The sequence below is a fragment of the Chiloscyllium punctatum genome, chromosome 3 (assembly GCF_047496795.1).
Source record: "Chiloscyllium punctatum isolate Juve2018m chromosome 3, sChiPun1.3, whole genome shotgun sequence".
In the NCBI taxonomy this organism is placed as follows: Eukaryota; Metazoa; Chordata; class Chondrichthyes; order Orectolobiformes; family Hemiscylliidae; genus Chiloscyllium; species Chiloscyllium punctatum.
Window position 1 is genome coordinate 35,089,258 of NC_092741.1, and position 144,179 is coordinate 35,233,436.

Here is a 144,179-nt window from a genome sequence, read left to right on the forward strand (position 1 = left end):
CAAGGACTGTGACAAACACTACATTGAACAAACAGGCAGAAAACTAGCCACCAGGATACATGAACACCAACTAGCCACAAAAAGACATGACTCTCTCTCACTAGTATCCTCACGTACGGATGAGGAAGGACACCACTTCAACTGAGACAATACATCCATCCTAGGACGAGCCTAAACTAAGACACGCACAAGAATTCCTAGAAGCATGGCATTCCAACCAGAACTTTATCAACAAACACAGAGTTAGACCGCATCTACCACCGAGAAAAGGAACAGGAATTGACTTCACCACAGGAAATAACATCACCAACCCAAAGAAACCCAAACATAAAAATAGAAAGCAGGAATTTTCAGCATTGCTTCGCGTGAGGTCCACTGAAGATGTTACCTAGTAAGGTAATAAAACGTCTAGAAATGAACCTTTCAGCTCAGCGAGCAAACCTCCATCCACTAACTGTATGAAAATGCTTTCTCAGATACCTGGGGAACTGCAGTAGACATTACTTCAACTGGAAAACACTAACATAGAATCTTTGTTCCTTATCTTTTATCCAATTTTGTATCCACATTTCTACTGTGTCTTTTATTCCATGATCTATAACTATTCTTAAGTGAATCAAAGGTCATCCAAGGTCTTTCCCCGATGAGCACAGAACCCAAAACCAGGCGATAAGTCTAAGTGTACCTTTAAGATTGAGGAGTAGGAATTTCTTCACCCAAAGAATGGAGAGTGTGAAATTCTCTGCAGCAGAAAGCATTTGAAGTCAAAACATGAAATTTTTTTCAAGGAGTTAGGTATAGTTCTTAGGGCTAAAGGAATCAAACAATTGGGGCAAAAGTACTAACAGGGCTGGATAATCAGTCACAATCATGGTGAATGGCAAAACGGGCTCAAATGGCCTTCGCCTAATTTCTGTGTTTCTGTTATGTGGTACTGTATCCAACACCTTTAGATTACTGAACTGGTGTAGGAGACAAGTTCAGATTTCCGAGACAATGGGAGCAGTTCTGGGGCAGGAAGGACCTGTACAACAGAGAGGAGCTGCATTTTAGCAGGACTGGAATTACAGTCAGCAGCACCTACAGAAGCAAATTAGAGGATCCTAATGCATGCAGTCAACAACACAGAGCAGGCGTTAAGAGGATCCCAAAACTGGCAGTTAGCTGTACTTAAGAGTAGGTGGTGAGAAGAGCCTGGAAGCTAGCAATCCGGAGTACCTACAGGAACAGATCCTGAGATAGGCATTCTGACAGGAATGTGACCACACAGGAAAACTCCATGGTTGTTGAATGGAAAAGGATCAGCAAGGCTGACCTGCATGAGATACAAAAAGGAGAGTAAATATCCTGGATTTGAAAAGACAAATCAGAGTGTCAACACAGGCAAGTCAAGTTGAAGGTCAGTGAACCTGAAATGTTACTGCTGCTTTCTTTCCATATATGTTGCCAGACCTGCTGAGGTTTTTCAGGATCTGCGATTTTTTTTTAAAAAGTTGATTGGTTGGAGTAACTCCTGTTAGAATTGAGGGTAAAGGCCTCAAATTGAGAAACCTGATTTTCCATAAAGTAAAAAACCTAGTGATGTAACTGATTATCCTTTATTAAATTTATTATTACTTAAATTAATCTCTCTTTTCACTGGTAGTAGGGGGATGGTACATAATTACAGAAGTAGGCCATTGAGCCCCTTAAACCCATGCAGTGAAATCATCAACAAATTTGGCAATCATACCTCCTGCCCCTTCATCTAAGTTATTTATATAAATAATAAACAGTCGAGGACTCAGCACCAATCCCATTGGCATATCTCTTGCTCTTCTGATCTTTTCACTCTGGTAAAGAGATAGGTGGGGCTTATGTATTATACACAGAACTGTGTAAATAACTAAAAATTGCAGCATACATATAAAATATACATTAAAAGAGTTTAATACATTTGTACAAAAAGCTTTTACATTAGGTTTTCATTATAAAGCTAACTCTCAGTAGCTCAATATGAAAATATGGTGTCATACATAAAGAACAAGTTCAGCAACTTTTATTAATTCATAATAATCCACCACTAGTTCTTGTATTAAATGGATAAGCAGTGGTTCACAATTTCAGACTTACTATAGACAAACCAAAAAAAAAGTCTTCACAATAAATGCTTTATACAATGTTTACATTGATCTTGAATAAATCATGCCATGATTCTGGTTGATTTTTCCAATTTCAAAAACAGATAATCAGCGGTTACATGTGGTAAACAAAAAACATAATTTTTGAAATACATTAACAAATTGTACAGTGCAATATCTATGGACAGTGTCTAACTGCAAATGGTTCCACACTTGATTGCGACAAAATATCAAAGCAACTAATTTAAAACAAAACTGCAGAGCACATATGACAGCATCGAATAACAAAACTCAAAATTGGTTAGAATTTTGACTTTAAGTATGCCAATGGAGTGATATTATTGAAACTGTACAGTATAAAAGTGGCAGTCATTTTTCTTAATATTAGCTCTCACAACAAAAAGTAGTTACTTGAAAGTACTAAAAACAATATACAGTTTTCAGTGTACTAGTTCAATAATTCATAATCACAATACCCAAGCAAGAAATAACTTAGAATGAGAGTACTGTACAATAGGGCTTTAAGCAGTTTCAGTACACGAAAAAACAATTACTTCACCGGGAAGAAATTTAAATGTGGTCACAGGTATATTCTCTCTATACATATATATATATATATTTCTATTACCATAAAAAATTATTCATTCAAAATGTAGTTCTTACATACTCAGACCAAAAGAAAACCAGTCATACAGTCTGCATGTGCCACTGCATGCATTTCTTTGAACAGTTAAACAGACTGTGTACATAGTAAAAAAATAAATAAAACACCACCAACAAGCCAAATAAGTTAAAGAATTGGGACAAGCTACATTATATAGACTGAGTAACAGCCTCTCAAGGAGTGGGTGCTAACAGAATGGAGATGCTGTTGGGTCGAAAGTTTTGAACATTTCTTTCAGTGGTTTTTTATCCTTTTTACTGTTCAAATCCTCTTCATCCACTTGGCTAGGAGGTCCAGAATGTTTACTTTGTCTCGGGTCACTATACTGTGGTCTGATTAAGCCAGCTAAAGCCTGGATTGGTAGATTATGTACTGCAGGTGCAGAAGTAGCTGATGCCTGGGATGCTTCAGGCTTTAATTGTGGTTTGTAATTGTCTGACTTTTCTGCAGCAGGATCACTTGCACCATCTGCAATACTACCTTCTTGCACCAATGAAGCTTTATATGTCATCGATGAGTCACAGAGAACATTTTCTGACTTTGCGGGATTTTTTGGTACAAGAGGTTTCTTTATTTGCTCACCTTCCTTACAGGAATCCGCTTGCGTAGTTAAAACCGACGTCACTAAGCTTTGAGAAGTCTGGGTTCGTGGATCATACAGACTGATGCCACTCAGCAATGTGCTAGGAGATCCAAGTCCCATACCACTTGAAGATAATTTGGGAGCATATGGAGGGAGTGTCTGATCCATCTTTACAGTGACACCTGACACTTGTGTAGAACCACTGTTTATTTTTGATAAGCGAGGATCTGCCCGTGCAACATGGGACTCTCTTAAAGTAGTATCTGTGCTACTGCTTTTCTGCAATCTAGGATTTGATGACTTTTGCAATCGTGGGTCCAATGGTCTTTCAGAAGAAACTCTTGAATCTGCATTCTTGTCTGTTTTCACTGCACTATTCTCCTTAGACCGCAAAGATAACCGTGGATCAATCTGACGAGGGTCACTTACAATACTCTGAGTTCTATTCAGACGTTGATTAGCTATTAATGGAGGGAGAGGCAAATTTATTGAAGACACTGGGTCTGGCTTTGGCAATGGCAGTGGAAGGAGATCCTCAGGAGTCCAAACAACAAGTTTTGCAAAGTGAGGTTTTGAAAGGGTGATGTCCATCTTAATGTGGCTGAATTGCTTCAGCTGACAGCGTGGATCCCTCAAGGTTACACTAGGTAATGTATCTAAAGGTATAATGGCTGGTTTTTCCCTCAGTTCTCGTTCTGTCTCTTCATCATCATCCAGTCCTTGCTGCTTAGTGTTTGAGGTGGGTTGAGAATCATGTTTAGGACTTTCACTAATAGAAAGGCCTGCATTGACATTCTCATGTACCTTCATCTTCCTGGGATCTCTTGCTAATCTAGGATCAGCAGAAACCACCTCTGAAGGCTTTTTGACTTCTCCAGTTGAACCTTGTCTCAAGTCGGCTCTTAATCGAAGATCTGAAGGTTTATTTTCAGCGAGTTTTTCTTTCACAAGTCTTGGGTCCATATATGTGTACGATGTCTGCTCAGTTACAGAAGACTGCAGGATTTTCATCGTTTCACTTTGTTTTTTAAGAGTTTTCAGTATTGACTTTACACTGCTACCATCTTCCTCTTCATCACTTGAATACCAATTCACAGTCTCATCTGAAAATAACAGAAGTTGAGTTAATTTTAAATACTGATTTTTAAAAAATCAACACTAGCGTAATCAACTGGTCTCAAACACCAAACAAATGTGACCAATTTTTCTCTTTTCAGTGTTTTGCACCACATACTGGAGGACAGTTTGTTCTCAAGGACTTTACCAATACTGCTTTAGATACAATCACTAGGAAATGGGAGCATGATACAAGCAGCAGGTGAGTATTCAGTTGTAAAATTAATCATAAGTTCCTGTGCTCTACCCGTTGAATCAAAATGAAGATCTCTATTAAAACGAGTTTACCAATTACAGTTGAATATGACTGTATAGTAAAGCAGTCACATAATTTAACATTAACAAAGTTATTAACACAAAAGGTGAGCAAGACCTAACTTTTCCTTTGGTTTACAAAAAGAAAATATGATAGATCCAATCTGTCACTAAAGGCAAACAATCGGTTTAGAAGATTGATTAAAGATAGAATACAGATATTACTGAACACTTTTAGAGAAGCAACAGAAGTTGTTACTGTAGGTAAGCAGTTCTGCTTCAATTTTCTAAGCAACTTCAAATACCCCACTATATAAAATGACCATATCACAAAACCCACTTGTGGTTTAAACGCAAATCCAAAGGATAAAATGCTGGATTGGATCATATTAACACTCATTGGAGTGTTAATAGATCATAGTCTAACTACATAAGTACCTTAAATTGAACACATTTCCGTAAACATTGCTTCCACTATCTCAATGTTTGTTCCTTACTTCGTTAACATTGTCATTCAATTTTACTAGTTCTTTGCTGTAGCTTGAAGCATTGACCACAATGTGGCACTATGAAGCAAGCTGTTGTAGTCTCATCCAAGGCCATCTTGTGTATTAAACAATTCACAAATACACAGGCCATTTGGTTGATCTGCATGCTCTGCTATTAGTTCTTCCATTCCTCCCTAAAGGCATTTCTGCAATTCACCTCCACAGCTTTATAGAGTCACACATTTCTCATTCCAAGCTCTTTCTGGGTGAGCAATTGTCCCCTCAATTACTAATTGAATTTATGAGCAACAGTCTTGCATTCATGGCTCTTTGCTTTGGTCGCTCCATGAGTGAAAACATCTTCCTGCATCTCCTTACGGTATAATGTTACAGTAAGGCAACTTAGGTCGGAAATTGTAATCATGGTACAAAAGGAACAATGGCAATGTGGATACAAAATTGGCTCGGCAATAGAAAACAGAACAATGATCAATGATTATTTTTCAAAGTAAAGTTTGTAGTAGAGTTCCCCAGAACTTTGCTGATGTTAAAGATCCTTGACTTTCTTGATATATATATTAATGATCTGGATCTTGGCATGCAGGGACAGTTTCAAAGTTTCCATATAACACAAAACTTGGAAGAATTGTGAATTGTGAGCAGGATAATATGAACTCCAAAAAGACACTGACTAGTTGATGAACTGGGTGAATAAGTAGTAGTTGAGGGTCAATGCAGACAAATAACATGATGCACTTTAATCAGAAAATCACAAACAACATAAAACAGGGGTATAGAACACAACATCAAGGACATGATCTTGAACTTGTACAAGACAGCTGTTAGACCTCAGCTGTAGCAGACTGTAGAGCTGTGGAACCACATTTTGGGAGAGAACGGAATTACTGGAGAGAGTGCAGAAGCAATTTACTAGACTGTTATGGCTATGAAGACAAATTGTAGAAGTTGAGATGGTTCTCCCTTGAGAGAGGGCTAAGAGGGGAACTGATTTGGGGTTTTCAAAGCAATAAGCAGGCTGGACAGATTAGAGACTGTGAAGCTGTTTTATCTTGTAAAAGAAACAATACAATGAGAGGGCATAAATTTAAAAGTGACATGCAAATGAAGCAAGTGTGGCGTGAGAAAAAAGCTCGCTCATACAGCAAGTTAGGATATGGAATGCATTACCTAGAAATGTTTTGTAGCAGGTAGAATTGGGGTTTTCAAGAGGGCTATGAATTTTTTTTGGATACTAATAGTGTGTAGGAATATGAGGAAAAGGCAGGAGATTGGACCCATACAAGAGAGTGGGTGCAGGCACAACAGGCTGACTGGCCTCTTTCTGCACTGTAATAATTCTGTGATAGGACCCAATCAGTGCCAGACTGCTTTATTTAACTTTGTTCCACCCTTCCCCATCTCAAAATATCATGGCAATTCTATTTTCCTCTTCCTTAAACGGTCCCATTAAGTGCAAAAATATTGGTGTGGCCAAGGTTCATACACAGTGGTGGTCCGTGCTTGCCCAACATACATGTATCAGAACATAGAAATCTATTGTTCTGGAATGATTAGAAATTATCTGTTAGTCATGAAGTCATACACCATGGAAATAGGCCCCCAGCTCATGATGTCTATGCTGACCAACAAACACCAAACTACACTAATCCCAGTTACCTGTACTTGATCCATTAGCCTACTATCACTTGGCATTTTAGGTGCTCACTCAAATGCTTTTTAAATGTTGCGAGAGTGCCTGCTTCCACTGTTTTTTCAGGCACCATATTCCATATTTCCATCACTCCATGGGGGAACAAATGTCTTATCAGATCTCCTCTAAACCACTTCTCACCTTAATATTCTGCCTTCTGGTCATGGACATGTCTATTATGGGAACAGGATTCCCACAATCTACTCTGTCCATGACTCTCATTTTGTGTACCGCAAACAAGATCCCCTTCAGACTCCTCCGCTCTAAGGAAAACAAGCCCAGCCTATCCAGTCTCTTCCCAGGAACATCTGGTGAACCTCCTCTGCACCTTTGTAATGTTAAGATTAAATAGGAATATCTCTGGACATTAATGCAATATTAAAGGGTTAATCTTTGCATGGGGATGATCATTCATTGTAATTCACACTTCATTCAGACAGTCAGTTGCTAATACTCTCCTACTATTGGCAAATTGAACTACCATTCAGTCTCTTTCATTCAGAAATGCTTTCTGGCCAAAGCTACGTTACACCTGCACCGTCTGGGGAATCAAAGTCAGAAAATTCTCTGCCTAACTATTCCTCAGGATTAGGGCACTGGCGTTTACATTACTGATGAGGATGATCTTATCCTGCCATTGTACCTGGGGTAACATGTGACTGTTGAGTAACTGGTGCTTGTCCTGAGCGGCATGTGACTGTGGGGAGTGGTCAGGATCTGTAAGCATGGCCAACTGACCTATAGAAAGGGGATGTGTTTTCTTTGTTCAGGGCCTCACTTTGACTCAACCTTGCATGCCCTGCAAAAGGGGTTAAAGGGGGCCACCTGGCTTGTGCAAGCTTTAATAAACTTTAACTGTTTGCAGAAGTTGCTGTGTGTGCAAACTGCATCTTGTGTGAAACCTTGGGAAAAGAACCTAAACCTCTCCAGTACAATTATGTCCTTCCGATAGCATGGCAAGCAGAACTGTACACAGTACTCCATCTGTGGCCTCACCAATGTTTTAAAAGGTTGTAAAAATACTTCCTTGTTTCTGTATTCTGCACCCCACCTAATGAAGGTAAGCATCCAGTATTGTTTCTTTGCCATCTCTACCTGTGTTTACTTGTTCAGGGATCTATGGACATCTACACTAAGATATCCCTTTATTCTTTCCCGAGGGAACAAACATTTAGACTGTAAGACATCGGAGCAGAAATTAGGCCATTCAGCTCCACCATTCAATCATGGCTGATAAGTTTCTCAACCCCATTTCCCTGCTTTCTCCCCATAACCCTTGATTCTCAAGAACCTATTTATCTCAGTCTTAAATATACTCAATGATCTGGCCTCCACAGCCTTCTGTGGCAATGAATTCCATAGATTCACCACTCTCTGGCTGAAGAAGTTTCTCCTCAGCTCCGTTCTAAAAGATCTTTCTTTTGCTCCAAGCTATGCCCTCAGGTCCTAATCAATCCCACCAATGGAAACATCTTCCCAAAATCTACTCTGTCCAGGCCATTCAGTATTCTGTATGTTTCAATTAAATCCGCCCATATCCTTCAAACTCCATTGAGTACAAACCCAGAGTCCTCAAACATTCCTCATACGTTAAGCTTTTCATTCCTGGGACCATTCTAGTGAACGTTCTCTGAACATACTCCAGGGCCAGTACATCCTTCCTGAGATATGGGGCCCAAACTGCACTCCAAGTGTGGTCTGACCAGAGCCTTATAGAGCCTCAGAAGTACATCCCTTGTTTTACATTCAAGTATTCTCAAAATAAATACCACCATTGAATTTACTTTCCTAACTGCTGACTCAACGTGCAAGTTTACCTTGATAGAATCCTGGACTAGATCTCCCAAGTCTCTTTGCACTTCAGAATTCTGAATTTTCTCCCCATTTAGAAAATAGTCCATGCCTCTATTCTTCCTCCCAAAGTGCATGACCTCACAATTTCCTGCACTGTACTCCATCTGCCACTTTTTTGCCCACTCTCCTATCCTGTTCAAATGGTTCTGCAGCGTCTCCACTTCCTCAATGCGATTTGTCTCTCTACCTATCTTTATGTTGCCTGCAAACTTAGCCAGAATGCCTCCAGTTCCTTCAATTAGATAGTTTCTAATGTATAATGAAAAGTTGTGGTTCCAACACTGAGCCTTGTGGAACACCACTTGTCACTGGCTGTCATCATCAGAAGGACTGTTTTATCCCCAGTCTGCTTTCTGCCAGACAGCTGAGCCTCAATCCATGCTAGCACCTTGCCTTTGACACCATGGGGCCTGAATTACTCAGTGGCCTCCTGTATAGCACCGTGTGTATATCCTTCCCATATTAAACCTTCCAAAAAAAAATCACCTCGTACTTATTGAATTAAATTCCATTTACCATTGCTCTGCCCAATTTAACAGTCGATCAACACCAGACTGTAGCCTGAAACCATTCGCACCATCAAAACCACCACCAACTTTCATGTCATCTGCAAACGTACAACTTATACTTTCTACATTCTCATCCAAGTCATTAACAAACAACAAGGGTCCCCGCACCAATCCCTGTGATAAACCACGAGTCACGGGCTTCCAATCACAAAAACAACCTTCTACCATCACCCTTTGACTCTATTTTCAAGCTAATTGTGGATCCGGTTTACCAGCTTGCCTTGTATCCTACAGACCCTTATCTTTTGGACCAGTTAAGGCCTTACTGAAATCCATTAAATCACATAAACTGCATGACCTCATCAATTATCTATGCTCACCTTTTAAAACAAAACTTAGTTAGACAGGATCTCCCCGTAACAAATTTGTGCTGACTATCCCTAACCAAACCCTGCCTTGGGCCAAAAGGTACTGATTAATCCTGTCCCTCAGAATTCTTTCCCAGTAATTTCTTCACCACTGATGTCAGAGTAACTCATCTGTAATTACTGCCCTCCTTCAACAAAGGAACCTCATCAGCTATCCTTAGGTCATCTGATTTTTCACTAATAGTGAGAAAAGTATTAAATATATCCATCATGGCCCCAGCAATCTCTGCCTTTGCCTCGCATAGTATTTTATGCCCGCTAAAATATCTTATTTCCTCTTTATTAATTTTAACGTATTCAAGAGCATCACCCTGCCTAGTGAAATCCCCAGCTATGATGTCCTTCCTCCCTGACAATAAAGATGAGAAATATTAATTTAAAACCTAATCCACATCCACTGGTTCCATGCACAAGTTGCCCCTTTGGCCTCTAAGAGGTTCCAATCTTTCCCTAGTAAGCTTATTATAATAGTCATAGAGTACATAGAGATGTACAGCATGGAAACAGACCCTTCAGTCCAACCCGTCCATGCCGACCAGATATCCCAACCCAATCTAGTCCCACCTGCCAGCGCCCGGCCCATATCCCTCCAAACCCTTCCTATTCATATACCCATCCAAATGCCTCTTAAATGGTGCAATTATACCAGCCTACACCACATCCTCTGGCAGCTCATTCCATACATGTACCACCCTCTGCGTGGAAAAGTTGCCCCTTAGGTCTCTTTTATACCTTTCACCTCTCACCCTAAACCTATGCCCTCTACTTCTGGACTCCCCGACCCCAAGGAAAAGACTTTGTCTATTTATCCTATCCATGCCCCTCATAATTTTGTAAACCTCTATATGGTCACCCCTCAGCCTCAGATACTCCAGGGAAAACAGCCACACCCTGTACAAGCCTCTCTCTGTAGCTCAGATCCACCAACCCTGGCAACATCCTTGTAAATTTTTTCTGAACCCTTTCAAGTTGCACATCTTTTCGATAGGAAGGAGACCAGAAATGCACGCAATATTCCAACAGTGTCCTAACCAATGACCTGTACAGCCGCAACATGACCTCCCAACTCCTGTACTCAATACTCTGACCAATAAAGGAAAGCATACCAAACTCCTCCTTCACTATGCTACATACCTGCGACTCCACTTTCAAGGAGCTATGAACCTGCACTCCAAGGTCTCTATGTTCACCAACACTCCCTAGGACCTTACCATTAAGTGTACAAGTCCTGCTAAGATTTGCTTTCCCAAATTACAACAGCACTTCGCATTTATCTAAATTAAACTCCATCTGCCACTTCTCAGCCCATTGGCCCATCTGGTCCAGATCCTGTTGTAATCTGAGGTAATCCTCTTCGCTGTCCACTACACCTCCAATTTTGGTGTCACCTGCAAACTTACTAACTGTGCCTCTTAGGCTCGCATCCAGATCATTTATATAAATGACAAAATGTAGAGGACCCAGCACCGATCCTTGTGGCACTCCACCGGTCACAGGCCTCCAATCTGAAAAACAACCCCCCACCACCACCCTCTGCTTTCTACCTTTGAGCCAGTTCTGTATCCCAAATGGCTAGTTCCCCCTGTATTCCATGAGATCTAACCTTGCTAATCAGTTTCCCATGGGGAACCTTGTCGAACGCCTTACTGAAGTCCATACAGATCACATCTACTGCTCTGCCTTCATCAATCCTCTTTGTTACTTTTTCAAAAAACTCAATCATGTTTCAAAGACATGATTTCCCACGCACAAAGCCCTATTGACTATCCCTAATCAATCCTTGCCTTTCTAAATACATGTACATCGTGTCCGTCAGGATTCCCTCAGCAATTTGCCCATCACCGAGGTCAGGCTCACTGGTCTATAATTCCCTGGTTTGTCTTTACCGCCCTTCTTAAACAGTGGCAGGTTTGCCAACTCCAGTCTTCCTGCACCTCACCTGTGACTATCAATGATACAAATATCTCAGCAAGAGGCCCAACCATCACTTCTCTAGCTTCCCACAGAGTTCTCAGGAACACCTGATCAGGTCGTGGGGATTTATCTACCTTTACCCGTTTCAAGACATCCAGCACTTCCTCCTCTGTAATCTGGACATTTTGCAAGATGTCACCATTCTTTTTCCTACACTCGATATCTTCCATATCCTTTTCCACAAGAAATACTGATGCAAAATATTCATTTAGTATCTCCCCCATTTTCTGTGGCTCCACACAATGGCCGCCTTGCTGATCCTTCAGGGGCCCTATTCTCTCCCTAGTTACCCTTTTGTCCTTAATGTATTTGTAAAAACCCTTTGCATTCTCCTTATTTCTATTTGCCAAAGCTATCTCATGTCCCCTTTTTGCCCTCCTGATTTCCCTCTTAAGTATACTTCTATTTCTTTTTTACTCTTCTAAGGAATCACTTGATCTATCCTGTCTATACCTTACATATGCTTCCTTCTTTTTCTTAACCAAACCCTCAATTTCTTTAGTCATCCTGCATTCCCTATAACTACCAGCCTTTCCTTTCACCCTGACAGAAATATACTTTCTCTGGATTCTTGTTATCTCATTTCTGAAGCCTTCCCATTTTCCAGCCGTCCCTTTATCTGTGAACATCTGCCTCCAATCAGCTTTCGAAAGTTCTTGCCTAATACCGTCAAAATTGACCTTTCTCCAATTTAGAACTTCAACTCTTAGATCTGGTCTATCCTTTTCCATCACTATTTTAAAACTAATAGAATTATGGTCGCTGGCCCCAAAGTGCTCCCGCACTGACACCTCAAGTTACCTGCCCTACCTTATTTCCCAAGAGTAAGTCAAGTTTTGCACCTTCTCACATACTGAATCAGAAAATTGTCCTGTACGCACTGAACAAATTCCTCTCCATCTAAACCTTTAACACTATGGCAGTCCCAGTCTATGTTTGGAAAGTTAAAATCCCATACCATAACCACCCTATTACTCTGAGAGATAGCGGAGATCTCCTTACAAGTTTGTTTCTCAATTTCCCTCTTACTATTAGAGGGTCTATAATACAATCCCAATAAGGTAGATCATCCTTTTCTTATTTCTCAGTTCCACCCAAATAACTTCCCTGGATATATTTCTGGGAATATCCTCCCTCAGCACAATTGTAATGCTATCCCTTATCAAAAATGCCACTCCCCCTCCTCTCTTGCCTCCCTTTCTATCCTTCCTGTAGCATTTCTGTCCTGGAACATTAAGCTGCCAGTCCTGCCCATCTCTGAGCCATGTTTCTGTAACTGCTATGATATCCCAGTCCCATGTTCCTAACCATACCCTGAGTTCATCTGCCTTCCCTGTTCGGCCCTTTACATTGAAATAAATGCAGTTTAATTTATTAGTCCTATCTTGTCCCTGCCTGCCCTGACTGTTTTGACTCACTTCTGTTCTCAACTATACCAGTCTCAGATTGATCTCTTTCCTTCTTTGGGTTGGTGATATCATTTCCAGTTCTTTTTCTCAGGGTGTGGTAGACGGGGTCTAACTCAATGTGTTTGTTGACAGAGTTCCAGTTGGAATGCCATGCTTCTAGGAATTCTCGTGCTGTCTCTGTTTGGCTTACAGGGAGCCACCACCACTCCCAAACCCCTCCCAAGCCAATCTCCCTAACCCTGCATTTACCATGGCTAATCCACTTAGCCAACACATGCCTAGACATTACAAGGCAATTATAAAATGGTCAATCCACCCAAGTGTGGACTGTGTGGAGCCCGCAGTGCTAACCACTGACCCACCCTGTACTCTCACTGTCCATATCTTCAGGTCAGAAAATAAAACTTGGTACAACTAAAAGAACAACCAATTTAGGAAATACAAGACAGTAAACAACATTTAGTCGCAAAACAATCAAATTAACAGCATTAAAGGCCAACCTTCATCTCGGTTCTGTAGCAGCTGTGACTGGTTGTTGTCTGATCCTCCGTCTTCTTGTTGCTTCTGCTTAATTCTTAGAAATAGAGCTTTTTGTTTGGCTGGGAGAAAGTCTGGAACACTAACAGTCGGCTTACGACCTGCTGAACTGCTGGCATCCGATTCAGTGTCACTATCTCTAGAATCATCTGTGCCCAAGTAAGACTGATGGTCTCTCTGTTCAGATGTCAAACTTGATACTCCATCTGCATATTTAAGACACAAAATAAAACAAACTTGCTCTTTAACCCAACAAGACATTAATGGTTACAAATTAGATGTAACAAGGAAATTGCGAAGCCATATCATTTTATTTCAATTTACATTTGTCTTGGCCTGGTACAGGTACAGAACCATTTCCTGTTATTTACCATTTCGTAATTGAACAGGATTAGGCCACTCAATACTGATCTAATACGCCAATGCCTTTTAACCATCCTATCCCCCATAACTCAATGTCACTGACTATCAGAAATCCATCAATCACTTAAATATACTCAAAAACTAAGCTGCCAAATCCTCCATGGTAGACAATTTACTAAGTTCACAAGCCTAAGTAAAAGACTTCCTCATCTATAGACTCTTCAATCAGGAGCAATATTTTACATGCAGCGTCCCTGTCTATTCCTTTCAGTATTCTTTAAGTTTCAACAAGATCACTTTTCACTCTTTGAAAATGCTGGAGAAAAGACTTTTCTCAACTGCCCCTCACAGGACAGTGCCACTATCCTGGGAATAAGTCTGGTGAACCTTAGTTGCACTCCCACTACAGCAACAGATCTTGCCTGAGACAAAGAGAGCAAAATTGCACCAAGTTCTCCAAGTGCAGTCTAACAAAGCTCTTGTATAATGGAAGCAAGACTTCACTACTCCTGTACTCAAATTCTCTTGCAATAAATACTAACATCCATTAGCCTTTCTAATAGCTTGCTGTATCTGAATGTTAGCCTTTAACAATTTATCAACAAGTTCATCCTCTCTACACATACTTTTTCCAAGCTCATTATTTTACAAATGCTCTGCACACTAGTTTCTCCTATCAAACTCACATTTATAAATCCATACTGATTATCCTTAATTAAATCATTATAGAATCATTAAATAGTACCTCTACAATGCAGGAAAAGGCCATTCAGTCAACTGATTATGCTCTGACCCTCTGAAGAACATCCCATCCAGATCTTGCCCCCACCTTATCCCCGCAATCGTGCACTTACCATGGCTAATCCACTTAACCTGCACATCTTTGGACCGTGGGAGGAAACTGGAGCACCTGGCAGAATCCCATGCAGACACCTGGAAAATGTGCAAACTCCCTACAGTCATCCAAGAGTGGAATCGAAACAGGGTCCCTGGTACTTTGAGGCAAAAATGCTAACCACTGTCCCACATGCCCATTTTCTTAATCCTTTAAAAAGGTTTCCAATATTTCCCTACTACTGATGTAAGGCTATCAAGGTCTACAGTTCCCTGCTTTCTCTATCTTCACTTCTTAAATAGTGGGATGATATTTGCTATCTTCTTATCCATGGAGATCATTCCAGAATCTGAAGAATTTTAGAAGATAATGACCAATGCATTGACTCCCTCTAAGAGATGTGTCAGACTGATGAGAGTTAAACTGCTTGCCTACTTGATTGGAATGTAAAATCCTAGTCAGGATTCCTAATTCACAACTTGGGAATTACAAGCAAGTAGTCTCTCTGGTTTGGTACAGCATTGTATGTCACAATGCACAAATATCCAATAAAACATCTTACTGCAATGCTGCAGCAATCTTGTATGCAGGTCAAATTAAGTACATTCCTACCAAAAAAAACCTTGGGCTCATCTGCTTCATGCTGTTTTTCTACCACTACTCCTCATCTAAATTTACCAGCATTGCCTTTTATTATTTTCTCTGACATAAAGCAGGCTTCATTCAACATTGTAGACCATTAATTCCACTCACTTGAAAGTATTTACTACATCAATGGATAATGGGAATGTTTCCCAACTGTATGGTGGGAACTGGATTAGTTTTAGTTGAAGAGTAATTTAAAAATGAAAATGCATATTTTGATGTTGAACACGTGCCTGAGCGTTAAATGTGACATACTGTTCCTTTAAACAACATCTTTAAACAAGTTGGTTTAATTGAGTGATAATCATACCATACCTCCCATATGGTTTTCTTGCTCCAAATTCTGCACTGCTTTCTGTGAGTAATAAGAGTTATAGAAGTCCACTGGATTTTGGATTTGCTGGAACGTGATGTCTTGCTGATATGAACCATCTTGTGGCATTTGTTGAGATGCATCAACTGTGAATTGTGGGTGTGCCTGATTTTGAGGGGGCAGCATCTGATGATCCATAGGCATGTTCACCATACCTCCCTGAAATCCCATCTGACCTGGAGATTCATTTGGGCCTGCATTCATTGGTGGACCTGGAAATCCTGGAGGTGGTGGTAAACCAGGATGCCCTGGAGGAACTGACGTTCCAGGCTGGCCTTGTAATACTTGTTGTCCAGGTAAGCCTGGAGGCATGCCTGGCCCAGGCAGACCATGTGGAACTGGCATACTATGTGGAGGACAAGGAGGACCAAAACCACCAGGAGGCTCTGAAGGTCCACTGGGTCCTGGAGGCATCATGTTTTGTTCTGGACCTGGACCTGCTCCAAACATCTGAGGCGGAGGTGGTAACTGGTTTTCTTCAAATGGTGGGTGCGGAGGTGACGGGGAGTCACAAAACTGTGGCCTGTCAAAAAGCAAATGATTAATGAAAAACAGATAGAAAGCCATCTCTTTTTCTGAATCAACCAGTGACACAATTTAATGTACCAGTTAATGTCCTTACTTCTCCACACCCTTCAAAACCAGCTCAATTATATTTTTCAAACACCATCATTATTCTAAGCAGAATTCAATCAAATCTACAATTAATGCCTCAAGATCTGTTCTGTGAAAGTTTCTGTTTTGTCCCAATTCCTTAGAGGTCATCACCTCCAGGTGAGTAAATCTTGCATTCCCAATCCTTAATTCTATTCTGTATCTGAGTGGTTGACCATGGTATCGTTTTTGACCACAGATGATCAAACTGTAAAAAGTATAAGCCCATGAATGAAAGCCTGTTTTCTGTATTATTGTAATAACTTCAGATTGAAATAGGAAAGCTATTCAATTTCCCACATATAAACCTCAATTATCCAAATATCGGATTATCCGAAGATGATCTCAAGGTCCCAATGGAAACATCAGGTCAAAGAACTCTTTCAACCCTGATTGCGTCTTCTGTTTACAGGTACAATGATTAAAAACGAACTCGGCTAATTGAAATGCTGCCGAGAACAGTCCTGGACAGTCCAAGCATAGTCTCTAAATGACTGACCTCCCGCCCTCTCTCTCCCCCACGCTTTCCCTGTAGTTCTACACGGGGGTGTACCCTAAACCCCACCCTTCCCCATTGTACCGGGGGGGGGGGGGGGTGGTTGGGAGGAGGACAGAGTGTCAGTTGGGGGTGGGAGCAGACGGGGTTGGAGTGGGCAGGGGCGGGTCTCACAAGCAGTGTGCTTTTGCCTAGTCTCCTGAACGGGGAGCAGACTCCCCAGAAAACTCCAAGTCTCAATTAACCGAATCATCAATTATCTGAACGAAATAGTGCCCGCCCATCTTGTTTGGATAATCAAGGTTCCTCTGTATATGTAGATTTCTTGTTTTCCTATAAAAGGAAAACAACTCCAACTCCAAACTGCTAATCCTAAGTGGCTTATCCATTAATACAACTGGCATTGACAGCATTTGTTGTTCTGAAGTAATGTACAACTTATTAAAATTTGTGAAATCTTTGTGGTCATTTAAGATAGCTTCGTAAAATCAAAGTGTCCACTTTGGAATAACACCTGCATGATTTTTTTTTCAAACATTTTCTGAACAAAACAATAGGTTAAGAGAACTGTAAAACACTCTGATGTTCTGGATTTTAAGAAAATGAATTTAAAATGTCCACAAATTTCAAATTACTATGATTTTACAATAGACCCCTCTCATATTTGTAGAAATCAATCGGAAAATTGGCATTTAACTTAAAACACTGATTCTTTATACAGAATATCAATACTTTCGACACCTTTACCCCAAAATGAAGACAAATAAGCCACCTAGAAAATAAGCTTAATATTTGTACTCCATTGTGCACGATACAAAATGAGTTTAGTCTGGGCTTATACACAGATGCAGACTTGACCTGTTGGCTCAAATGTAAACTGGACTGAGACTTGCTAGAATTTCACTTCAGTTAGGATAGCCTCAACTCTAGATCAGAAATAGGCTGCACCTAACCAAGCTCAGCACAAACTGAAATCTCTTTCCACTGAAAACAGCTGTGGGTGCAAATGGATCCATATTGAGTCTAAGTCAGATAATGTACATTCTAGAACTGGGAGTAATCAAGAAAACCATTGACATATGTATAAATAACTAGCAGTACAATATTATATATCTATTCAAATCAGAAAGGACTGTACAAGAGCAACATACAAATACTAGCTATTTTACTGAATTTACTTTGAATGGTATCCGTAATCCATCAAATTAATGTCCGATTACTGGCTTTTATTCAAATAGTACACAGGCAAATCAACATACCTTCGTCCCATCTTGTGAACAAAAACACTCGTTGGCTGTACAACAATATCAAATATAGAGGGAATCTTCCGCCCAGGTGAAGTTGGTTGCGGTTGGTTGTTAGGAGGACCCACTGGCATTGGACCAGGATAGTTTGGTGGTTGTGGAGGAGTCGGTAATAATCCAACCCCTGGAGGCGGCTTTGGAAGAGGAGCAATACCTTGTTTCCTAAGTTCTTCAACTTCAAGTTTATCATCGTCTTCATGATACACATACTCATAATCATATTCGCAATTATCAAAATCATTGGTACTGTTATGATCATTGTTATTGTCGTAATTTATATTTTCATTGTTCAGCACCTGATTAAAAAAAATGACAATTTGTGAAACAGACATGGGTTTAATAAAAAAAATTGCAAAATTTATGAAAGCAAACATTGTTATTCACAAAGTAAATGTTTTTGTACGGTCCAAGTTTACACTTTTAGTGAAAGCATTTATTCACTTAATCACTCGATAAAACTAACCCACAATATTTATACAAACAATTCACACCCAATTAACGATTAATTAATACCACCTCCCATTTACTCATGCCAATAGGTCTCGAATGTCATATTAGATGATAACAGGCACAAGTTTCAAAGTTTAGGACTTGAATTTATTTAAACCTTTGGCTAGGTTAAAGTAAAATACATCCACAACTGAACACACTATTTAACTGTTGGCAATACAAATGGAAAATTACCATTACTTGATAAGTTAATAATACTCTCAGGAAATATTTGAAATGGACACACAAAGAAAGAATCAATAGCATCAATTTTCGAAGGCAAAATAAACTTGTGATGTGATTACAAAGACACAAATCTAACTCTCAATCTTATTAAAAATGATAAAACAAAATTCATGTTTCTTTATGTCCAACATCTCCCTTAAGTGATGGTTCTTTAAAAATCTTAAAATAAGCTTCAGAACAACTCAAACAGAAGAAACAACACATCTGACTTTACAGTATACTAAATTCGCTCTGAGAACAATCTCGCTATTGACACTCACCACAAACTGTGGTTGGGCACTGAAATAGGAAATGACAAAGATCCTGATGTCAACTTTACATCACCAGCATTACACGTGTTAAGATTAGCTAATACAGTACAGATCAGCAAACAACCCTAGTTATATATGAGACATAATATGATGCATTTTACCCCACAGACTTCAATATAGCTATATATGATATAAATGTTTTAAATTGCATGCAGTTGTTGACAAACCTTGTCTAATAGCTCCCTTGTTTCTTCAGTAAGTGGAGCATGAGAGAATTTGCAGTTATCTCCTTGATAGCACTTTGCTCCTGTGTGGTAGAACTTGCATGGATATTCACGTATAAGTATATTAAGGAATGTAAATATTAAAAAATTTAAAAAGAACAAAGTAGTCCATGGGAAATAATGTTCAGAAAGTTCACAAAATATAAGGTGCATATGTATGTTTTCCCATTAACAATTATTTAATGATTAACATTGCGATATTACAATCTCCATGGAGAACTTCACCATTCAAAAAGACAAAATTTTACCAGAGAATTTTCCAATATTTACATAATTTTTTTTAAACTGTAGATTTCAAAACAAAGCAAACAGTACCGTGTTTATTAAATCTTAAGACAAACAATCCTGTTCAACTTCCTTATCACCTCAAAACAAAAAGCCCCTTTATGTTTTCATAGCATCCCTACAGTGTGGAAACAGGCCATTTGACCCAACAAGTCCACAATGACCCTCTGAAAAGTAACTCATCCAGACCCATTCCCGTACCCTATTACTCTACGTTTCCCCTAACTAATGCACCTAATGGCCAACTCACCTAACCTGCACATCTTTGTACACGTGGGAAGAATCCACACAGACACAGGGAGGATGTGCAAACTCCACACAGACACGGGGAGAATGTGCAAACTCCACAGTCGCCCAAGGTTGGAATCGAACCTGGGTCCCTGGTGAGGCAGCAGTGCTAACCACTGAGCTACCGTTCCACCATCTTTAAGAGATTCCTTTAGGGACCAACTGAAAGGTATATAGAGCTCCCCAGAAGAATTCATTGCTTTCACATCAGTGTTCCATCTTCTCTGAGCAACAAGATTTTATGGCTAAGAAACTCTCCAACTTTCTTTTAAGACCTCATAGCTGATAACTGCTCAGCTCAAGGACTGGATTCACTTGCCTTTTTGCTTCATGACTTAATCAGAGACACACCCAATTCTTAATGGCTTCTGTAGTCCTATCCCCAAGGGTTGTTCACAGCATATGCATTATTTCTGTGGCTGACTGCTTCAAAGCTAACTGCAGGTGGCCTTTTCATGGAGAGAAACACTCATAAATTAAAACAGAGGACCTTTCCTTAACTTCCACAGTTCACCTTCATGGCAATGTGGTATAGTTTGGGAGGGTCCAAACAGAAATGTAAACTAATTACCGCTTGCCTTCAAAATTATTCTTTGATTCAGTGTCTGAAATGAACATATCCCCTGCTATATTTATATTCTTTCAAGGTATGAAAGTATCACCAGTAATGCTAGCGTTTGTTGCCGATCCCGAACTGCCCTTGAATTGAGTGGTTTGTTAAACTGTTTGAAAAATCAGTGAAGATATCAACCACATCAGAGAGGCTGGAGTCACACATAAGCCAGACCAGATACAGATTCCCTTCCCAAAAGTAAAAGTGAGTAAGATTTTTTTTCATGAAAACTGACAATGGCTTCATGGTTACTAAGATAAATTCCTGATATAGTGATCAAATTTTATTACCACCATATGTCATGGGAATTCAACCCACACCCCTAGAACAATAGTCTGGATTTCTGTATTATCAGTCCAGTGACATTAAATATTAACATCACGAGAAAGGATCACTGGACCTGCTAAGCTTTTCTAGCAACTTCTGTTTTTGTTTATCATCATGTCACTTTCTTCACAGATGATTATGGATATAACTGGCAATCAAGATCCTCTGCGCCCAGACCGCTATCCCGCCACCGCCACCTCACCACCACCCCAGTTACAAAGCTGCTCTTAGCTTATTTTAAATCTGACTACATGAATAATTCAAATCTCTTACTGAGACAACTGTAAACTCTAGCAAAAACCTTAAAATAGATTATGCAAGTTTTCTTACTATCTACCATGACCGCCATGAATAAAGGTATTTAATCAAGTCAGCTTTTATCGCTTCTCTTTCAGTTTAGATGTTGACCAGTTTCTCAAACAAATGTTAAGACTACCTGAGAGGAGCAGAAGGCCATTCATCCCATCAATTCGATTCAATAAGATCATGGCTGATGTGATCCTCAAACTCCATGCCATTCGACGAATACCTGGACTTACTTCTTCAAAAAGGTAGTAGAAGCAAAGTTCTTGAATATTTTTAAAATAATGACAGACAGATTTTTGACTAATAAAGAGGTAAAAAATTAGCAGGGTAGGCAGAAGCGTGGAGTATAGTCAGATTAACAATGATCTTACTGAATTGCAGAGAATGCTCAAAGGCCCAAGTGGTCTACTTCTGTACCTAATTTGTTTTTCTGAACATTAATGTTTCTGCATATAAAGGCTACATTAAATGTTTGCATTAGCCTCCAAAATGTACAGGTAATCAAGAAATCACTAGTTTGAATTATTTTCAGTGCAGACATCAAGATATCATTGAGGTTCATTTGAAGCAACAATTTAAACAATTCAATAGTATGAGACTCAGCAATGAGACAAACATCAAAGAAGGGGATCAGCCTATAAAAACAAAGGTCTAATGAAAGCCAAAATTAGAGAATGCAATATTTCTACACATACATATATAACTAATAAAGAAAAAGGATATCATGCATGAAAATGCAGTTATCTCCTTTGGTACAAAACCCATTTAGGTAGAATTTGCAGATGTCCTTCTTCTTCTGTATGACAACATCATGACTATATCTGCATTGGTCCCCCTAAAAAAAGTACACTCCATTTGCAAATCAAAGATGGCAAATCTGGTGCTAAAAAATACAATACTTTTGAGAATGTTTTCACAAATTGCAATTCCTAGACTCTTCCCAGGAATGTAAAAAGAAATAGACTTAATTACCACTTTGGTGAAAGTATCAAGTAACAATAGTAACTTTATAGGTGTTAACCCACTCTCAGTTAACCCGTTCTCAGCTTTAGAAACTGACTAGTGTGTGGACATCTGATTTGCGCAGGTATGTCTATGTGTGCAATCCTCTCTGTAGGTTTCTGTGTAAACATTGATGCGTGAATAAACTAAAGATTTATGTATCAGAGTATAAAGTGATAATAAAATTCTGTTCTACAATAAAATAATGATTGACACATGCCTCATTCTGTATCAACATACTCCTCCTCACTTCATACAAATTAATTACAGCATTAAATAGATATGTGTTAAATAGTGGTAAACTAGAAATGTCAGAATCCAAGAAATGAAACCACATTTTTGGTGAACTTGCATAGTGGTGGAGACAGAGTCATAGAATCTACACAGAAGCCGAGCCCACTTTCATAAGGTCTCACGTGAAATGCTATTTTAAAACCATTTTATTGACAACTAATTCAACAATATCAGGAGCTAGCATATAGCAAAGTTATGTGCTTTCAGAGTTAGAGTTGGAGCTGAGGCCAACGGGGGAGTCAGAGTAAAGTTGAACTGGGCCTAGAAACAGCACGACTGACTACACTTGGACAATGAGATGCCCAATGAGATTGAATTTGCTTGATATATCGATTCCTGTTATATTCAAACTCCACAGTAAATTGTTTTTGCCTGAACAAGGAGTATTGTATCTTGGCATTTTCAAGAATGTCTAATGGACATCATATATGTTTTGTTTCTAAGTCAGCAAAGGCAGGTTGCTAATTGTTTGCTAAATGTTCAATGTATGTCTAAACTCAAAGTTTCAGTTCACCAACAGAAATTCAACTTGCATGAACAAACAGTCTGAAAATGTCAACTACCCACAATCCACATTCACAATCCCAACTAGGGTGGATGAGGTGGGAATGCAATGCAATGGGAGAGGAAAAATGGAAACGGAAAAAAAATTCTGTATTACATTTAATTACACTCCCATCTGATGCATCCCAGTACCTAACTTTAGATGATTAAGATAACATGATAGATACAAATTTTAGAACAGAAAACCTACCCTAGTACAGCGTCCCTCCAGAAAATACTTGCAAATGCCTCCTTTTCTAATCTTTTCACCGTGGAATGAAAAGTCTTGACATTTCTTTTTCTTCCGAGGAAAATTTGTATTTCCATAACCATCCTGCTAGATAGAGTATTTATATCAGTAAATTTGCTTGAATAAAAAAAAACATTTTTACGGGTCTGCTTAACTGATAGTTCAATGCTATTAAATACAGCTTTGTAAAATTCTTAGAATTGGTGATGCATTAGCGTATAATTCACGTTCCTAATCATTTAGTCCCAAAGTTGTCCCTACCCAAAGTGTCCATTTAAAGAAAAAAATATTAGGAATAAATAAAATCATTTCTACAATGCAAACTTATTAATAATGTCACGAAGCTTGCATTTACATATGGCATACATATTAATGATTACATCAATGATTACAAGAGAAGAGGATGTTCCAAAGCAGCAGTAAAAGAGGCAACAACAGTGATATTAACTGGATGAAAATTAAGTATATAAAAGAATGGCAGTCCCCAAAGGATAAAAATTACCTGGTCCACATATCTGGGTTACCGAGTAAAGTAAGTGTGGACACAACTCTTGTCCTTGGATAAAAGACCAAGAGGTATGTCTCCTGTTGATGCAATGCATTAAGTGTGGTCCATAGCAGTCTCTCAGTATGTCACCACTTGCTTTCAGCGCTAACTATTAGCAATTACTTGGTTGCACAGAACTTAGGCATTGCAAAAAGAGGCAAGAAAAGTTGAAGCCTTTTGTCTTGCACTCATCAGGACTACAGTACAAGAAACAAACTTGAAAATACGCATACACAGCTTGAGAAGAGGGTGCTAATTGTTGCAGTAACATGCAATAAGCTATATATGTTATACATAGAACCTTTTCAAACGCAATCAACATCTAGGTGCTCTCAGAACTGCCAGAATAAAGTCTCAACATTCAGAACTACACCAATAAGTATTGGAGGAAGCTTAAGTTATTAAATCTGCTGCTGAATCCAGGGATGCTAAAGAGCTACACAAAGGAACCATGGTAGCAACAGGTCCTGCAGCAAACAAATCAACCCCACCAAGTCAAAGACAAGGATGATTATCACTGAACCTAGCAAAAAGATGAAAAGGTGGTTACAGCATTCTCTTCTGCTTTATAGAATGGAGAAAAATGCCACTGAAGAAACTATCAACAACATTCTTGACTTTCCTGGAGGAGCTAGACATTAAGCCCACCACAGAAGAGTTCAACCATTTAAGTGACCAGTGTTAAAGTCCCAGGGAATGATAGTAATTCATCTGAAGTCATCAGAAGTCAAAAACCAGGACTGCTACAGCATCCCCACACTATTTTGTCTCTCCACTAGAAAGAAAAATATGTGCATTGTGATATCCGTGATGCAAAAGGCACTTGTACAACAAAAAAAGAACTGCAGTGACCGCAATAATTGCCAAAGCATTTCTTGTCAAGTATTGTAGGAAAGATTTTTGCTCCTGTTGCAAGGAGCAAATTACAGTTGCTGAAATAATGCATTGTGTTCCAGGTCTGAGTACGATTTCAGAACTGACAATTAAACATTTTTATCATTTTAGTATTTACAGAAGTGGTGCCTCAAAATAGCACATATTATCTGTCTTGGTAAACCTGACTAAGATCTTCTACCCCATCAGCAGACAGACTCTTTAAATGACTGAAAAGTAACTAGTTTGCCTAGATTCCTGAGTGTTACTCCCTCCCTCCACAACAACATGCACAGTTCCTTCACTTACAATGGAGCATCATGTGAAGCTTTCAAAATCAACAATGGGGTAAAGTAAGGGTGGAATCCTGGTGCCAAGTCACTTTGACATGTTTCTCTCCTTGCTGCTATTGCTGGAACTCAAATTAGTGTATCTACCTGCATGCCAAAGCTAAGGTCAGTTATTCAACTTGGCAACACTACACGCTAAGACCAAAGTGCGTAATGTCCTAATCTAGGAATCCCAACTTTGCTAATCGTAGGATCCCCGGTGTAGAAGCAGGCCATTAGGCCCACCAAGTTCACATCGACCCTCTGAAGAGCATCCAGCCAGACTCTATCCCTGTAACTTTATTTCCCATGTCTAATCCATCTAGTCTGCACATCCCTGAAAACTATGCGCAATTTAACAAGGCCAATCCATCTAAACTGCACTTCCCTGGACTGTGGGTGGAAAGCAGAGCACCCGGAGGAAACCCACACAGACAGAGGGGTACAAACTCTACAAAGACAGTTGCCCAAGGGCTGGAATCCAACCTAGGTCCCCGACACTGAGGCAACAATGCTTACCACTGTGCCATGTGCTATACTGAAGTTCACGTGCAAATGTTCCCAGAATAAAATTTTACAAGGGGCTTGGACTAACAATCACCATTGGGAAGATGAAATGTTATAGCCAAGATGTAGGGGCTCCACCTTCCAGTAATATTGATAATCTCACTCTGGAGGTGTCATCAGCTTCACCATCGCTCAACAATAACCAGCAACCTGCCCCTTGATGCCAGTATCAACACCAGGATTGATCAAGGCTGTAATTAACTTGACGAGTATGAAATAACAAGGAAGCTAACCACAAATATAAACCTCCACATTTACTGGGCCTTTTACTCTTCTTGATAGTGATGAAGCATGGCAAATTCTGTAAGCCATGAAAGAAGCCAGTTTCACTTCTACTTGCCCAAACTATACTAGCTATCTCCTAGCAAGACTGAGTGTCAAATATAACACCATACTCAATGCAATGATCTCCAGCATGCTTACCCTAGAGTTAGCAATGATTCTGTTGGTTTGATCAAATGAACTAAATGGATAACAAGGCAAGGCATACTTGCATACGGAGACTTGGGATAGACAATGTGATGCCAGGATTTATAAGGTGCTGTTGTTGAAGCAGCTGTGGTCAATTGCTGCAATGCATCTGTAGACATTGAGGACACTATGTCAGTGGTAGAAGGTGCACATTATTGATTTGGAGTTGGAGTGCTGATCAGGCCAGCTGCTTTGTCCTGGATGTTAAATTTCTTGAGTCATACATGCAGGTAAGTGAAGCATGTTCCATCACACTCCTCACTTGTATAAAAGCAAAGTACTGTGGATGCTAGAAATCTGGAATAAAAACAGTGCTGGAAAAATGTTTGCTTGAGAATTTCAAAATCAACAACCTTGAAGTAAACAAAGTTGATTACACCTGCGGTTGTAAAAGAAAGCTATTACACGATTGTGGGAAAACAGCAGTGAAGTAAGGATAATATTGAATATTGAAGAGCCAATATAGCCAGGATGTGCAAATAGCCTCTGTCGATGATGTATCATACCATGCTTCAAAGGGACGTGCAAATAGACTTTTTCCAAATGAACAACGTTGTATTTGTTTTTCAATTTTTGGCAGATAATTGAAAATGGTTACATGTTTACCATCCAGGAATTCTGAACGAAGTTTTGGAATTAATTCAAGCTTTTATAATGCCAAATATTTAAGATAAAGGGCAGATTGAAATATTTATGAAGTGGTACTACACCAAAGAAATTTAGATAATGCAATTAAAACAAAATACAAAGGTGTTTCAACCACTAAATTATTGTTTAGAGAATATAAATTATAATTAATAAATAGTAGTACTGATGGCTAACTTCATATTTTATTTAAGTCTAATACAGGTTGTTCTGCTATAACATGGCAGTTATGTTCCTCCACAACCTTGCGTTGTAGAAAATCACTGGACCTTTTCAGTAGAAAGTTGTTATCCAAACAACATCCACAATTGGTTCATCGAGTTACAGCCAATTCGCGCTGACCAAAGAAACGTTCTAGCAGAACGACCTATAGTTCTGATCAGTTAACACATTAAATTTTGTACCATCTTTAATATCATTTCACACTGCAAAACCATGCCACAACCTGTCCTTCTAATAGTTTTCCTTTGAGAAAAGCTCATTTACGTCTCGTGCAAAGATTAGTATAAATCTTAAAATTGCAATAAAGGTGTATAATATAAAGGAGAATAAAGGAACAGCACAATGCACAACAAATAGCATCATAGCTCTCAAACTGTATGATTTTTAACTGCCTGATATTGGAGACTATTCTATTACATTTTGCAGAACAATGTAACTTCCATTCAGTTCAGGTTCCAGTGACAGAACACAATGTCGTAATTTAATACATTATGGCAAAGGATGTCACAACATAGGTTAGCAACTATCTTTTTTCTTTACCTCATCAGAAGCATCCATCATACCACCATCAGCTCCTCTTCCAGGTCCCCATATCTTGCGCTTCTGTTTTGGTTGTCCTCTCATACCACGGCCCCGACCAATTCCTCTACCTCTACCTTTCTGCATAATACCTGGAACAATTTCACATCAAATTAAATTTCTAAGTTTCTTTTGTACCCTCAAATCATACATGCCTTTATCAATCTAAAACTATATATTATAAAACTCATGCCACCAGCCTTTAAGAGTTTTCCTTTTTATGGGAAACAGATTACAGGTAAATTTCTCCTAGCAGGAAGTAGACAAATTGGAGCAAGAAATCACAGCTCTGACTCACCATTTTTCAGTTCTAGTGCATCGTTGCAAATTAGTTCTACCTTAAGATACTGACGTCTGATACTTAATATTCTTAAGATTAAAATGACAGATTCATGGAATGAAAGCTTCTTCTATTTGTTAGACTACAGAAGTTCAACATGAAGTAGTCCAGACATTGTATACGAATTGTTAATCAAGATGGCAAAGACCAAAACATCTCCAAATTTATAGGTTGCCAATTTTACACAATGAAACCAAATGGACATTGTTGCGCTAAGTAAGGGAAAACTAGACAGTCATCTTAGAATTAGGAGAAATAAACAGGCCAGATATACTTTGCATTAACTGATACTGCAGCTGACCTCAGAATATTTCAATGCAGAGACTCAGTGTAAGATGCTCAGTTTCCCAAAAGCAAATGTTTCATCACCTCAAATGAACAACAAATTCAATAAGATTCTTCAAACCCTTGATGACTTGTTTAATTCAGGCAATCTGTGTACTATTTAAAACCATATCAAGAAGCTACATTGCATCAGCATTCTGGAATGTAAGGAAATATGCAAATACTCCCATTGTAACATGCACAGTGAGGACTCCAATCTCAAGTTAAGGTCTAGCATCTTTCAACAATTATCTGGAGAATTTGGAATAGATTATGTGCTCATATTCCTCCCCCTGCACTACTTCCTTGCCCTCTCCTCAACCCTGCAACTCACATAGGAATAGGAGTAGACCATTCAGCCTTTGAGCCTGTTCCACCATTAAATGGGGTTATTGCTGATCTGTGGCCCAATTCCACATACCTACCTTTGATTGCTATCCCTTAAGACCGTTGCTTAACAGAAATTTAGTTATCGCAGTTTTAAAATTAAAAAGTGATCCAGTATCAACTACTGTTTGTGGAAAGGAGTTCCAAACATCTACCACCCTTTGTGTGTAGAAAGGTTTCCCAACATCTCTCCTGAACAGTCTGGCCCAAATTCTCTGGCTATGCTTCCTAATTCTATAATCCCCAACCAGTGCAAATATTTATTTCTATTAATCTTGTCTTCTCCTGTTAATATCTTGAATACTTCAATCAGGTCAGACCATTGTAAGAGTTGGGACATCATGTTGTAGTTGTACAGGATTTTGAGAGGCCACTTTTATAGTACTGTGTAGAGTTATGGTCACCCTGCTATGGCAAGGATATTATTAAGTTGTAAAGGATGCAGGAAAAAAACAAGATTTTGTCAGGACTGGAGGGTTTGAGTGCTAAGGAGAGGCTGAACTTTCTTCATTGGAGGCAGGACGTTGAGGGATGACCTTATAGATGCTTAGAAAATCATGAGACATGAAGATAAGGTGAAAAGCAAAATATCTTTCTCCTTGGGTATGGGGGGTCAAAACTAGAAGGCATATTTTTAAGAGGTGAAAGATTTAAAAGGGATCTGAGGAGCAACTTTCTCCACGGAGAGGATGCGTGGAATCAACTGCCAGAAAATGGTAGATACAGGTAGTTACAACATTTGGATGGGTAGATGAATAGGAAAGGTTTAGAGGGATATGGGCTAAATGCAGGCAAATGGGGCTGGTTTAATTTTGCAAATTTGGTCGGCATGGACCAGTTGGACCAAAAGGTCTGCTGCCGTGCTGTATGACTCAATAGCTTGTACACCATTCCAGAAATTCACCAAAGATCTTCAGATAGAAACTTTTAAACCCACAACCACCACCATGTAAGGGCAATGACAACAACAACTACTCAGAGTTCCCCTCTAAGCCAATCACCATCCTGACTTGGAAACATATCACCATGTCTTCAGCCATTGGGTCACAATCCTGGAATTGCCTCCTTAACGAGCATTATGGGTCTAGTTACAGCACATGGCTTACAGTGACTCAAGAATGCAGATTGCCAGCACCTCAAGATCAATTAGGGATGGGTAATAAATGGTAAACCAGCCAGCAACATCCACGTTACAAGATTAAAAACATCTCATTTTGCACAAAAATTTTTTAATTACCTTCAAGTGATGTTTACTGAAACTCCATCCAAAGGAAACACACTTTCCTCATTTCACTTGAGTAAAAAACTTCTATCATTTTGAACATGTCTAAAAATCTTACATTAACTCTATCAAGCCTGGCTTAAAGATGTTCCAGCTAGGTGGCCTCTGGATATGTTATTACATACATTAAAGATGAAAATAAATACAATTTGTTTATGCCGTAATTGTTGCTACCACAAATAATCAAAACTTTGACTTTAAATGCAACAATGTATCTTTCTTGGAAGTCATAACATGCAGTGCAGTTAACAAATGCATACTTTGAAGTTACAGACTAAACCTTCTGCTTACCTTTCATTCCAGGCTTTCGCATCTGTCCCATAGGTGGCCCTTTAGGAGCCATAACTGTTGAAGCTTCTTTTGCCTGTTTGTACTGCTTTAACTCATGAGCAAAGTCATCACATTCTTCTTCTTCATAAGCATCATATTTCTCCTCACTGTAGTCACTATATTCAGCATAATCTCGATTATCAGCCTTGTTGTTGTTGTAACATTTCTGTGAAGGGGACTTCATGTAATTTCCAGGACCTTGTGCGTGCTGAAAGAAAGGTAGCTAAGTTAGAACGATACACAGCATAAATTTTAAATTAATAACAATACCACTCCTGATGAGAACAGGAGGTCTATAATAATCTAAATCCAGATCAAATTAAGGTCCTCAATTTTTTTTAATTTAATGATTTTTGCTCATTATGACCATCCAGGTGATGACAGTTGCAATGACAAACATAAATCAATTCCAGTCACTATTTAAACTGAACAACTTCACCTTGAGTTTGACAGAAGGAAATACATGTGAAAAATACAGGAAAGGTGATATTCTGAAAATATCGGTAGCTAACATCCACAAGATAACCTGAATTGACAACACAGTAGTAACTCAGATTTTATCAGTAAGAGTGAGATGGAGGGAAAATATCTTCCTTTCCACATAAAGATCTCATGGAGTTTAGAACATTAATAATCTTTTTTCTGCTCATGAACTATGATCAAAAATAGTGGAGAAAAAGGTGGCACGGTGGAACTGAACTTGAAACAAAAGGAGTAAATCTGATGCAAGTGACCACACAAGACAGTTCTTAAAGGGTCAATGATCCCTTAATGATAGGAGTATAATATATTTATGAGAAGGGGGAAAGGAAATTAAGACACAAGCCAAGAAAACGAAAACTTCTACGCTGACCTGGCCAAAGATGCATAAAATGAGGATGTTAAACTAGATCATTAATAACTGACATGGAAACAAAGTCTTGCACTTCAGCCACATAAGGCAAGTATAATCGAATGTAGTGCATTTCAAGCAATTTAACAAATCTAATTCTAGTCTTAAAGTATTATAGAACATCAGCAATCTTCTCTCATAAGGCAAAATGTGATTTTCCTGCTATATTGGTATTTATTGGAAATTGTCCCAATGAATGACTGACTTTCATAGTGTTAAGGGATTGGACGTGGAGGCATTTGTTTAGCACATCCAAAAAGTTTTTTCTATTCAGTATGTAGATGTACCTACTAGAAAAAGAGCAACAGTTAACCTTCCCTTAGGAAATAAGGCAGGCCAAGTTAGAGGTGATGGTGGAGGAACACTTTCCAGCCAGTGATCATAATCCTATTAGTTTTAAAATAGTGATAGAAAAGTACAGAACTCTTCAAAAAGTTAGTTATAAATTGGAGTAAGGCCAATTTGGACAGGAACTTTCAAAAATTGATTCAGGGAGGCTAGTCACAAGTAAAGGGGTGGTTGGGAAGTAAGAGGCTTTTAAAAGTGAGATAATGAGAGTTCAGAGACACTATGTTCCTCTGAGTGAGAAGGGCAAGCCTGACAGGTGTAGGGAATGCTCAATGACTTTGAGAAACTGAGGCTCTAGTCAAGAGAAATTCAGGCTCTGGTCAAGAAAGAGGCATATGTAAGGTATAGACAGCTGCGATAGATTAAATCACGAGAGGAATATAAGGGCAGTAAGGGGTATATTTGAAAGAGAAATCAGGAGGACAAAAAGAGGTCATGAGATAGCTTTAGCAAGCAGAATTAAGGAGAATTCAAAGAGATTCTGTAAAAAATGTTAAAGGCAAAAGAGTAACTAGGGAGAGAACAGCGCCACTTAAAGATCTATGCATGGAACCACAGGAGATGAGTGAGGTACTAAATAAATATTTCGCATCAATATTTACTGTGCAGAAGGACATGGAAGATAGGGTACTTGGGAAAATAAATAGTGATGTTTTCAAGAGAGTTAATATTATGGAAGAGGAGGTACAGGATGTCTTAAAACATATAAAAATAAGTTAATCCTCAGGATTTGATCAGGTGTTTCGCAGAACTTTGTGGGAAGCTAGGGAAGAGATTACCGGGCCCCTTGTGAGGTGCCGGAAGACTGGAGTTTGGCTAATGTGATGCCATTATTTAAGAAAGGAAAAGCCAGGAAAGTATCGACTGGTGAGCCTTACATCAGTGGCGGGTGAGTTGTTGGAGGTGATTCTGAGAGGCAGGATTTACATGATTTTAGAAAGGCAAGGATTGATCAGGGATAGTCAAAATGGATTTGTGCATGGGAAATCGTGTCTCATTAATTTGAGTGAGTTTTGATCATTGATAAAGGCACAGCACTAGACACTGTTTTGTTAGAAAGCATTTGACAAGGTTCCACAATAGCAGTTTGGTGCGTAAAATTAGATTACATGGGACCTGGGAGAGCTAGCCAATTGGAATGAAGTAGGAGTCAGAGGGTGATGGTAGAGGGTCGGTCTTCGGACTGGAGGCCTGTGATCAGTGGTATGCCACAAGGATATGTGCTGGGCCCACTGCTTTTTATCATTCATATAAAATGATTTGGACATGAAAATAGGAGGTATGGTTAGTAAGTTTGCAGATTACACCAAAATAGGTGGTGAAGTAGACAGTGAAGATTATATCAGAGTACAACTGGATCTTGATCAGATGGGCCAAGAAATGGCAGATGAAGTTTACTTCAGATATGAGATGTTACATTTTGTTAAGGCAAACTAGGGCAGGATTTATACAGTTAATGGTAGGGTCCTGGGGAGTGATGCCAAACAAGGAGACTTAGCAGGTGCATAGTTCCTTGAAAGGGAAAGATAGACAGGGTGGTGAAGGTAGCGTTTGGCACGCTTCCCTTCATCAATCAGAATATCAAGTATAGGAGATGGGATGTAATTTTGCAGCTGTACAGGACTTTGATTCGGCCACTTTTAGAATACCGCTTTTAATTTTGGTCATTGTTCTTGTTATGAAGTTGTAGTCATGTACTGTACCTTTAAGGGAGCTGAAATTTCTGGCTGGCAGAGTGTGCTGAAACATTTAGTTGACACAAATAGTTGGAGCTGCGTTGCCTAGGTACAAAAATTCAAATTCGGCCAGTTTAAATTATGCCCCAGATACCAAAATCCAATTGAATTTGAATTTTACAGTTTTGGATGACATCAAACCAATGAAATAATCCGTCATTTTGAGGGTATAAAATCGGACATCTTGAACAGTTAGAGGGAGAACAGCAAACAGCTGAAAAGCACAACATAACAGCCAGCAGAATAGCTCTCTGAAAGGTACCTATCCATAAGAAATTTGTGCAGCAGAACACCAAAGCCGACCGAGAGAAAGTTCGACATCCGAAGGCGATAACTGGGTGTGAAATTGATTTTGCTGTAAATTTAAGAGGGAATTTATCAGACCAGTACTGTAGAGTTTGGGGGGAGGATAGGAATAGGTTTAAGAGAAAGGAGTTATAAATAGTTGTTGTTTAATAGACTCTTTTGAACTTTAAATATAAAATTAAAATTTCTTTAAATAGCAGTAATAGAGATAGTTCATTGCCACTTGAAATTTAACAGATTCCAGCGTGAGGTGAGCTTTTCTGTGTGGCTAGTTTAAATTAGCAGAGGAGTTTACCCTGTATCGTAACATTCTATAAGGATGTTGTGAAAAGTGAGAGGATGCAGGAAAGATTTACAAGGATGTTGATGGAACGAGAGGGTTTGAGTTTGAGGGGGAGGCAGAATAAACTGGGGCTATTTTCCCTGGAGGTTTGGAGACTGGGGGGTGACCTTACAGAGGCTTATAAAATCATGAGGGGGATAGGTAGAGGAAATAGCCAAGGTCTTTTTTCCTAGGGTGAGGATGTCCAAAACTAGAAGGCATAGGTTTAAGGTCAGAGGGGAAAGATGTAAAAAAAAACCTAAGGGGTAACTTTCTCATGCAGAGGGTAATGAGTGTAAGTAATGAGTTGTCAGATGAAGTGGTGGAGGTGGGTACAATTAGAACATTTAAAAGGCATCTGGATAGGTATATGAATAGGAAGGATTTAAAAGGATATGGACCAAATGCTGGCAAATGGGACTACGTTAGATGGGGATAGGTGGCTTGCATGGAAGAGTTGGACCAAAGGGTCTGGTTTCCATACCGTATGACTCCATGACTCTAAGTGCAAGCTTCAACTTTTTCAGCAATAGTCAAATTCTAAATCTACCAAAAAAACTTTGTAAAGGCATTTACAAAAATACATAACAGGCCTATACACTTTTTGTGGCACAGATTATTTAAAAAGCCTCACGGACGCTACATTTTAGACTCCAAAAGGGTTGATATGTAGTATTAAAGGACATGAAGTTAAATGAGTGAGAAACAGTTTTAAAAGACGAAGTGAGTAATAGTAGTCCAGTAATATTTTGCCTGGCTAGTTAAGAGATGAAATAATCAACTTTATGCAATGAACAGTACATTCCCATTATTAGAAAGATTTTAGGTTACATTTGCAATTTGAAATAAGAGTGAAGGGTAACTTTTTTCTACATTACCTAGGAACTACTACTACAGTTGATTAAAAAGAAAATTAAACATGCCCATAAGTTTATTTTAAGGCATGACTCCAAGCCCAAATTTTCCTGCCTTCCTAATATTTTCTTGAGTACTCGGGCTAGATTGGTTATGCAATCCAAACTATGGGAATTAGAGAGAGAGAGAGAGAGAGAGATTAACACAAAAATACAACCTTTCTGTTTAGAGACCATACCACAAATATTGTCAGTTACTTACTGGAGAGAAAGGAGGATCATATTCTCGATAGGATACAGGACCTTTCTTGTATGATCTTTCAGCATCAATATCAGAGTCATAACTGAAGTCTGAGTCACCACTGGAAGGAGAATGTCGCTGCAAAAAACAATACAAAAGTACAGTACAATAAAGGTATGCAACAAAGAACAACACTGCACAAGAATAGGCCATTCAGCTAACCATTTCTACACAAACCATGATGCCATTCTAAATTAATCCCACATGCCTGCATATGGTCCATGTCACTCTATTTCCTGCTTGTTTAGGTGTTTGTCTAAAACGCCTCCCTTAAACGGTGTTATTGTACCTGCTTCAACCATCTATCCTGGCAGAACATTCTCAGCACCTACTACCCTCTGCGTAAAAAAGATCTGCCTCACATATCATCTTCAAACTTGCCCCTTCTCACCTTCGATCTATATCCCCTAGTACTTGATATTTTCACCCTGGGGAGAAAGACTCCAACTATCTACCCTATCCATGCTCCTCAATTTTATATACTTCCATATAAAGTTAATTCAATTCAATTATCAGGTTGCACCTCAGCCTCTGGCAATCTAGCATCAACAATCTAAGTTTGCCAAACTATAGATAAATGTGAATGTTTAAAGTTATTTTATACAATAAACAAATTATCTGTACAGAAATCACTTCGCATTACCTTGTGCTTCTCTTTCTTTCTCCGCTTTGTTTTTTTCTTTTCCCTTTCCCTTTCTTTTTCTCGCTTTCTCTTCTTCTTTGATCGTCTATGGGATGACTTATCCTCTTTTTCACTTTCTTTTGATTCCTTCTTCACTTCAGGGTTTCCTTCAAACCCATCATCATCTATTTCACCATCTTCAAGTTCACCATCCTCCCTGCAATTGCAAATATCACCATCATGCTGAATGGTTTCCACATTCTAATGGGAGTTTCACCTGGGGAGAGGTTTATGTTTTTTTTAAATTGGCTTTTTAAAAAAAAAATCTGATGTGCCAAATTGTATCATTCAATTAACAGAAAACTGCTCTTTTTGTTAACCTCAGCTGCATCTTGTTGGCCATTAGTAATGCCAAGAAACAAAATAAATTCTGTTAACTTATTAACTCTTCAATGTGGAAAGTTCACACTTTAGACAAATCTGAACTGGCTATCAATGCATAATGGCAACCACATTCACTTTCCAGTGAGCACAAAATAACTTTATACTGTAAATTGATATCAGAACCAGTTAATGAATGCAATCCACAATTCTACAAAATAAAATTAAACCACTGAAGTGCTGACAGTGTATATGTGAAGTAATATTCACTCAGCAAAATGAATCTATTTAAATCAGTTCTTTCAGCAATATTGTGGGAGTACCGTATCACAACAAATAGACCAATGCTTAGAAAACAGAGCTTGGAGCCATAGGAGACACATGTTTAGACGAAGAAAAAGCAGATGTGACACAGGCCCAAATATTCAGGTCTTTGGATAGTTAGAGTCTCCAGGTAGAGACTTGATATACCATCCCCAGAAAGACTTTGGGACCCCTTCGAATATCTCAATGAAATAACTGCATTTGGTGGGCAATTACTGCAGTCAGAACCCTCTGAAATATCTCTAACTCAGAATGAGACCTGGAGACTTCAAGGTGTTCTGATTTATTTACCTGGGCAGTCACCCAAGAAACCGTATAGACAGTACAACTAAACCAATATTGTCTCGCTCCCTACCAGGTCCCCACTGACTTCCTACAATTCTTCACTTCACCTCACCATCGATCCATCCAGCACCATACATAGGTGCCACTCTACTATCCGACACACCCCATTCACTTACCGAATCCACTTATACAATGATACATTCATACTAAACAAAAGTAGTTCTGGGTGATTTAAATGGTAGCCGGATCCATAAAAGTGGAGTGCGATTGCTGATTCTCCATGCTGCTCATAAGAGAATTCCATACTGAGTCGGATGCGAAGTATCCTCCAATGCAAGATTGCTTAGAAAGATTGGAGGGAAGTGAGCGAGTATCATCATCTGATTGGGGTTGATTAGGAAGATATGGTGCCTCAGTGGTTAGCACTGCGGCCTCACAGCACCAGGGATCTAACTTCTGGTGACTTGTCTGCGCGGAGTTTGATCATTCTCCCAGTGGCTGCATGGGTTTCCTTTGCTCGCTCTGGTTTCCTCCCACAGTTCAAAGCTGAGCAGGTTAGGTGGATTGTCCAGGGATGTGTAAACTAGGTGGATTAGCCATACAAAATTGAGGGTTGCAGGGATAGGGTAGGTGAGTGGGTCTTGGTGGGATGCTCATTGGAGGACTGGTGTGCCTTGATGGGCCAAATGGCCTGTTTCCACATTGTAAGGAGTCTATAATTTTATGACAATAAGGTTTCTGATCCTGACTATAAGATCTGGGCCACAGAATCTTACAGTAGTGACTGTTCAGGAAACCATTTGGCCAAACTGTATAATCTGGCTCAAGTAGAATTCAGCTAGCCCCACTCCCCAACTTTTTCTTTGTTGCTACTCAAATTTCTTTTTTTTTTTAAATAATCATCCAACTGTCTTTTGAAAGTCACATTCAGCACTACACCCGAACAAGAAACAACTCAAACTTCCGAACATCATGTTTCACAACGTTAGCAATCAGTGTCATCTGGTTCTCTCTCTCCATCAATGGGAAGATCAGGATTGGCAGAAAATTATTTCATCCCAAGATTATAGTGTTGATGAGAAAATAGGAGAGTTCTCAATGCTGACTGTCCAGAGTCACCTCTTTGAAAGGAATTCTGAGAGGGAAAGGGGAAATTTGTTACATATTCCTCCCTCCCTCAAAAGAAAGATTTAAAAGTTCATTAGTCACTCATCTCATTATATTATTTGAGAAACCTTACAGGAGGAAAAAAGCCCAATTCCGAGTAAAGAATATGTAATATTTGCTGCAATTCTAAAGTAATCTTCAACAGAAAACATCAATTTACAGAGCACTGCTCACAACATTTAAGTGCTTTATGATTAATCAAGTACTTCCTACAGTCAGTGCTCTAATGTAATAATCACACCAGCCACTTTGCACACAGCAAGATCCCAGGTAACGCGATAATAACAAAATACTTAAATGATGTTGACTGAAGGATACTTTCCACTGCACCAGAGATTACTTCCCCTGCTCTTCTTTGAAATACTGCAATGGGTTCTTTCACATCCAACTGAGGACACAGATGGACCTCATTTTAACCTCTCATCAAAAATACAAAAGGACTTCTAACAATGTAGCAGCACCACATTGGAGTGAGTTTGATTTTTGCACTCAAGTTCTAGAATTAGACTTAACACAAGAATCTTCCCTAGAATTTAGAAAAATGAGGAGAGATCAAATTGGGGTATTCAAGATGATAAAAGGTATGGATAAAATAGACATGGAGTGAATGCTTCCTATTGTGGGGCATTCTAGGATGAAAGATCATAGTCTTAGGATAAGGGAAAGCGAATTTAAAATGGAATTAGCACTGCTACCTCACAGCGCCAGAGACCCGGGTTCAATTCCCACCTCAGGCAACTGTCTGTGTGGAGTTTGCACATTCTCCCCATGTCTACGTGGGTTTCCTCCGGGTGCTCCGGTTTCCTCCCACAGTCCAAAAATGTACAGGTTAGGTGAATCGGCCATGCTAAATTGCCCGTACTGTTAGGTGAAGAATGGGTCTGGGTGGGTTGCTCTTCGGAGGGTCGGTGTGGACTTGTTGGGCCAAAGGGCCTGTTTCCACACTAAGTAATCTAATCTAAAAAAAAATGAGGAGAAACTACTTCTTCTAAAGGGTTGTGAATCTGGAATTCCCTATCCCAAAGTGCAGTAGATGCTGGGATAGCAAGTAAATTTGAGGATTAGACAGATTTTTAAATTGATAATGGTTGAAGTTTTTTTTCTTTATTCACTCACAGGATGGGGTGTCACTAGCTAGGCAGCATTTATGCCAATCCTTAATTGCCCAGAAGCCAATTAAGAGTCAACCGCATTGCTGTGGGCTTGGAGTCACATGTAGGCCAGACCATGTAAGGATGGCAGCTTCCTTCCCTAAAGACATTAGTGAACAGGTGGGTTTTTCCCACAATCAACAAAAGATTCATGTTCACCATTATGGGGAGAAGGCAGGAAAATGGGGGTGAGGAGCATATCAACCACGATCGAATAGCAGAGCAGACTCTATGGGCTGAATGACCTAATTGTTATGTATATATTTTTTGAACTTATGACCTGTAAATGCCTGGTGAATGATCCATCGCGGCTTCCATCAGTGGCCCACATCATCGGTGATATTGGTCTTCAGCCAATTCAACTAACTTCCCGTGATATCAAGAAATGGTTGGAGATACTGTATACTACAAAGGCTATGGCCCCACAACATTCCAGCAACAGTACTGAAGATTTGTGCTTCAGAATGTGCTGCTCTCCAAGCCAAGATCTTTCTGTACAGCTAAATCACTTGGCATCCACCCAACAATCTGGAAAAACACCCAAGTACGTCCTGTCCACAAAAAGGAGGACAAATCCAAGCCAGCCAATTACCGCCACATCATTCTATGCTCAAGCACCAATAAAATGATGGGAGGTAGTACTATCAACAGTACTATCAAACAGCACCTGCTAATGGATGCCAGGCTCCACCAGGGCCACTCAGCTACTGATCTCATTTCAAACATGGATAAAAGCATTGAATTCCAGACGCGAGGTGAGAATAACAGGCCACATTCAAATGACTTGATCATCAAGGTAGCCTAGCAAAGCTGAAATCAATGGATATCGGGGGTTGGGAGTCATTCCTGGCACTTAGGAAGATGGTCATATTTGTTGGATGTCAGTGATGTCAACCCCAGGACATTTCTGCAGGAGTTCCTCATGGTAGTGTCCAACGCCAAGTCAACTTCATCAGGCTCATCAGTGACTTTCCTTCATTAGGTCAGATTTGGGGATGTTCAATGATTACACTATGTTCAACACCATTCACAACTCCTCAGACATTGAAGCAGACATTCAAATGCAGCAAGATTCAAACAATATCCATATTTGAGTTACAAGTGGCAGGTGACATTTGCACCACACAAATGGTAGGTGATGACCATCAACTATAAGACATTATCAAGCCACCACACAGTGATAGAACGGTTAACACTGCCACCTCACAGTGCCAGGTACGTGGGTTAGAGTCCAGCCTTGGGTGGCTGCATGGAGTTTGAACATTCCCCCATGTCTACATGGGTTTCCTCCGGGAGTTCCAGATTCATCCCACAGTCCAAAGATGTGCAGGTTAGTATTGTTAAATGCAGATTATGGGGATAAAAAGGGGGGCTGGGTTTAAGAGGGATGGTCTTCTGAAGGTTAGCGTGTACTTGATGGGCCAAAAGTCCTCTTTCCACACTGTAAGGATTTTGTTCTATTCTTGACATTCAATGGTGTTACCATTATTGAATTCCCCCATCTCAACATTCTGCTCGTTACCATTGACCAGAACCTTAATACTCGCCATATCAACACAGCTACTAACAAGAGCATGTCAGAAGCTAGAAATGCTACAGTGAATCTCATCACCTGACTCCCCAAAGCCTAGCCACCATCTACAAGTCAGGCTTGCCATGGAATACTCCTCACTTGCCAAATGAGTGCAGCTCCAACAATACTCAAGAAGCTTGACACCATCCATGACAAAGCAGCTCACTTGTTTGGCACTACACAAAAGCATCCACTCCCTCCATCAACGATGTTCAGTAGGAACAGTTATGTACTATCTAAAGGATGCACTGCAGAAATTCACCATAGATCCTTAGGCAGCACCATTCAGACCCACAAACATTTCCATCTAGAAGGGCAAGAGCAGCAGATACCTGGGAACACCACCACATGCACATTCCCCTCCAAGCTACCATTTACCATCCTGACTTCCTTCATTGTTGCTGAGTCAAAATTCTGGAATTCCCTTCCTAAAGTCAGTTGGGAATCAACCTACAGCATGTGGAATACATTGGTTCAAGAAAGCAACTTACTACCACAGCACCATCTCAAGAATAAGAGCAAACAATGCCAGCCTGTGATGTTCACACCCCACAAGTGAATAAAAATGGTTACTGTCACCAAAATGCTGCCCCACTGACACAAATATATAAGAAACTGACAAAATAACATGGTTTGGTGTACCAGGAAAGAATATAAATGCATCCTGCAGTGAAGGAGAACTTACATTATACCAAAGGATAAGTGGGCAAGTTCTCTTGACCAGTTATCTCTGGCATGAGACAACCATTCTGTGTTCGCAGTGATCCCACAAAAATCATGAAATTTATCACCAATTAATCTGCTTAATGGCTTTATATAAAAAAGAATACTGATTGAATATTGCTAAGAAATCTCACACCGTAACAAACAGACAATACCACAGTTTTGCACCTCGATCAAAACATGTAGGAAAACAAGCTAGCAATATGATCAAATCCACAGGAATCTTGAATTCTCAACATTTTGGTGCAGAAGTGTAAGTCTAAAGAAGATTTCCTATTGAAATCAAAATTCCTCTCCACATTGGACATGGTACCGCTGGTTACGAAAACTTCTCTACCCAGTCTCATAAAAAAAGTTAAAAATCATACAACACCAGGTTATAGTCCAACAGGTTTATTTGGAAGTACTACCTTTCGGAGCACTGCTCCTTCATCAGGCAGCTGTGGAGCAGCACTCTAAAAGCTAGTACTTCCAAATAAACCCGTTGGACTATAACTTAGTGTTGTGCGATTTTTTAACTTTGTCCACCCTCGTCCAAAAGCTCCATATCAAATAAAATTAATGCAATCCATTGACAAATTCTAAAATAGCAGAGAAAATAAAGTCGTGAAAATGTCAGGAATGTGAATGAAGGACTTATATGAAGGAGTTCAGCTCAACAATTAAAATACCGACACCCTCCTTCGCCAATGCACATTGCCTGAACACTCTCTTTACAGTTGTATCAGAGCCACTCCCTTTGATTCAATACTACCTATGAAACCTGTGACTTCCATTACCTGGAAGGATAAAAGCAACAGGTGCATGCAATGGCATCACATCCAAATTCCCTAAAATTACACTATCCAGACTTGAACATATATCACAGTTTCAACATCGCTGAGTTAGAAACATAGAAACTAGGAGTTAAAGGAAGTCATTCAGTCTGCTCTACCATTCAATAAAATCATTGCTGATCATCCAACTTAGTACCCTATTCCCATATTCTCCCTTTATTCTCTGATCCCTCTAGCCCCAAGGATTATATCCATCTCCTTTTTAAAAATATTCAATGCTTTGGTCTCTGCACTTTCTGTAGCAGAGGCTTCTACAGGCTCAACAATATATGGGTGAAGAAATATCTCCTCATCTCAGTCCTAACCTGCCTACACTGGATCATTAAACAGTGACCCCTGGTTCAGAACTCCCCAGACATCAGGAACATCCTTCATAGGAGCCTCACCAGACAGAATCCAGCAGTTTAGATCATCAGCCTCACTCAACTTGATCAAGAACAACTAAGAATGGGCTGTATGTGCTGGCTTAGTTGGAGTTGCCCACATCCTGATCCGCTTAAGCTCATCACTTCAGCAGAAATATTGGTGCACTATGCACCAGTTTTACAAGTAACATTCAGGGGATAAATGGAGCATTCTGAATTAAAACTACAGGGATAATTGTACTGCTATTTCACTGAAATTGTTCAATCTGCAAACAGAGAATTAAATTGTGTAAGTTATTTTAAGTTACCAGTTTGTGATAAATAATTTACCAACATCTTAAAAGCTGACAATAAAGACTATAACAGTTCAACATTACAATATTTCATATTTATACCGATCATAATTCTGGACACAAAATCAAAAGGTAAGTAGACTTGAGTTATTTCAGATTATTGCATTAAGCTGATTAAACCGTAATTCCCTTATTTATGTGTAAATACTCACTTGTGGCTCCAAATAATCACTAACATACCTTAGCAGTTCATCGAGATGTGACTGCTTCAATCAGCAGACCAAATTAGGAGAGTCTAGTGTTCCTTCCCTTTGGCAATAAAGCTTGAACACAGACCAACAGGTTCAAGAACAGCTTCTTTTCTGCTGTTATTAAGCTGATGAATGGACTGTCCAACTTCAAATAATGTTGATCTTGCTTCACACGCATCCTGTGCAGTGTAATCTGTATGCCACACTACGTACAAACATTTTTTTCACCCTTTGATCTGCCTGTCCTGCTTGCCAACAAAACTTGTCATTGCACTTCGGTACATGTGACAATAAACCAATCAATAGAGAAACTTGTCCACATTGACAAGTAAAGACTGATTCTGACAATTTGGGTAGATGAGAACAATCTGAAGTCCAAGTGTCCTAAAGATATGTCAGTGCACTGTGGAATGTGCAGAGCTCATCAAGACAAGACCTCCTAGAGACCCAGTGCATCTGGATCTCTCTCAAGCTGCCAAGACTCATCTTGCCACTGGTGCAAGAGAGTGAGGGTGACAACGCACAAGTCTCTAATTATATTCCATTTCAGATGCAGGGATGCTCATCACCTTCCCATTGTCAATCGTGTCGGTTACAGGTTTTTGCAGCAAAGAGCAAGCAACATAGGTGTGGATATATTGGGAACTGTAGCCTCTAAGCTGCACACAGGTAGCTTCATGCCATATGTCATTTTTAGATGGAAGAAAGAAATGTAGCTCAGCAACCCCACTGCATCTGAGCAACTCTTTTCTGGATGATGCAAGTAACCTCTCTAATATGAGGAAGCGATAAAAATATAGGGTGCCTCTAACACTGTCTGCTTCATTTTCCGAGCAAGCCAGCACCTGTCCCTTCAGCACCGTCAAGGTAATCACAATAAATGAAGGTAAGACCAGTTACCACTGGTGCATAGCACATGGGCAGACTCATGGCCAATGCACATCTGACAGACATGAAAGAAGATTTTTTTTTTGGTACGTCTGGCTGTACCAAAAGGCACTCCCGTTTCAGTGAGACTCATCTAGCTAAGGATGATAATTCAAAGAAACCTGGATAGATGTATTATTTTGGAGCAACCATGGAAAATGAGAAGAATGCAAAGCTAGGATAGACTTTGCTGTCACAGACAATCCAAGTTGAATTACCCTTCCAAGGATGTTAATAACCCTGTGGTGTGCTTAAGTCGACCATGCATGACATCAGGTAAATTACTTCCATTCCCTGTCAACTGCTGCGCCAAAAAGCAGCAAACTAATCAGCTTTGCATTGCAAAATTTGGTGCTCATCACCAGGCATCATCGAAAGTAAAGGGTTGTAACAGCAATGGTCTCCTCTTGCTGAAGGTGGGCACTAAACATGAGTTTTTAACCACCACCAGTTTTCTACTACCCTAGTCACAAAAGACATCCTGGATACACTACCTTCTATGCATTAGTATCTTATCAATGATATCATTATAGACAGCGGGATAGGCAGGATGGACATATGCAGCAGTGACTGCTAAACTGATCACTACCATATCATTTCAAAGCTAATGAAATGGTGAGAGAATGAAGGCTTAGTGTGTCTCAATGCATCAAATCAATACAGTCATAACGGAACTGGTTGGAAAACAGGAGACACATTTGTACAGCGAAAATGCTCTATCATGGATCCTACTTCTCAGAAATATGAAGGTCAGTTCAATAAAAACAATGATGTATTAGGAGAGAAAAACTGCTCCAATTTCAACCTCCCTTCCCAGCCATGACTCTCATTCAAGCCAGTCCACCACCATCTGCAGCTCCCAGTACATCCTGCCTATCCCCCGGTCCTGAAGAAGTTACATTCGAAACATTGACTTCTCCATCTCCTGATGCTGCTTGGCTTGCTCTGTTCTTCCATCCTCCTGCTGTCTACAGGATTGGCCTCAATGACAAGAAACTGTCATTACCAAACACAATACTTGCTGAAACATCCATAAGACTGCTTAGTGCAAGTTCAGCAAGATGAAAGAGATGTGATTGAATCAGAAAGCAAACACACACCCATCACATACAAATCACAAAAATTGAAAGAGATTCTATGATGCTTTGAAGTTCACAGTTTGATGTCATCATCTTCCCAGATGATATCTGCCTTATGCTTCTCTTACATATTCCACATTGACCAGCTACATCCATTAGACCAATCACCTATCTTGTCCTCTACTTCTCTTGCCTACATTTTCCATTGTCTTTTCTTCCAACTTTAGTCTACCACTTGCATTGATAAAGTGCCCAAAATTCCGTAATTTCTTTTCGTTATGTACAAAGTTCCTTTTTTTTTCTCAGCCATTTCTAGTACATTCTTACTGGTCTTTTTGCCTGTGTAGAATATGCAGAATATTCTCCAATATGTTAACACCTCAAATGCCTTCAGCTTATTATTATTCTCAGACATATGGCAGAGGACAAGATATAGCACCTCAGCATTATTTTGCTAAGGCTCAGGTTCAGTTTCTTCAACGTTACCATCAGCATCATTCTGGCAAAACTGGGCTTGGCTTTCTTTGATTTTCTTTGGTTTTCACAATCACAGATCCCATCATGTGTGATAATCTGTACACAGTATGTGGTCCTTTTCACTTGTCTATTTACTTCAATTTTCACTTAAAAAGACTACACTTACCATCATCTTCACATTCAAGGCAAATACTGGTCTTTATCCAAATTACCCTTGAACGGAGTGGCTTTTTAGGTTATTTCTGAGGACAAACACGAGTTAACCATAGTGTTGTGGGCTGAGACTCGCATCTAATGCGGGTGAGATATGGATGGCAAACTTTCTTCTCTAAAGGGTATTAGTAAATGAGTTAGGATCGGTGATAGCTTCATCATTGCCAATGAGACTATTTTACATTCCAGATTATCTGAATTTTAATTCCACCAACTGCCATGGTAAGACTTGAACCCTTGCCTCAAAGGATTAGTCTGGGGTCTCTTGATTACTGGTTCAGTGACATTACCATTGCAACACTATTTACCAGATTTTAGTAACCACTAAAAAAAATGCTCACACCACCAGCAGTCTCGAGATCTACAGAACTATCACAGAATTCGATCTCTTCCAATCAGCACAGCCAGGGATCAAGCAGCTTGCTTCAATTTATTCCAATGAATGCTACTGTTTAAACTTCCCATGAATATTTTTAGAGTTATTTTGGAACTAACACACCACTTACATGAACACTAGACAAGACCAGGGACAAAATTATTCCAATACCTCCACAGTCAACTGCCTTCAAACACCCATGAATACTGAGAACTTACCAAATTACTAGAACTTGTGAAATTAGAATGAATCAACATACTGAAAACACAGCTAAATCATAACTCGTACAAAAGTAAAACCAAATGTCCAACAGCATCTAAACTGATATTTTTTCTTCGTTATTTAGTATTATACTACTTGTATTCACCAATCTCAGATCAAAGAACTACAGCATCCTTTTTTAAAAAAGAAATCCTAACTGTACCCAAGAGATCTCGCTTCAGTGGTTTTATTTTAAATGTTTTGAAAATAAAGCCTGAATAGCTGCATTCAATGCAAACTCTAGGCAATCTCATAAAGAATCTAGGGGTTCAACAACCCCTGAGCATTGCAAACCTAATCTGACACTACATTTGAATTGTCTATTTAGAGTCAATCCCAAAGGATACAAGGATGTTGTGCTGAATCTATAGAATCCAACTGTCCACTGGGAATGTTAACAAAATACCCTACTGCTTTTGTTGCAAACTTCCATAATACAATTTCATAACCCCCCATATAAAATTAATTAATTAAATGAAATGCGATCATCCCAAGAAAACAACAAAATCCCATTTTACTTGGACAAACTTATGATTATGCTTGTGAGCTAAGTTTGAGTTTCTAAAACTAACAATTTTCACATCAGAGTCAGAGGACTACAGCACACAAAAACACCCATCAGCCCATTTTGTCTGTGCCAATCATAAACAACCTAATAATTCTAATCCCATTTGCCAAGACTTGGTTCCATAGCCTTGCATGCCCTGGCAGAAATATTAACGTTTATCTTACAATTAGCAAATGGGATATAAATTTACATGAAGTAACCAAACAATCTGTCAATAATATGCTTCAAGGTCAGTTTGGGGGAGGGGGAGGTCAAAGGTATAATGAATAGCTGTTGCAATATTGTCATGTTATCAAAGCCAAGCTAGCTATCTTGAAGCGTGGAATGCTATGTTCCTAAAAATAGACCAAGCTTGGTTTGAAACCAAAAAAGAGAACAGCTGATGAAAAAAAAACAAGTTGGAAGTTTCAGTGCAACACAAGAAATAAAACACAAGGAATGACATTATGAAGCAGCATCAATGCAAGGCCTAAGTACCAATTGCTCAAACTATGCTCATGTTTATCAACAACTTGGCTTTAGAAATTACATCATGAGCATAGGCCTTTCTGTCCAACAGGTTTGTTCTGGTATTCATGATCCACCTAAGCCCTCAGTGCTGAACTACTTAGAGGTTATTAGATTAGATTACTTTACAGTGTGGAAACAGGCCCTGCGGCCCACCAAGTCCACACCGACCCGCCGAAGCGCAACCCACCCATAACCCTACATTTACCCCTTACCTAACACTACAGGCAATTTAGCATGGCCAATTTACCTGACCTACACATCTTTGGATTGTGGGAGGAAACCGGAGCACCCGGAGAAAACCCACGCAGACACGGGGAGAAGGTGCAAACTCCACACAGAAAGTCGCCTGAGTCGGGAATTGAACCCGGGTCTGGCGCTGTGAGGCAGCACTGCTAACCACTGTGCCACCTTGCCGCCCACTATGTCTCTTGGATGAGTCTAAAATCTCAATGTATCAGGTAGACCTTTAAAAAATCCCAGGACACCAAAAGTGGAGGTGTAGTGGACAGCAAAGACGGTTACCTCAGATTACAACAGAATCTTGGTCAGATGGGCCAATGGGCTGAGAAGTGGCAGATGGCGTTTAATTCAGATAAATGGAAGGTGCTGCATTTTGGGAAAGCAAATTTTAGCAGGACTTATACACTTCATGGTAAGGTCCTAGGGAGTGTTGCTGAACAGAGAGACCTTGGAGTGCAGGTTCATAGCTCCTTGCAAGTGGAGTTGCAGGTAGATAGTGAAGAAGGCATTTGGCATGCTTTCCTTTATTGGTCAGAGTATTGAGTACAGGAGCTCGGAAGTAATGTTGCAGCTGTACAGGTCATTGGTTAGGCCACTGTTGGAACACTGCGTGCAATTCTGGTCTCCTTCCTATCGGAAAGACGTTGTGAAACTTGAAAAGGTTCAGAAAAGGTTGACAAGAAAGTTGCCAGGGTTGGAGGATTTGTGCTATAGGGAGAGGCTGAACAGGCTGGGGCTGTTTTCCCTGAAGCGTCAGAGGCTGAGCGTGACCTTATAGAGGTTTACAAAATAATGAGGGGCATGGATTGGATAAATAGACAAAGTCTTTTCCCTGGGGTCGGGGAGTCCAGAACTAGAGGGCATAGGTTTAGGGTGAGAGGGGAAAGTGAAAAAGGGTGGCACATGTATGGAATGAGCTGCCAGAGGAAGTGGTGGAGGGTAATATAATTGCAACATTTACAAGGCATCTGGATGTCTATATGAATAGGAAGAGTTTGAAGGGATATGGACAGGGTGCTGGCAGGTGGGACTAGTTTGCATTGGGATATCTGGTTGGCGTGGACGGGTTGGACCGAAGGGTCTGTTTCCATCCTATGCATCTCTATGACTAAGTATTTTCAAGTCTGATGAAAACGTCAATTTTCCTTCTCCTCAGATGCTGCCTGACCTGCCGTGCTTTTCTAGCACCACTCTAATCTAGACTCTGATCTCCAGCATCTGCAGTCCTCACTTTTGCCAAGTATTTTCAAGTAGCCAGTTCTTGCTAAAACTACACAAGGCACCATTTTGACTACATAGACTATATCTGGAATACTGTGAACAATTTTGCTCACCTTATCTAAGGAAAGATATGCCAGCATTAGAAGCAGTTCAGAAAATGTTTATTAGGTTGATCCCAGATACGGAGAAAGTGAGGACTACAGATGCTGGAAATCAGAGCTGAAAAATGTGTTGCTGGAAAAGCACAGCAGGTCAGGCAGCATCCGAGGAGCTTATGCCCAAAACGTCAATTCTCCTGCTCCTTGGATGCTGCCTGACCTGCTGCGCTTTTCCAGCAACACATTTTTCAGCTCTGATCCCAGATACGGAAGGGCTGTCTTCTGGGGAGAGCTTAACGAGGTTTGGCTTAGTAATCACTGGAGCTTAAAAGAATGACAGGTGACATTATTGAAACCTATAAGATTCTCTGGGGTCTTGACAGAGTAGGTGAGAAAGGTTGTTTCCCTCGAGTGAGAATCTCAGAACAAAGGATATAATCTCAGAGTGGGAGGTTGCCAATTTAAGGCAGAACTGAGGAGCAATTTCTTGCAGTGTTTTTCAGGAATTTTTTAACGCAGAAGGCTGGGGAGGTTACATCGTAAATATAGTCAAGCTTAAGACAGACTTACATTTAATTGGTAAAAGAATCAAGGATCATGCGGAAAAGGCTGAAATGGAGTTAAGGATTATCAGTTCGCTGTGATCTCAGAACTCAATGCACTGAACAACCTACTTCTGCAACTACCTTTCCTATGGAGAAAGGGTTGAAGGCTTATACGTAAAGAACTTGAAAAACAAAACATTTTCATTTATATAGTATTCCTATTCCAAAATAATGCTGACAAGTCAGTGCAGTATGCCAAAGGATGGCTGATGAGGTTGAATGCAGAGAAGTAGATGATACACTTTGGTAGGAAGAACATTGAAAGACAATAAAAGATACAGGAGCAGAGGATCCTGAGTGAACGTGTGCACACATCATTATAAGTGGCAGAACAGATGGAGAGCAGTTAATAAAGCTTGGCTTTATTAACAGAGAGTACAAAAGCAAGAAGCTAATATTGAACTTGTATGACACTCTCGTTAAATCTCAGCTAGAGCAGTGTACAGTTGTTGGCAGCACATTATTGGAAAGAGATGAATGCATTGGAGAGTGAAGAAGCAAGTTACAAGAATGGTCCCAGGAGTGAGAAATTTCAGTTATGAAGATAGAGCAGATAGGGAGAAGATATGGAGTGGAGAAATGCATTTCAAATGAGCGGAATCTGGAATGCACTGTCTAGGACCGCAGAAGCAGAGACCTCAGAATCTTTCAAAAGCACATGGTAAGCACTCGCAATGTCATAAACTTTAAGATTACAAGCTATGTGCTGCAAAGTGGAATTGGTATAGAAAGGTTGGTGCACTCGATGGACCAAAGGGCTTTTTCTGTGTTGCATTGATGCTGCTTCATCAATGACCCTTCCCGCACCATAAGGTCAGAAGTGGAGATGCGCATCAGTGATTGCACAATGTTCAGCATCACTTGCAACTCCTCAGATACTGAAGCAGTTCACATTCAAATGCAACAAGAATCTGGACAAGGCTTGGGCTGACAAGTGACAAGTAACATTTGTGCCACACAAATCCCAGGCTATGACCACCACTAATAATCACTTATTAGTGGTGAAGGGCTTTTGCCCGAAACATCGATTTTTCTGCACCTCGGATGCTGCCTGACCTGCTGTGCTTTTCCAGCACCACTCTAATCTAGACTCTGATCTCCAGCATCTGCAGTCCTCACTTTTGACTAATAAGTGACAATCTAACCACCTCTCCTTGACATTTAATCATGTTACCATCACTGAATCTGACACTATCAACTTCCTGGGGGTTACCATTGACCAGAAACATAGTAGCTACAAGACCAGGTCAGAGGCTAGTGGCAAGCAACTCACCTCCCGACTCCCATAAGCTCCATCATCCACAAGGAACAAGTCAGAAATGTGATGGAATACTTCCCACTTGCCTGGATGGGCGTAGCACCAACAACACAAAAAGCTTAACACCATCAAGGACAAAGTAATTCGCTTGATTGGCAGAACTTCCACAAACATCCACTCAATCCACCACTGACGCTCAGTAGCAGCTGGACTCTCTACAAGAGGCACTGCAGAAATTCACCAAAGACCTTCAGACAGCATCTTCCAAACCCAGGACCACTTCCATCTAGAAGGTCAAGGGCAGCAGATACATGGGAATACGACCACCTGCAAGTTCCCCTCCAAGCCACTCACCATTCTGACTTGCAAATAAATCATTATTCAGAATTAGTGAGGTTCCTTCCATTCTGACATTGTGGGTCAACCAACAGCATGTAAGTAATCTAATCTAATGTGGTCTCCAGCTGTTCAAGGCGGCAGCTCACCACCACCTTCTCAAAGGCAATAAATGCTGGCCAGCCAGTGATACCCACATCCCACAAATGAATGATAAAAAAAGGCTTTGACTTCAAAAGCTTTTTACTGCTTTTAAAAGAAACAAGAATGAGGGTACATAGATTTAAAGTCATGAGCAGAAAAGCAAGGATGATATGGGTAAAGTAATAGTTAAGATATGAAATACAATGCCTGGAAATATGGTGTTAGTAGGATCAACTGAGGCATTCAAGACAGCTTAAGAGATTATTTGGAGAGACATACTGGGGAAAAGACTGACATGAGGTAATCATGCTTATTTGAAGAGCCAGTGGAAACAACAGGCCAATTGACCTTCTTCTGTACATAACAAACCCATCCTTCAGAGAATGGTTTCTCAAGTGTCTCACAGCCAGACACAACTAAAAGGAAATAACTTCAAAACTTAAAGATTTTCAGAGTATACTCACATATTAGTTAAGCATCTAAAGTATACCAACTGAACTTTAGACAGGTTATTAATTAACTGACCAAATTTTTTTTTAAACAAATTTACTTCAAAGTTCAAGGAAGGTGTTTAATTTCCCTCCAAGCAGTGAAGAAATTAGTATCTCAAACCCTAGCAAAAGCATTCCTACAATAACTTACATTACTAGCAAGAAATGTTTGGTGTACTGCACTCCAGAAATAAATTGTTATTGCATAAATATACTGAAAAGTGAATAGTAACCAACAGTCGTGAGTGGGTTAGTGTATATGACACTTGCTAGCACTTACACCAAGAATGCAAGTTACTATTAGATTGTGGAAGCTGCAACATCAGTTGTAACTCAGTTTGAACAACAGTTGAACACCAGTATAATTCAGATATAAAAACAAACTATTGTTTTGCAACTGTTGAATTTAGAAATCAGTAAAATATCTTAGCTGTTATATATTCATGTACAATTCTTTTCAAAATGTTTGTTCAGACAAAATCTTCAAATCTACTGATCCCTGTGCTATGAAAATTTAATATTTAACAAGTGAATGGCTTAAAAGCAGAATGACAGTTTGGGTGAAGTAGCATTTTGTGTTTAGAATGCTTTTTGATAACTTATTGCTACAATTGTTAAACTTCATCTACCCCAAGTCACTCATGAAGCACAGCTTCAACTTGGGGATCCAAATCTTTTGGGTACTTTCCTCTTACTTTTCAAGTGACCTCTCTCCAAACAAACCTTTAGGTGATTTTGGCAAGTTAGTCATTGTTGGAGCCAGAGGTGGTGTTGATCTCAATAAATCCTGTCCTGAACGTCAAAAGATGCCAACTACCTGTACAGATACTGGCAACAGCAATCAGAAACAGACAACTGCTTCTCTCTTCTTTAGGTTAGAAACAGACTTCAAATATTGCCCACCCACAAAAGAACCATTCAGATGAGCACAAGCAGACCAGGTGCAAAAGGCAGGCTCGCCCCTCTCTCTGATATAAGTTCCATGTTGATTCATTTGATAAATTATTGCCCAATGGGAAACAGGTTTCATTTCCTTTAATTTGAGATTTATGACAATAGACAATAGGTACAGGAGTAGGCCATTCTGTCCTTCGAGCCTGCACCATCATTCAATATTTGTAGTTTGTGTCAACATTTTCAATTGATAAATGTAGGAATAAGGAAGAATGCATTACGTACATTTTGCTAAAATCATGCAGGTAAAATTGTTTATGACCTTACTGGTTTGTTGAAAAATTAGAAGTACTGTACACACCTGTAATCATCCAAGGGACTGTAGCCAAATGCTCCTGGGAACTTGCAGTCTAAAAGCTACTCCCCTGACAGCATATTATAGAAAGGCAGGTGGTACAAGCTCATTAACGTTTCTGTTACTATACTCAACCTGGTAATCGTAACACAGGCTACAGAGACTAAGGGGTCATATAATAATTGAAGAAAAGCTTTTGATAAGTTCCCCATCTCTGACATGAGAAATCCCTGGACAGGTGCAGCATGGAACAAATGCAAAATAAACCCATGAATTGCCACTATAGTATCTTAATCTCACGATTAAATACTGAATACAATACTGAAGAAAGATGAATTTTCATTTGACAGGTTATTCATCTCTTTAGTCTGAGTTCCATTTATTAAATGTTAAATTGCAGGATCTTGGGATGATTATTTCACCGTCAGTTCTGAAAACTAATATAAAACCTAAATTTTTAAAGAAAGCTTACTGTCATTTTGATCAGCATTACGCTTAAAATTTTTTTTAAAATCAGAAATTGTGAAAGTGAACCAAAGCAATTAGGGCAGGATCATGAAAATAAATAAAATGATTCAAAAGGAAAGGAAAGCTACTGAATAAAAATATTAAATGGAAATTTCAGCAGCAGCAGGCACTGAGCATTATTAGCATGCATGAACAAGTCACAAGCAGAATGCTATGCTTCGGTGGGCAGTATTAATGTACACCACAAAGTAAAACTTTAGAAACTTGCCTTTAACAAAGTTAATGTCCACCCACATAAATAAAGTTTGGGGACACATGTATGCCAATGCACAAGTATTGAGCTAAATACCACTTATATTTTAAGTCAGATCATGAATTATATAAAAATCTTTTAAAACAGTGAGGTATAGTCCTACCCTAAAGCTAAGGGCAAGGTCTGTAAATGGATAAATAGTCAGGATCAAGTTTTTTACAGCATTCTCAAGACTGCATTTTGAGGCCCATAACTGTCATCATGTACATTTATTTTACAAAATAAGTCAATTAATGCATTAAATAATAATGTACCATTTGTACTAGCTTGCAGGTTTTACTGAACATTACAAATGTGAGAAAGTCTAATTTTGATCATTCTTCCCATTTATTCATCACTAATTTCAACACACAAATGGATATAGCATTCCTTCAACCCAATCCAAGTGAAGCAGTATACTCTACTAAATTAATAAGGCTAGGTAATGTTAAGTGCAGGTTTTTGTAGATTTAAAAGGAAGATATACATGCAAATACACCTTTGTTAGAAATTTACAAAGTTATACTGTATTAATATTTTGTCAAAAGGACAATAGTCTGTTTTTGTTCTCCAGCCAAACTAGAGCTATAAAAGTTCACCCCATTGTAACTCTTCCTCTTTGTCTCAGTAACTAGTCTGCGTTAGTTACTAACCCACTAAAGGAAAATTAAGATCTGTGGAATTATTAACTGCAGTGGGCTGCTGAAGCCGGATCATTAACTGCATTCAAGGCTGAAATAAACAGATGTTTAAATCAGTAAAGGAATTGAGGGTTATGGGGAAAAGTCAGTAGAGTTGAGAATCAGATCAGCCATGAGCTCAGTGGATGGTGAAGTAGACTCAATGAGCTGAATGGCCTACTTCTACATCTTATCAAAGAAAACCACATCCTATCACTCAATAGTATAATGTTGTCAGACTCCATCACCATTTCACTCCGAAGACAAGTATAATTTAAGACATTCCTGCCAGTGAAGACCTAGTGGTAAACCCATGACTCTGTAACGTCAAGTACAAGGGCAAAGAATTATTTAGCAAACCTAATGGTAGATCCATAATCAAGTCGCAACAGTTCCAAAACAAATACCTATCTTAGACTGAGCAGGAATTTCTAGCTTTCAGCTTACCTATGGTTGATTCTATGGGAATGACCAGTGAAAAGACATTACAGCAGATGACTCTTGTTAAAAACTAACATCTGCACAAATTCAGTAGAACAAATGATGTTCTTCTGCACTTTATTTCTCTCACTGCAATTCATTAAGTAATGGCTTCTTACCACATATCCACCAAATATTTAGCAACAAATATATGAGGAAATATGGTGAAAGGGAATATGATTGCCCAAATTATCTGTGCTGCCTTTAACAGTGAGCCAGAAATGACACTGACATATCAAATTTAACAGGATGTCTCTTCTTCAAAAGTGAAACATTTGTAAAAGGAATTATGAACGTTCGTTACATTTAGTAGTGATGTCAATAACAAAAGAGCTAAAAGATGCGTTCTTTCATCCCCTTGACTTGAAATCAGAGCAAAATATTTGATTCCCAACTGGCTTGAGAAATAAAGGGCTTGCAATATCATATCAGAGGGTATTAAGATTCAAAGATAGGACATTAGTCACATGCAAGCCAGACATGGAATGGTAGTTTCATTTCTCTTCACACAACGAACCAATATTGTTTTTAATAATTATGTGGTAGTTTTCATGGTCATCGTTCAATGCTCGAAATTGAGATCGAGCAAATATAACTGCTTTGAACTCAAAGTCTACCTGATAGCTAAACTCTCACCACATAAACACCCCAAGAAACTGATAGGCCATTTAGTAGCACCATGCATCTCCATCATTCAACAAACAAGGTCATAGCTGAATCTCCACTTTCTTGCACGTCTGCCATAACCTGACTCCACTGCTAATGAAACATCTGTCGAACTCGGTCTTCAATATATTCAAAGGGTCAAAAAACCAAGGTTCACTGACAATTCCAAAAACATAGCCCTCTTAGAAAATCAATTCTTCCTAATTGCCAAAATGTGAGACCCCATATTTTGGAAGTACATCCTCAAGCTCTAGATTCCCTCAGAATGGGAAGTATCCCTGAATACCTACACTGCTTTAATAAGATCAATCCTCATTCTTCTAGTCTACAATTCATCCCAGGAGTCAAGCTAATAAATCTCCACTGAATTGCTTCCAATGCAAGTCTGTGCTTCGTCAATTAATGACACCAAACTGCTGACAATGCAATCTCTCAAATACCCCCACAGTGTAGAGTTCTTTATACAGCATCACCCTTGAATTAAAGGGAAATATTCCATTTGCCCATGTGCTCAAAGGAGAGTCATTGTACTTGAAATATTAACATAAAAAAACATAGAACATAGAACAATACAGCACAGAACAGGCCCTTCGGCCCACGATGTTGTGCCAAACATTTGTCCTAGCTTAAGCACCTATCCAATTGCCGCTTAAAGGTCACCAATGATTCTGACTCTACCACTCCTACAGGCAGCGCATTCCATGCCCCCATCACTCTCTGGGTAAAGAACCTACCCCGACATCCCCCCCATACCTTCCACCCTTCACCTTAAATTTATGTCCCCTTGTAACACTCTGTTGTACCCGGGGAAAAAGTCTCTGACTGTCTACTCCATCTATTCCCCTGATCATCTTATAAACCCCTATCAAGTCACCCCTCATCCTTCGCCGTTCCAATGAGAAAAGGCCTAGCACTCTCAACCTATCCACTTAAGACCTATTCTCCATTCCAGGCAACATCCTGGTAAATCTCCTCTACACCCTCTCCAAAGCTTCCACATCTTGCCTAAATTGAGGCGACCAGCTTCCACATCTTTCCTAAAGTGAGGCAACCAGAACTGCACACAGTACTCCAAATGTGGCCTTACCAAGGTCCTATACAGCTGCAACATCACCTCACAACTCTTGAATTCAATCCCTCTGCTAATGAACGTTAAATTAATTGAGAGAAATTAATTGATTTATCTCCAAAGATGCTGCTAGGCCTGCAGAAGTTTTCCAGCAATTTCTGTTTTTGATTCTATTTTTGCCTTCCTTACTTGCTGGACATGTATTTTAACTTTTTGTGATACATATACAAGGACACCCAAATCCCTCTATACTACAGTATTCTTTCTTCACTTAAATAGTACATTTTATTCTCTGCCAGTCACAAAACTGAATTACTAAACATAACTTTTGGAGTTCTGAGTTATCACTGGATAATCAGATTCAAAGTACATTCATGATCAAAACAGAATCTTATTCAGAGCACCAACCCTTGCTCTCATCATTCAGGATCTTTCCAAATTAATATCCCAGAATGTTGGGGAGACTCGATAACATGCTGTAGGACTCTATGACTTATTTTAATGAGAAACAAATGAATGGCTATTCTTTTAGATTGCAGATGGTGAAACTCAAATGTAGATTTTGTGCCAGCTGCAAAAAAAACTATCAACTACCCTTACATAAAACAATGATCAAATGCTACAATAAACTACTGATTGCTTTGAAACTATACTAGTCTACCAATAAGCCTTTGGAAAAAGATTCAATATTCCAAATCTATGCCTAATGTTAAAATTACTCACTGAACCTCATTATCTTCACATCTGAGGGATGCAAAAAAAATTACTTCTGTGGCTATACTGCCAAGGTCCCAGTCTGTTGTCTGCACTAGAGTATTAATCAAGTACAGAAGTGTACTCAATTGTGTTAGTACCAAACAAGCGCAGACTAGGTTTAAATGCATAAGATCTGCAAATATATTTAAACAAGTAATACGCATTATTTAAAAGTTTGAAATAAATGTATAAAGTTATTTCGGTACCGAATTAGTAGTTGTCTTTTGAACTAAGTTTCCCTTCACTTTTGAAACAACGAACGCCAAGTAATGTTCTTGGGCTTTTTTTAGCGCTGCTATAAATAATACTGTGACAAGTTCATGTAACAGTTTTGAGTGCAAACATTGTATTATCATATTTTTTTTAAAAAATCGAGGTGAAAGGATAATGTTCGAATCATTTAGCTTTACCGACTTTTTTTTAAAAAACCCACATGATGGTGCTTGTTTTTTTGGCTATTAAGTTTCTGGAAAGGGACTTCTTTGTTCTGTGCTCATGGGTATTTCTGTGGTGGCAACAAACTGAACGTTAACATGTCGGTCACGCCATTGATTTACATAAAGATTCATTGCCAAAATGGAGGCTAAAATCCGATGAGACATGAAACCGGATCCAACCCGACTTCGAGAAGAGGTTTCACGGGCCCGAAAATTAAGACTAAAACATTCAACCTCGTTACTACTTATAAATCAAATGGTTTCCTAAAATAAATAAAGGAATGGTTTCTTCCCTGTTTTGATAAAACTTACCACGCTGAGCAGTGTTCTTTTTTTTGAAAAAAAAAGAATGGAATGAATTTGTTTTCCTTTTTTTTAAAAAGCCAAGCATGCACACGTTTTAACTGTTGATTTTTTTTTTAAAAAAGGGCGAGTGAAAGCCCTCCCAAGCAAAACATTTAATCTACAGAGAATAGAAAGAGAGAAATACAAATTGTATAGTATTCACCTCCCATGAACTGATTTTTTTTCGAAAGAAAAATGTTAAAAATTAAAACAGGTAGAGACAGAAAAGAGAGAGAGAGAGAGCGAAAGAATGGCAATGTTAAACTTATTTTTAAAAAAATAATTTTAGAATGGTTGATATATAAGAATGTTACTCGACCTTTCGTTCCCTGCAAGCTCAGACTCTGTCATGTTTAGAACATCATTTTTGTCAACTGGGGTTGGGGGGTTGGAGAAAAGGCTTTCAAAAGCCATTTTTCCCCACACAACAGTACAAGACTGATAGAGAATGTCTCACTGAGACGTTGCTGGTGTGACTGTTGATAAAAATAAATAAATAAAAATCTCACGGTAAATTTGATGAGAACAGATTTTTCTCTTTTTTTTTAAGAAAAAAACACAAGAGCGTTCAATCTTACGCGAATTCTTATTTGGTTAAACTGTTTGCGTATTGGTTCTAAAGAGTTTGATACCCCTCTTTTTCCGCCGGTTTTGTTCTTGGTGATTTTGGTTGGCGAGAGCAAAAAAAAAGGAAAATTTTCACACGCTGTGGTTATTCCTCACAAACATGGCGCTCGACGCTTTCTAGTGCAGCGATGGTGACAGGGTTCTCTACCGATTTTACACAGAGGAAACGAATGAGCCCTCGCCCGCGCCTCAACCTAACCTGATACCTACGGAATACCGCCCCCCTCCCCTCTACCATTGGCTACATGGCATTGATAGGCAGCTGCACATCCTGAAGTAAATAGAGAGGCGCGCCGTTTCCCATTGGTTAACAGGTATGTCAGTCTGTGGGAGACGGGTTAGCTAGTTCCGGTAAGCAGGTTCGGTTGACGCCGAGCTCGGAGGACGTTTCTGGAAGAAGCAGGGAAATAAAAGAGTGCGCGCGGGCGCAGATCGTCGCGGATTGATATTGATAGGCGAGCTGCGGTTATTTAGGTACGTGGGTGGGGTCAACTTAACTAAACCTAAATCTGTTTCCTTTTTGAGTTGTTTGCAACTTCGAAGTCGGTGTGTTTTCGGTTTGTTAGTTTGTTTTTAAAGAAATTAGAGCACTTTGCCAGTGATTCCAACACTTTTGAATTATGAGCGATGTTCAGCGACGCTATTTATTCCGAAAACGCACTTGAAATTATCCGAGAAAATGGCGCTGACAGGAAATGGAAATATTTATTTAATTCGCAGCCTTTTTATTATCCAAACCGGGGAGTGTAAAGTTCAGTTTTCTTTTACTGTTTTACGTGTTGATGAAAGGGCATATATCCTGTTGGTAGACAATGAAACCGAATTTTTTTTTTTGTAGCTATTTCCCCAGCAGATAAATTAACAATGATGCAATAAATGAGGAACGTTGCGCAATTAATGGCAACGTGGAATGTTTGTTACAAGGACACTCCTCTATAAAGTCATTTTTGGCTCAGAATAGACTCAAACGGTGCGGATAGCTTTGAAATCTCACACCCAACAGAGAGAGGTCATTCGGCCCCTCGAGCCTGGACTGCTATTAATAAGATTACGTCTGATAAAGTCAGAGATGTACAGCATGGAAACAGACCCTTTGGTCCAACTTGTCCATGAACAGATATTCCAAATTAATCTAGTTCTATTTGTCAGCATTTGACCCATACCCCTCTTAAACCCTTCTTATTCATTCACCAGTCCAGATGCCTTTTAAATGTTGTACCAACATCCACCACTTCCTCTGGCAGCTCATTGCATACATGTTCCACTTCCTATATGAAAAAGTTGCCTCTCTCTTTTAAAAAAAAAGGTCCCTTTTTAAAATTTCTCCCCTCTTGCCCTATACTTATGCCCTCTAGGTTCTGGGTGTACCCCATCACAGGGAAAAGATCTTGCCTGTTTACCCAATTGATGCTCCTCTCTAAGGTTACTTCTCGGCCTCAGATGATCCAGGGAAAACAGCGCCAGCCTGTTCAGCCTCTCCCCATAGCTCAAACCCTCCAGCCCTGGTGATATCTTTGTAAATCTTTTCTGAACCCTTTCAAGTTTCACAACGTTCTCCGTATAGGAGGGAAACCAGAATTGCACGCAATATTCCAAAAATGGCCTAATCACAACATGACTTCCCAACTCCTATACTCAATGCTGTGACCAATAAAGGAAAGCATGCCAAACAGCTTCTTCACTATCCTGCCCCACCTGTGACTCAACTTTCAAGGAACTATGAATCTGTGTTCCAAGGTCTCTATAGCGTCATAGAGATGGTACAACACAGAAACAGACCCTTCAGTCCAACTCGTCCGTACCAGATATCCCAGCCCATATCCCTCCAAACTCTTCCTATTCATATAACCATCCAGATGCCTTTTAAATGTTGCGGTTGTACTAGCCTCCACCACTTCCTCTAGCAGCCCATTCCACACACTCACCGCCCTCTGTGTGAAAAGGTTGCCCCTTAGGTCTCTCTTGTATCTTTCCCCCTCTCTCCCTAAAGCTATGCCCTGTAGTTCTGGACCCCCTCCCTCCCCCAGGGAAAAGACATTTTCTATTTACCCTATCCATGCCCCTCATGATTTTATAAACTTCTATAAAGGTCACCCCTCTGCCTCTAATGCTCCAGTGAAAACAGCCCTAGCCTATTCAACCTCTCCTTATAGCTCAAATCTTCGAACCCTGGTAACATCCTTGTAAATCTTTTCTGAACCCTTTCAAGTTTCACAACATCCTTCCAATAGGAAGGAGACCAGAATTGCAAGCAATATTCCAACAGTGGCCTAACCAATATCCTGTCTAGCTGCAACATGACCTCCCAACTCCTGTACTCAATACTCTGACCAATAAAGGAAAGCATACCAAACGCTTTTTTCACTATCCTATCTACTTGCGACTCTACATTCGAGGAGCTATGAACTTGCACTCCAAGGTCTTTTGTTCAGCAACACTCCCCAAGACCTTACCATTAAGTATATAAGATCTGTGGTCTAACTTCATATATCTGCCTTTTCACCCATATCTCTTTAATACCTTTTGCATAACACAAAAAAATTATCTCTGTTAAAATTAACTGATCTAGAATCCATTTCCTATTTTGAAAAAGCTGCAAACGCCTATTACTTTTTGTGTGTGTAGAAGTGCTTCCTAATATCTTTATTGAATTGTCTGCCACTAATTTCCATTATGCTCCATAGCTCTAGAATCTTATTTTTTTTTAAATTCTCCCTTGAGAGTACTGGCCTCTCTACTGAGTGAGATTTATTTGAGGGAAATTGCCACCTTGGTGACTGTACAGGATTTCACTTTCTACTGTTTGACCAGAATTATTCAAGATTTGAATGTATGCATATTTGTCTTATCCCTCACCTGGACATTTCTCTTGTTGGGGTGAAAAATATTACTTTCTATTCTTCTGAATTGAAGTATGTAACTCAGCACTTACAATTGATTCTCATTCACCATCTTCAGATCTGTTCTTCTCGCCAGAATATTCCTATGATTTGGTTTTGATTCTTTTAATTTCCATTGACCAAAAACTGCACTGAACAACCATAAAGTCAAATGGGTACAAGAGTGATTCAGAGGCTAGAAATCATGTAATCAATACCACACCTCTTGACTCCCCAGAGTCTGTCCACCACCTACAAGTCACAAGTTTGGTATACTCTCCATTTCCCTGAATGAATGCAGCTCCAATAACATTCAAGAACCTTGATCTCTCAAACAAGGCAGCCCACTTAATTGATACCACATCCACAAACACCAACACATTCACTGGTAGTAGTGTGTATCACCCACAAGATCCATTGCCAGGCTCTTTAGACAGCACCTTCCAAACACACAGTCATTGCGTGTCAAAGGGCAAGGGCAGCAGATACATGGTACTGCCACCACCTACAAATTCACCTCCAATCTACTGGCCATTCAGACTTGGAAATTGCCTTTCCTCAATTTCACGGAGTTAAAAATCCTGGAATTCCCTTCTTTAATGGCATTGTGGGCATACTTACATCAAACGGATTGCAGCATTTAAGAAGGCACGGTGGCTCAGTGGTTAGCACTGCTGTCTCACAGTACCAGGCACTCTGGTTCAATTCCAGTATCTGGTGACTGCATGGAGTTTGCACATTCTCCCCCTGTCTGCGTGGGTTTCCTCTGAGTGCTCCAGTTTCCTACCACAATCCAAAGATATGCAGTTAGATGAATTGGCCGTGCTAAATTGCCCATTGTGTTCAGAGATGTGTAGGTTAGGTGCATTAGTCGAGGGTAAATATAGGATAATAGGGTAGGGGAATGGGTCTGGGTGGGTTACTCTTCGGAGGGTTGGTGTGGACTTGTTGGGCCGAAGGGCCTGTTTCCACACAGTGGGGATTCTATTCTAAAGCAGCTTGCCATGGTCTTGAGGTAAGAAAGGATGGACAATAAATACTACCCAACCAGCAACATGCATACTCTGGGAGTAGAACAAATTAAATCTGTTAATGGGACGTGGGTGTTGCTGGCAAGGCCAGCATTTATTGCCCAGCAATTATTTTTCAGAGGGCAGTTATGAGTCAACCACAATTGCTATGGTCTGGAGTCACATCAGCAGATTTCCTTCCCCAAAAGACATTACTGAACCAGATGACTTGTTATGGCAATCAACAGTGGTTACAAGATTGCCATTAGACTTCTTAAATTCTAGATTTTGATTTATAATTTCATTATCTGCCTTGATTAGATTTAACCCAGGTACCGAGGACATGAGCATGGGGTTCTGGATTACTAGCTCAGTGACATTAACATCACACCATAACCTTCCTGATTCCTAATTTTAACAGTGGAGGATTCAGGGATACTAACGTCATTGAATGCCAAATTGAAATTTTCACTTACCTGAAGATGGCCATTTCTTGAAACATAGAACATTACAGCGTAGTACAGGCCCTTCAGCTCTCGATGGTTTCATCGATCTATGAAACCAATCTGAAGCTCATTCAACCTAAACTATTCCATTTTCATCCATATGTTTATCCAATGACCATTTAAATGCTCTTAAAGTTTGCGGGTCTACTACTGTTGCAGGCAGGACATTCCACGCCCTTACTACTCTGAGTAAAGAACCTACCTCTGACCTCTCTGATATCTATCACCCCTCAATTTAAAGTTATGTCCCCTTGTGCTAGCCATCCTCGTCTGAGGAAAAAGGCTCTCACTGTCCACCCTATCTAACCCTCTTATGTCTCCAAGTCACCTCTCAACCTTTTTCTTTCTCGCAAAAACAGCCTTAAGTCCCTCAGCCTTTCCTCATAAGACCTTCCCTCTATAACAGGCAACATCTTGGTAAATCTCTGCACCCTTTCCAATACTTTCATGTCCTTTGTATAATGTGACCAGAACTGTATCCAGTACTCCAAGTGCAGCGGCACCAGAGTTTTGTACAGCTGCACATGATTTCATGGCTCCAAAACTCAATTCCTCTACCAATAAAAGCTAACACCATATGCCAAGTTAACAACACTATCAACCTGGGTGGCAACTTTCAGCGATCTATGTACATGGACACCAAGATCTCTCTGCTCATCTACACTGCCAAGAATCTTGCTATTAGTCCAATACTCTATATTTCCTGTTACTCCTTCCAAAGTGAATCACCTCACACTTTTCATCATTAAACTCCATTTGCCATCTTTCAGCCTAGCTCTGCAGTTTATCTATGTCCCTCTGTAACCTTCAATATCCTTTGGCAGTATCCACAACTCTACCAACCTTAGTGTCATCCACAAATTTACTAACATATCCTTCTATGCCCTTATCCAGGTCATTTATAAAAATGGCAAACAAGTGGCCCCAGATGGATGAACATTTCCTATCAACCACCACCCTCTCTTTCAGCTAGCCAGTTTCTGATCAAGCCACTAAATCACCCTCCATTCCATGCCTCTGTATTTTCTGCAATAGCCTATCATGGGGAACCTTACCAAATGCTTTACTGAAATCTATATACTCTAGTCAACCAATTTACCCTCATACACCTATTTGGTCCCTTCTCAAAGAACTGACGTTAATGAGGCACAACCTACCCCTCACAAAAACGTGTTGGCTATCCCTCATTAAATTATTCCTTTCTAGATGATTATAAATCCTTTCCAACACTTGACCCACAACTGAAGTAAGACTTAGTGGTCTATAATTAACAGGGTTGTTCCTATTCCCCTCCTTGAACAGAAAGGGACAACATTTGTTATCTTCCAGTCTTCTGACACTATTCCTGTGAACAAGGATGACATAAAGATCAAAGCCCAAAGTTCTACGATCTCCTCCTTTGCTTCTCCGAGAATCCTAGGATAAATCCCATCCGGCCCAGGGGACTTAGCAATTCTGGACAGTGTGAAAATAGTTAACACCTCCTTGTGAATCTTAATCCTGTCCAATCTAATAGCCTATATCTCAGTATTCTCCTAGACAATATTGTCTTTTTCCAGTGTGAATACCTACGAAAAATATTCATTTAGCGCCTCTCATATCTCCTCAGACTCCACACACAACTTCCCACTACTATCCTTGACTGGCCCCAATCTTACTGTTGTCATTCTTCTATTCCTGACATACCAATAGAAAGCTTTAAGGTTCTCCTTGATCCTACTTGCCAAAGACTTCTCACATCCTCTCCTGGCTCTTCTCAGCTCTCTCTTTAGGTCCTTCCTGGCTAACTCTCAAACACCCTAACTGAGCCTTCATATCTCATCCTCACATAAGCCTCCTTTCTCTTGACTAGCAATTCAACGTAGTTGGCTAAATGTCACTTGTCAGCCCAAGATTTATATTGTCTCGGTTGATAAATATGAAATGGATGTCTTCAGCATGAGGAGTTGTGAATGGTGCTAAATGACATGCAATTGAATCAAATATTCCCAGCTTTGATCTTAACGACGGTCATTGATGAAGCAACTGAAGTTGTTTGGTCCTAGGACACTATCCTGAGGGACTCTTCAAGCCGTGTATCAGGATTTGCAAGGATTGACCTAGATTGCAACCTATTTCCCTTGCACTACATGTGACAGTATTCTCCCTCTCATCGCCCACCCACCAAAAAAGGCATTTCCATTGACTCCAATTTTTGCCTCCTCGATACCACTGAAACAATCATAGTGAAAAGGGGCTATCGGTTTTAACTTTCATCATTTGACTTCAATACTGGAGCCCAAATTGCTGCTATGGCCACCTGATAAGCTCAGGCAACCCACGTGGAATGTACAAAACCAATTGCATTCAAAGTGTGTTTTAATAAAGATCCTGAAATACTGTAAGATGGCAGTAAATTTTCATCTCTCATATTACTCTCACTTGCATGACAAATTTGTGTTGAGAGATGAAAGGTTGCCTGTACCTGTCCAGCTTGGAATGAAACCAGGAATGCACACCAGAGTCTGCAAAGAAACAGTAGCCTTTAAGCACCAAGGCTGACAAAAATCAACATGGTCTGGTAATAGCAAAAATATTGAAAGCTCCAAGGTCAGGAGCTAGCCGATGAAAACTAACTTGGACTAACCAAATCTTTTCCCTGAGAATTCCAGGATATATACAACTTTTGATATTACTGAAAGCCAATTTCCCTCTCCTGATTATAACACTTCGCTGGGTCAACATGCTGTCTTGATGTCAGGGACAAAGTTCTCCCCTTCCTGTAGAGTTCAGCTCTTCTGTTCATTTTCTGAAACTGATGTAGTGAGATCAGGAGCTCAGGAACACTCAAATGATCCAGCAGGGCCAATCAGCAGGTTATTGCTGAACAAATGCCACTTGCTAGTATTGTTGACTGCCCTTTTTCATTACTTTGATCACAAGTAGATTATTAGGATACATGCAATTTGTCCTGCTTTTGTGGACAAGATGTACTTGGGCACTTTACTGGGTAAATGCCAGTCCAGTTGATGTACTGGAATAATTCGGCGAGGCAAGTAGCTAGTTCTGGATCATGTCTTCAATGCCAATTCTAGAATGCTGTCGGGGTTTACAACTTCTGCACTATCCAATGCCTTAATCTGCTTATGTGGCTTGTGTGAATCTAATTGGTAGAAGCCTGGGATCTGTGATGCTTGGTACCTCACGGGGCTGAAATGGATCATCTACTCAGTACCTCAACACCAACAGTCAGCAGATTGTGTAAATACTTCAGTCTTTTCTGTTGCATTATGCTACATTCCTCCGTCATATTGTAATATGTGTATCCTCCTCCCGTAAATTGTTTAATTGTCCACCACCATTCACAACTGGACTCTGCAGTCTTGCCACATCCAGATTTCTTGGTTGTGGATTGTATGGCTCTGTTATCATATGCTGCTTCCATTGTTAAGCATGCAAGGAGCTTCACCCAGTTGAAACCTTATTTTAGGTATACCTGTTGCTGCACCTGGAATGCCTTCCTGAAGTCTTTCTGCATCTGGGTTGGTCCCCTGGCTTGGTGGAGTGGGAGATTGCAAAATCATGAGATTACAGTTTGTGATTGAACAGACATATGCTGTCAATAGATTAGTGCCTCCAGTTATGAAGTGATGGACCTGCTTTTTAGCATGGTGATTTTTCCATAAAACGTGAGAAATATCCTCACGGCGAAGATGAACTTTGTCTCCCCAAGAGCTGTGCAATGATTACTGTTGTCAACATAGGAACATACATGTGTGACAAGTAGATTGGTGAGAGTGAAGTCATTCTGGTTTTGCTTTCTTTTTTGCTCCCCTCACTGCCTGCTGAAGATCCACCCAGTCTAGCAGCTGTATCTATTAGGGCTTGATCAGTCATGCTGCTTCTGAGTCATTCTTAGCAATGGACATTGAAGTTTTCTATCCAGAGCATGTCATGGGCCCTTGCCATCCTCAGTGTTTCCACTATTTAGTGTTCAATAGTCTGCAGTCATGTGACAGGGTTGGGGAAAATAGGAGGTAGGAATTAGCAAGAGGTTTCTTTGCCCATGTTTGACTTGATGCCAAGACTTCATTAGCTCGAGAGTTAATGATGAGGTGACCCAGGGCAACTCCCTCATGACTCTGTCATCATGCTGCCATCTGCCTTTGTGACAGGATGTACCAGGTGATAATGGTGTCTGGGACATTGCCTATTAGATGTGATTCATGAGTTCGTGTTAGGCTGTTGCTTGAGGTCTGTGGGACAGCTTTCCCAATTTGTTAAAATTTCTCAAGTGTTGTTGGAATTTGCAAGGTTGAAAAGGCTGAGTTTGCCATTGTCATTTCGATGTCAATGGCAGGCAGCCAGGCTAATGTCTTTTCATGCCATCCCATCTCATGTGAGTCATAAGGTTTGACAACAGAGATGACTACTATGACTGAGGATATGTTCATTTTGGAGCTATCTTTGCTGAAAGATATGTGCTTTGAGAGAATATTATAGCATTGCCAGACATTGTGGAGCATGTTATCAGCATTATAGTAATGGGAAAGGTGATGGCCTAATGGTATTATGGCTTACTGTTCATCCAAAGACCCAGGTAATACTCTGGGGACCTGGGTTCAAATCCTACCATGGCAGATGGTGGAATTTGAATTCAATAAAAATCTGGAATAAGTAGTCTCATGATGACCATATTGATTGTCTGGACAAGCCCATCTGATTCACTAACGTCGTTTAAGGAAGGAAACTGCCATCTCTACCTGGTCTAACCTACATTTGACTCCACATCTATAGTAATGTGGTTGACTCTTAATGCCGTCTGGGCAACAAATGGTGGCCTACTTGGTGATGCCCTCATCCTGTAATTGAATTTTTAAAAAAACTTTAATCTCAAAGAAATCTTCAGCCTGACTGAGCTGGTGCACACACACACAACAGTACATTCAGGATTTTTCACAAAGTCCTGTTTACTTTGCCTAGGATGTAACTTTTAGCACAAGAGTAAATATTCCTGACCATGAGAATGTGTGGGATCTCATGTCACATCTAAATAACTGAAGTAAAGAACTATCCTTGAAAAGAATAAAGCTAAGGGATGGCCTTCTAGACTAGGAACTGGAAAGGAAGTAAAAACAATGCAGATGCTGGAAACTAGATTCTGGATTAGTGGTGCTGGAAGAGCACAACAGTTCAGGCAGCATCCAAGGAGCAGCAAAATCGACGTTTTGGGCAAAAGCCCTTCATCAGGAATAAAGGCAGAGAGCCTGAAGCGTGGAGAGATAAGCTAGAGGAGGGTGAGGGTGGGGAGAAAGTAGCATGGAGTACAATAGGTGAGTGGGGGAGGGGATGAAGGTGATAGGTCAGGGAGGAGAGGGTGGAGTGGATAGGTGGAAAAGGAGGTAGGCAGGTAGGACAAGTCCGGACAAGTCATGGGGACCGTGCTGAGCTGGAAGTTTGGAACTAGGGTGAGGTGGGGGAAGGGGAAATGAGGAAACTGTTGAAATCCACATTGATGCCCTGGGGTTGAAGTGTTCCGAGGCGGAAGATGAGGCGTTCTTCCTCCAGGCGTCTGGTGGTGAGGGAGCAGCGATGAAGGAGGCTCAGGACCTCCATGTCCTCGGCAGAGTGGGAGGGGGAGTTGAAATGTTGGACCACGGGGCGGTGTGGTTGATTGGTGCGGGTGTCCCGGAGATGTTCCCTGAAGCGCTCTGCTAGGAGGCGCCCAGTCTCCCCAATGTAGAGGAGACCGCATCGGGAGCAACGGATACAATAAATGATATTAGTGGATGTGCAGGTAAAACTTTGATGGATGTGGAAGGCTCCTTTAGGGCCTTGGATAGAGGTGAGGGCGGAGGTGTGGGCGCAGGTTTTACAGTTCCTGCGATGGCAGGGGAAGGTGCCAGGATTGGAGGGTGGGTTGTAGGAGGGACTTGACCAGGTAGTCACGGAGGAAACTGTCTTTGCGGAAAGGGGTGGGGAGGGAAATATATCCCTGGTGGTGGGGTCTTTTTGGAGATGGCGGAAATGTCGGCGGATGATTTGGTTTATGCGAAAGTTGGTAGGGTGGAAGGTGAGCACCAGGGGCGTTCTCTCCTAGTTACAGTTGGAGGGGTGGGGTCTGAGAGCGGAGGTGCGAGATGTGGACGAGCTGCGTTGGAGGGCATCTTTAACCACGTGGGAAGGGAAATTGCGGTCTCTAAAGAAGGAGGCCATCTGGTGTGTTCTGTGGTGGAACTGGTCCTCCTGGGAGCAGATACGGCGGAGGTGGAGGAATTGGGAATACGGGATGGCATTTTTGCAAGAGGTGGGGTGGGAAGAGGTGTAATCCAGGTAGCTGTGGGAGTCGGTGCGTTTGTAAAAAATGTCAGTGTCAAGTCGGTCGTCATTAATGGAGATGGAGAGGTCCAGGAAGGGGAGGGAGGTGTCAGAGATGGTTCAGGTAAATTTAAGATCAGGGTGGAATGTGTTGAAGTTGGTGCAGTAGGCCACAGAGACTAAGCTATTTCCTTCTACTTGTCCAATTGGGGACTGCAGGCTATCCTCTTTGGGTCATATGTATCTTATACTGGTCGTATAGTGGTGGCTCACATGCAAGATATGTCCCTTCTCAATTTGTAAACAAAACTTTGAGTACTGAATTCTCGAGTAATATCTGATCCCTGATTCAAATTTTTTGAGTAATGTCAGAACTGAGGTATCCAAGCCTTGTTTTGAAGAGATATTTGAGTGAAACCAAGAGTACATTTTACTGGAACAATTGGTGACCTACCTTAACCAGGAAAGTGTCAAACATCTGGGGTGGATGGCATTCAAAAGAAAAACTGAATCAAAAGGGACTAATTGCACATTTGGTAGAATGTTCAAAAACACAAGATGTAGTTGCAGTTAAATAAAAATGACAAGTTGAATGTGTAAATAAGCTGGCAGAAGAGCATGGCTGTCCTGCCAATTAGCTACTCCAGGGATATGAAGCACTTGACAGGCCAGAAGAAGCTACAAGAAGTCCTGGAACAGAATCAATAATGCCTTCCAAACTTGTAACTTCTACCACCTTGAAGGACAAGCAGCAGAGATATAGGAACACCACCACCTACATGTTCTCTAAACCATACACTATCCTGGCTTAGAACAATATTGCTATTTCTTCTCTGCCACAGAGTACCAGTGATAGGTAACTGTTGCACTGATTCTATTTTAGAACATAGAACAATACAGCGCAGAACAGGCCCTTTGGCCCTCGATGTTGCGCCGACCTGTGAACTATTCTCAGCTCATCCATGTGCTTATCCAAGGATTGTTTAAATCTCCCTAATGTGGCTGAGTTAATTACATTGGCAGGTAAGGCATTCCACGCCCTTACCACTCTGAGCAAAGAATCTGCCTCTGACATCTGTCTTAAATCTATCACCCCTCAATTTGTAGCTATGCCACCTCGTACAAGCTGACATCATCCTCGGAAAAAGACTTTCACTGTCTACCTTATCTAATCCTCTGATCATCTTGTATGTCTCTATCAAATCCCCTCTTAGCCACCTTCTTTCCAATGAGAACAGACCCAAGTGTCTCAGCCTTTCATCATAAGACCTGTCCTCCAGACCAGGCAACATCCTCGTAAGTCACTTTTGCATCTTTTCCAATGCTTCCACATTCTTCCCTTTTTAGTTATAAAAAGCCTCAATTCTAATCAGTCTTGCAATTCTCCATTACCGCTTTTATGAACTTGGATAGAGTTTTTCTGTGGTAGTTCATTCCTTAATTTCTCAAAATTAGTAAATTTTAAGAAAGCCTAGCATTATCATCAACGGTGTCTTATTTTGTCTGTTGTGAGCTGGGATCACTCATTCATGCATCTGAGTGTTTTAGGATCATATGTATGATTCCTTTCATTTCATTTTTCATGCTGACCTTTCTTGCAAAGCCATTCAGTACATTCTTGGCACCCAAACTAGATTTAATGTCATGTTGAAATAAAGCAAGAGTGATGCTGAGGGAAAAAAAAATTCACACAGCAAGTAGTTAGGGTATGGAATGGACTGCATGGAAATGTAGAGCCAGGTTCAATTGAAGCATCTAGACATTAGATGACTATTTGGATAGAAATGATGTATAAAGATATGGGAAAAAAAGGTTCTTGTAAAAGATTTCTAGGAGGTAATAGAACCAGTCCAGGCACAGTAGGCCAAATGGCCTCCTTTGGCACTGTAATAGTTCTCTGCGTCAAGTTAAAGGAATGGAGGGTAGGTAATTGAATTTTCTTTTCACATGTTACCTGTGCCACGAAAGATGCATGCAGATAGTTTTTCACTCTATTTACCTATTTGTAAACTGTACATCTCAAACTAAATGTCTACATCTTAACAAAACTTGATGCAAACAATGCAATTGGCAAAAATGTGGCTCCTGGAATTGTTTATACAATCCTTCAACATTTTGAGGTGGAACGAATTGACACTATCTTATGAATATTGTTATTGTTTCAGCTACTATAATAGAATGCTTTTACCACTGTTAAAACATGAGCAGAATTTTTAGAGTGGATTGGCTTCCAACCTGTTCTGTGAAATGAAAGCTTTTGATAAAAACATTTTTCAACTTGATAGTTACAGAACATTGACCAATCAGGGAATAGTGCAATAGCAGGGAAGAACTATACAATTGTAAGAAAACTGAGTTAATACATTGTCAAGAAGTGTGTACTCTATCAGTGCTCTCTCTTGTTTCTGTTAAAAGGATAAAAATTTTATGCTACTGTTTTTCTAGGCAGAGAATCATTAGGAGGTACAGGATATAAACAGTTGCTGAAGTGATCTGATCAAGCTTTCCTATTCAAATGTTGTAAAATGCAAATGAGATTTTGAGGGGTTAATTTGTTCTGATCTGTACGAAGTTGGATGACTGGGAGGGGGGTGTAGTATTACATTCTGTCTTGCAGGCAGAATGTAAAAATTCACATAGCTATCTCCTGTAAATCAGAAATAATAACATTGCAGCTAAGAATCTAACAACACACTGCAGTTTAAAAAAAAATTACACCAGATCTTGCCATTAAGGAATGATCTAATCACATTGTTTCTGGAAATAATCAAATCACTACATTGTGTCTTGAGTGGCATGTGACTACGAGGGAGCGGCTGGGGGTTGTTTTAGGGCATTACTAACCGATGTAAAATCTTGTATAAAGGAAGGACTGGTCCCCTTGTTTAGGGAGATGCCTTGACACAGCTTTGCAAGCATTGCGAACAGTGTTGAGGGTTTCTCCAAAAGCTTGTACTTGCTTAATAAATTTTGGCTGTTCTCAAGTGTTTTAAGAATCTCAAAAAGAGCCTACTAGGTGGCAGCAGTAGGATTCCAACATATACAGAGCTTCTAGACTAACTGAGTAAGTGATCTTCTGCATGACAGTAATGTGAGACGGATGGGCCCACTTGATAAGATTTACCTCGCTCTCTCTAACCTATCACTCCGTCGACCCCTCGTCCCTTCGGACTCTGTGGTGACGGAATCCCTGAGGTAACTTACGCACTTGTATGCCAATGAGTTTGCTTTCACAACTATACGTTCACTGGAAAGGGAGGTTAAGTGAGATTTGAGGCCCTGGAACATAGTGCATAAGATAAAGGAAAACTATTGTGTCTGTCTCAATCACCCTGCCTTAGACCGGTTGCTAAGAAGGGATATTCCTCACGTGAAAGGTCTGGACCCTGAATTGGGTCTGGAGACTGAAGACACTAGACTCTTTTATATAGAGATAAGTTGGGAAGTTCAGACCTTAGAAGAATAAAATGGGACAAATGTTGGATAAGTCAGGGGTCGGAACGCCTTTGCGTCGATTATGCTGGCTGGGATGACCCCAAAAATGAGGAACCATTCAGGTGCCTGTCAAGATGTTTTAAATAAAAAATTAGGAAATGAAATTTGGCTGATAAAAGGCACTAAGAACATAGATCATTGCCTCCTCTATTTTTTAAACATTTTGGAAATGTAACATCAGGACTAAATGGAAAACTTTAATACCCACGTGGAGAAAGACTGCTGAGGAAATAATGAACAAATCTAAACAGGCCAGCTGGGAGAATAACTCCCGTGAAAGAGGGATTAGTGTGTGATAATGAGGGAAACCCTAAGTCTTGGGAGGTGCTGAAGAGTCAGTGTGAGGATTATGATACGAGTAGAGAAAAGCAGGAAAAATTGAGAAAGGAAAGACAACATAGGAATCAGAGTTGAAACGCCAAGCTGAACTATCCAGTGAGACAAAATGGAGGTACCTTCTGAAATGTCTGATCTGCCAATAATTTTTCAAAATAATGACACTGATGACCAGCTATGGTCACAATGCGATTTCTGACCTCCTCAGGGACACCTATTCAGAGCTCATTCTATGTCCAAAATCTCCTCAAAGCCATTCTCCTCCCCAGGCAATTGACCTTAATTAAATGTGCTGCCCTCTGTGAACTGGCAAGTTCTAAATCGATCACCTACCTCAAAAACAACAGGCATTCCAGACATTGTCATTGTGCAGTGTGATTTCAGACAAGACACAATGCAATGAGTCTAGCAATGGGCAGTCTGTTCCATTTGAATGATTCTCAGCTGGCAGGACTGTTTAAAGTTTGACTTTAAAGATACAGCAGCAAAAATAAAATTAAACTTAAAGGAAAAATATACATGTGAATACTGCTGGTAAAGCCTTGATTAAGTGATCAGGAAAGTAGCAGACTTGAAATTAAACTTTATTATAAATAAGCAAAAAGTCAATAGTAACAGAAGTTAAAGATATACTTAGTTAGAAATCAAGAACTGTGAAATATTTTTCCTGACAGCTTTCACACTAGCTGAGTAATAATTTGAAAAGGAACGTAGTTTGTGAGTAACCTGAATGGGGTTCTCTGAGGATTTGATTTTAGGACCACTGATTGTTTATAAATGACTGTACTGCCCAAACAATTCAATTTAGAAATTTATGGATATAAAATTTGATAACATAAATAGTGAACAGAGTAACAGACTTCAAGACCACTGAGAAGGTTGAAAAGGGCAGACACAATTTAGTGTAGTTAAATGTGTGACTGTCTTCATACTGATACCCACCTTGGCAAAGAAGGAATGAGAGAGGAAATGCAAAGATGACTTTCAGTAGCTAACATCATCTCTAGAGTTTCTCCATTCACAGATAAGACATGCCTTTGGGCCATCACCCAACCATCCATAACCTGATCCAACGGATTCAATCAGCTCCCCAGTCATGAGCACAAAAAGTGAAGAAGCTAATAACGGTGAAGAGGAGGTCAGTGTACTTTTTGTCAGTGGCTTTCCTATGCCTATTAAGCCATTTGAGCTTTACCTTCTCTTTTTTGATCATTTAAGGGATATTAAGGTTCACTGATCAAGCTAACATCAAAACAGCCAGTTGGTTTTACAGCAGAGCGGGAGCAGAAGCAGCAAAGAATGCTGCGTTCACCTAACCTGTTGCTGCAGTTGCCGCACTTCACGCTCAGATGTGTTGGTATCCTCCATCTGAACCACCTCCACAAGGATGGAAGTCTTGTCCGTTTTGTTATGTATTTAACTGCCCTTATCCAAGAATTCAGATTTCTCTGTGGAGTGATGCACAAGGTCAGACTGGATTGTTTTCAGGTTGGACTTTATTGAAGGAGATTTTGGATAATTGGTTTGTTTCCACTTAACTTTGAGGGGGTGGAGTGGTTATTAAGGACTGTGGATTTAAAATGTTTACTGGTAAACTTTTTTTAGGATCCTAGGGATGCTATCTACTACATGGGCTAGTCATTTTTGTTGCTAACTTATTGTGTGTTGTGCGTCAATAACTTAAATACTGGTTGTCAGATTCTTATAAGCTGGTAGCGCCTTTTAGTTGACTATCATGGAATGATAAAAGGAAGGAATGAGATATTAAAGAATTAATTTGTTCTGCTGACCTGTAAGAAATTGGATATCCCGGGGGGGAGGTTGGTATGTTCCTCTGTCGTTCAAGGCAGAATGTAAACAGTTACATAGCCATCGCCAGCAATTCAGGAAGAATAAGAACATTGCAGTTATGAATCGAACAATATTGTGCATTTTAAAAAAAAACAATTTACACCAGATCTTGCCATTTAAGGAATGATCCAATCACGTTGTTTCAGGAAAAAATTAAATCACTACATTGTGTCTTGAGTGGCATGTGACTATGGGGGAGTGGCTGAGAGTTGTTTTGAGGGCATTACTGACTGTGATATAAAATATTCTATAAAGGAAGGACTGGTCCCCTTGTTTAGGGAGATGTCTTGACACAGCTCCGCAAGCATTGCAAACAGTGTTAAGGGTTTCTCCAAAAGCTTGTACTTGCTTCATAAATTTTTAGCTGTTCACTAAGTTGATGTATTGCAGTTGCATCAAGTGTGTAAGAATCTGAAGAAAGACGTATGAAAACTCATAAAAGCCCAGCAGTATATAAATGTAGTCCTGAGCGTAGCGACAAAAAAATCTAGAGTACAAAATCATTACAGAATGTAGAAGCTCATGGGGAGGAGGTAGGAAATGCAGACCACCTAACTAAAATTTTAAAAATTCCTCCATGGCTGGTTTTTGAATACTATCAATAGAAACCAGCAGATCTGTCTGAGTGTCACAGGAATGTGCAAGAAGAATATGTTATTTGTCATCTACTGAAAAATAGATTAAATAGTTTCCTTCTGCAATTTAACTTAATTTCTTTTCAACTATTTTGGGGGTCATGCTGAAAAAGAAACGTAAGTTTGTGTTTATGTAATGTCTTTCACCACTCTAGGATATCTGAAGGTGATTTGAAACCACATGTTAAGACACAATCACTTATATACAAAAAAAGCCATGATTGGCATCTTGGCTCCAGTTAACTCCTATCAGTGCCATCATTGTACTCACTCATATTTTCAATGCCATACTGGTTTTCAAGGATGTTATGGTTTTATTTCACAGAAATATTGAATTGTTTCCACACCCTGGGGGAAGAACCCATTGTGCTCCTTTTTAATACATTGGTATTAGTATGCAGTTTCTTGTCTTTCTTTTTCTGAGGAAGGGGTATTTTTTTTAAATAAAACCTGTCCCATGTGGTGATGTGAACCTGACAGCTGACTTTTTCATTTAACATGGCTCATTATGGGATGGTTTAAAATTCTATGGCTGCTGCAGCTGTCCACTAGGCTTTGTCCTCCTCCCTGCTCTTTGTGATATTGCCTAGTATCACTCCGACTTTCTCCAAGCAGCTCCCAGACAACTGTCACAATTAATCCAAGGATTTCTGTATTTTTTTTCTGTCCAGTGATGGGATTGAATGCTTCAGCGTAAACCAGCAGTAAAAACAAAATGGTGCATAATTTAGTTGATCAAATATTCATGCTGTGAATGTATTGCTAGCTACACATCTACTGATTTGTGGATAATTTTCCCCAGAAGTTTATCTTGTATAACTTGCTGATAATTGAGTTAACATAAGATCTATTTGTAAAATTATGTCCAGACAGCATTCTTCGGCGATTTCAACACCAAACATACTTCGAGCAATGGAGATTGTGAGTGGTGTTTGATAAAGTATATATAACTTTATGATGCGTTTTGGGTAAAATGGACAAAAATGATTGCATTAGCTGATTCTGTGTTTTCTGGTCCTTTATACAGTCATACAGCACAGTACATAATTTACGGTTTTGAGCAAGAGATGGGGGTGGGAAATTGAGGAATATTGGAGTGGATGGGAATGTGGAAATTGAAGCAGAAACAAAGTAGCCATGGCTTATTGAATGGTGGCTGGGCCTTGAGGGGCAAAATGATCTACTTTTACTCCTCCTGGTGGTATGGCCCACTTTTTGTGTGTTTAGGTTTCCTTGGGTTAGTGATGTCATTTCCTATGTTGATGTCATTTCCTGTTCTTTTTCTCAGAGAGTGGTAAATAGAATCAAGTCAGTGTGTTTGTTGATAGCGTTCCGGTTGGAATGTCATGCTTCTAGGAATTCTCCTGCGTGTCTCAGTTTGGCTTGTCCTAGGATGGATGTGTTGTCCCAGTTGAAATGGTGACCTTCCTCATCTGTATATAAAGATACTAATGAGAGTGGGTCATGTCTTTTTGTGGCTAATTGATCATGTATGTGGTGGCTAGTTTTCTGCCTGTTCAATGTAGTGTTTGTTACAGTTCTTGCAAGGTATTTTGTAAATGACATTAGTTTTGCTTGTTGACTGTCTAGGGTCTTTCAAGTTCTTTAGCTGCTGTTTTAGTGTGTTGGTGGGTATTTAGGCTACCCTGATGCCACGAGGTCCGAGTAGTCTGGCAGTCATTTCTGAGATGTCTTTTGATGTAGGGGAAAGTGGCTAGGGTTTCTGGATGTGTCTTGTCTGTTTGTTTGGGTTTGTTGCAGAGAAATTGACAGACTTTTGTTAGTTGGGTGCTCAACTTGTGGTCAAGCATGAAAAACTACCTGGCTTTGTCTGAGCTACGCATCGTGGTAAAAACAAAGTCCTGTGAACTATTAAGCTTTGCCTGTCTAGATAATACTGGGATGCTGTGTGCATCTAAACAAGGACAAAGTAAGAGACACAGAAGAGGAAATGAGGATCCCTGAGATGTGCACACTCTTATCAAATCCATGAGATGGGTACCCTATGCACACTGTCCTCTTAGCAGCATTTCAATAGAAGCTGCTGCTCTGCTTTAAAGTGTAATATGGAAGTGTAAAAATATTGTACTTGGATCAGAAATGTGTCGGAATGATGTAGCGCAGTAGGATGCCAATGTCTGTAGTTTGGGTTATATGCAGTCATGACAACAGAATGGGCAAATATGTGGAGTTAAGATGGATTGGCTATGCTAAATTGCCCAACTGTGTCCAGGGATGTATAGGCTACGTGGATTAGACATGATTTAATGCAGGATTAGAGGGATCGGGTGGGGCAGTAGGTTGGGTGGGATGCTATTAGGATGGTCGGTGCCGACTCCATGGACCAAATGGCCTCTATGTGCCCAAAGCTGGAGGCTAGAGAAGCAAGTGCCAAGCTGGAGTTGTCTGGTATCCACCTCTTTTCCTGTTGCGAATTATTGTCTGTATCCAGTAGTTGGGTTAATGAGAAACTGCAAATGAATAATGTGAGATGTCAATGTATGCTACTGCCCACATCTCACACTCACTGCTCAAAATCTTGCTTCACTGTTTAATACTTCGTTGGAAAATGGTACGTTTTGTTCTCGCTATCGTGCAGCTCCTTGCTGGTCATCTCCATGCAATTTTCCCAGTTTTCTCATCATTATCCATGTCTCATTTCAGTGTTTTATATCATGTCAACTAAGAGATAGCACCCTTGACAGCACAGGCCTGTTTGGTACTTCTGTAATGTCGGCTTTGAGCTGAAGTCTTTGCGCTGAAGACTTTAATCAACATCATTCTGAATCATGTGAATTTGCTGACACTATCCACAACAGAATTAAATCATAGTTAACAGAATATTTATATTTCTGTTTGAAGGAAGGACAATCTAAATTGGGGAATAAAGGATAAAATGACTAGTTCTTCAGAGAAACCACAAGAGGGCAATGTAAGTATGGGTCCCACTGATTAGTTGGCTCTTTATCCTTTGTTCAATACAGTATTTTAAATTAATTGACACATGGAAACATGCTGTTTAGCAAAAAAAGTTATCAGTTTATTTTAATTAAGGGACTTTTGAAACGGGTATTGTGCTCAGTTAACTGCAACTCTCTGCAGTATCTTGTCTGAGTGGCCACAAAAAAAGGCTTCTAGTTCCATTTATCAAGAAAAGTCTGATCAAAATAACATGGGCTTAAGTGAATAAGATCCCTGATGTAAATGGCACTTTTAATTTCATGTTGTCTTTGTCCTTTTCCAAAACGACAACTGTGTGGATGCTTTGAACTAAAAAAACTCTAGTATCAAAAAGATTTTCACAAATAGCACATCTTCCAAGTATGGTTAACATCTAACACTTTTTTTTTAATTGGCAATGCAGAGCTTTGAGATTCGTTATCTCAAAGGTGATTTGTTCTCATGCCCAGAGAAGGATGCACTGGCACATTGTATCAGTGAAGATTGTGAAATGGAGGCGGGCATAGCAGTCTTGTTCAAGAAGAAATATGGATGCGTTGATGAGCTGCGGAATCAGAGTAAGACAATAAAATTTCAGAAGTCACTTTAATGAACAACAGTTTAAAGAAGTGGGTATGTTGTTGATTTGCAAAGGTTTTTTAAAATCCATCCAATGTCTTTCCAATTTGAGAATCCAATCAAGCAACCGTTTCCTTTAGAAGCAGTAATGTGTTTCAATCTTCAATCAACTCTGTGTACTTTATTCTTCTCTTCAATATCATTTCTTTTCTCTCCTAATCCTCTTTCAGGCCCTTAAATAGTCATGTCTTAAAGGCTTGCATAATTGCTGCTTCAAACTGGTAATAAGCAGTTGCACTCAGTTTCTTCAATACTCCAATTTTCATTCCTGGGTCTGTGCACAAAGATTAGAGGAATCCCAGCTTCACAAATGCAACTTTAAAAAGTGCTGCTTGCATTTCCAATCTTTTGTTTAGGGGTTGGGGAAGAATATTGATTGGGTTGGGAGCTGTGCCAGGCAACCCAAGAAGAGCTAAGAGGCTGCTATGTTCCCAAGGCAGGCTGAGCAGAAAGCCTACCTCCGTGCTCGAGCAGATTTGAATCATAAAGATTAAACATACAACATCACTCCTGCCCTCATCCCCTCCACTCACTCCCTTCCTGTCCCACAGTTGTCTGTCAAGCATCTGTATCCATTCCCAATTGATCCCCTCCTATCCTCAATACCGTCCTGTGACAATCTGGCCATCATATCCAATGTGCCCTAATCATTGTCGGTGCCAACTTGTAGCTGCCAGCTTTGCCCATCCCCATCCATGTCTATTTAATCTATTATTCATTATGGTCATAATTTAGGAGATATTCTGATTGACAACTTTATTTTCTATGTATTAATGATGTCATTATTGGGTGGGCACATTCATTGATACAGAAACATCAAGCACATTGAGGTTATTTCAGCAAATCCCTTATGAATTCAAATATTTCAATGAAGCACTAATAACTTGAGCGAACAATAATTTCCATTCAATAAACAGTTGGAGCTGTTCATCAATAGGCAAGCCATTGTAAAATGATAGGTTGTGAAATCAGTCATGCAGCATAAATGCATTGGATTCTCACTCTCTTGTTTAGTCTTGACTTTATTCTTTGTCAGCAGGTTTGATAGAACTATTATTATCTGATGTGCCAACTGCTACCCTTATGGGTGCTTCTTCCTATATCCTATGGATCATGACCCCATCACTGAATATTAAGCCGTTGTTTTCCAGAACTGTACCTGACATCTCCTCTGCAGACCTTCCTACCTTATTGTAGCCCAACCCTGAACAGCTTGCTTCTATCGTCCTAAAATCGACCAAGGTGCCTGCCTCTGGCAGACTGATTAGTTCAACTTTCCCCGCCTCACTGAACTTATTTCTTCCTATTTTACCTCTATTTTTCTCACAGATTCCCTTCTCTGAAGAACATTTATGAATCAGCTATTACCATTTTTTTTCTCTTCCAGTATTTTTACCACAGTCACAACTCCATTAGCCATCACGATAGAAATAAGGATCCAATTCTCAACCTAGACCTCTTGTGTTGGATCATATACTTGTGCCCATCTCTCACCCAACTTTTAATTTTCGACCATAGTATAATGATTCAGTTCATCCTGAAATATTTGGAAACCTGATCCAAGTTTTCCAAACTCGAACAAGAATTACCTGGTTCAGTGGAAGGAAGTATTTTTGTTCAGGAGCTGAGAAAAGAAGTTGGGAGACAAGGAACATAGAATGCTAGAAACATAAATAAAAATGCAAAATGCTATGATTGCAAAGCAAATCAGTCAGCAGCTGTTAGGAAGAAAGACTCCTCCTTTCTCTGTTAGGACCTCTTCGCAGCATCGCATCTGATAAATAAATAGTAGGAACGTGATCTCAGTGTCATTATTTTAATTTACAAGGTTTATTGCATTATGAAGTAGAACTACAGGTAGAATTCAATTACAGTAGAAATACTAAAGTTGGGCTGATTAAATTTACTGCCAGTCAATCCTTTATAAAGGCTTGACATCAAACCAGAAAGTAAATTAAAATAATGTACATGAATTCTTAATGATATAAGAATCCATAGCTCAATTAATAATTCTTGCCTGGTTTGTAAAATACATACAAGTAAAGTTTGAGCAAAATATATAATCTATCTTTTCAGACCTATAAATATCATTACATAGTCAACAGGTCTGAAAAGATTGTTTTCTTCTAATCATAATTGGAATGCCAGTGTATAAATAGGTCCTTTATTACTTGAAGCAAAAGCTATTATGAAGGAGGATGAAATTTCCACAGTAATGATGCTGAGAATAGTTAACCTACAGGGAGGTTGAACACCTGGCTACACATTGAGCTAAAGTCAACAAATCTCTAGTATACAGCTTTTGCATTTGCAAGAATTTTACAAGTTAAAACTTATTCAGACCCATCACCATAAGCAGCTCATTGCAGTGCTGTTTTATCAGTTTGTGGACTTGCCAGTATTTAGTCACAATCGCCCAGGTGTCATGAATTCCACGGTTATTCGAACGTTTACTCCTAGCACCATCGCATGATGACTGCAGTGTGTACTATCCTTAAGTTAAACTGCAACAAGTTACTAACGTTGTCCTTCAATAGGAAATGCCAACCCATGGCCTCTACTGCCTAGAAGGACACTGCATGTAGATGCATGGGGCTACCACACCAGAAAGTTTCCATTCAAGTCACGCACTGTCCTGACATGAAACAAATATCACTGTTCCTTCACTGTAGTATAGATTAACGTGTAGAAATGAAAAAAACATTTTTTTTTTGTAGAAAACTTCTGTACAGCTACAGAGTTAATGCCCATTTTGCAGGTTACCTACATTACCTGAATTTGCATTAAATTTGTTCTCTATTGGCTTGTGAGAGCACAACTTAGCTATGACCTCTAGCACTACCCACTCAAATATGTCCAATTGATAATATAAATGGAAGTTCCCTATGTCTTCAACAGGATTGAACATAAACTTCATTATTACTTCATATTTGGTCTCTTTCCTTAAATGTGGGTTTCTATTTGCTAATGTAATGAAATGATATAATTAATTTTGCATTATAAAGTTATTCTACATCTTTATTTAATTTGTAACATAATTTTAATTAGTGATTTCTTTTTTTTTCTTCTTTCCAGAAAAGAAGATTGGGGAGGCAGCAGTGCTGCAGAAAGATCAGCGATACATTTACTATTTGGTATTGGATTCAGCCATATTTTTAATTGAATAATAGAATCATTATTTATCATTTAAATTATCTAAATATTATGGAAATGTGCCAAATAATGTATAAAATAAATTTTCACTTAATATCAAAACTTCAACAGAAATACTAAATTTATTTTAAAATACACTGCACACATGATTTTAACAAGTTTTAATTATACTCCCCAAAGCTGCTTAAAATAATTGCTATTTTTTTTTAGTTTTATTCACCAGAAAATAACTCCTTAAACTTGTAGCATTCAATCTCACCCCCAACTTGACTATAAATCTGTCAAATGTATCTTGCTTTCTCTTGTATTTCTGTCAGTAGTGCTCATGTAGTATTCTGCTGTTTTTGTTGAACACAGCTTTGTTTCTTGCACACATTTGCATGGCTTAATTCAGAGATGATAATTTATTGCTGAATTATAAATGCAATATAAAACATTGAAATATTTTCCTCAACTACATGATTTTCTGAAGTTCACTTTAAATTGAGAGATGGAGTACATTTAAGGACAAACTTAAAGAAGATTTCTACTTTTTTTTTAATATCTCCTGGTCATTACATCTACTTTTGCCTGATTTGAATGGTTTGATTCTTCTATAGATCACTAAAAAGGTGGCATCTGATAAACCAACTTATGATGATCTGCAGAGCAGCCTCAAGGCCATGAAGAACCACTGCCTGAGTAATGGAGTCCTCCAAATATCAATGCCCAAGTAATAAATTATGGAAATTTTGAATTTGTTGCTTTTATCACAGTTTTTTCATGTCTATTTTGTACTCTAGATCAATTAGATTTAAACTAAAATATTATCCGGAATGTTTCACAACTTTGAACATTTCCTGAATTGAGGTTCCGGTATTCTGTTCCCCACATTCTCATTCACGTGATCTTGTCCAAATGAATATATGCTCCTTTTGTATCCTCCAGTGCACTAATGCCTCATCCTGATCAGATTTCTCAACAGTCATGCTTACTCCATTTCCGCCAACTGCATCCAGCCTTCATATTTCCCCTTGCTTCTTCCTTTGCTGCCCTTGACACATGTCCAACTTTAATTTCCTGACTTGACATTGCGCATCTTCTCAAAGTGCTGTACAATGTAAGGGTTAAGATTTGACGGAATACACATGTAAATTGAATGCTTGAAGAATGTATTAGAGATATAAAAATAGGGATTTTTTCATTTAAACAGGGATTGTGAAAATGAAAGCAGAGACATCAGTAGCGTCAGTTGCCCACAGGTTAGAAAGGCATTCACGCAATTGTTTAAAATCAGTTTATTAACCATGTATTTGGTGGAGTGGATCATTCTTGCAACCTCAAATTACCTGTAGACTAATCATTGCATACATAGCAACTATGAAGTCTTCAACAATTTTGTGGTTACTATAGCATGTTAGTGTAAGAAAAAGTAGAAGAGAAATTTTAAAGGAAGGTAATAGGAATATAGAAAGCTGAGAATGCTCTGTTCATACTGTTATATAAGCACAGATGATTCAATAAAACAATCTGTACGGATGTGAAGTAAGTTCTGCTCACTGACTTCAGTAATAGTATGCAATCAACTGGTCTTTTGAAGAACTATTCAAAACTTTGAAGTTTAAAGATCATGACGAAATTTGGTTTTAACATAAACTACAGTTGATTTTGTTTGTGAACTCTTCATTAAGGCTTACAAAAGAGTAGATGGTATACAGAGAATCCAATAAAATGTCTGCAACAGCAGTAACTGGTTTTAAGAGGGTTTCCTTTTTTAATAGCTGACTTGTATTACAGTAATTAGTATATAGTGCTACTTCTTAATCGATCAGTGGAAGGCATGGTATAAATGGGTGAGGACTGATTTGTATGTTTTGACAAGCCAAGTAATCCAGTTAGGTTCATATGGACATGATGGGGCCCACATCACAAGAATGCAGTTGTGTGCTGATGATTTTTTTTTCTTCTGGGGGGCTTCCATTGTTGAGTTTACTTAATTTTTCTTTTGGACTGCGGGCAGTTTCAGGAAAACTTGTAAGTTTGTGATTGAATTTTTTTTTCCCCTTCTTTCTCTTCTGTTCATTGACACCTATTTGGTGTGCCCCATGTTACTTTACTTTCAATTCATTGAGACTTCATTCTGACCTGGCCTATGATCTATTGCTAACCCACATATGGATTCAGGAACTTAATACATGATATAGCAAGTGATATATATATAGTGTCATAAATTTAGCATTCTTTCATTCTAATTATGTTTTGTAACTCAAGGTCTGTTTATAATTTATTATTATGAGCAGTGTTCTTTTCTCTGCAGGATCGGATGTGGACTGGACAACCTGGAGTGGGACAAGGTTTCTGCAATAATTCAAGAGGTTTTTAAGAATACAAAAATCATAATCACTGTGTACTCTTTGTGAGAATACACATTTATTACTGTGTACAGTTCAAAATAAATATTCCACAATATTAATCTGAGTTGGCGGTGACAGATGGAAATAACTTGATGACTTTGGTTAAATGTTTGATTTCCATGAATTACTGATGAATAAATGTTTTTGTTTGTTCATCCTGTTCAGATATCTGTGCTAATTTTATAGTGTATGTATTATCGAACAAGTTCATAATTCGTGGATTGAAATCCATCTTTTAAATGAAAGGAAAGCTCCTGTTTTCCTCAGTATGCTACCAAAATCATTGTGAATCTCATTCTTAATCTTGTGCATTCTAGTTTCTTTAAATTGATAATTTAAAACAGAAATTATCTGTTTTAATTAAAAATTCACCTCTATATAGTCTGAGAATTCAGAACTTTTTGTCTGCAGTTTATCAAGATTACAACATGAGCAAGCCTGTTCACACATCTTTATTGAATATATTCTTTCTATTACTCTCTGAAATTCAGATTTGTAATTTGGAGACTGCTGTTGCCATGGAATTATTGTGCTGATAATCAGTATTTTGTTCTTTTTACTGTTTACATTGAATGTTAGAGAACTGAAATGGACCATTCATTACAGCAGGTCTTTTTTGACATCTGCTTCATTCACCTTCCTTTAAATCGCCCTGTATCTATTGTGTTGTTTACTTCCTAATGTACTTCTCTTCCCCTTAAAAGCCTCAGTAGCTTCATGTACTGGAAAGTTCCACGTTGTTGTCACTGAGTAGATAAATTCTTCCTGAATTCTTTATTGGATTTAACAGTTATTGGCTTGATTGTGCCTCTAGTTTTGGATTAATTTTTTTTACTTGCAAGAAAAACAGAGTTCTACCATCTAGAAGAAGCCCATCGAGTCTGTATCGCCAAAAATATTAGTCCCACTTTTTCACACTAGGCTGATAGCTGTGAATGTTATGAGACTTTAAGTGCTCATCCAAGTACTTTTTTTTTTCAAAAAAGGTTGAGCGATTTTCTGCCTAGGTATCCTTCCAGGCAGAACATTCCCACCACGTTGTTGGTGAAAACGTTGTTCCTCCAATCCACTCTAGTGATCCCTATGGTAAGCCACTGCACACCAAGCTACAGTCACACAAACAGCTTTCTACCCTTGGTCTCTTGTCACTAAACCAACTTTGGATCCAGTTTGCCAAGTTACCTTGGTTCCCATAATTGTTTGCCTTCTTTATCAGCCTGCCAGGTCGGACCTTATCAAAGGCTTTGCTGAAACCCATGCAAACAACATTAGCTACCCTATCTTCATCCAAAGACTTGGTCACCTCCTCCAAATTCAACCAGGTTTATTAGGCATGACCTCTCTCTCAAAGCCATTCTAACTATCCCCACAGTTTTGTCCAATAGAGCTCCTAGCATTGATGTTAGACTCACTGGTCTATAATCCCCTGGGCTCTACCACCTTATAAAATGGTATCCCATTAGCTGTCCTCTGGCACCTCCCTTGAGGCCAGAGACAATTTAAAAGTTTTGGACAGTAATTTACAGTTTTTCTGCTATTACCAGACTGAATATCTATGCACTTCTCCATATTATTCTACATCTATCATCTTGTTGTACACATTTAGTCTATATTTCTCTACAGCCTTTTAATATCTTCATGGCTTGCATTTCCTCTCAGTGTTATATATTTGGCAAGTCTCTGTCTCTCCTTCTAAATCTTTATGATGAGTTGTAAATAACTGAGGCCCCAGTATTGTTCATTGAGGCATTCCACTTCTAACAGCCCACCAACTGAAAAGTGTCCATTTTATCCGCGGTTCTCACCTATTTAACCGACGCCCTCTCCATGTAAATGTATACCCCCAACTCACGAGTTATATCTGTTGTATTAAATTTGTGTGGCACATTTTATAAAATGCCATATGTTGTATTTCCTGGTTTCCCTTTAACTACTCCACTCATTAGATCTGCAAAGACTTCAATAAATTTTCCAAGCACATTTTCACTTTCATTAAACTATGTTAATCTTTTCTGATTATGCAGTTATTTCTTTGTTCCTTAATTGATATCAACATTTTCCTCCAATCTGATGTCATGCTAACTGGTCTGTTGTTATCTTGATTTTTGACAACCCTCCTCTTAATAATGTTTCAGTTCCCAGATACTGTGACTGTTCCAGACTGTAGGGATTATTGGAAAAATTCATAACTATTATCTGCAAATTCACACCCCTCCAATCATTTCTTTTAGAATCTCAGGATGAAGGCCTTCAGGTCCTGGGTACAGGTATTTGTTCATTTTAGTCCCTGAGATTTGTCCAGTACTTTTTTTTTCCCCTCTTTTAATTACCTTAATTTCTCTCTTATGAGTCCCATGGTTACTCTCTATTTGTGGTGCATAATTTGTCTTCCTTTTTTTTTTGCAACTACGAAAGCCTCTTCTATTAATACAATACTAGAACATAGAACAGGCCTTCAGCCCACAATGTTTTGCTGAACATTTGTTCTAGCTTAAGCACCTATCCATGTACCTATCCAATTGCTGCTTAAAGGTCACCAATGATTCTGACTCTGCCACTCCCACAGGCAGCGCATTCCATGCCCCCACCACTCTCTGGGTAAAGAACCTACCCCTGACATCCCCTGCCCCCCCCAAAATACCTTCCACCCTTCACCTTAAATTTATGTCCCCTTGTAACACTCTGTTGTACCCGGGGAAAAAGTCTCTGACTGTCTACTCTATTTATTCCCCTGATCATATTATAAACCTCTATCAAGTCACCCCTCATCCTTTGCCATTCCAATGACAAAAGGCCTAGCACTCTCAACCTATCCTCGTACGACCTATTCTCCATTCCAGGCAACATCCTAGTAAATCTCCTCTCCACCCTCTTCAAAGCTTCCACATCTTTCCTAAATTGAGGTGACCAGAACTGCACAGAGTACTCCAAATGTGGCCTTACCAAGGTCTTATACAGCTGCAACATCACCTCACGACTCTTGAATTCAATCCCTCTGCTAATGAACGCTAATACACCATAGGTCTTCTTATAAGCTCTATCCACCTGAGTGGCAACTTTCAAAGATCTATGAACATAGACCCCAAGATCCCTCTGCTCCTCCACCTTACTAAGAACCCTACTGTTAACCCTGCATTCCACATTCTTATTTGTCCTTCCAAAATGGACAACCTCACACTTGACAGGGTTGAACTCCATCTGCCACTCCTCAGTGTCCTCAACTTAGCTAGAAAGCTCTGTTCATGGTTTACTGAGATTTTTTTGTTTGGAATATATTTTGCTGAACTTGTACTTTTTTTTTATGGTTCTGCTGTTTACTTAGTGCTCTACCTTATTTTTCATCAATTTAGCCAAATGACCTTAGCCAGTTGTACCTGTATACCTATGTTGGCTTGATTTTAAGGTTAGAGTACTTTGTGCTTGGAGAGTGTTCTTTTCAAAGTTGGTATCGAATTCCTATCTAACATGGTCACCGTTTTCCAGTTTAATGGTGAAATCACTAATTAATGTTGCTTCTTTGCATAATAGTTTTGACCCCAATTAGTTCCACAACATTTTGTTCCAGGAAGCTGTCAAGAAAGTATGTGACAAACTTGTGTTCCAGACCACTCTGTTGCTAATTTAGTCCAGCCCATATTAAAGTTAAAAGTTATAATTATTACCTTTCCTTGATGCGCTGCAATAATTTCAAGTTTAATTCTCTGTCCAATAATATAACTCTAATTAGCAGCCTAACTCTAACGAGCATTTTCTGACCCCTGCTAATCTCCATGCCCACTTAATCTTGATTCTGATTCCAGATCTTCTGAGCCAAGACCCCTTTTGACTGTCTTTGCCTCAACTGTTATTATCAGGACAATGTCTTTCCCGTTTCCATACATTCTGCCTTTTTTGAAATGTTGTGTACCCTTAGATATTTGTTTCCCACCTTTGGTCGCCTTGTATCTTTTTCATGCTACTTCAACAGTAGCTGGCTCGAAGCCATTTATTTCCAGCCAGCAATACTCAGAGTTGGCTTTCACTTGAAAGATCAAGGTTGCGGCACATCGTACAAGCACGAAGTGTAGGAGGGAAATACATTTGTTTGATAAAGGACGAGTTTGCTAACAGGAAGAAAAAATGTTGGCAAGCCTTCACAAGTGGAGTGACACAGGGATCCCAAAAACAATCATTGCTAAATCCTCAACTATTTATAAACTATATCAATGACTTGGATGAGGGGTCCAAATGTGTGATAGCTAAATTTGCTGATGACACTAAGATAAGTAATTAAGAAGACAGAGTCTGCATCGGAGGGTTGTGAGTGGCTAAATATTTGGTGGTTGAGTATACTATGGGTAGATATGAATTTGACCTCTATGGCAGGAAAAAGTGGAAAAACATTATCTAAATGGAGAAAACTTTCAGAAATTGCTGATATGAGGGATCTGGGCATCCTGGTACATGAATCACAAAGTTCAAACAAAGGCACAGTAAATGATTAGGAAAGCAAAATGAATGTTTATTGCAAGGGGAATGGAATATAAAAAGTAGAGAATTTTTACTGCAGATGTAGACCGTTCTGGTGAGACCTAATTTGGTGCACTATGTACAGTTTTGCTCACCTTTGACAAATATATAATTACTTCTAAAAGCAATTCCAAGAAGATTCACTGTACTCTATGCTGGGATGAAGGGTTTATATTATGAAGAAAGGTTAAACTGGTTGGGTCCACTCAACTGGATTTTAGAAGAATTAGATGTGGACTTACTGAAATCTGTACAATATTGAGGGTACTGGATAGTGTGGTAATCTAGAGGTTGTTCCCAAATAGGGGGGAAATTAAAACTAGGAGACCAAGTTTGAGAATAAGAGGTGTCTTATTTAAGGCAGAGACAAGGAATTTCTTTTTCTGCTGACTGATTGGTAGTGTATGAAATTTTGTACTAGAATGTAATGGAGGCTGCACCTTTAACTTTAGGCTGAGTTGAATTGCCTTTTGACAGACATGACAGTCCAGGATTATGGGATGAAGACAAAGTTGAGGTGACACCATAACCATACCACCCATGATCTTAAAACCAAAAGAACTGCGGATGCTGGAAATCAGAAACAGAAACAAATTGTTGGAAAAGCTCAGCAAGTCTGGTAGCATTTGTGGAGAGTTAACATTTTGAGTCCAGTGACTTCAGAAGAGAAACCGTTTGGATGTGAAATGTTAACTCTAATTTCTCTCCTCAGGTGCTGCCAAGCATGTTGACCTTTTAAGAACAATTTCTGTTTTTGTCACCCAAGGTCATACTAAATGGTGGCATAGGTTCATGGTGTCAAATTGCCCAGTCCCACTCCTGTGTCCTTCTATTCCTTTCCTGTCCCACTATCTGTCTTTGCAAATTACTAGCTGTTATAGAGTTATATAGCATGGAAATAGACCCTTCAGTTCAACTAGTACATGCCAACCATCTTCCCAAGCTAAAGTAGTCCCATCTGCCTGTTTTTCGCCCATAACTCTCCAAACCGTTCCTAGTCATAGAGTCATAGAGATGTACAGCACGGAAACAGACCCTTTGGTCCAACTCCTCCATGCCAACCAGATATCACAACCCAATCTAATCCCACCTGCTCCGCACCCGGCCCAAATCCCTCCAAACTCTTCCTATTCATATACCCATCCAAGTGCATCTTAAATGTTGCACTTGTACCTGTATCCACCATTTCCTCTGGCAGTTCATTGACACTAACCATTTTTTTTTAAAGAAAGGAAGTTGCCCCTCATGTCCCTTTTTTTTAAAATCTTTTTCTTCTCTCCTCAATAGGCACAGTGGTTAGCATTGCTGCCCCACAGCACCAGGGTCCCAGGTTCGATTCCAGCCAGTCTGTGTGGAGTTTGCACATTCTCCGTGTCTGCGTGGGTTTCCTCCCACAGTCCAAAGATGTGCAGGTTAGGTGAATTGGCCATGCTAAATTGCCCATAGTGTTAGGTGCATTAATCAGAGGGAAATGGCTCTGGGAAGGTTACTCTTTGGAGGGTCAGTGTGGACTGGTTGGGCCGAAGGGCCTGTTTCCACACTCTGGAATCTTTTAAAAAAAAACTCCCTCGTTTTGAACTCACTGACCTTAGAGAAAAGACCTTTGCTATTCACCTTTTCTATTCTACTTCCTTGACTCCTTGACTTATAAATGTAAAGTGCCAAAATGTTAAAAGGTATTGCAAGTGAAAAATTAACATTTTTGTAGAGCTGTTTACAATGTAAAGCAAATTAGACCTTGTTTTCTTATCCAGGGTAAGACTTCCGCAGTGGAATGTTTTGATTTGGCTGAGCAGGCTGGCTGAAACATGAAGCAATTCTTTAACTTTATAGAAATGTTTCTGTTACTTAACTGTAATGGAACACTGGTTCTTCAGATTTACACAGTCAGTCTAATGAAAATAAGCCACAAGTGTCTGTGTTTTAGGCTTTGTATTCATTTTGCAGTGTCTGTTTCACAGTCTGTTTGAAACGAAAAGTAAGACTTGCACTTATGTCATACCTTTCACAATTACCAACCTTCTCAAAGCTCCTTACAGCAATTGAAATACTTTTTGAGGTGTAGCCATTCTGGCAGCCAAAAGTGTGCACAGCACACTCATAAATAGCAGTATGATAAGTATTACATAATCTTTTTGATGTTGATTTGAGGAATAACTTTGGGTAAGTGCAATAACATTAACACCTGATTTTAATTGAAATACAAATGGTGCTGTGAGACCTATTGCATCACTGTTAGGGGGAAGGTGGCTCCTCTGTTGACACCCCATCCAAAAAGTAACTGCTCTGACAGTGTGAATATCAACTTTGTTCTCTGTACTTAGGTCTTGGAGTGGAATTTGGATCTACAAACTTTCTGTCTGAACTATAACTGGCACTGGAAAACAATGTGTGCCTGACAATAAAACGAAGAATTGTGGATGCTGAAGATCTGAAACAAAAACAAGTTCAATAATTTTAGAGTCTCAACACCACATTCCATGTCTATTACCCATCCCTGCGCCCCAGGCCTTGTCATGCTATGGGCTACTTTCAGTACAGCCAATCCATTTTAACCTACATGTGGTCCCCATTATCAACTTTCCTTCCTCCACAGCTTACAATTAACTGACCCTTTGCCAAACTTCATTTCCCTCTCTCTGAGCTCCAACTCCACCTATCTTCTCCCCCTTTTACTCTAGCCTCTATCAGCAGCATGCATACCACCTTTTCCAGCTACTGTCAGTCTGAAAAAGGACCACTGGATTCAAAACACTAATGTGTTTTGAAAGCTACTGTTAGACTTGCTGCGATTATAAATTGAGGCAGAATCTTCTGGTCATCTCATTCAGAAACAACTTTGAAATTTTCAATTACACAACAACTAACTGGTATCAGCTACAAGACCAGCAAAAGTTACTTCTCACTTTTTCTAGAATACTGAGCATGTGGCTAGCAATGATACTGACTAGGTATTTGGCATGCTTGCCTTCATTAGTTAATGCTTTGAATATAGGAGTTGAGATGTCATGTTGCGGCTGTACAGGATATTGGTGAGGCCAGTTTTAAAGAACTGTGTTCAATTCTGATCTTCCTGCTACAGGAAAGATGTTATCTTGAACGTGTTCTGAAAAGATTTACATAGATATTGCTAGGTTTGGGGAATTTGAGCTATAGGGAGAGGCTCAATAGGCTGGAGATGAATTCCCTGGAGCGTTGGAGGCTGAGGGATGACCTTATAGAGGTTTATAAAATCATGAAGGGCATGGATAGGATAAAGATAAGTAAACAAGGTCTTTTCCTTGGGGTGGGGGAGTCCAAAACTAGAGGCCATAGGTTTAAGGTGAGAGGAAAGATTTACAAGGGACCTGAGGGGCAACTTTTTCCACACAGAGGGTAGTGCATGTATGGAATGAGCTGCCAGCTAAGGTGGTAGAGGAGAATACAATTGCAATATTTAAACAACATCTGAATGGGTACATGAATAGGAAGGGTTAAGACAAATATGGACCAAATGATGGCAAATGGGACTGTAGCAGTTTAGGACATCTGATTGCATAGATAAGTTGGACCGAAGGGTCTGTTCCTATGGTGTATAACGTTGAGACTGTATACTGTATATACTTTGTTCAGAACATGGGGGAAGAGCTTTCTTTTTTTTTAAGAAACACCTTTTGGGATGCTGTTATCTTCAACTGAGAAGCCAGATAAGGTACCAGTTTAACATTTTCACTTGAAAGGCAACCTCTCTGGCAGTACAGTCAGTACAAGGAATTAGCTTTTAACACGATTGAAGAATTTAGACTGTTATTTGTAGAATGTGAACTTTCCTTGCCTATATTGGCTATATGTGAGAGGTTCTATGGAGAATAAGGTTGAATCTATTTGGGTGAAAATTAGAAATTCTAAGAAGAGTCTCTGATAGGCATAGTCTATAGGCCACCACATAATCATAATATCACATTGGGGCAGGCAATAAACAAAGAAATAACTAATGCCTGTAAAAATGGTGTGGGAATGTTACTCTACGTGTTGATTGGTCGAACCAGATCAGATAGGGTAGCCTTGAGAAGCAGTTTATAAAATGTATCCGTGATAGTTTTCTTGAACCGACGAGGGACCATGTTATCCATGTTGGTCCTATGTAATGAGACAGGAATAATTAATTATGTCATAGTTAGCAATCCTTTTAGAAGGAGTAATCACAGTATGGTTGAATTTAGAGTACAGATAGAAAGAGAAAATAAAATTTCAGTACCGGGAGTCTACAATAGGATGAGAGAGGAGTTGGCTAAAGTAGACTGGAAAAAAAGACTTTATGGTGGGACAGTAGAGGAACAGTGGAGGACTTCCAAAGCAATTTTCAAAGTGCTCAGCAAAAGTATATATCAGTGAAGAAAGAAGGACTATAGGAAAAGGGGTAATCTGCCATGGGTGTCTAAGGCAATACGGAAAGCTATCAAATAGAAAGAGAAGGCATACAAAGTGGCCAAGATCCACAGGAAGCTAGAACTTTGGGAAAGCTTTAAAGGTCAACAGAGAGCCACAAAAAAGCTATAAAGGAAAGTAAAATAGATTATGAGAATAAACTAGCTCAGAATATAAAGACAGACAGCAAAAGTATCTATAAATGTATAAAACAAAAAAATGGCTAAAGTAAGCATTGGTTCATTGGTACTTTAGAGGGGGATTTAGAAATGGGATAGGAGGCTGAGGCATTTAACAAGTATTTTGTGTTGGTCTTCACACTGGAGAACACTAATAATGTGTCAGTAATTGACAAAGAGACGAAAGTAGGTGAGGATCTAGAAATAACCATAATCACAAAAGAGGTAGTGTTGGGCAAGCTAATGGAGATAAATTAGGCAAGTCTCCTGGTCCTGATGAAATGCATCCTTGGATACTAAAAGAGATGGTGGGAGAAATAGCAAATGCACTTGTGGTGATTTTTCAAAATTCACTGGACTCTGGGGCAGTTACAGCAGATTTGAAAACAGCAAATGTGACGCTACTGTTTATAAAAGGAAGTAGATAAAAGATGGGGAAATTATAGACCAATTAGCTTTCCTTCTGTAGTGGGGAAAATGCTTGACGCTATTATCAAGGAAGAAATAGCAAGGCATCTAGACTGAAATTGTCCCGTTTGGCAGACACAGAAGGAGTCATAAAGGGCAGGTCATGCTTAACTAATCTACTGGCATTCTATGAAGACAGTGGACAACAGGGACCCAGTAAATGTGACGTACCTAGATTTCCAAAAGGCATTCAACAAGGTTTCACACAAGGCTGCTGCATAAGATAAAGATGCAAGGTGTTGCGGACAATGTATTAGTATGGATAGAGGATTGGTTAACTCCTAGAAAGCAAAGAGTGGGGATGAACGAGTGCTTTTCTGGTTGGCGATCAGTGTTGGGACTAATTATTCACAATTTACATAGATGATTTGGAGTTGGGGACCACTTGTGTCAAAGTTTGTGGATGATACTAAGATGAATGTGAAACTTTGCAAAGGGACATAGTTTAAGTGGGCAAAAATTATGAAGGGAATAGATAAGATAGATCTAGAGAGGATATTTCCACTGATGGGTGAATCTAGGACAAGAGGGCATTGTCTCAAAATTAGGGAGAGCAGATTTAGATCCGAATTGACGAGGAACTCCTTCACCCAGAGGGTTGTGAATCTATGGAATTCCCTGCCCAATGAAGTAGTTGAGGCTTCCTCAGTAAATGCTTTCAAAGCTAAAATAGTCAATTTTTGTTTTGAACAGTAAAGGAATTAAGGGTTATAGTTAGAGTGCGGGTAAGTGGAGCTGAGGTCATGAAAAGATTAGCTATTATCTTATTGAATGGTAGAGCAGGCTCAAAGGGCCAGGTGGCCTACTCCTGCTGAGTTCTTCTTGTTCTTATAACATGATTTTGGCCCCATTAGTTTAAATGATGCAGCTATTGAGTGATTTTCTTATAATGAGATCACACGAGAATGGAACTGTTGTGTTTATATGAGAACTGACTGTACTTTAATAAAGATATTCAATAAACAGCCACTGTACTCCACGTTGGCATGTAGCAAAATCTACCATAAAAGGGAACTGTACGATGAAATCAAGGTGGCGTTAGGGACAAGGTAATGGCATTTCTGGCTAATGTGTGAGGTTGTGCAGTCTGTCTGCAAAATGACTGGCCATGAGGTTTTTAATCTGTCTAGATTTTAGAATTTTAAGAAAGCATCTAAGGTTGGTAGACACGCTAAGAATTTGAGACAGATAGTTAACGTCAGCTCGCATTGAAGAGTACACAGTATAGCTGTGAGATTCTGTCATCAACTTAACAAGACTAGTTGCTTCACAGGCAATCATTGTACAGCCAATTTGCTTCACAGACTATTCATGGCAGACTTCTTCACCACTACCGAACAACCCAAATGGCCTCCTTCTTCAAAGACCGCAATTTCCCCACCGACGTGGTCAACGATGCTCTCCACCGCATCTCCTCCACTTCCCGCACCTCCGCCCTTAAACCCCGCCCCTCCAATCGCCATCTGGACAGAACCCCACTGGTCCTCACTTTCCACTCACCCAAACTCTGGATACATCGTATCATCCTCCGTCATTTCCGCCACCTCCAAACAGACCCCACCACCAAGGATATATTTCTCTCCCCACCCTATCAGCGTTCCGGAGAGACCACTCTCTCCGCAAATCCCTTGTCAGGTCCACACCCCCCACCAACCCAACCTCCACTCCCGGCACCTTCCCCTGCAACTGCAAGAAGTGCAAAACTTGCGCCCACACCTCTCCCCTAACCTCCCTCTAAGGCCCCAATGGATCCTTCCATATCCATCGCAAATTCACCTGCACCTCCACACACATCATTTACTGTATCTGCTGCACCCGATATGGTCTCCTCTACATTGGGGAGACAGGCCGCCTACTTGCGGAACGTTTCAGGGAACACCTCTGGGACACCTGCACCAACCAACCCAACCGCCCCGTGGCTGAACACTTTAACTCCCCCTCCCACTCCACCAAGGACATGCAGGTCCTTGGCCTTCTGCATCGCCAGACCCTGACCACACGACACCTGGAGGAAGAGCGCCTCATCTTCCGCCTAGGAACCCTCCAACCACATGGGATGAATGTAGATTTCTCCAGTTTCCTCATTTCCCTCCCATCTTATCTCAGTCCCAAGCACTGCCCTCTTGACCTGCAATCTTCTTCCCGACCTCTCCGCCCCCACCCCCTCTCCGGCCTATCACCCTCACCCTCACCTCCTTCCACCTATTGTATTCCCAGCGCCCCTCCCCTAAATTCCCTCCCCCTTACCTTTTATCTCAGCCCGCTTGGCACACCAGTCTCATTCCTGAAGAAGGGCTTATGCCCGAAACGTCAATTCTCCTGCTCCTTGGATGCTGCCTGGCCTGTTGTGTTTTTCCAGCACCACATTTTTCAACTCTGGTCTCCAGCATCTGCAGTCCTCACTTTCTCCTATTCATAGCAGAGCCAGGTTAGCTTGTAGAATGAGAGAACTCAGTAATTGAAATCCTTTATAAAATATAGCCTCTGCAAGCAATTTCCCTATGGTAAAAGAATTGTAAGATGTCTACCTGTAATTTTAGTTATGCATTGGATTGGCTGGTGCTGTGCAGCTCTGATGTGGTCTGGTATCTTTCAACAAAGCAAAGCAATGCATAATGTGACTTGTGAGGAAAGTAGAAACCCAGAACAAATGGCAGAAATGCATGGGTGTGTCTTCAACTAATTGGTGAAGATTTTCTGATTTAAGAAATTTTGTTTGTAATCTTTGGTGAAATGTGTTAGCTGTTGAGTTCTTATCTCTTCTTAGGTGTTTTCAACCAAAGACAGAAAGCAGCTCTGGGATCCAATCAGTAAAGATTGTAAAAGAAAAGGAATAATGATTTGGTTTGCTGATTTGGTACATGATATTATGTGATTGCACGATTGAATCTTGTAATCATTTGTCTCCCTTGTGATCTGTAAATATCCCTTGCCACCTGGATGCTTATCACTATTTTGCTAAATGTATTCTTGATGATCACTTCTTTCTTTGGTGTTTCTTGAAATGTTACTGCGCGGTTCCCAAATGTTCAACAGATTTCTCAGGAAGCTTACTACATAGCTAGGAGTTTGTGATCCTTGCAAAAGTTAGTTTACCAACTCTCAGTAGAATGTGAAAGGTCTTTGTCTAAACCAGAAACTTTGAAAAACAACTGTAGGGGAGAAAAAAACGTATGTAGCGTGCAACTTACTGGCCCACCTTCCAAGATTCAGAGCAACAAGTCATCTTCAGAAGTTGATGTCATTTCCCTTTGCAAATAAAATTTCCATGATGCAGATATTTGGCTTTCTACAATGTACAAGTTTGGCTGAGATCTCCTTATCCAGCCATTGATCTAAAAGCAGAAATCTACATTATTATTTGCCTTTATAAATTGGAAATAGGCTGGATAGCTTAGCTCAGAGTTCATGCCTCCAAAATTTCAAACGCACTATAAGAAGCTCCAGCATGTCTTCTACACTTTAGTAAATGTTCAGCAAGTTTAGAATCATCTGCCAGGTGCTTACATCAGCTAATCTGAGGGGTTTTGGGCTCCAAACTACAAGTCTACACTTCTTCCTGTTCTCTGATTCTTATTTTAATGAGGCTTTTACTATCTCACGATATCTGTTTGGTATTCACAGAGATGGTACTGAAAACATGCATGCACACAAAGCTTTGCAGGGCCATGTCACAGAAGCTGCCCAGAACAAAGATGGCATTGTCATGGAATGACATTAAAGCTCAGGAAGGTGCAAGTTGCAAAAGAAAAGTAATACATCTCTGTGCTTTTGCATTGTAATAACCCACATTGGATTCCTGAAATGTTAAAGCCTGTTTTTGATCTTGAGTTTGCTTTAAAATAAGCAGGGAGATATCACATTGGCAGACATTTATTCAGATTCTAGAAATGTTCAGCTAATAGAGTTGAACAGTTACTATCATTGCCATTCCTTTTCTATTTTTTTTATTAACTTTTTTTCCACTGTCTGTTTTAAGTACTTGTGACTAGTTAAACTCCTTGAGCAAATTGCTAATGATTAAATGATCACTCCAAATAAAATCTGAAACCTGATAAAGGGCTCTATGTTCAATAATTACATAATATACAATACCCAGTGAGACAGATTTGCAATAAAATGGAATAATCTGATAATTCACCCTTGTACCATCGATTCAAATCCAGCTGAGGGATAAACATCTCTCTCTTTCTCCCTCTGCTGGCTGTAACATCCCGATATGTAGTAGGAAGGAAACACATTATACAAATAGTCAATGATGTGAGGACTATCATTCTATTTTCTGTTTCTTTGATTGTGGCCTAAAATGGAAATAGGTTTGTTTTAAAACCAAGGCCTATGGAAAGAAGTACTGTACTTTAAAACACAAGTTACTGTAATTCATTATGTATAATGTCTGCATTGCTACTTTGTTCAAGAAATAGGGATAAATGTAGACAGCACAGCACCAGTCAGGAGTTGTAGACTTAAATTTGGCCAGCAACAAGCAGCTGATTGGTTTGTGCAGCTGCCAAAGCATGGGGAGCTGATCAGCTCATGGATGTGAACAACACAGGGAGAAGTATTTGTATTGCTGAGGGAGCAGGTTATGAGTGTGCAATTCTCTCTGCAGTTGAAAAATATGATGCTGGAAAAACACAGCAGGCCAGGCAGCATCCGAGGAGCAGGAGAATCGACGTTTCGGGCATAAGCTCTTTTCAGGAATCCTGAAGAAGGGCTTATGCCCGAAACATCGATTCTCCTCCTCGGATGCTGCCTGCCCTGCTGTGTTTTTCCAGCATCACATTTGTCAACTCTGGTCTCCAGCATCTGCAGTCCTCACTTTCTCCTAATTCTCTTTGCAGTAAAGATACCTGTAATCTGAGGAAAACCAACTACTTTCTCCCTCCAGTTGCTGAAAGCTCGAGTCTTTAACCAGTAACTAAGACTCTTAGTTAGTATTCCAATCACCCCATGTCTCCTGCAAAGAAATGAAAGAACCTGGAGAAAGGAGATTGAAGAGTAGAAGGTCTTACAACCAAGTAGCAAGAGTAAGCCACTTGGCCTTCAAGCTTGCTCCACTTATTTGCCTTTATCTGTTTGTCGGTATGTGTAGGGATTTTAAAAGGTGTTTAGAGTTTTAGTTGGTGGGGCCATATCTTGATAGTTCATAGCTGTTTACTCATGATTAAAATGTACTTACTTGTAATAAGTAATAATTTTTGTTAATTACTGGAACTTATTCAATGTTTTCTGGTAGCTTGATTCCAACAGAGTGTTAAATCAGAGACTTTGAATGCATTGATTAAATTTTGTGGCAATGCTGGGAGTAATGGTACTTGAGAATCTGCACACTTTCCCAAAGGGGTTGTAACAGTGAGTTCAAACCCTAAAGGAAATTTATTTAAAAGGGGCCAAGTCAGTTTATGGCCCTGTCACTTAATGCTTTAGAAATGCTGTAAATGAAATGCAAAGGGAGGGAAAAGCCATTGGGTTATATAATCAGCCATGGTGATCATGAAAAGTGGACAAAAAGGAAAAAAGGAAAAATAAATTAAAATGAAAGGTGGAGCAGGCTTGAAGGGCCAAATGGCCTACTCCTGCTCCTATTTTTTATGCTTCTGCATTGAGGTAACCCTAGAGGTGGCACGCTCTTCCAAAATTATAATTTTTGCTGACATCACCACATTAGCCGTACATGCACATCTTTGCTAGCTAACTTGGCATGAGCAACACACACTTCATAACTGGTGTTGATGCTTGTCAATTACAGTATATTGTGCTTTTTCTCAGTACCGTCTTTTCACTAACAATGGATTGGACAATTTGGCCAGGTATTCCAATCACTAGAACATCATTGGAGTAGCATAGACTGGAGTTTCACATAGGGACCTTGCAAAATCCCAGGCACACAAGTTTATGGGAATTGACAAGGCAATTAAAGATACTAATGGACAATGTTTCTGCATTTGGAAACCTCTGAAAGATTCCATTAAATTTGGAGGGATGTGTTTCAGTGAATTGATTTAGTTACCCTACTTGGTACCCTAGCCACCTGACACCTACACTTACTTACCCTTTCACAGTAGCTGTCAAAATGGCTGGCTCTGCTACTGGACATTTAAATCACAGAGCAGAGCACTACTACATAAGTAGATGTAGCTTCTCCTCTGATGGATTTGTATATTTTTGGACAGGTACATAACAGGAGACCCCTGTCCAGGAATCTCCAGTGCCATCTAAAGTTGTGTGAGAATGTTTTAACCTAATCAGGATGGAAATAGGGTTTCTGACCCTGACTGGGACAGAACCCTTCTAAATCTGGACTTCTCAGAACCCTGCCTCGAAGCCATGCAGATATGCCTGTTGAGTAGGTAAATCTTGTCAGAAGGTGGGTAGAGCACCTGCTGGGATTCAGGTCAGAATCGAGGCTTGAACTCAGAAGAACTGAGCTGAATTTTATTTACGACTACCCTCCAGGCACAGTGGAGGGACTTGAGACTGAGTAATGTAAATAGATTCTGAGTAATTTCTAGTGCTGTTGCTGCGTACAAAGCAGGGAAAATAGCTTTGATGTTCCATTGGAAAGATGTAAAAAGGAAAGGAATGGAATTTGTTTAAATTGGATTGCTTTATGAAAGGATTACTGTGAGGAGGTTGCCGCTTATGAAAGGGGAAGCAATCTGATTTACTGCTAATGAGAGAAAATCTGCTAATTAGCAACAGAATTTTGTTCATTGCAGAAATACACACGTACCTGATTTCTAAAGATGAGCTTCCAGTTCATTACACTGTCTCTTCCCAAATGAAAATTCTGACCTTGGGTTGTTGGAGCAATAAATCAAACAAAATGCCCATTCTCACCAAGTCATCTTTGACAATTTTTTTTAATTTCAAAAATATATTTTATTCATAAAAAATATTTTGATATCTGTATAATTGGCGATGCCTTTCATATGTATACATTGCATTTCTTTACATACAGAGATCGGAATAAATCATTCGTATATACAAGTCTGTATGTTGACCATCTGGATATTTTGCTGAGGCATCAGCAGAGCCAAATTACTGGGTGGGCCCCCTGTTCTTCTTAGGCAGGCAGACACTATACAGTGGTCTTTCCCCACCGCGCCTTGGTGCAGCTGCCCCAAGCTTCAGCACGTCCCTCAACACGTAGATCTGTAACTTGGAATATACCCATCTGCAACACTCAGTCAGGGTCAACTCCTTCAACTGGAAGATTAACAGGTTTTGGCAGACTAAAGAGTGTTTTTCACCGAGTTGATGATCCTGCAGGCACAGTTGATGTTCTCTCAGTGTGCGTCCCGGGGAACAGACCGTAGAGCACGGAGTCCCACGTCACAGAGCTGCTTGGGATGAACCTCGAAAAACACCACTGCATTCCTCTCCAGACTCCTTTGCATTGGCACATTCCAGAAGGAGGTGTGTGACAGTCTTGTCCTCTCCACAGCCGCTTCGAGGACAGCGTGCGGTGGGGCAGAGAGTCCGGGTGTGCATGAAGGATTTCACTGGCAGAGCCCGTTTCACCACCAGCCAAGCCATGTCTTGGTGCTTGTTTGAAAGTTTTAGCGATGAGGCATTCTGCCTAATGACTTTGACAGTCTGCCCAGCGAACTGCTCGACAGGATCCACCCTCTCCTTTTCCCAAAGGGTCTCAAGGACACTACGTGCTGACCACTTCCTGATGGACTTGTGGTCAAAGGTGTTTTTCTTCATAAATTTCTCCACAAAGGACAGGTGGTACGGAATGGTCCAACTACTTGGAGCGTTCCGTGGCAGCGAGACCAGGCCCATCCTTTGCAACACCAGGGACAGGTAGAACCTCAGTACATAGTGACACTTGGTGTTTGTGTACCGGGGATCCACGCACAGCTTGATGCAGCCACACACAAAGGTGGCCATCAGGGTGAGGGTGGCATTGGCTGTGTTTTTTTTCCCCCGTTGCCCAGACCTTTATACATGGTGTCCCTTTGGACCCGGTGCATCTTTGATCTCCACATGAAGTGGAAGATGGCCCGGGTGATTGCGGCAGCACAGGTTCTAGGAATAGGCCAGAACTGAGCCACATATAACAACAATGACTGTACCTCACACCTGATGACCAAGTTTTTACCCGCGATGGAGAGCGACCATTGCTCCCATCTGCCTAGTTTCTGCCTCACTTTACTGATATGCTCCTCCCAAGACTTGGTGCACACCTCAGCCCCTCCAAACCAAATACCCAGCACCTTCGGATGAAGGTGAAGGGGATAGAGGATTGGTTGGCCCAGTTCCCAAAGAGCATGGCCTCACTCTTGCCTCGGTTTACCTTGGCCCCCGAGGCCCATTCAAACTGGTCACAGATGCAGGAGTCTGTGCACGGACAGCGGATCCGAGCAGAAAGCGGTGACATCACCCATGTACATGGAGGCCTTAACCTGTAGGCCCCTGTTGCCATGAATAGTCACCCCTTTCTGGCTCGCATCCTTCCTGATGGACTCGGCAAATGGCTCTATGCAGCACACAAGCAAGGCAGGAGAGAGAGGGCAGCCCTGCCTGACTCCAGATCTGACTGGGAAACTATCTGATTCCCACCCATTGATTGAGACTGCACTGCCAGTGTTGATGTAGAGCAGTCGGATCCAATTGCAGATTCCCTCCCCAAAGCCCATTTTGGAGAGAACATCTCTCATATATGTATGCAATATCCTGTCAAAGGCTTTCTCCTGGTCCCGGCTGATGAGGCAGGTGTCCACCCCCCTGTTCTGCACATAGACGATCGTTTCCCTAAGGAGTGCGAGACTCTCAGCAATCTTCCTGCACAGGTTTTGTCAAGGTGAATCACCGATCCCAGAGCAGACCTGACCTGGTAGGCGATGACTTTTGACAAGATTTTGTAATCCACGTTTAATAGTGAGATTGGTCTCCAATTTCTGATTTCTTCCCTCTCCCCCTTATGCTTGTAGATGAGGGTGATGATGCCTTTCCTCATGAATTCACTCATGGTACCTGCCAGAAGCATACTGACATACACCTCAGCACGTCCTAGCCAATCAAGTCCCACAGAGCAGAATAGAGCTCGACCGGTAAGCCATCGCTTCTGGGAGTTTTATTCTTTTCGAAGGACTCTAGGGCCATGGTCAGCTCATCCAGAGATAGCAGCTGGTCCAGCCTCTCCTGTGTTCTGTCATTTAAAATCTCCATTATAAAGGACAAGAACAACTGGGAGGCCATGCTGTCAGTTGGCTTTGAGTCAGACAGACCGGCATAGACAGATTTGCTGATCTTCATGATGTCAGCCTGAGATGACATTACCAAGCCATGTTCTTCCTTCAGGCTACTGAAACGGAGGTCTCTTTGTGCACCTTCTGGAAGAAAAAACGTGAGCACGTCTCGTCCTGCTCCACAGAGCGGACCCTGGACCGGAAGATTATCTTGAAGAACTCCAAGACAAAGAGCAAGGCTTGCTGGTCCTTCACCTCCTGGAGGTCCTCCTTGACATCAACCCCCATCGTCTGTAGCAGGAGCAGGTTCTGCATACTTTCCTGGAGTTGGGACAGTTTTCCCTGCCTCTCTCTCGCCTCCTGAACACCTTTAAGGATGAAAAACCTCTTGATGTTCCCTTTTACTGTTTCCCACCAGTCTGCTGGAGACTCAAAGAGGGCCTTCATGGTTCTCCAATCTGTGTAATCCTCTTGAGCTCCTCAATGTTTCCTGGGGTCAACAACTTTGTGTTCAGTTTCCACCTTCCCTTACCCGCCCGCTGCTCATCCTGTAGGTGACAGTCGGACAGCAGGAGGCAGTGGTCAAAAAAGAACACCGGTTTGATGTCGATGGCTCTGATCTTTGGCAGTATAGGCTAAACCTGTGATCTCTATCAGCTAGAAGAACAAGGCCCAAAAGCATATGGGAATTCACTACCTACAAGCTCCCCACCTACTTTCTCAGTCAGGTTGGGGAGACAGTGGTCCAATGGTATTGTCAATAGGTTAGTAATCTAGAGGTCTGGATCCACCATAGTAATAGTGAGACTTGAAGACAATAATGAATCTGGAAAGTGACAGATTGCCCAACAGTAACCCACTATAAATTAATTAAAAGCCTACTTGTTTAACAAATGTCTTTTCAGGAGAAAAATCTGCCATCCTAACCTAGTCCAGCCTGCAGGTCAATCCAGACTTACAGTAATGTTGTTAACTCTTAACTGCCATCTGTTAAGCAATAAATGATGTCCCAGCCAGTAATAGTCATAGAGATGTACATCACAGAAACAGACCCTTCAGTGCAACTTGTTCAATGCCGACCACATATCCCAACCTAATCAAGTCCCACTTGCCATCACCCGGCCCATATCTCTCTAAACCCTTCATTTTCATATATCCAGCCAGACACCTTTCAAATGTTACAATTGTAGCAGCCTCCACCACTTCCTTTGGCAGCTCATTCCATACACACATCACCCTCTGTGTGGAAAAGTTGCCCCTTAGGTCCCTTTTATACCTTTCCCCTCACCCTAAACCTATGCCCTCGAGTTCTGAACTCCCCGACCCCAGGGAAAAGACTTTGTCTATTTATCCTATCCATGTCCCTCATGATTTTGTAAACCTCTATAAGGTCACCCCTCAACCTCCGCTCCAGGGAAAACAGCCACAGCCTGTTCAGCCTCTCCCAATAGCTAAAATCCTCCAACCCTGGCAACGTCCTTATAAATCTTTTCTGAACCCTTTCAAATTTCACAACATCTTTCCAATAAGAGGGAGACCAGAATTGCATGCAGTAATCCAACAGTGGCCTAACCAATGTCCTGTACAGCTACAACATGACCTCCCAACTCCTGTACTCAATACTCTGACCAATAAAAGAAAACATACCAAACACCTTCTTCAATATCCTATCTACCTGTGACTCCACTTTCAAGGAGCTATGAACCTGTACTCCAAGGTTTCTTTGTTCAGCAACACTCCCTAGCACCTTATCATTAAGCGTATAAGTCCTGCTAAGATTTGCTTTCCCAAAATGCAGCACCTCACATTTATCTGAATTAAACTCCATCTGCCACTCTTCAGTCCATTGGCCCATCTGGTCAAGATCCCGTTGTAATCTGAAGTAACCTTCTTTGCTGTCCACTACACCTCCAATTTTGGTGTAATCTGCAAACTTGCTAACTGTTCCCCTTATGCTCACATCCAAATCATTTATGTAAATGACAAAAAGTAGTGGTCTCAGCACCAATCCTTTTGGCACTCCACTGGTTACAGAACTCCAGTCTGAAAAACAAACCTCCACCACCACCCTCTGTCTTCCACCTTTGAGCCAGTTCTGAATCCAAATGGCTAGTTCTCCTTGTATTCCGTGAGATCTAACCTTGCTAACCAGTTTCCCATGGGGAACCTTGTCGAACGCCTTACTGAAGTCCGTATAGATCATATCTACCACTCTGTCCTCATCAATCCTCTTTGTTCCTTCTTCAAAAAACTCAATCAAGTTTGAGAGACATGATTTCCCACGCACAAAGCCATGTTGACTATCCTTAATCAGTCCTTGCCTTTCCATATGCATGTACATTCTATCCCTCAGGATTCCCTCCAAGAACTTGCCCACCACTAGCGTCAGGCTCACTGGTCTTTAGTTCCCTGGCTTGTCCTTACCACCCTTCTTAAACAGTGGCACCACATTAGCCAACCTCCTGTCTTCTGGCACCTCACCTGTGACTATTGATAATACAAATATCTCAGCAAGAGGCCCAGCAATCACTTCCAAAAGTGGCTTAACCAATGTCCTGTACAGCTGCAACATGACTTCCCAACTCCTGTACTCAATACTCTGACCAATAAAGGAAAGCATACCAAACGCTTTCTTCACTATCCTATCTACTTGTGACTCTACATTCCAGGTGCTATGAACCTGCACTCCAAGGACTCTTTGTTCAGCAACACTCCATAGTGTATAAGTCCTGTTCTGACTTGCTTTCCCAAAATGCAGCACCATGCACTTATCTGGATTAAACTCCATCTGCCACTCTCAGCCCATTGGCCCATCTGGTCAAGAACCTGTTGTAATCTGAGGTAACCTTCTTTGCTGTCTACTACATCTGCAATTTTGGTGTCATCTGCAAACTTACGAACTATATCTCCTATGTTGATATCCAAATCATTTATGTAAATGACAAAAAATAGTGGACCCAGCACTGATCCTTGTGGCACTCCACTGGTCACAGGCCTCCAGTCTGAAAAAAAAGCCTCCACCATCACCCTCTGTCTTCTACCTTTGAGCCAGTTCTGCATCCTAATGGCTATTTCTCCCTGTAATCCAGGAGATCTAACCTTGCTAACCAGTCTCCTGTGCGGAACCCTATCAAACATCTTACTGAAGTTCATATAGATCAAGTCCACCACTCTGCTCTCTTAATCCTCTTTGTTACATTTTTCCCATGTACAAAGTCATGTTGACTTTCCACATAAGAGTAAACCCTGTCCTTCAGGATTCTCTCCAACAACTTGCTCACCACTGATGTCAAACTCACCAGTCTGTAGTTCCCTGGCTTGTTCTTAACTTTCTTAAATAGTGGTACCACATTAGCCAACCTCCAGTCTTTAGGCACCTCACCTGTGACTATCGATGATAGAAATATCTCCGCCAGGGACCCAGCAATCACTTCCCTAGCTTCCCACGGAGTTCTAGGGTACCCCTGATCAGGTCCTGGGATTTATCCACATTTATGCATTTCAAGACATCCAGCACTTTATCTTCTGTAATATGGACATTTTTCAAAATGTCACCATCTATTTCCCCATATTCTATATCTTCCATGTCCTTCTCCATAGTAAACACTGATGCAAAATACTCATTTAGTATCTCCCCCATCTCCTGCGGCTCCGCACAAAGGCTGCCTTGTTGATCTTTGAAGGGCCATATTCCCACCCTAGTTACCCTTTTGTCCTTAACGTATTTGTAAAAATCCTTTGGATTCTCCTTAACCCTATTTGCCAAAGCTATCTCATGTCCCCTTTTTGCCCTCTGATGTCGTTCTTAAATATACTCCTACTGCCTTTATACTCTTCTAAGGATTCACTCGATCTATTCTGTCTATACCTGACATATGCTTCCTTCTTTTTCTTAACCAGACCCTCAATTTCTCCAGTCATCCAGTAGTCCCTACACTTACCAGCCTTTATTTTCACCCTAACAGGAATATGTTAGCGGCACAGTGGTTAGCACTGCTGCCTCACAGCGCCAGAGACCTGGGTTCAATTCCCGACTCAGGCAACTGACTGTGTGGAGTTTGCACGTTCTCCCCGTGTCTGCGTGGGTTTCCTCCGGGTGCTCTGGTTTCCTCCCACAGTCCAAAGATGTGCAGATCAGGTGAATTGGCCATGCTAAATTGCCCATAGTGTTAGGTAAAGGGGTAAATGTTGGGGAATGGGTGGGTTGCACTTCGGCGGGTCGGTGTGGACTTGTTGGGCCGAAGGGCCTGTTTCCATACTGTAAGTAATCTAATCTAATCTAATACTGTCTCTGGACTCTCATTATCTCACTTCTGAAGTCTTCCCATTTTCCAGTCGCCCCTTTACCTGCAAACACCTGCTCCCAATCAGCTTTTGAAAGTTTTTGCCTAATACCTTCAAAATTAGCTTTCCTCCAATTTAGAACTTCAACTGTTAAATCTAGCCTTTTGCATCACTATTTTAAAACAAATAGAATAATGGTCACTGGCCCCAAAATACTCCCCTGCTGACACCTCAGTCACCCGCCCTGCCTTATTTCCCAAGAGTAGGTCAAGTTTCGTAACGTCTCTAGTAGGTATATCCACATATTGAATCAGAAAATTTTCTTGTACACTCTTAACACATTCTTCTCCATCTAAGCCCTTAACATTATGGCAGTCCGAGTCTATGTTTGGAAAGTTAAAAACCTTCCTACCAGAACCACCCTATTATTCTTACAGATAACTGAAATTTCCTTACAAATTTGTTTCTCAATTTCCCGCTGACTATTAGGCAGTCTCTAATACAATCCCAATAAGGTGATCGTCCCTTTCTTATTTCTCAATTCCACGCAAATAACTTCCCTGGATGTATTTTCAGGAATATTCCCCTTAAGTATAGCTGTAATGTTATCTTTTATCAAAAACATCACTCCCCCTCCTCTCTTGTCTCCCTTTCTATCTTTCCTGTAGCATTTGTATTCTGGGACGTTAAGCCACCAGTCCTGTCCCTCCTTGAGCAGTGTTTCTGTAATTGCTATGATATCCAAGTCCCATGTTCCTAACCATGCCCTAAGTTCATCTATGTTCCCTGTTAGGTCTCTTCCATTGAAATAAATGCAGTTTATCAGTCCAACCTTGTTATCTGCTTTGTCCCTGCTTGCCCTGACTGTCTTGCTTCTTTTCTCAAATATACCAGTCTCAGTCTGATCCCTTTATCTCCCTGGGTCCAACCCCCCTCCCCCACTTACAAGTTTAAATCCTCCTGAGCAGCTCAAGCAAATCTCCCTGCCAGTATATTAGACCTCTTCTAATTCAGGTTCAATCCATCCTTCTTGTACAGGTGACTTCTATGCCAGAAGAGATTCTAGTGATCCAAAAATGTGAATTCTTCTCCCATATACCAGCTCCTCAGCTACGCATTCATCTGCTCTATCCTCCTATTCCTATCCTCATTAGCTCGTAGCACCAGGAGTAAACCAGATATTACTACCCTCGAGGACCTCCTTTTTAAATTCCTGCCTAACCTTCTATATTCTCCCTTCAGAATCTCATCCTTTTCCTTTCCTATGGCAGTTCCAATGTGTACAATGACCTCCTGCTGGTCCATCTCTCCTTTGAGAACATTCTGCACCCTCTCTGAGACATTCCTAATCCTGGGACCAGGGAGGCAACACACCATTTTGATTTTTTGCTGCTGACCGCTGAAACATGTGTCTGTGCCTCTGACTAGAGAATCCCCTAACACAATCGATTGCTTGGAACCCGACATACCTCGCATGACATTGGAATCTGTCTTGATACCAGAAGCTTGGCTGTTCATGTTACAAGGCACAAAGAAAGCTAGGTAACTGTTTGAAGGGGGAAAAACAGTCAGTGCGGGGATCCCTTGTGGTCATTCCCCTGAAAAACACGTATACTGTTTTGGATATTGTTGGGGGGCTGACTTACCAGGGGTATGCATTGGGGTGCAGGTCTCTGGCACAGAGTTTGTCCCTATTGCACAGAAGGGAACGAGGGAAAGAAGGAGAGTGTTAGTCATTGGGGACTCAATAGTTAGAGGGTCAGATAGAAGGTTTGTTGGGAACAAACGAGACACACGGTTGGTGTGTTGCCTCCCAGGTGCCAGGGTCCGTGACATCTCGGATCATGTCTTTGGGATCCTGAAGGGAGAGGGTGACCAGCCTCAAGTCGTGGTCCACATAGGTATCAACGACATAGGTAGAAAGAGGGATAGGGATGTAAGGCAGGATTTCAGGGAGCTAGGGTGGAAGCTGAGAGCTAAAACAAACAAAGTTGTTATCTCTGATTTGTTACCTGTGCCACGTGATAGCGAGGCAAGGAATAGGGAGAGATAGCAGCTGAACACGTGTCTGCAGAGATGGTGCAGGAGGGAGGGTTTCAGGTATATGGATAATTGGGGCTCATTCTGGGGAAGGTGAGACCTCTACAACTAGGACGGTCTTCACTAGAACCAGATGGGTACTAAAATTCTGGGTGAGAAATTTGCTGGTGCTATTCAGGTGGGTTTAAACTAGCTCGGTAGGGGAACGGGCACCTGAGCTGTAGTTCCAGTGCACAGGAGGATGAGAGTAGGGAGGGTATGGACAGGATTTCATGGTCACAGGAACATGCTGGCAGACAGCAAGCTGGTTTGAAATGTGTCTACTTCAACGCCAGAAGTATCCAAAATAAGGTAGGTGAGCTTGCAGCATGGATAGGTAGCTGGGACTTCAATGTTGTGGCCATTTTGGATACATAGATAGAGCAGGGTCAGGAATGGATGTTGCATGTTCCAGGGTTCAGATCTTTCATTAAGAATGGGAAGGCGGTAAAAGAAGGGGAGGTGTGGCCTTGCTAGTCAAGGACAGTATAATGATGGCTGAAAAAACCTTTGACAAGGAATGGTCTTCTGAGGTAGTATGGGCTGAGGTTGGAAGCAGGGGAGGAGAGGTCACACTGCTGGGAGCTTTTTATAGACCTCCGCAGAGCTCCAGGGAGGTGGAGAAGAGAATCGGCAAAGGAGAACCCTAAAGCTTTCTATAGGTATGCGAGGAATAAAAGGATGACGAGGGTAGGAATAGGGCCAGTCAAAGACAAAAGTGGGAAGTTGTGTGTGGTCCTGTGGAGATCGGAGAGGTACTAAACAAATATTTCTCATTGGTTTTCACTCAGGAAAAGGAGAATATTGTCAAGTAGAAGAATGAGATATGAGATATTAGACTAGAAAAGATTGAGGTTAGTAAGGAAGAGGTGTTATCAATTCTAGAAGGAAAAAAAGTAGACAAGTCTGGGCAGGATGGGATTTATCCAAGGATTTTCTGGGAAGCTGGAGAGGAGGTGTTGGAGTCTTTGGTTTTGATCTTTGAGTTGTCATTATCTACAGATTTAGTACCAGTGGAATGGAGGGTTATAAATGTTGTGCCCTTGTTCAAGAAGGGCAGCAGAGATGACCCAGGTAACTATAGACCAGTCAGCCTTACATCTGTTCTAGGAAAAAATTTGGAAAGGATTATTAGAGATAGAATTTATAATCATCTAACAAGCAACAATTTCATTGCAGATAGTCAACATGGTTTCATCAAGTGCAGGGTCATGTCTCACAAACCTCATTGAAGTTTTTGAGAAGGTGACCAAGCATGTGGATGTGGTAGGGCAGTTGACATGGTGACATGGACTTCAGTAAAGCCTTTTTATAAGGGTCCACATGGTAGGCTGTTGGAGAAAATGCACAGGCATGACATTGAGGGTGATTTAGCAGCTTGGATTGGAAACTGGCTTTCTGTAAGCAGGCAGTGAGTGGTGGTTGATGGGAAATATTCAGCCTGGAGACCGGTTATTAGTGTGCCACAAGGATCTGTTTTGGGACCACTGCTGTTTGTCATTTTTATAAATGACTTAGACGCAGGCATAGGCAGATGGGTAGTAAATTTGCAGATGACACTAAAGTTGGTGGAGTAGTGGACAGTGTGGAAGAATGTTGCAGGTTGCAGGGGGACTTGGATAAGCTACAGAATTGGGCTGAGAGGGGGCAAATGGAGTTCAATGCAGATAAATGTGAGGTGATTCACTTTGGTAAGAATAACAGAAAGGCAGAATACTGGGTCAATGGAAAGATTCTTGGTAGTGCTGATGTGGAGACGGATCTTGGAGTCCATATACATGGATCCCTGAAAGGTACCACCCAGGTTGATAGTACTGTTAAGAAGGCATATGATGTGTTAGGTTTTATTGGGAGAGGGATTGAGTTCTGGAGCCTTAATGTCATGCTGCAACTATACAAAACGCAAGTGTGGCTGCACTTGGAACATTGTGTAAAGCTCTGGTCACCCCATTACAGGAAGGATGTGGAAGCATTGGAAAAGGTGCAGAGGAGATTTACCAGGATGTTACCTGGTCTGGAGGGAAGGTCTTATGAGGAAAGACTGAGAAACTTGGGTCAGTTCTCATTGGAAAGAAGACAGATAAGATGGGATTTGGTAGAGGCATACAAGATGATGAGAGGATTAGATTTGGTAGACAGTGAAAGTCTTTTTTCCTAAGATGATGACATCAGCACGTATGAGGGGGCATAGCTACAAATTGAGGGGTGATAGATTTAAGACAGATGTCAGAGGCAGCTTCTTTACTCAGAGTGGTAAGAGCGTGGAATTCCCTGCCTGCTAATGTAGTTAACTCAGCCACATTACACGTATTTAAACAATCCTTGGATAAGCAAATGGATGATGATGGGATCATGTAGGGAGATGGGCTTAGATTAGTTCACAGGTTGATGCAACATTGAGGGCCGAAGGGCCTGTTCTGTGCTGTATGGTTCTATGCTTTAGTTCTAAAATCATTCACCCACTACATTTTCCAAAACAGCATATTTGTTTGAAATGGAGATAGCCACAGAAGACTCCTGTACTACCTGCCCACCTCTCCTACCTTTTTTGGAGTTAACCCATCTACCTGACTGCATCTGCAGTTTTTATCCCTTCTTATCTGCCATCCATCCCACCCCCTTGCTCTTGTAAATTTCTCATTGCCTCTAATTGTTGCTCCAACCGATCCATTTGATCTGACAGGATTCACAACCAACAACACTTATTGGAGATATAAACCTCAGTAACCTGTAAACTCTCTCGAAACTCCCGCATTTACAAGAAGAGCATATCAATCTACTAAAGGCCACTTTGCTCCTTCTAATCTACAGACCCAGAAAATAGTACTGTCCTATTGCTCTATAAAACATTGCTCCGGGCTACCTTAATAATTATGGCTTATCTGTTTCTGTGCTGTGACCTCTCCCAAACAGGTTCCTCCAAGATCAGTTGTGATAAGTTTGTTAAGTTTTCCTAGACGCACTCTGATGTCCAGTAATGCATAAAATCAAACAGTAAATGCCAATATCCCATGAACAAAATCCCATGATATTGAATCAGTGAGTTGTACAGCATGAAAACAGACCCTTTGGTCTAACCCATCCATGCCTACCAAATATCTGAAATTAATCTAGTCCCATTTGCCAGCATTTGGCTTATATCCCTCTAAGCCCTTCCTATTCATCTACCCATCCAGATGCTGTTTAAATCTTTTAATTGTACCAACCTCCAGCTGTTCCTCTGGCAGCTCATTACATACACACACTGTCCTCTGCATGAAAAAGTTGCCTCTTAGGTCCCTTTTAAATCTTTGCCCCTCACCTTAAACCTGTGCCCTCTAGTATTGGACTCCCCTACCCTGGGAAGACGACCTTGGCTATTCACCTTATCCATGTACCTCATGATTTTATAAACCTTTATAAACATTGCTCTAGGGAAAACAGCCCCAGCGTAATTAGCCTGTCTCTGTAGGTCAAAAACTCCAACCCTAGCAACAAACTTGTAAATCTTTTCTGAACCCTTTCATGTTTCACATCACCCTTCCTATAGCAGGGAGATCAGAATTGAACGTAGTATTCCAAAAGTGGCCTGACCAATGTTCTGTATAGTCACAACATGACATTCCAACTCATATACTCAATGTACTGACTAATAACACCATCTTCACTGTCTACCTGTGCCTCCACCTTTAAGGATCTATGAACCTGCACCCCAAGGTCTTTTTGTTCAGCAATACACTCCAGTACCCTACCATTAACTTTATAAGTCCTGCCTTGATTTGCCTTATCAAAATGCAACACCTCACATTCATCTAAATTATACTCCATCTGTGATTCCTCAGCCCATTGGCCCATCTATTGTTGTTCCTTCAACACTGCTCAATCAAAATACTGGAAACCCTTCCTAATAGCACTGTCGATATACCTACACCACATAAGCTTCAGTAATTCAAGATAGTAGCTCATCATTCACCTTAACATGGGCAATCAGGGACAATGACCAATGATAATGACTGCATTTCATGAATGTGAATTGAAAGAAAATTATTATTACATAGAACTTCAAGCACAGAAACTATTTGAAGAAACAAAAATTAAGAGCAAGAGTTGGCCATTCAAAATTACTCTACATTCAATATGTCTGAACTTTTATCTCAATGCCAAATTCCCGCTTTCTCCCCATACCCCTTGGTGCCTTTAATATTTCACCATTTACCTGTCTCTTTCTTGAATATATTCAGTGATTTGGCCTCTGCAGCATCCTGAGATCAAGAATTCCATAGGTTCGTTATCCCTTGAATGAAGAAATATTTCTTTAGTCCTGTTCTAAATGGCCAAGTCCATATACTGAGATATAAGCCAGGTATTAGACTTCCCCAGTAGGGAAAATATCCTCCCTGCATCTGGTCTGCCTATCTCTGTTTGGACTTCATACGTTTCAAGCAGAGCCCTTCGCATCCTTCCAAACTCTCATGATTATAAGCCCAGGCCATAAGATATAGGAGCAGAATTAGGCAATTGAGCCCATCAAGTTTTTTCTTAATTCATTCAAAGGACATGGACATCATTGGCCAGGCCTTTATTGCCCATCCTTAATTACCTAAACAGCAGTTAAAAGTCAACCACATTACTGTGAGTCTGGAGTCACATATGGGCCAGATCAGGTAAGGATGCCATATTTCCTTCCATAACGGTCTCGAGCAAACCTTGTGGGTTTTTCTAACAATCAGCAACAGTTTCAAAGTCATCATTTAAACTTGTAATGTGCCACTTTTTTGTTGTTGAATTCAGACGCCTACCTACCATGGCAGGCCTTGAATCAAGGTCCCCAGGCCATTACCTAAGTCTCTGCATTAATAGCTCAGTTATAATACCACCATGCCATTGCCTCCTATTCAATAATACAGGTCGTTCTGCTGTAGCATATGTTTTGTTAACGTGAATTGATGAATTGGGAAACTATTTCTAAAGCATGAACTTTCAAAATATGTGTTGGCTATAACACGATTACATCACCAACACTTTAAGCGCTGTTTTTAAAGCATGATTTTTCTATTATGCGGGATTGCACAAGAACGCAACTATCAAGTTATAGAAGAACTATCTGTACTTGATATTTTTCTCAACCCTATTTCCCTGTTTTCTCCCTGTAATTCTTGATCCCCTTGCTCATGAAGGGTCTATCTATCTCTGTCTTAAATACAAGCAATTACATGTCCTCTAAAGCCCTCTATGGCAATAAGTTCCACAGATTCATCATTCTCTGGCTGTATAAACCCCTTTTCATCTCAGTTCTAAAGGGTCATCCCTTCATTCTAAGGATATCCCCTCAGGTCCGAGTTCTCCAAGTAGAAGCATCTTCTCCATATCCACTCTATCCAGGCCTCTCTGGATTTAAACTTCTGTAAGTTTCAATCAGATCCCCCTTCATCCTTCTAAACTCCATTGATGACTCCCAGTGTCCTCAACTACTCCTCAGATGACAAGTCCTTCATCCCCAGCATCATTTTTACAAACCTCCTCTGGAACCCCTCCAACCCCAACACAGTCTTCCTTAGATATGAGGTCCAAAATTGCTCACAATATTCCCAATGTGATCTGATCACTCTTATTTAGCAGAGTCCTGTATGGCAAAGACCCTCTGGAAATCCAAGTAGATCATGTCCACTGGCTCTCTCTTGTCCTAACTTACTGGTTACCTCCTTAAAGAAGTTAAATTTGTCAGGCATAACCTCCCCTGGACGTAGCCATGCTGACTCAGTCTACTTTACCATGCACTTCCAAGCACTCCACAGTCTCATCCTTAGTAATGGACTCTAAAATCTTATCAACAATCTAGATCAGACTAACTGGCCTATAATGTCCTGTTGTTTGCCTCCGTCCCTTCTTAAACAGGAACGTTACATGAGCCATTTTCCAGTCCTCTTCCAATCCTCCCTGACTCCAGTGATTCTTGAAAGAACACCAGCAATATCTCTACAATCTTTTCAACTATCGCCTTCAGAAACATGGGATACAGTCTAGGTGATTTATTCACCTTCAGATCTTTCAGCTTCACTAGCACCTTCTCCTTAGCGATGGCCACCAGATACATCTGTGCCTCCTGACTCTCTTGAAGTTTTGATACACTGCTGGTGTCTTTCACTGTGAAAATTGATGCAAGGAACCTATTCAATTCCTCTGCCATTTCTTTGTTCCCCATTCCTACTTCTCCAGCCTCACTTTCCAATGGTCCAATGTCCACTCTTGCCTTTCTGTTACCTTTATGTAACTAAAAAAAGTTGCAACCTTCTTCTTTATTACTAGCTAGCTTACCCTCATATTTCAAATACTTTGTGGCACCTTATCAGCCGTGCTTCATGAATAACAAAAACCTACATTATAATGGTTTATTGTGAAGAAGAATTTTGTTTCCATGCCTGGAATTTCAACATTTTCAATAGTAGAACAAATTAGTTAGATACTGAGCCAGCGACTACTGTAAGTGTCCAAAGCTGATCTGCTTTCTGAGCTTTGAGCTCAGAACATAAAACCTTACTGTGTAGGACTGAATAGGTGCATGATTCCATGGATAAGGAGTTAATACACCATTCACAGATTAACATGTTAGGAACGACAAGTATTTTTAATGGTAATCATCACATTTTGAAAGATGAATGAGAGAGCATTCCGAGTATGGTGTTTCTTATGTGTAGAATCTGCATTTCACATCCTCCCACCTCAGTGCTTTTTCTCTCCCAAAACATCCTCTCACATTTAAGAGGGAAATGAAAACGTTATGCATGTGTTTGTCTGGTAATACTGCTTGATCCAACGCAAGGGAAATACGCGCTCAGTGATGGGTGATGTCAGCTTTTGTCTTCCTCTTTCTCTCAAGCATTTTTTTTGACTGATTTGTTAAGAATGGGTATACAACTTATACAACAGTTATAAACTCAGAAACATAAAGAGTAGGAGTTGAAGTAAACCATTTAGTGCTCTGAGCCTGCTCCACCATTCAATATGATCATGGCTGGTCATCCAACTCAGTATCCTGTTCCTGCTTTCTCTCCAAATCCTTTGATCCCTTAAATCCTAAGAACTGTATTTAACTCCTTCTTGGAAATATTCAACAATTTGGCAGAGTAACCAGAGTCACTTTAAGAAGCTGAAAACGGAACTCCATACTTTGAAGCATTTTACTTTTGATAGTTGATACCTACATTTGCCTGAATATGAAGCCTATGTTGTCAAAATATCACTAAAGTACCATGTCCTGTATATATACCATGCCTTTTACATAAATTACTGGATATAAAATCTTTAATCCCTAACCAAATGTTTATGTATAGCATTGCATTAAGGACATCAAAAACATGTTTCTTCTGTAACATTACTGTCTACCTAATTGAAAAAAGGAGGAATTGAATTTTTACTGTGTCATTCATGATATCCAAATATACAGAACATTCTTTGAAATGCAGACCCAGTTGTAACCTAAGAAGTGTGTAGTATGCCTATTTGGGCATGGCAAAATTCCACAAGATTCCTGCTCCTTCTGGAAATTCATGAGAATGTTTGCATTTACTGGACAGAAGAGAGTCAAAGCCTTGATGTACTGTTTCATCTGAAAGACAGCACCTCTAGCAATGTCGTACACTATTGCTGTACTTTAAGTATAGCCTGGATTAGTGGTCGAAGTATCTGGAGGAGGGCTTGAATTCACAACCCTCCAACACAGAAGTCTGCTGCCAACTGAGAGACACAATGTGGAATTTATTAAGACTTAAAACCTCTACTAAAATAGAACAATTTGGATCTGGCACTTCATTATTAGTAGTAGGATTAGAATTAGCCTTTATTGTCACATACACTCAATGAGTAAAGTGAAAAGTTTACACGTCACCACGTGCAGTGCAAACTTAGGTACGAAAGTATCTAGGTACAGCTTCTTTAGTTACAAGATCTTAGACAATAGAGAAATAAAATGTCCAGCATAAAGTTCAGAACAAACTGGAGAAAAAAATAGTCAAAACAATGGTACTTTTAAAAGGGTGAAGGACAGACAAAGGCAGCATATGGTCATTGCAGGAGAGAGAAAGAGAAAAGAGCCCACTCTGCGAACTGACGCAGCAGTGAACTTGCGCCATTACTGCCTCTGCTGTTTAAATTTATGCATTACTGGACATCGGAAAGCTATCGAGGAATGCTTAACAAACAGCGAAATTCACAACTGATATCTTGGAAGAACCTGTTTGGGAGAGGTCACAGGACAGAAATAAATAAGTGAATATTTTAAGTATAGCCTTGCTGTAAATCTACAATAGTGAGTAGAGTGGGTTCTGTATTGATTATATGTTTTATTGAGCTATGTCTCTGAAGTCATAAGTATTAAGTTAGCCTGAGTAGTGTTTTGTAGAGGAATAAGACATTGGAATCTCTTCTGAGGTAGAAGTGACCTGTACAAGAAGGATGGATTGAACATGAAAGGGGACAAATATTTGCTAGAGCTGCTCAGGAGGATTTAAACTAGTAAGATGGGGGCGGGGTGGGGGAGGGAGGTGGGACCCAGGGAGAGAGTGAGGAAAGAGATAAATCTGAGACTGGTACAACTGAGAAAAGACATGTATCAAGTAGTCAGGGTAGGCAGGGACAAAGCAGAGAACAAGGTGGGACTGATAAATTAAACTGCATTTATTTCAATGCAAGAGGCCTAACTGGGAAGGCAGATGAACTCAGAGCATGGTTAGGAACATGAGTCTGGGATATCAAAGCAATTACAGAAACATGGCTCAGGCTTAATGTTCCAGGATACAAGTGCTACAGGAAAGATAGAAAGGTAAGCAAGGGAGGAGAGGGAGTGGCAGTTTTGATAAATAATACCGTTACAGTTGTATTTAGGGAGGATATTCCCGCAAATACATCCAGGGAAGTTATTTGGGTGGAACTGAGAAATAAGAAAGGGATGATCACCTTATTGGGATTTATTACAGAACCCCAAAAGTCAGCGGGAAATTGAGAACCAAACTTGTAAGGAGATTTAAGTTATCTGTAAGCATAATCGGGCTGGTTATGGTAGGGGATTTTAACTTTCCAAACATAGAATGGGACTACCATAGTGTTAAGGGCTTAGACAGAGAGGAATTTGTTAAGTATGTACAAGAAAATTTTCTGATTCAATCTGTGGGTGTACCTACGAGAGAAGGTGCTGAAAATGTGTTGCTGGAAAAGCGCAGCAGGTCAGGCAGCATTCAAGGAGCAGGAGAATCGACTTTTCGGGCATGAACCCTTCTTCAGGAATGAGGAAAGTGTTTCCAGCAGGCTAAGATAAAAGGTAGGGAGGAGGGACTTGGGGGAGGGGTGTTGGAAATGTGATAGGTGGAAGGAGGTCAAGGTGAGGGTGATAGGCCAGAGTGGGGGTGGGGGCGGAGAGGTCAGAAAGAAGATTGCAGGTTAGGAAGGCGGTGCTGAGTTCGAGGGATTTGACTGAGACAAGGTTGGGGGAGGGGAAATGAGGAAACTGGAGAAATCTGAGTTCATCCCTTTTGGTTGGAGGGTTCCGAGGCGGAAGATGAGGCGTTCTTCCTCCAACCGTCGTGTTGCTATGGTCTGGCGATGGAGGAGTCCAAGGACCTGCATGTCCTTGGTGGAGTGGAAGGGGGAGTTGAAGTGTTGAGCCACGGGGTGGTTGGGTTGGTTGGTCCGGGTGTCCCAGAGGTGTTCTCTGAAACGTTCCGCAAGTAGGCGGCCTGTCTCCCTACTAGAGAAGGTGCAAGACGTGACCTACTCTTGGGAAATAAGGTAGGGTAGGTGACGGAGGTGTCAGTGGGGGACCAGTTTGGGACCTGCAACCATAATTCTATTTGTTTTAAAATAGTGATGGAAAAGGATAGACCAAATCTAAAAGTTGAAGTTCTAAATTAGAGGAAGGTTAATTTTGATAGTATTAGGTAAGAACTTTCAAAAGATGATTAGGAGCAGATATTCACAAGTAAAGGGACTGATGGAAAATGGGAAGCCTTCAGAAATGAAATAATGAGAGTCCAGAGACAGTATATTCCTGTCAGGGTGAGACGAAATGCTAGTAGGTATAGGAATGCTGGATGACTAGAGAAAATTAGGGTTTGGTTAAGAAAAAAAAAGGAAGCATAGGTCAGGTATAGGCAGAATACATTGAGTGAAACCTGAGAAGAGTATAGAGGCAGTAGGAGTATATTTAGGAAGGAAATCAGGAGGGCAAAAAAGGGACATGACAAAACTTTGGCAAATAGAATTAAGGAGAATCCAAAGGGTTTTTACAAATACAATAAGGACAAAAGGGTAACTAGGGAGAGAATAGGGCCCTTCAAAGATCAGCAAGGCAGCCTTTGTTTGGAGCTGCAGGAGATGGAGAGATACTAAATGAGTATTTTGCATCAGTGTTTACTGTGGAAAAGGACATGGAAGATATAGAATGTAGGGAAATAGATTGTGACATCTTGAAAAATGTCCATATTACAAAGGAGAAAGTGCTGAGTATCTTGAAACACATAAAGGTGGATAAATTCCCAGGACCTGATCAGGTGTACCAGAGAACTCTATGGAAAGCTAGGGAAGTGATTGCTGGGTCCCTTGCTGAGATATTTCTATCATCGATAGTCACAGATGAGGTGCAGGAAAAATGGAGGTTGGCTAATGTGGTACCATTATTTAAGAAAGGTTGTAAGAACAAGCCCGGGGTACTATAAACTGATGAGCTTGACATCAGTAGTGGGCACTTGTTGGAGGGAATCCTGAGGGACAGGATTTATACATATTTGGAAAGGTAAGGACTGATTAGGGATAGTCAGCATGGCTTTGTGCATGGGACACCATGTCTCACGAACTTAATTAGGTTTTTTGAAGAATTAGCAAAGAGGATTGATGAGGGTAGAGCAGTGGATGTGATCTATATAGACTTCGGTAAGGTGTTCGACAAGGTTCCTCATGGGAGACTGGTTAGCAAGGTTAGATCTCCTGGAATACAGGCAGCACTCGCCATTTGGATACAGAACTGGGTCAAAGGTAGAAAACAGAGGGTGGTGGTGGAGGGTTGCTTTTCAGAATTGAGGCCTGTGACAAGTGGAGTACCACAAGGATCGGTGCTGGGTCCGCTATCTTTTGTCATTTATATAAATGATTTGGATGTGAATGTAGGAGGTATAGTTAGTAAGTTTGGACATGACACCAAAATTGGAGGTGCAGTGGACAGCGAAGAAGGTTACCTCAGATTACAATGGGATCTTGATCAGATGGGCCAATGGACTGAAGAGTGGCAGATGGAGTTTAATTTAGATAAATGCGAGGTGCTGCATTTTGGGAAAGTAGATCTTGGCAGGCCTTATACAATTAATGTTGAGGTCCTTGGGAGTGTTGCTGAACAAAGTGACCTTGGAATGCAGGTTCATAGCTCCTTGAAAGTAGAGTCACAGGTAGATAGGATCATGAAGAAGACATTTGGTATGCTTTCCTTTATTGGTCAGAGTATTGAGTACAGGAGTTGGAAGGTCATGTTGCAGCTGTGCAGGACATTGGTTCGGCCACTATTGGAATGTTGCATGCAATTCTGGTCTCCTTCATATCGGAAGGATGTTGTGAAGCTTGAAAAGGTTCAAAAAAGATTTACAAGGATGTTGCCAGGCTTGGAGGATTTGAACTATAGGGAGAGGCTGAATATGCTTGGGCTGTTTTATCTGGGCCGTCGAAGGCTGAGGGGTGACCTTATAGATGTTTATAAATCATGAAGGGCATGGATATGGTAAATAGACAAGGTCTTTTCCCTGCGGTGGGGGAGTCCAAACCTTGAGGGCATAGGTTTAGGATGAGAGGGAAAAGATATAAAAGAGACCTAAGGGGCAACGTTTTCACGAAGTAGGTATTGTGTGTATGGAATGAGCTGCCAGAGGAAGTGGTGGAGGCTGGTACAATTGCATCATTTAAAAGGTATCTGGATGGATATGTGAATAGGAAGCGTTTGGAGGGATATGGGCCTGTTGCTGGCAAGTGGGACTTGATTAGGTTGGGATATTTAGTCAGCATGGACGAGTTGGACCAAACTGTCTGTTTTCATGTTGTACATCTCTATGACTTTATAACAACAGACCATGCTGGCACTTAGCTTCCAGTTTGCAACAGACCCTGGCTTCAGACTGCACCAGGCTTCACCTTGAGGATCATGAGGCTGGGAGATGCCACATCGGGCTGAGGATGCCATGCAGGGAGGCCACTACGCCAGGCCTGTAGGTCGCTACATCGTGCTGGGAGGCCACTGCACCAGGTTGGGATGTTGCCTCCCACACCAGAAGGCTGCTACAGGAGGCAGCTGCATGCACCAGGCCGGAGAAGTTGCTACACCAATCCACACTGGGAGGCTGCTGCATTAGACTGGAGTCGCTGGAGGCTTGGAGTCATTGCTAGAGGATGGAAATTGTCGCTGGAGGCCAGGAGTTATCGCCAGAGGCCAGGAATTGTCGCTGGAGGGTCGGAATAATCATTTGAAGCCATGAGAGAAGAAGGAAAAGAAAACACTAAGGGGAAAAAAAAGGAAGAAAAGAAGAAGAATGGGTGTAGCGGATGACCTCTGGCTTGAACATTATACTCCGCTGCTACCTTGGCCATATAATGGGAAATCATCCTCTTCCAGAAATGTTCTCTCCATGTGGCTCCAGAGAATTGTGGTGGGACCTTTACTCTTGCGATGCATAGACATTCTCCCAAAAAGTTGAAAAAGAGCAGAGTGTGACTATTTGCAGATTACTCCAGTTTACGCATTAAACAGGTTGGGACTCTTCTCAGTGGAGCTTAGAAGAATGAGAGGTGATCTCATGTAAGATTGAAACAAGTAAGATTCTTAAGGGACTTGACAGGGTGTTTCCCCTCAAGACTGAAATGAGAAGGAATTTCTTCTGTCTGAGAGTTATAAGTCTTTGGAACTCCTTATCGCAGAGAGTTGCGGGGCAGAGTCCTCATGTATATTTAAGGATGGGATAGATTGATTCTTGATCAGTCGGAGAATTAAGGGTTACAGGAGAAGGCAGGAAAGTGGATGTGAGGAATGTCGGAGCAGCCATGAGCTTATTGAATGGCAGAGCAGGCACAAGGAGCCGAACGGCCTACTCCCATTCCTATTTCATGTGGTCTTATGACATAATTAAATTCTAAACTAGGAGAACACCAATTTTGATAAGGTCAGGTGTGATTCGGCCAAAATGAACTGGGAGCAGATACTTCTGAGTAAGTCTGTGTCAGAATGATGGGCACATTCAAGAAGGAAATAGAGACAGTACGGAGGCAACGTGTTCCAATAAAGAGTGGGACTAACAAATCCCATGAACTCTGGATATCAAGGAATGTATAAGATTGGATAAAAAGAAAAGGGGAGGCTTGTGGAAGATGCAGAGGCCTCAGGAAAGCAGGAGTCCTAAAGGAGTATAGAATGTACAAGGGGAAACTTGAGAAGGAAATTAGGGGAGCAACAAAGAGACATGAATAAATAATGAGAGGTAAAATAAATGACAATCCTAAGTTATTTCACAAGTTCATTAAGGATAAAAGGATAATAGGGAAAGAGTAAATACCATTAAGGACCACGGTGGTCATTGTGCTCAGAGCTGGAGGACGGAGGTGAGGTTCTAAAGTAATATTTTGCGTCAGTGTTAGCTAGTGAAAGGGACTGAGTGGACATAGAAATCAGGAGAAACACTGACATAATTGAAGAAATTAGCATTGACCAAGAGAAGGTTCTGAGTGGCCTTACAGGCTCAGAAGTAGATAAATCTCCAAGGCCAGATGAAATGTATCCCAGGTTGTCGAATGAGGAAAGGGGGGAAATAGCAGAGGTGCTGGCAATAAGTTTCAATTCCTGTTTGACCGCTGGAGAGATGCCAGAGGACAGAAGGACAACCAATGTAGTATGTTATTCAAGAAGGGAGCAAGGGATAAAGCAGGAAACTACGGTCAGTCAGTCTAACTTTAGTTGTGGGGAAACTATTGGAAGCAACTCTAAAATAGATTTAATCTGTAATTGGAGAGGCAGAGATTAATCAAGAGCTGTCAACTAAGGGTTTAGCTGGTCATGTCTGGCTAACTTTATTGAATTTTTCAAAGACATGACCAGGTGTTTTCAAAGACATGACCAGGTGTTTACTCAGATTTCAGCAAAGCTATTGATAAGATCCCATGTGAGAGACTGATAACAAAAGTAAGAACCCATGGGATCCAAGAAAATTTGGCAAATTGGATCCAGAATTCTGAGTAATAGGTAGTAGAAGGTTATTTTGTGACTGGAGCCTGTGTCCATTGGGGTTCCATAGGGATCAATGGTGGGCCCTTGCTGTTTCTGGTATATCTTAATGATTTAGATTGGAATATACGAGTATCAATTGGTAAGCTTGTTAATGATATGAAAATTCGTGGGGTGGTAAATAGGAGGATAATATTAGATTACAAGAGGATATAGACAAGCTTATCAGATGGGCCAACCAGTGGCAAATGGAATTCAATTCAGATAAATGTGAGGTGATGCACTAGAGCAGGTCAAACAAGGCAAGGGAATACATAATGAATGATAGGACCCTGGGAAGCACTGGTGAACAGACAGACATTGGTTGCATGTCCCCTGGCCTCTTCAGGCAGGTAGTTAGAGTGGCTAAGAAGTCATATGGAATAATTGCCTTTATTAGTCAAGGCATAGCATTCAGTAGCAGAGAGGTGATGCTGAAACTGTATAAAACAATGGTTAAACCAGCAACTAGAGTATTGTATTCTGAATTAGTGGTGCTGGAAGAGCACAGCAGTTCAGGCAGCATCCAAGTATCTTCGAAATCGACATTTCAGGCAAAAGCCCTTCATCAGGAATCATTGTATTCTGAAATCCACATTAAAGAAGGGATGGGATAGCACTGAAGAGGGTTCGGAGAAAATTTACCAGAATGTTGCTTGGGCTGGAGATTTTCAGTTATGAAGAGAGACTGGACAGACTGGAGTTGTTGTCCTTAAAGCAGAGGAAACTGAGGGGGAGCATGATTGAGATGTATAAAACGATGAGGGGTGCAGACAGGGTAGATAGGAAGGATCTTGGAGGTGGCATCAGTGATTGGGAGTACCAGCTTAAGACAAGCGATTAAAAAGTTTAGGAGGGATGTGAGAAAACATCTTTTCACCCAGAGGTTGGTGAGAATCTGGAACTTACTGCCTGTCAGGTGGTAGAGGCAGAAAGATTAGATTAGATTATCTACAGTGTGAAAACAGGGCCTTCGGTCCAACCAATCCACACTGACCCTCCAAAGAGTAACCCACCCAGACCCATTTCCCTCTGACTAATGCACCTAACACTATGGGCAATTTAGCATGGCCAATTCACCACATCTTTGGATTGTGGGAGGAACCCAGAGCACTTGGAGGAAACCCACACAGACACTGGGAGAATGTGCAAACTCCACACAGACAGTTGCCCGAGGCTGGAATCAAACCTGGGATCCTGGTGCTGTGAGGCAGCAGTGCTAACCACTGAGCCACTGAGCCACCCCCACTGAAGCCCTCACAACTTTTTAGAAGTATTTTGATGTATATTGTGATGCCAAGGCACACAAGGGTATGGGCCAAATGCTAGAAAATAGAATTAAAATAGATCATTGTTTTTGACTGGTGCAGACTTGATGGGCTGAAGGGCCTTTTACTGTGCTATATACCTCCATAAATCCACATAGTGAGTACTCCAGACAAGACAACGTCAGTAACTACGTTAAAGAGATATTCTGTAACAATCGGACTAGATAACTGGAGACACTTTAAAAGGTTAGATAGCATAATATCCCCAGAAAACTATAGAAGTGATTTACAAAGACTATTACATAATCATGATATGATTTGGAGGAATAGACCAAGAAAAAACATCTTTTGGCTGTTCACGTCACAGTCTAGAGACTGGTGAGAGAAGGTAGGGGAAGAGATAAAGTTAGTGATGGATAATAATATTATTGATCCGAACCATAGTAGCACGAGCTCACCTATCGCGATAGTGCCGAAACTGGGTGAGTCACAAATATTCTGTAATGAAAGCAGACTTCTACTGTATTCCTTGATTGGAGGATTGCATTCAAAGAATTGGACATACACCCAATTCATGAACAAATTTGATCATCAAAGGATATTGACAACTTCCATTGACCAAAGAAATATCAGCATTTGTTATACCGTACTGACTTTATCAATACAAAGTCATGTTGTTTAGAATGTAAACTGCACTAGCAACATTCCAAAGATTCACTAATTAAGTTATTGAAGGACTATGTAAAAGCATAATTCACATAGACAGTTTGGTTGTATTCAGTCAAAATTGGGAAGAATGTTTGCACCATTGACTGAACTGTTTGAACAGTTGCTGGCTATAAATTTGGCTGAGTGAATTTGCCAAAGCAAAAGTGACTCATTTGAGCTACACTGCAGAACACATCCAAATAACATTTAGAGAACTGAAAGTAAGGGCTATTTTGGATTTTCCTGCTCCAAATTCAAAATGTGAAATTTTCCAATGTTGGATTTCATTGCAAGATTTTTCTGAACTTTAGCACTGTCATGGATTCTTTGATGAATTTGTTAATGAAACACAGAAAATTTGAATGGATGCAACAATGTCAAATTGCCTTTGATAACATGAATGCGGTGCTGACAACCGTATCAATCACCAAAATAATGAAAGTTAACTGTTATTTATACAATCACAAATCATTGACGTTTTTGGATAAATTTCAGGACAAGAACTCATGGTTGTTTTGATGAAGTTAAATCCACCATCTGTACAACTTAAAGATTACTCATGTGCCTGGAAAAGAAAATGTTATAGCAGATGCTTTTTTAAGTGCACATATGAAGGAAACAGAGTGCTGTGATGTAAATGGAATTGTGCCATGGGGGAGGTGTAATTAGAGGTACATGCAGTAAACAGGGGGAGGAGGAATGGTCAGCTTAGAATTTACCCAGAAGTTAGGCTAAGTTTTTAATTGGATTAGTGGTGCTGGAAGAGCACAGCAGTTCAGGCAGCATCCAACGAGCAGCGATGCTGCCTGAACTGCTGTGCTCTTCCAGCACCACTAATCCAGTATTTGCTTTCTGCAGTCTGCAGTCATTGTTTTTACCTCATAAGTTTTTAATTGGTTAACTTTTCCTCAATAACTGTTAACAGAAACAAAACCCTCCAAATTTAAGGGGTTTTAAGGGGGCTTTTTCAGAGGGATCCAGATAAAAGGGAATTGCACATCAGAATCTTCAGTTAACCAGGCAATTTTTTTAAAATTCATTTGTGGGACTTGGGTGTCACTGGCTGGCCACCATTGATAGCCCATCCCTATTTGCACTTAATAAGCTGGTGGTGAGCTGCCTTCTTGAATTGCTGCAGTCCACTTGCTGTGGGTTGACCACAATGCCGGTAGGGAGGGAATTCCTGAATTTTGACCCAATGACTGTGAAAGAACGGTGGTATATTTCCAAGTCAGGATGGTGAGTGACTTGGAGGGGAACTTGCAAATAGTGGTGTTCCCAAGTACCTGCTGCCCTTGTCCTTCTAGGTGGAAGTGGTTGTGGGTTTGGAAGTTGCTATCTATGGATCTTTGGTGAATTTCTGCAGTGCATCTTGTAGATAGTACACACAGCTACTACTGAGTGCTGGTGGTGGAGGGATTAAATGTTTATAGATGAGATAAAAACAATGACTGCAGATGCTGAAAACCAAATACTGGATTAGTGGTGCTGGAACAGCACAGCAGTTCAGGCAGCATCCAACGAGCAGCGAAATCGATGTTTCGGGCAAAAGCTCTTCATCAGGATAAAGGCAGTGAGCCTGAAGCATGGAGAGATAAGCTAGAGGAGGGTGGGGGTGGGGAGAGAGTAGCATAGAGTACAATGGGTGAGTGGGGGAGGAGATGAAGGTGATAGGTCAAGGAGGAGAGGGTGGAGTAGATAGGTGGAAAAGAAGATAGGCAGGTCAGACAAGTCCGGACAAGTCGAGGAGACAGTGCTGAGCTGGAAGTTTGAAACTAGGATGAGGTGGGGGAAGGGGAAATGAGGAAGCTGTTGAAGTCCACATTGATGCCCTGGGGTTGAAGTGTTCCGAGGCGGAAGATGAGGCGTTCTTCCTCCAGGCGTCTGGTGGTGAGGGAGCGGCGGTGAAGGAGGCCCAGGACCTCCATGTCTCGGCAGAGTGGGAGGGGGAGTTGAAATGTTGGGCCGCATGGCTAATGGCGTTTCCGAGGCCAGGGGAAGCTTCTGGAATGTTTGAGGAGCGCTGGTTATGGAGGTGGGTGGATAAGTTTGTTGTACTTACAGTTTTTGATGTTTGAGATGGAATTGAAATACTGTTTGTTGAGAGTATGAATTCTCCTGAGGATGTAGTACAGAGTGGGTCCTTTGCAATTCTGAGAGAGTGTGGCCCTCAGCTGAGGCAGGGCTGACTGTAGAGAGGATAGGTGCCGGCACATTGCTGCAAGCGTGGAGCGGAGGATCTTGAAGGAGAACTGTTGCTGGTGTTTTTGAATCTGTAGTCTGTACTGTTTGCCCTGTTCGGGTCCGAACTCTGCTGGTTTAAAGGCCTGCCTCAGCTGAGGACCACTGCTGTGCTCTTCCAGTACCACTAATCCAGTTTATAGATGAGATGCCAATCAAGCGGGTTGCTTTGTCCTGGATGGTGTCAAGCTTCTTGTGTTGTTGGAGCTGCACCCATCCAGGCGAGTGGGGAGTATTCCATCACACTCCTTACTTGTGCCTTGTAGATGGTGGATGGACTTTGGGGTGTCAGGAGGTGAGTTACTCACTGCAGTATCCCTAATCTCTGACCTGCTCTTGTAGCCACCTTGTTTATGTGGTGAGTCCAATTGAATTTCTGATCAATGGTAACCCCAAGGATGTTGACAGTGGGGGATTCAGTGGTGGTAATAGCATTGAATGTCATGGGGCAATGGTTAGAGTGTCTCTTATTGGTGATGGTCATTGTCTGGCATTTGTGCAGCATGAATGTTACTTGCCACTTGTCAGCCCCAGCCTGATATTGTTCAGATCTTGTTGCATTTGAGCACGGACTGCTTCAGTATCTGAGGAGTTGCGAATGGTGCTGAACACTGTGCAATCATTGGCGAACATCCACACTTCTGACCTTATGACAGAGGAAAGGTTATTGATGATGCAGCTGAAGATTGTTGGGCCTAGGACACTATCCTGAGGAACTCCTGCAGAGATGTCCTGGAGCTGAGATGACTGACCCTCCACTATTACAACCATCTTCCTTTGTGCCAGGTCTGACTCTAACCAGTGGAGTGTTTGCCCCCTGATACCTATTGATTCCAGTTTTGCCAGAGCTCCTTGATGTCATACTCAGTCAAGTGCAGCCTTGATGTCAAGGGCTATCATTCTCACCTCACCTCAGGAATTCAGCTCTTTTGCCTATATTTGAACCAAGGCTGTAATGAGACTAAGAGCTGAGTGATCCTGGCGAAACCCTAACTGGGCGTCATTCAGCAGGTTGTTGCTGAGCAGATGCTGCTTGATAGCACTGTTGATGATTCCTTCTATCACTTTTGCAGATGATGGAAAGTAGATTGATCGAATGTAATTGGCCAGGTTGGATTTGTCCTGCTTTTTGTGTACAGGACGTACCTGGGTGCTTTTCCACATTGTCGGGTAGATGCCAGTGTTTTAAATGTACTAGAAGAGCTTGGCTTGGGGAGCAGCAAGTTCTGGATCCCATGTCTTCAGCACTATTGCCGGAATGTTAACAGGGCCCATTGCCTTTGCAGTATCCAGTGCCTCCAGTCATTTCTTGATATCACGTGGAGTGAATCAAATTAGCTGAAGACTGGTATCTGTGATGCTGGGGACCACTGGAGAAGACCAAGTTGGATCATTGACTCGGTACTTCTAACTGAAGTTGTTGCGAAAGCATCAGCCTTATTGCTTGCACTGATGTGCTGGGGTCCTCCATCGTTGAGGATGAGGATATTTGTGGAGCCACCTCCTCCAGTGAGTTGTTTAATTCATGACTGGATGTAGAAGGACTGCAGAGCTTAGATCTGGTCTGTTGGTTGTGGGATCACTTAGCTCTGTCTATCACTTACTGTTTATGCCATTTGACATGCAATTAGTCCTGTTTGGTAGCTTCACTGGGTTGACATCTCATTTTTAGGTATGCCTGATGCTGCTCTTGGCATGCCCTTCTGCACTCTCCATTGAACAGGGTTGATCCCTGGCTTGGTGGTAATGATTGAGTGGGGGATATGCCAGGCCATGAGGTTACAGATTGTGCTGGAGTACAGTTCTACTGCTGTTGATGGCCCACAGTGCCTATTGGATGCCCAGTCTTGAGCTGCTAGATCAGGTTGACATCTGTCCCATTTAACACAGTGATAGTGTCACACAACACGATGGAAGTTATTCTCAATGTGAAGGCGGGACTTTGTCTCCATAAGGACAGTGCGGTGGTCACTTTTGCCTATACTGTCATAGATAGATGCTTCTGCAGCTGTCAGATTAGTAAGGATGAGGTCAAGTATGTTTTTTCCTCTTGTTGGTTCCTTCACCACCAGCCGCAGGCCCAGTCTAGCAGTTATATCATTTAGGACCCAACCAGCTCAATTAGTAATGCTGCTACCGAGCCACTCTTTGTGGTGGACATTGAAATCCCCCCACCAGAGTACATTTTGCACCCTTGCTACCCTCAGTGCTTCCTTCAAGTGTTGTTCAACATCAGTGCAAGCAATAAGGCTGATGCATTCGCAACAATCTTCAGTTAGAAGTACCGAGTCGATGATCCAACTTGGTCTTCTCCAGTGGTCCCCAGCATCACAGATACCAGTCTTCAGCCAATTTGATTCACTCCACGTGATATCAAGAAATGACTGGAGTACTGATTCATCAGCCGAAGGAGGATGGTACATGGTAACCAGTCACCATGTTTAACCTGAAGCCATGAGACTTCATGGGGTCCAGAGTTGATGACAAGGACTCCCAGGGCAGCTCCCTCCTGACTGTGTACCACTCTGCTACCACCTCTGCTGGCCAGTGGGACAGGACATATCCAGGATTGTTAATGATGGTGTCTGGGGTGTTATCCGGAGGTTAGATTCCATAAGAATGACTATGTCAGGCTGTTGCTTGACCAGTCTGTGAGACAGCTCTCTCAATTTTGGCACTAGCCCCCAGATGTTGGGGAGGAGGACTTTACATGGTTGATGGAGCTGTTTGTTTTTGCTGTTGTCCTTTCTGGTTCCAAGGTCGATGCCAGGTGTTCTGTCCAATTTCATTTCTTTGTTGTGACTTTTTAGTGACTGATACAGCTGAGTGGCCAGCTGGGCCATTTCAGAGGACAGTTGAGAGTCAACCACATTGCTGTGGCTCTGAAGTCACGTGGAGGCCAGACCAGGTGAGGATGGCAGATTTCCTTCCCTAAAGGACATTGGTGAACCAGATGGGTTTTTCTGACAATTGACAATGGTTTCATGATCATCAGTCAACTCTTAAATCCAGATTTTTAAAATTGAATTCAAATTCCACCATCTTTCGTGGTGGGATTCGAACCTAGAGCTGGATTAATGTTCAAGCAATAATACCATTAGGCCATTGCCTCCCCCGTGGAGTCTGCTGCCTCTCGGCATTCTCAGTTGCCAATGTTCCCAATGGTCCAAAGACCATCTGGCCATCAGAAATATGAGCCAATGTTCCCTAAGTTGCAGTGAATAAAGATATTAGTCTGTGGTGCAAACACAACCAAAGCTGAAGCAGAAGCTGCTTAAATAGAATCAGACTGGATTTCGTTTTCACAGCAGATTGCTTTTACCCTTGCATTACTTTATAATAGATTTCTACAACCCAAGGAAGGAAGTTAATTATAATTGGAATATTCCTGAAGAAGGGCTCATGCCCAAAACGACGATTCTCCTGCTCCTTGGATGCTGCCTGACCTGCTGTGCTTTTCCAGCAACATATTTTCAGCTATAATTGGAATATTCCCACTTTACTGCTTCAGAAATAAACTCTGTTTTTCTGTCATACATCATCTACTGGGACTACCCATACTCCACTTTGCATTTGATCCAACTTCTGCATTCAGTCAGGCACATTCCGTTCCACATTACTTTGTGGCAGATCACGCCGTGATAAATATAGATGAAGGCTTTCCAGCTAATCTATGCATCAACTCTACACTTCAAAAGTACTTGATTAGCTATAAAGTACTTTGGAATGTCCTGAGATTATTTTGAGGGCCATACAAATACAAGTTAATGCTTTCTTTCCATGTTCTTTCATAAGAAACGAGAGAATAAGGATTATATTTAAAGGGGCAATCAGATGGCACCATGTTAAAACCAGATTTTTTACTTTTGTGCTACTATTTAAAGCTTTCTGCAACATTTGACTATCCAATAAAATAAATTACAACCTCTCCAGTGGGTTAATTTCTGTGAGATATTCCAGCAAGCAACTGAATCATAATAATCTGAAAATCCTAACTTTGAAACCAAATCTGTACGGAGTTAGCATTGATGTAAACTCCAGTAGAAGATGTTTCATAGTATTTACATTTGCATGCTGCTACTTACAAAATGTATAAACCAGAGTTTTAAAAGTACATCCTTTTGATAGCTTCTGTTCTGAACAATGTTCAAAATGCACAAGGTGAATTTGGTGGTACAGTTTGGGTTCTGTCTGACCGCATTACAGCTTTGTTTCAAACATGGACAAAAGACCTGAAATCCAGAGATGAGGTGAGAGTGACAGCCCTTGACATCAAAGCTGCATCAAAGAGCCCCAGTAAAACTGAAATCAAAGGGTACCAGGGGGAAAACACTCCATTTGTTGTAGTCACATCTGGCACATCGGAAGATGGTTGTGGTTGTTGGAGCTCACTCATCTCAGCTCCATCATAAAGTCAGAAGTGGGGATGTTCACCGATGATTGCACAATGATTAGCACAAGTGGCAGGTAGCATTTGTGCCACACAAATGCTAAGCAATGATGATCTCCAATAAGAGAGACTCTAACTACTGCCCCTCAACATTCAATTACCATTGATTAGAAACTCAACTGGACTCATCACATAAACACAGTGGCTATAAGAGCAAGTCAGAGGCTATGAATGCTGCAGTGCGTAACTCACCTCCTGACTCCCCAAAACCTGTCCATCATTTGCAAGACACAAGTCAGGAGTATGATGGAATAGTCCCTACTTTCCAGGATGGGTGCAACCCCAAGAACACTGAAGAAGCTTGACACCATCCAGAACAAAGCAGCTTGCTTGATTGACACCATATCCACAAGCATCTACTCCTTCCAACACTGGCATTCAGTAGCAGCAGTGTGTAATACCTACAAAATGGACTGCAGAAATTCACCAAAGATCCTTAGACAGCACCTTCCATACCCATGACCACTATCATGTAGATAGACGAAGGCAGCAGCTACATGGGAATACTCCCACCTTAAGGTTCTCCTCCAAGCTACTCACCATCTTGACTTGGAAATATATTGCCATTCCTTCAGTGTCACTGGGTCACAATCCTGGAGTTCTCTCTCTAAGGGCATTGTGAGTCAACCTACAGCACATGGACTGCAGTGGTTCAAGAAGGCAGTTCACCACAACTTTCTCAGGGATATCTAGAGACAGGCAATAAATGCTGCCTAGACAGAAAACTCTACTTTCCACAAGTGAATAAAAAAAATCTGTCTCACAAGTCCACTAATCATCCTCAAACATTCACTCATCGCGACAACCAATGGGAGAAACATCATCCCCATACATTGACTGACAATGATAATGATCTGCTCCTCCAATTACAAGCTGCTATTCCCCTGTGCTTGTAGTTGGTAGACTCACTAATGAAACTACCATAAACAAACATGGGAGAGGAAGGACCTATGATTGGAGAAGCGGCAGGTAGGGTTGGTAAGTGGCAATAGTGAGGTAATTCTTGAGTGTCTGGGGCTGCTAGCAGTGGGGCAGGATGCCATGGGGGCATGGGGATGGGGGAAAATGGTAGGTGGGATAGGGTGTGCATGGGGAGTGGTGGCTTTGGGGGTAGTCAGGGTGGGGAGGCAGGAGCAGCGATTTGAGAGCAGAGGGTCCAGAATTTGGGTAGTGCCGGGAGAACTGAAGTAGAGCATTCAGGAATTAAGTAGAAATACATTGAACTATGTGAATTATATATATTACAGAGAATGGCCATTTGGTCCAAGTTGTGAAAGCCGTTGCTGAGATTTTCTAGTAGAGGTCAGAGAGGATTCTGAAAAAAAAAACAAGCAGTGAAGTTGGAAGAACACATCAGGACGAAGGTGAAAGGGAAGAAAAATCCTGAAGGGGATTAGTATCCAAGAATTGTTGAAACTTAGAATCATGACATCTGAAGGAAATAAAAAGAGCCAAACGAGCAAAATATGAAAGTAAACTGTGGCCTAATACTGATTTGGAGATGCCGGTGTTGGACTGGGATGTATAAAGTTAAAAATCACACAATACCAGGTTATAGTCCAACAGGTTTAATTGGAAGCACTAGCTTTTGGAGAGCCACTCTTTCACCAAGTGGTTATCACCTGATGAAGGAGCGGCGCTCCGAAAGCTAATGCTTCCAGTGAAACCTGTTGGACTATAACCTGGTGTTGTGTGATTTTTAACTTTGTGGCCTTGTACAGCTTTGAGATAGAGTGAGCCCCTTGTGCTGAAGAGGGAGGTCAGGAGAATGTAAATAGCAGCACATGGCATTGAGTGTGGGTCTCAAGAAATTCCAGCTGAATGTGTTGTCATTCTCTGAAATCAGTGACAGTTGTTTCTTGACACAGTAGTATTATGTTCCCTTCTACATTAGAATGTCATAGGTTCAAGGCTTCCTCCATGATGCAGCACTAAGGGAGCTATTATTATGTAATAGTTGTTACTTTTCGGATGCTATATTAAATTGAGACTTATATACCTATTTGGGAGGAATAAAAACTCCATGAAACTATTCAAGGAAGTGCAGTGGAGTTCACTGAACCCACAGAATAGTAACAACACAATGGAGGGCATTCAGCCCATCTTCAGCTGGCTCCAGGAAGGAGCAATTCATCTTGTACCACCCCCATTTTTCTCCCATAACCCTGCACATTCTTCCTTTTTAGGTAGTAATCCAATTCTCTGTTAAATCACAGGGGCCTGAATAGAGTATATAGGTCAAAAACTGCCTCCACTTGTAAAGGAATCAAGAATGAGAGGGGTCAGGTGTGAACTGATTTGGAAATGTAGCAGTAGTAACATGAGAAGAAAAAGTTTTTCATACAATGGGTAGCCTGTGTTTGCAAATGTACTGCCTGAAAGTGCGTTGGAGGCTGAGTCAACCGAAGCATTCTCACCACCTTCTCAAGGTTGGCAATAAATGCTGGCCTAGCCATTAACCCTCACATCCATGATTGAATGAAGAAAAGAAATACATTTAGAGAGAAGAATGTTTGAGTGAATGAAGGTAACAGTGAGAAAGAGAAAGCCAATCTCATACCTGCAGTTCTCAATGAAAAGATGTAGAGAGAGTAAGAGACCAAGGAAGGGGTCAATGTGAAGAGAAAATATTACAGATGGAAGAAAGGGAGCAATCTGTAATTGTGAACGCAGAAGTGGGTACAGAGGTGAAGCTGAATGAAAGAATGCTAAACATTGTGCAATTAATTGAAGTGGGAGCTTTAAGGAATTAAGTAGAAATACATTGAACTATGTGAATTATACAGTACAGGTCGTTCTGCTATAACGTGTAACACGATTGATGAATTGGGGACACTGTTTCCAAGGTGTAAACTTTTAAAATGTGTGTTGGCTGTGACGTGATAAAACCCCCACACTTTAAACGCTGTTTCTAAAGCGTAATTTTCATATAATGTAGGGTTACACAAGAATGCAACCATCGCATTATAGAAGAACTATCTGTACAGAAAAAGGCCATTTGGCCCACGTTGTGAAAGCCTTTACTGAGATTTTTAAGTTGAGGTCAGAAAGAAGGAGATCAGAGAGGATTCTGAATAAAAGCAAACAGTGTAATTCAAATTTGAAAAAATTAGGATTCAGAAGAACGTGTAAGAGAAGAAAACTCCAGAGGGGATTGTTATCCAAGAGTTATTGAAGCTTGTAATCATGACATCTGAAGGAAAAAAGAGCAAATGAGTAAAATATGAAAGTAAACTTTGGCCCATTACAGCTTTGAGCTACAGAGAGCCCCTCCTGCTGAAGAAGTAGGTCAGGAGAATGTATGTAGCAGCACATGGCATTGAGTGTGGATCTCAAGATGTAATGAGAGACTGGTTTGAGCAATTCTAACAATTTTGGATATACCTACAACAACAAGGGAATCAAAATGAGAAGGGTGGAATTTCAATTGGAACTTACATGGATTAATTTGGAGTCATAGCAAGTGATCATGGTAAAAGTTATGGATACAAAGTTTAAACAAACACAAAGTAGCAGTGAGCTAGTGTTTTATGTAGCAGAGGAAGATTTAGTGAGGTCCTCCAGGGGTGGTAGAAATATAAAAAATAGGAGCAGGAGAAGGCCATTTGATTCTTTGTTCACTTGAGCAAAATGGTGGCACATTAAGACACTCCAGTTGGAGCTCCTCTCTTTATTCCTCTCTTTTATCCTCTGTGTTTTTTTTCCCCTAATATCTGGACCTGGACTTCGAGTCGAGGAACAGGTGCCAGTGCAAGGAATCGAGTCGAAGAGAGGGGGCCAGTGTGAGGAATCGAGTCGACGAGAGGGATCCAGTGCCAAGAATCAAGTCCAGGAGCGAGGATTGGTGTGAAGAATCAAGCCCAGGAGCAGGAGCCGGCGCAGGGTATCAAGTCCAGGAGTGGGGGGCTGGTGTGGGGTATCAAGTCTGGGAGCAGGGGTCGGCGCGGGGAATCAAGTCCAGGAGCGGGGGCTGACGCGAGGAATCAAGACCAGGAGCAGGGACTGGTGCAGGCTATCAAGTCTGGGAGCAGGGGCCGGTGCGGGGTAGCAGGCCCAGGAGTGGCGACTGGCGCAGGGAATAAAGTCGGGGAGCAGGGGCCGGCTCGAGGAAAGAAGACCGGGAGTGGGGGTGGTGCTTGGAAACGAGTCGAGGAGTGGGGGTCGGTGCAGGGAAGCAAGTCCGGGCGTAGTGGGGAGCAAGTCCGGGAGCAGGGAGCAGCACAGGAAAGCAAGTAGAGGAGCAGGGAGCAGCACAGTGACAAACTATGTTATTCAGCATTCGATTATCCAGAATTCAATTAACCCAGTGAAATACTCCTACCCATGTCCTATGGATAATCAAGGTTCCTCTGTGCTTTTTAATTCCTCTTTTTGTATCTAAAATTTGTACCTAGCTACTTTGTACAGAAGATGGTGCCATAACAGGCGACATTGTAAAACTTTTCACTATACTCCTGTACTTCTGTACTTGAGCACATACGACAATAAAGGATATTTTATTCTATTCCTTAAACCTGTTCCACCATTCATTATAATCATAGCTGATCATTCACCTCAATACCCTGTTCCCACTTTCTTCCCATACTCTTGATCCCTTTAACACCAAGAGCTATATCTAATTATATATTTATGAAGGTTTATCTCTCAGCAACAGAATATTATGTTTGCATTTAACAAGGTTCCTCATGATAGACTGGTCCAGAAGTTTAAGTTACATGTGATCCATGGTGAGTTGGTAAGTTGGATACTTGTAGAGGGATGTCTTTCTGACTAGAGATCTTTGACTGATGGATCAATGCTGGGACTTCTGTAATTTGTAAAATATATAAATTGTATGGTTAAAAATGCAGGTGGTCTGAATAGTAAATTGGCAAGGGAGCAGCCACCTCATTAGGAGTTTTCTACAGACCCCCGAATAGCAGGAGAGAGATTGAAGATCTCATAGGCCTGCTGATTTTGGAAAAATGCAGATGTAGCAGGGCTGTTGTAATAGGTGATTTCAACTTTCCCAATATCAACTGGAACCTCCTTAGTGCAAACCTCCTCCTAGGTTTGGATGGAGCTGTTTTTGTCAGGGGTTCAGGACGGTTTCCTTACTCAGTATGTAGACAGCCGACGAGGGGAGAGGCCATTTTGGATTTGGTGCTCAGCAATGAGCCAGGACCGGTGTCAGATCTCATGGTGGGAGAACATTTTGGTGACAGTGATCAGAACTGCCTCACATTTACCATAGCCTTGGAGAGGGAAAGGAGCAGTTACCAAGGGAAGATATTTAATTGGGGAAAAGGAGTTGGGAAGTACAGACTGGGAGCAATTGTTCCACAGGAAGGTCACAGCAGACATGTGGAGACTGTTTAAGGAGCAGTTGTTGCAAGTGATGTACAACTTTGTCCCTCTGAGACAGGTAAGAAGGGGTAAGATTAAGGAACATTGGATGATGAGAACAGAGGTGCTTCTTGTCAAAAGGAAGATGGCTGCTTACGTAAAGTGGAGGAAGCAAGGATTTAGCACAGCTTTAGAGGATTACAGTCTTACTAGAAAGGAGCTCAGAAGTGGACTGAGGAGATCCAGGAGGGGGTATGAAAAAGGCTTGGAAAGGATTAGGGAGAACCCAAAGGTATTTTAATCATACATGAGGAATAAGAGAATGATCAGGGAGAAGGTAGGGCCGATCAGGGATAATGTAGGGAACTTGGGAGTGGAGTCTAAGCAGATAGGGGAAGCCCTAAATGAGGATTTTGCTTCAGTTTTCACTAAGGAAAGGAATCTTTTTGTGAATGAGAACTTTGAGGAGCTGAGAAACAGGTTTGAACAGATCGAGATTGTTGAAGTTGATGTGCTGGGAAGTTTGGCAAACATTAAGATTGATAAGTCCCCAGGGCCAGACCAGATTTATCCTAGGCCGCTCTAGGAAGCGAGAAAGTTTGCGAAGCTGCTGGTGAAGATCTTTGCTTCCTCACTCTCCATGGGAGTCGTACCGGAGGATTGGAAGGTGGTGAATATTGTTCCTCTTTTCAAGAAAGGTAATAGGGAAATCCCTGGCAGTTACAGACCAGTCAGTCTTACGTCTGTGGTCAGCAAAGTTTTGGAAAGAATTCTGAGGGATAGGATTTATGACTTTGGAAATGCATAGCATGATTAAAGGCAGTCAGCATGGCTTTGTGAGAGGCAGGTTATGCCTCACAAACCTTATTGAGTTTCTTGAGGAGGTGACAAGTCAGGTTGATGTAGGTTGAGCAGTAAATGTGGTGTATATGGATTTCAGCAAGGCATTTGCTAAGGTTCCCCATGGTAGGCTCATTCATAAAGTCAGGTATGGGATACAGGGAGATTTGGCTGTCTAGATTCAGATTTGGTTGGTTGACAGAAGGCAGAGTGTGGTTGTAGATGGTAAGTATTCTGCCTGGAGGTCAATGTTGAGTGGGGTCCTGCAGGGCTCTGTTCTTGGGCCTCTGCTCTTTGTAGTTTTTATAAATGAGTTAGATGAGGAGGTTGAGGGGTGGGTTAGTAAATTTGCAGATGACACAAAGGTTGGAGGTGCTGTTGATAGTATCGGGGGCTAATGCAGGCTGCAACGCGACATAGGCAGGGTACAGAGCTGGGCTGAGAAATAGCAGATGGAGTTCAATCAGCATAAATGCGAAGTGATTCATTTTGGAAGGTCAAGCTCGATTGCTGAATATAGGATTAAAGACAGGATTCTTGGTAGTGTTGAAGAACAGAGGGATCTTGGTGTTTAAGTACATAGATCCCTCAAAATTGCCACCCAAGTGGATAGGATTGTTAAGAAAGCATATGGTGTTTTGGTTTTCATTAACAGGAGGATCGAGTTTAAGAGCCACAAGGTTTTGCTACAGCTCTACAAGTCCCTGGTGAGACCACACTTGGAATATTATGTCCAGTTCTGGTCATCCTTCTATAGGAAAGATACAAAGGCTTTGGAGAGGGTGCAAGGAAGGTTTACCAGGATGCTGCCTGGACTGGAGGGCTTGCCTTATGAAGAAAGGTTGACTAAGCTCGGACTTTTCTTTCTGGAGAGAAGGAGGAAGAAAGGAGACCTGATCGAGGTATACAAGGCATGGATAGAGTCAATAGTCAAAGACTTTTCCCCAGGGCAGGATTGATTGGCACGAGGGGTCATAGGAGAAAGATATAGAGGGGATGTCAGAGGAAGGTTCTTTATGCAGAAAATTGTGAATGCATGGAATGCATTGCCAGCAGTGGTGGTGGAAGCAGAGTCCTTAGGGATATTTAAGCGACTGATGGACATGCACATGAAAAGCAGTACATTGAGGGGTGCGTAGGTTAAATTATTATATTTTACATTAGGATTAATCCTCGGCACAACACTGTGGGCCAAAGGGCCTATTTGTGTTGTACTTTTCTATGTTCTATGTTCTACATAAAAATTGGTGGAGCTGTGGATAGCGAAGAAGGTTGTCAAAGGATGCAGCAGAATATAGATCAGCTGGAATGTTGGGCAGAGAAATGACAGATGGAGTTTAATGTGGCAAGGTCTGAGTTGATGCATTTTAAGAGGTCAAATGAAAGAGAAAGGTATACAGTAAATAGCAGGACCCTTAACAGTATTAATATATAGAAAAATCTTGGGATGCAAGGTCCTGAAAGTGGCAACACAAATGGATAAGATGGTAAAGAAGGCGTATGGCATGCTTGCCTTCATTGGTCAAGTCATTGAGTATAAAAGTTGGCAAGTCATGACACAGCTGTTTAAAACTTCATTTAGGCCACATTTGGAATTTTGTGTGCAGTTCTGGTCAAAAGACTACAGGAAGGATGTGGAGGCTTTGGAGAAGGTACAAAACAGATTTAACAGAATGTTGCCTGAATTGAAATATATTAGCCATAAGGAGGGGTTGGAAACACTTGGATTGTTTTCTTTTGAGTGTTGCAGGCTGAGGAGCGACCTGATAGAAGTTTATAAAATTATGAGAGGCATTGAAAGAGTGGATTTGTAGTGTCTTTTTCCCAAGGTGGAAATATTAAATACTAGACAGCATAGGCTTCAGATAAGAAGAGGAAAGGTTCGAGGAGATGTGCAAAGCAAGCTGTTTTCAAAGAGGGTAGTAGGTGCCTGGAATGTTTTATCAGTGGAGGTGGTAGAAGCATATACAATAGCAATGTTTCCGAGGTATATAGAAAGACACACATAAACAGGCAGGAAATAAAAGGATATACACCATGTGCAGTTGGATCAGATTAGTTTAGAATGACGCCATGGTCAGCACAGACATGGTGGGCCAAAGGGCCTGTTCATGTGCTATGTATTATTCTATGTATTACGTCAGTATTGTGGCATCCTGAGCATCACATCTAGCATCACCTCTAGTGAAGAAGGCGTTTGGTATGCTTTCCTTTATTGGTCAGAGTATTGAGTACAGGAGTTGGGAGGTCATGTTGCAGCTGTACAGGACATTGGTTAGGGCACTGTTGGAATATTGCGTGCAATTCTGGTCTCCTTCCTATCGGAAAGATGTTATGAAACTTGTTCAGAAAAGATTTACAAGGATGTTGCCAGGATTGGAGGATTTGAGCTATAGGGAGAGGCTGAACAGACTGGGGCTGTTTTCCCTGGAGTGTCAGAGGCTGATGGGTGACCTTAAATTATGAGGGTCATGGATAGGATAAATAGACAAAGTCGTTTCCCTGGGTCGGGGGAGTCCAGAGCTAGAGGGCATAGGTTTAGGGTGAGAGGGGAAAGATATAAAAGAGACCTAAGGGGCAACGTTTTCATGCAGAGGATGGTATGTGTATGAAATGAGCTGCCAGAGGATGTGGTGGAGGCTGGTACAATTGCAAAATTTAAGAGGCATTTGGATGGGTATATGAATAGGAAGGGTTTAGAGGGATATGGGCCGGGTGCTAGCAGGTGGGACTAGATTGAGTTGGGATATCTGGTACAGCATGGACAGATTGGACCGAAGGGTCTGTTTCCATGCTGTACATGTCTATGACTCTGATACATCCTTTCAGCTGACAAATCTCTGACTCAAAGTCAACATGACAAAAACCAGCAACCTACGTTACATATTCTGGCAAACTACAGAAATCAACTCAAATGCATTGCAATATGATGTTTCAGAGTAATCTTCATTACAATTAAAATATTTACAAATCAATTCCAGACGGAATATAGCATCCACTAAGCTTTTAATCCCTTAGATTTTTCAGTTTGAATACAATTTGTTGGTTCTCTCCCAACCCTTACCTCAACAAAATTAGCATAGATTAGTTTGTTCTATTCTAAACTGTATGGATCAATACAACTCACTGTTTAATCAGTAGGGTAAACATGTGTACATGCTTACCAAATAAGAGCAGAAGTAGATTAGAACAGTCCCCTTAAGCCTGCTCCTCAATTTACTAAGATCTGGGCTGACATGGCTTTGTGGGTGGAAAATCATGTCTCACAAACTTGATTGAGTTTTTTGAAGAAGCAACAACAAAGATTGATGAGGGCAGAGCAGTAGATGTGATCTATATGGACTTCAGTAAGGCATTCGACAAGGTTCCCCATGGGAGACTGATTAGTAAGGTTAGATCTCATGGAATACGGGGAGAACTAGCCATTTGGATACAGAACTGGCTCAAAGGTAGAAGACAGAGGGTGGTGGTGGAGGGTTGTTTTTCAGACTGGAGGCCTGTGACCAGTGGAGTGCCACAAGGATCGGTGCTGAGTCCTCTACTTTTTGTCATTTACATAATTGATTTGGATGCGAGCATAAGAGGTACAGTTAGTAAGTTTGCAGATGACACCAAAATTGGAGGTGTAATGGACAGCGAAGAGGGTTACCTCAGATTACAACAGGATCTGGACCAGATGGGCCAAGGGGCTGAGAAGTGGCAGATGGAGTTTAATTCAAATAAATGCGAGGTGCTGCATTTTGGGAAAGCAAATCTTAGCAGGACTTATACACTTAATGGTAAGGTCCTAGGGAGTGTTGCTGAACAAAGAGACCTTGGAGTGCAGGTTCATAGCTCCTTCAAAGTGTAGTTGCAGGCAGATAGGATAGTGAAGAAGGCAGTTGGTATGCTTTCCTTTATTGGTCAGAGTATTGAGTACAGGAGTTGGGAGGTCATGTTGCGGCTGTACAGGACATTGGTTAGGCCACTGTTGGAATATTGTGTGCAATTCTGGTCTCCTTCCCATCGGAAAGATGTTGTGAAACTTGAAAGGGTTCAGAAAAAATTTACAAGGGTGTTGCCAAGATTGGAGGATTTGAGCTGTAGGGAGAGGTTGAACAGGCTGGGGCTGTTTTCCCTGGAGCATTGGAGGCTGATGGGTGACATTATAGAGGTTTACAATATTATGAGGGTCATGGATAGGATAAATACACAAAGTCTTTTCCCTGGGTCCGGAGAGTCCAGAACTAGAGGGCATAGGTTTAGGGTGAGAGGGGAAAGATATAAAAGAGACCAAAGGGGCAATGTTTTCACGCAGAGGATGGTATGTGTACAGAATGAGCTGCCAGAGGATGTGGTGGAGGCTGGTACAATTGCAACACTTAAGAGGCATTTGGATGGGTATATGAATAGGAAGGGTTTGGAGGGATATGGGCCGGGTGCTGGCAGGTGGGACTAGATTGGGTTGGGATGTCTGGTCAGCATGGATGGGTTGGACTGAAGGGTCTGTTTCCATGCTGTACATCTCTATGACTCTATGACGCTCTTTGTGATTGGAATTCCACATTTCCATCTATCCCTGATCACTGTTGATTGCCCTGCCGGTCAATGCGAGGTCAATCCCATTCTTAAATATATTCAATGACCTCACTTCCACCTCCTTTTGAGGCAGAGATCAAAGTCACTCAACACTTACTGAACAAGATCAGATCTCTGTTCTGAAAGCAAGACCCCTAATTTTTAAATAGTACCCCCTAGTTCTGGACTAACCCACAAGTGCAAATATCTTTCCAAGATTACTTTATCAAAATAATTTGAGATCTTGGACACTTATATCAAGTCACGTCTCCCTC

General features: G+C 40.9%; 2 protein-coding genes across 9 annotated transcripts; one reads left to right on the top strand and one right to left on the bottom strand.

Moving 5' to 3' along the window:
* Positions 1–1,906: 1,906 nt before the first annotated feature.
* On the bottom strand, positions 1,907–59,142 carry zc3h6 (zinc finger CCCH-type containing 6). 4 transcript variants are annotated; one of them, XM_072551396.1, is made up of 13 exons: positions 59,001–59,142; positions 58,688–58,844; positions 35,795–35,990; positions 35,113–35,229; positions 30,354–30,600; positions 27,691–27,821; positions 23,458–23,583; positions 22,131–22,242; positions 19,532–19,641; positions 18,274–18,614; positions 15,807–16,387; positions 13,612–13,854; positions 1,907–4,470 (listed from the first exon to the last, which is right to left on the bottom strand). In XM_072551396.1, exons 2-13 carry the CDS (start codon positions 58,780–58,782, stop codon positions 2,972–2,974), a joined length of 3,798 nt encoding a protein of 1,265 aa, XP_072407497.1. In that variant the 5' UTR covers positions 58,783–58,844; positions 59,001–59,142; the 3' UTR covers positions 1,907–2,971. The 4 variants fall into 4 exon arrangements, with proteins under 4 accessions (XP_072407497.1, XP_072407496.1, XP_072407499.1 ...); XM_072551395.1 differs by having other exon boundaries at positions 58,947–59,142; XM_072551398.1 differs by having other exon boundaries at positions 23,458–23,580; positions 58,688–59,142.
* A 200-nt stretch (positions 59,143–59,342) lies between these two features.
* Positions 59,343–85,289, top strand: LOC140457601 (ADP-ribose glycohydrolase OARD1-like). 5 transcript variants are annotated; one of them, XM_072551401.1, is made up of 7 exons: positions 59,363–59,469; positions 74,526–74,656; positions 78,867–78,936; positions 79,369–79,522; positions 82,659–82,717; positions 83,336–83,448; positions 85,033–85,289. In XM_072551401.1, exons 3-7 carry the CDS (start codon positions 78,901–78,903, stop codon positions 85,133–85,135), a joined length of 465 nt encoding a protein of 154 aa, XP_072407502.1. In that variant the 5' UTR covers positions 59,363–59,469; positions 74,526–74,656; positions 78,867–78,900; the 3' UTR covers positions 85,136–85,289. The 5 variants fall into 5 exon arrangements, with proteins under 5 accessions (XP_072407501.1, XP_072407505.1, XP_072407502.1 ...); XM_072551402.1 differs by having other exon boundaries at positions 59,375–59,469; positions 74,543–74,656; XM_072551400.1 differs by lacking the exon at positions 74,526–74,656 and having other exon boundaries at positions 59,343–59,469.
* Positions 85,290–144,179: the final 58,890 nt, after the last annotated feature.

What these genes read in the sequence shown, in the direction of transcription:
- zc3h6 (XM_072551396.1), bottom strand. Translation starts at nt 58,782, where the DNA reads ATGGCTTTTGAAAGCCTTTTCTCCAACCCCCCAACCCCAGTTGACAAA. An exon ending in ATGATCCTCCTTTCTCTCCA is followed by an intron (nt 30,601 to 35,112) that starts GTAAGTAACTGA and finishes CCTTTCTTTCAG; the next exon opens with CACGCACAAGGTCCTGGAAA. An exon ending in CAAGGGAGCTATTAGACAAG is followed by an intron (nt 18,615 to 19,531) that starts GTTTGTCAACAA and finishes TTTTTTAATCAG; the next exon opens with GTGCTGAACAATGAAAATAT.
- LOC140457601 (XM_072551399.1), top strand. Translation starts at nt 76,688, where the DNA reads ATGCTTCAGCGTAAACCAGCAGTAAAAACAAAATG. An exon ending in AGAAACCACAAGAGGGCAAT is followed by an intron (nt 78,937 to 79,368) that starts GTAAGTATGGGT and finishes TTGGCAATGCAG; the next exon opens with AGCTTTGAGATTCGTTATCT. An exon ending in TGATGAGCTGCGGAATCAGA is followed by an intron (nt 79,523 to 82,658) that starts GTAAGACAATAA and finishes TCTTCTTTCCAG; the next exon opens with AAAAGAAGATTGGGGAGGCA.